This window comes from Lytechinus variegatus, chromosome 12 (genome assembly GCF_018143015.1).
Source record: "Lytechinus variegatus isolate NC3 chromosome 12, Lvar_3.0, whole genome shotgun sequence".
NCBI classification, from domain to species: domain Eukaryota; kingdom Metazoa; phylum Echinodermata; class Echinoidea; order Temnopleuroida; family Toxopneustidae; genus Lytechinus; species Lytechinus variegatus.
In genome coordinates, this window is record NC_054751.1 from 18,865,360 (window position 1) to 19,009,538 (window position 144,179).

At 36.2% G+C, this 144,179-nt stretch overlaps 3 protein-coding genes and 1 long non-coding RNA gene across 12 annotated transcripts in view; 1 reads left to right on the top strand and 3 right to left on the bottom strand.

Moving 5' to 3' along the window:
- Nucleotides 1-59,889: 59,889 nt before the first annotated feature.
- Nucleotides 59,890-77,148, bottom strand: LOC121425646 (ribonuclease P protein subunit p30-like). Of its 2 annotated transcripts, XM_041621786.1 has the most exons (9): nt 76,988-77,148; nt 68,417-68,475; nt 67,618-67,668; nt 67,108-67,182; nt 65,753-65,908; nt 65,291-65,437; nt 64,520-64,557; nt 63,046-63,125; nt 59,890-60,639 (listed from the first exon to the last, which is right to left on the bottom strand). In XM_041621786.1, exons 1-9 carry the CDS (start codon nt 77,106-77,108, stop codon nt 60,425-60,427), a joined length of 942 nt encoding a protein of 313 aa, XP_041477720.1. In that variant the 5' UTR covers nt 77,109-77,148; the 3' UTR covers nt 59,890-60,424. The 2 variants fall into 2 exon arrangements, with proteins under 2 accessions (XP_041477720.1, XP_041477721.1); XM_041621787.1 differs by lacking the exon at nt 67,618-67,668.
- Nucleotides 75,895-76,659, bottom strand: LOC121425647. The gene is made up of 2 exons (XR_005971514.1): nt 76,481-76,659; nt 75,895-76,048 (listed from the first exon to the last, which is right to left on the bottom strand). It is a non-coding gene; the product is annotated as an uncharacterized LOC121425647 (long non-coding RNA).
- An 84-nt stretch (nt 77,149-77,232) lies between the features above and the next one.
- Nucleotides 77,233-120,572, top strand: LOC121425644 (kinesin-like protein KIF20A). 8 transcript variants are annotated; one of them, XM_041621777.1, is made up of 36 exons: nt 77,233-77,341; nt 80,621-80,883; nt 81,437-81,695; nt 82,307-82,515; nt 82,973-83,117; nt 83,806-84,033; nt 84,482-84,593; nt 85,086-85,157; nt 85,749-85,898; nt 86,575-86,740; nt 87,442-87,762; nt 90,528-90,676; nt 91,131-91,299; nt 91,864-91,953; nt 94,088-94,204; nt 94,956-95,069; nt 95,772-95,888; nt 96,681-96,797; nt 98,808-98,924; nt 99,637-99,753; nt 100,313-100,429; nt 100,812-100,928; nt 101,104-101,220; nt 103,040-103,156; nt 104,407-104,511; nt 106,524-106,634; nt 109,063-109,254; nt 109,907-110,017; nt 110,567-110,635; nt 111,286-111,476; nt 112,014-112,128; nt 112,868-112,981; nt 113,360-113,486; nt 115,358-115,369; nt 118,498-118,742; nt 119,390-120,572. In XM_041621777.1, the coding sequence occupies exons 2-36, from the start codon at nt 80,647-80,649 to the stop codon at nt 119,486-119,488; spliced, it is 4,965 nt and encodes a 1,654-aa protein (XP_041477711.1). In that variant the 5' UTR covers nt 77,233-77,341; nt 80,621-80,646; the 3' UTR covers nt 119,489-120,572. The 8 variants fall into 8 exon arrangements, with proteins under 8 accessions (XP_041477711.1, XP_041477713.1, XP_041477712.1 ...); XM_041621779.1 differs by having other exon boundaries at nt 118,549-118,742; XM_041621778.1 differs by lacking the exon at nt 115,358-115,369.
- An 8,391-nt stretch (nt 120,573-128,963) lies between these two features.
- LOC121424826 (AT-rich interactive domain-containing protein 5B-like) overlaps nt 128,964-144,179 on the bottom strand; it is a 30,359-nt gene continuing 15,143 nt past the window's right edge. The window contains exons 3-9 of the mRNA XM_041620623.1: nt 138,838-139,144; nt 137,504-137,740; nt 136,560-136,663; nt 135,435-135,660; nt 134,869-135,019; nt 132,702-132,885; nt 128,964-132,188 (exon numbers count right to left, since the gene is read on the bottom strand). Coding sequence (XP_041476557.1) covers nt 130,230-132,188; nt 132,702-132,885; nt 134,869-135,019; nt 135,435-135,660; nt 136,560-136,663; nt 137,504-137,740; nt 138,838-139,144 — 3,168 coding nt within the window. The 3' untranslated portion in view covers nt 128,964-130,229. The remainder of the gene's footprint in view (nt 132,189-132,701; nt 132,886-134,868; nt 135,020-135,434; nt 135,661-136,559; nt 136,664-137,503; nt 137,741-138,837; nt 139,145-144,179) is intronic.

Here is a 144,179-nt window from a genome sequence, read left to right on the forward strand (position 1 = left end):
ACTTTTGAAACTTGGACATAAGAGTAATAAAGTATCACTGAATATCCTGTGCAAGTTCAGGTCACATGATCAAGGTCAAAGGTCATGTGAGGTCAATGAATTTTGGCCACATTGGGGGTATTTGTTGAATTACCATCCTATCTCTGTAAGTGTATTGGTCTAGTTCATAAAACGTGGAAATAAGAGTAACCAAGTATCACTTAACATCTTGTGCGAGTTATAGTAGTTTTCAAAGTCAGCACTGCTGCTATGTTGAATCGCGTGATGCAGGTGAGACGGTCAGAGGCATTCCACTTGTTTATTATTATTATTTCTTGTATATTCATTCATTTTTTATGAAAAAAAACCACAAAACCTTTAAATACATATAAAACAAAAACTGAGGAATAAGATATCAGCACACAATATGGGGATTACTTCCCGTAAACGATAAGGTTGTTGATCGACGATCTATGAGATTTTATATAAAAGAAAGTCATTCTAGCAAGAGGGGATAACGTTTTAACAAGTTCTTCGGTACTTTAAATTTTCAGTGTACCAAGCACCATTTGTAATATATTCAGCATTTTTTTTTTTATTAGTTACAATTCCAATAATCTCAGTGGCCTAAGATATATTTTCTGGGGTTATATTGACCCGTTAAGTAAAGAGAGAGAGAGGATTTATGTGATCAAGAAGTGATAAGATAGGAAAAAAAACTGATTTGAAATGACTGAAAGAGAGACAGGCAAAGAAAGAAGAGCCCCCTCCCACACCCGTACCAGAGTTACGGAGTTAGGCTGTCCCGTCGGTGGATTCAGGTCCATCAACATCTTGAGGTTTAATCTTTCCAGGGGGCAAACGTGTGTGTGTGTGTGTGTGTTTGAGTTTAGTCAGACGTGTCTCAATCAGATTATTTACGTATGGGACTGACCTTTAACGTCACCATCCGAAAGACGTGACTACACTCTAAAAAATGAAGTGCTAATTCAGCTCTTAAAGAGCGTGTATAGTGACTGCACTTCGGAGTGCTGATTTGTCTAGTTCAAATTTGAACGAGAAAAAACAGCACTCCGAAGTGCAGTCACTATACACGCTCTTTAAGAGCTGAATTAGCACTTCATTTTTTAGAGTGTAGGTCTCGAACCTCTGCATCAATTTGTAACTTCCCCACATAGCTTGGATTACAGGCGCACGCCACAACGCCCAGTCTTTAAATATGGTGTAGTCTTTGCTCTAGACCCATGCAGTTATTTCAAAATAGGAAATTATTAGAAACGATAAAAACAGACAAACAATATTAACAAAGATGCCACGATATCATTGATGTAGAATAACGTTGTTGTTGTTGTTGTTATTTTGGGTTTTTAAGGCGCGTACCATTCAGATCTGAATATTTACGCCTTTTATTAATTTGACATTTTTGTGGTAATCAATTCAATTCAATTCAGTTTTATTTATTTCACTTCCATCAAACAAAAACAAGTTGTATACCAACTTACGGTATGCCTTATCACAGGGTTTTATAGTTTGGGAAATGCTGGTGTCAAAGTTTTTAGATTAATCTTTTGCTTAATTTGTATTTTAAGAGAACTGGATGTGGGGTAAAGACAGCTCTCTAAACCCAAGCATTTTAACTGGGTTTAATTTTAAAGATTGGTCTTAGCTTTGATTTTTTTCAATATTTGTTTATCTTATAAATAGCTGGGTCTAGACAAAGGTCTAAGCATAATAATAATGTTATTCAACAGGAATAAGAATATGACAAAGTCTTATGTTTTTAAGATTGTTTGAATTAATTTCTAAATGACTGGGTCTGGAATAGAGACAACGCTCTAAACATGTGCTTTTGTACTTGGTCTTAATTTGGAGGATTGTTGGTTCTTATATTTGTTGTTGGGGGTTGGGTTTTATTGTTTTTTTTTATTCTTGAAATAATTGTGTCTGGAGGAAAGTCTACAATCGATCTCCATATTATTCCACAGTAGTTAGATTATTGGCCATTTGTTTTAGACAATTTTATTTTAAAGTAATAACCAAGTCTGGAAAATGGACGTTTTCTTTGCAAATGCATAATTACAATGTTTTTGTAGGGGTCTTAGTATTATTATACAAAAGAATCTGGGTGTGGGGTACAAACATATTTTTTTTACTGGGTGTAACTTTTGAAAACTGGTTTTAGATTTGATTTTTTTTAAATTAATTTCTTAACTTACCTGGTCTGGAGGAAAGAGTACGTTTTACAACTCATGTTATTCCAAGAGAATATGATAGGGTCTTATGTTAGAAGATTTTTTTCGTAATTTTTGTAATGACTAGGTCTGGAATAAAGACAACATTCTAAACCTCTTTTTAAAACATGTTCTTAGGTTCAAGGATTGCTTGGTATTAGATTTGGAGTTATTTATATTTTTACTCTTAGCCTTATTTTGAAAAAACAAATGACTGGGTCTGGCTGAAAGACTACGCTATTTGTCCATGCTATCCAGCAATAATAAGATTATGGGGTCTTTATACGTTTTTTGTTGTTGTTGTATTGTTATTTACAATTTTTGAATAACAGGGTTTGGAGAAAAGGCTAAGCTCGATTTTCTTTTTTTCCACTGGAATATCATTATGGTATCGTAGTTTGGACTTATATTATAATTTTTGAAATTACTGCGTCTGGAAAAAGACTTTGAACTTTTGTGCTATATGAAGGCATTACTATAGGGTTTTAGTTTTTAGTTTTAAATAGCCGGTTCTGGAGAAAAGACTATTCTTGATTCTCAATTTACTCATAGCGAGTATATTCACAATACGTTCAGTATAATTTAAAACAACAACAAAGACTTTGATTCCACCAGTTTTAATCAACTTGGTCTGGAGAGAAGACTAGGCTCGATTCTTATTTTTATTCCACTGGAACATCATTATCGTATCTTAGTTCGGACTTATATCATAATATTTGAAACAATCTGGTCTGGAATAAAGACTTTGGACTTATATTATTATTTTTTAAACAACCGGGTCTGGAATAAAGACTTTGGATTTATATTATAATTTTTTAAACAACAGGGTCGGGAAAAAGACTTTGGATTTATATTATAATTTTTGAAACAACCGGGTCTGGTGAAAAGACTTTGGACTTATATTATCATTTTTGAAACAACCGGGTCTGGAAAAAGACTTTGGATTTATATTATAATTTTTGAAACAACTGGGTCTGGAATAAAGACTTTTGGATCATATGATTATTTTCTAAACAAACGGGTCTGGAATAAAGACTTTGGATTTATATTATAATTTTTGAAACAACCGGGTCTGGAATAATGACTTTTGATTTATATTATAATTTTTGAAACAACAGGGTCTGGAAAAAGACTTTGGATTTATATTATAATTTTTGAAACAACCGGGTCTGGAATAAAGACTTTGGGCTCATATTATTATTTTCGAAATAACTGGGTCTGGAATAAAGACTTTGGATTTATATTATAATTTTTTGAACAACCGGGTCTGGAATAAAGACTTTGGACTTATATTATTATTTTCTAAACAATCGGGTCTGGAATAAAGACTTTTGATTTATATTATAATTTTTGAAACAACAGGGTCTGGAAAAAGACTTTGGATTTATATTATAATTTTTTAAACAACCGGGTCTGGAATAAAGACTTTGGGCTCATATTATTATTTTTCAAACAACCGGGCCTGGAATAAAGACTTTGGGCTCATATTATTATTTTTGAAACAACCGGGTCTGGAATAAAGACTTTGGGCTCATATTATTATTTTTGAAACAACCGGGTCTGGAATAAAGACTTTGGGCTCATATTATTATCTTCGAAACAACCGGGTCTGGAATAAAGACTTTGGACTTATATTGTAATTTGTTAATTAACCGGGTCAGGAAATGAGACTTTGCACTTTTGTGCTAAATGAACGCATTACTATACGATTTTGGCTTAGAACGGATTTGCCAAAAATCCCTTCAAATTTATTACATTTGTGGGTAAAGTCATTATTACATTTGTGGGCGATCAAAAATTATTACATTTGTGGGTAAAGTGCATTATTACATTTGTGGGTGAAATTATTACATTTGTGGGTAAAGTGTTATTACATTTGGGGCGTTATTACATTTGTGGGTAAAGTGTTATTACATTTGTGGGCGTTATTACATTTGTGGGTGCAACACCCCCCCCCCCCTTCCCAGTCGATGATAAATCAATCACAGCTAAGTCATTTGGCGTTCAAAATTCATTTTAAAAAAGTCACACCAACTTTGTGTTTGATAGTGTTTTCTGTACGGATGTGTGGGTGGGTGTGTGTGGGTATATTAGCGTGTGTGCATATTACTAGTTTATGTGAACAGCGAATTGGAAGTTCTAAACTACATCATCACTTGCTCAGAGGGGACTTAAAGGCCTGGAGATATGCCCTCGACGATGCCAATCACATGAAAAACTACCCTTGAAATCTGAATGAACAAAGATCAAGGTCATGCATGATGTTCATCTTTTACCTAGTGCAACAGTGCATTCAGGCAAAGTCAAGAGAGTCCACGGGGACCCATAAGACAACCCTCCAAACAGTACTTCCAAGTACATACTTAGCAGACTTCCAGGTATGTCTGTTTGCCAAGCATGATCCACAGACACACTCTTCGGTTCACAGTCGCAGGTACCGCTCAGGACTGAGAAACCTGAGCAGTCTAAAAGCCTCCCTTAGCTGCTGGTAGACTAGTCCAATCATAAGCATATAATAATGGATTACTTTGTATTATATGAGCATGATTCGAGCCATTATTAATCCTGAGTGGATGCTATTAAGAATTCGAAACCACATTGAATACATTTGAAAATGTTGAGACTGGTTCTAATCCAAAGGATAATTTCAAATGTGTCATTGACATGATAAACACGAATAGAGTACTTAACATTCGTATTTCTACCCTCTACCATTCTGTAGCTCTCTCTCTCTCTATCTATCTCTTTCCCCATTCATTTTCTATTTTGGGGGCTTATTTCACTTTCTTTTCTACCTTTCATCCTTTCCACGATCTTTAACAAACCTTCTATCTTTTTACATCCTCAATTACTATAGTCGTAGTCGCCAAAGCGCCCTACTTAATCCTTACCCCTCTAAACTCCCTAAAATGAGAGAAAGAGAGGAAAAATCCGGTCCATATTAGGGATAGATATACACACACACTAGAACCATTGAATTTTGCTAAAAATATATCGAGGTTTCGCCAGTATAGCGATGAGATATCCTGAATTTGAAACGGTTCGCTTATTATTTAATTCCCGAATAAAGTCAAATTTTCCTGAAACTCAAGACATTATTTTGCCATCCATTATCGGTTAGCATTTTCCAATATCAAATATCAGATACCTGAACTATTTACTCTTAGTCTGCCAAAGGATCGGGTTCTTTCTTTCTCCATCCGCTTATACGTCACAAAGGCCTGGCCTAGATTCTGGAATATGAATTTCCTCCCCTTCTATTTGCCATTCCATCTAGATTTCAATATCGGAAGTCAAGTGTCAAAGTGAATATTAACATGCCACTTGAATCGCAGAGTATATATCTCCAAAGTTCGGCGAACTGTGATAGATGCAGACAAGTGGTCATTTATATACATTACCAAAGATGGTCAAAATTAATTGAGACCCCCTGATTTTTGAAGTTCTTGTTTTGACGGGAGCTGCGTTACTAAATGTCACGTCGTTATCACGTGACTTTTTGGAAAATGGAAATTGACAGATTTAACTCATCTTGATGAAGTGGTTTTCTTGACAAAAGGGGGGCCTCCCCTTCTCCTATACAAACTAATGCCCTCACTCAAGACATTCCCATACCCCCCTCTCCCTCTTTCTTCTCATTCATCTACACACACACACACACACACACACACACATGAACACACCCCCACCCACACACCCTCACATAAACACACACACCGGATCGATCCCAGACGCACAAATAGACACTCATACCTTCACTTTTTAAAGCTTGCGCACTCACATTGAATGTAACACGGATTATTGCCTTTTTGTGTATATATGATGGATATTTTTTTCTTCAAAATAAGATAAATACAAAAAAAGGAAAGATCTTAATGAAATAATGTGAGGAAAAAAGGAAATCTGGGACTAATAGGAAGTAAGAGGACGAGAGCGAACAATCAAACAAAATGTAATCATATCCCAAGCTGGTGCTTGCAATCATAGTGCGTATCAATAAAACGGAATATCTTTGGAGAAGCCTTGAAAATCCCTAAATATCTTACTATGACGGAGATTTTAGATACCAATATTTGACTTAAACTTCCCCAATTAAAGGTCAACAAAAACTTCTGTTTCTTCTTAACCCTACACGAACTTGATCAGCGATTGAGTTTTTCCACTGAAAATGCTACAAATATTCCTGAATATATTTGATGAAAACTTAGATTAAATGTAATATTATTATCTTAATTTGATGTTTGCATGCCTGAGAAGTCATTTGTAATATATTTTATAAAAAAAAATCTGACCATAGACTAAAAATACCATAAAAAGCAGGGGCGTCGATCCATTTTTCAGATGGGGGGGGGGGACAAATCATGAATCAATTTTCCAAAGGCGCTCGATCATACAAAACAAACTCACACACCCATATATGTCTATATATGAGATAGAGATAGAGGCACATACATGTATCTCACCAACAGATAAATGCGAGTGCGATGCGCGAGCTGAATTTTTTTAGTATTCTGACCTAAAAACAGGATAAAATTGCCTGCATGAGGATACATACCTCACGACACAGATAATTCGAGTGCCGAGAGCGAGCTAAAATTTCTGTATATTCTGACCTGAAAGCTTGATATTCCAAGCATTTTTGGTACAAATGATTAAGATTGGTATTTTTTAAAAATTGCGAGCATGAAGCGCGAGCTGAGAATTTTGATATTTCAGTCTGAAAAAATTGACAGTTTAATTAATGGACGTATGTTTTTATATAAAGAACAAGGTATATATGCAAAAAAAGATTATTGAAAATCGAATCGGGAGTTCTTTTGAGGTTAAGAATTCAAAACGGGACATTCTATTCACCTATTTAATCATGAAAAGTATGGGTTCTTGCTACATAAATAATGCGAGCGCGAAGCGCGAGCTGAAAATTTTTATATTTCATTCTGAAAAATGGACATTTTGCGCACGATTTTGAATAAAGAACGAGTTGTGTATCTCAATCTCGCTTGCCGCTTTCTGCGTAACATTAAAATCTTATACTTTTACTTATCTTAATCTTAATCTTTTAATTATTATTTTTTGTTCATGCAGAATTATTGGGGGGGGGGGGCAAAACGTTATGTTTGCCCCCCAACATTTTCATTGGTGGGGCGATCGCCCACCCCCCCCGGATCGACGCCTCTGTAAAAAAAAAGTAGTTACACATATCAAATAAATGTCAGTCATTTAGGTCGAGACGAAGAGTTCTAATTTAATCATATTTCCCTTTAATAACTGACATATGACCCATATCTTCTCTATTCATCCCTGCCATATTTCGTAGAATCCTAGGAAATGAATGGATCTTATTAAAAAGAATTAAAACCACATTCTTGTTCAGTATCTGCATTTCTGTTCATGCATACCAAGCAAGGAAATTAGGCATCAATATTTTTCTCTATCAGGTAAAATAGCAATCATGTTAATAAATTAACACATAACTCCTGCATGATCATTAATGAACGCATAGAGCACATTACCGTTCGGGACCACTGCTTTCATTGTGCCAATTTCTTCCATTTAGGCGCTAGCCATTTCTTTTTCACCCAAGACAGAACAGTCTGTTAGCGCTCAAGCATAATCGAAAATGTGTCGCTTTGATGCCATCGGATGTAGATGACTTAAGATCATTATAGAGATATCTATAAAAAAAATCTACTTCATTAGAAAGCATAATCTTGCCATTTTCCAGATAATAAAAACCTACTTAACGCGTACTGCATGCGGGTAACCATTTAATACCATGGGTTGAGAGTGAGAAAATAATGTGGTCGAGTGTGTATATGTTTCAAATGAATAGAGGTACTCTGTGGATTGGATTGGGAGTGGGCCAATGCGTGTTATGTGAGTAGACATAGTAATATTTTTGTGCTTGCATGTTTTGAGGGTGTGTGTGTGTTGTGTATAAGTGAGGGTGCATAAGCATGTGACAGAGGTGTATGTCTGACCCTCATATAATTAGGATGATTATCTGAAGAAGAAAAAAAATCCACATTCGAAACCAAGAAAATCGTCAATATTAATCTTCTGCATGCATGGGCATCAAACTTTAAGCATTCCCTCGAAACAAAGAAGTAGGCCAGAGTCATTAGACCAAACTTAAGAATCTACTAGCCGACCAACTCTATAATTGTCATCAATCAGACCCCCTAATGATCGCCATAATACTGCTGGAAAATGAAATCATAAATCATGTAGAGGCACGGGAGACTTCATGGCGTACTTCAATTTTAATCTATTTTTCAGATCTAAAAAACAACCTGTGACAACAATGTCGTTAAACATGAATTCATGTTGATGGTTATAAGTTGCGAACATTGATTATTGTTGATATTACTTGCCTTACGGGTTACATGTATTTTTGGTGGGGGATGTTTTGAGCGTATTCCCCCCCCCCCAAAAAAAATGAATAATAATAATAATATTAATAATAATGATGAATAAATGAATACAAAATAATTCACAAAAACGAGTTTAAGAAAGAAAATGGGACCATTACAAAAATCATTATCATAGCATCTATAATCTACGTGAATGTACATTGTTCCTCGACATTGAAGTTGTGCAATGAATAATCCTTTTCATCCATTTTGTTTAAAGATAACTTCTTATTTGAACTGGGCACATTTTCCAATGTCATTTATACATGAATGAGATATGAACAATGAAGAAATCATCGAACATGTACTTGAATAATCGCAGTAGAAGTAAGGGGGAAATTACCTGCTAATGAACACTGAAGTGTGGGAAACCCTAAACAATTATGAAATGTCAGCAGTATTTTCTAAGTCTCTGGTTAAAATTAAAGTTTATTTAGGAGAACAGTACCAAAAATGCTGTACCCTATTTAAAACCGTTGCTCTCTCCTACCAGAACGCCACTTTCTAATCCTTATGAGTCACAAACAGTAAGGATGTTTACTGTCATAGGATTTTTATTTCTGAAGTTAACTGGATATGATCGAGGACTTTTGATAATGTCACAATCAATTTAGTTTTTTACCTTATTGTTTTATGTAACGAGTCGGTAAACTCGAGGATCATTGATGGTACGCCCGAGAGAAGGCGGCAAACCAAAACTACCGGTCTGCGATTTGGATTTAATGCTCGACAGCTCTGGATTTCATGATTGTTTTCCCATTAGATTGTTCATCCGCTTTCTTATGCAACTTGATCAAAATGTGTAAGGTCGTCGAGAAAGCATTAAACATCAGATTGCAATCACCATAAACATCACCAAGCGCTCCTTACATGATTGTCTCGCATCCTTAAGCAAGGTCTTAAACAAACCTTCCCCCCCCCCCCCTCCACAGCCCCTTTTTACCGGAACTCAACAAACGAAGGTTATGCTTAGACTTTCTATCTAATTCATTTTCATCAATTTGTTCTCTTTGGTATTAAAAATAATGCGAACCTATGTTTCTATTTTAGTCAGAACCTTTTAAACATGATTTGTTTTACCCCCCCCCCCTTCATTACATGAATTTGCTGTCATTGATGACAATGATTTCATATCTACTAAAGAAAGCATTGTATGAGGTAGGGGTGTTCGGTTCTCGGCTATTATTTAATACAAGGGATTTTAAAACTTTATTTTCGAAAAGGACACCACTATCATCTTTCAAACGACGCAGTCTGAATAATTACATCTACCATTCTATCATTGTAAAGAATCTATTTTTTCTTAAATAAATGATATTTGGATAAGCACAGGCTTCAAGCCCTGATATGAATATAAATACCATGTGTTACCACACTGTTAGAAAATGTCTACTTAATAAAACAAAAATTCCTGCAGCGGAGTCTCAAGAACAACTGTAATCTCAGGGGCCGCGCAACGGTTTTCAAAAGGGGGGGGGGGCGGGGGCTGGCCATGCAAATAATCACAAGCACATAGTCATTTCTATGTTTTTGTACACGGTTTTTGAAAAAAGTGGGGGGAGGGGGGCTTAACCCCCCCCCCCCGCTTCCGCGGCCCCTGAATCTTACATGCATTTGTGTGAAATTAAAGAAAATTGGCATTTGGTGTTTGTTACCTTACAAATTTATTGTAATAAAAAATTTCCCCTTTTCTAAAACACACCTGTTCTGTAAAATTGTAGAAAAATTAATTTTAAAAATATTTCCTGTTATAACAATTGATAGAATTATTTGGTTATTTCTTTCTGTAAAATCTGTTATTTTTTTCTGTAAAATCTTCTGGGTTTTTCCTAACAGTGCACGCTATCTTCCTTTCAACTTTCAATTTGTTTTGCAAACATCATTTTATGAAACAGTGTTCTTTTCGGCACGTTTTGGGACAATATGCAATTTTAGACAATTGTTTAACATATACTTTTTACGACAGCATTTCATCCTGTCCATGTTGGAGTGCAATCTGCAAGGAATAGTTCAAGCTTATGAAAGTGAAGTAACCATTTGAAGATTTTGATTATATATTTGAGAGTATTATCTTTCTTTTAACAACAATATCAAATGTTGTTTTACAATCTCAGTGATTGCATTCTAGAGAAACACAAAGACTACATCCCGACTTGTTCACTCAATCCCACGTTTAAGAAATTATTTTACATGAGAGAGAGAAATGCGTACTCATCTTCGCCATTAGAAATTTAGAAAATTAAACAATGCGTTTGTAATGTACTTCTACAAATGAACCGACACAAGGGTACCAATATCTATAAGGCCCTTAAACACAATCATGTCAACACGGGAAGCATAGAATAAAGTTTGCTCGTCGAAGTATGGATGTTTTTTCTTGTACATTTCAAACTAGCGATGTGAAAACAGTCGCTCTTGCCACTTCTTTTGCTTTTTCATTCACGTTTGCAAAATGTCACTGAATGTAGATTCGTACATGGAAATGATGTTATCACTCAATGTTTGAATAATGTATTTTGTTACCCATAACCTCTTGTATTACATTGCTCTGATTACCGTTATATTACTACCACTGGCTGCGAGACGTCTTATGAATTTTCATTGATCAGATAAAAGCGCTGTCTGCATTCTTTCTCATCCTCTGTTATTGTCTCCCCATTTATGTCTTATTGTCCCTCTCTCCCTTTCTTGCTCCTTTTCTACTTCGCTCTCTACCTTATACTCGTTTCAGAAAACAAACCCTCTTCATTTCCCCCATAACATGCCTACGCCTATACCAGATTATTATGCTCCTCCTCGTTTTTGTGAACTCCCAGTCTAATGCTCTCATTGTCTGGCACTTTCTTCTCCCCCCTTATGTCTCCCCCTCTCTCTTAATCTGCCTCTCTCTCTCAGTATCTTGTCCTTCTTTCTCCTTCTCCCCCAATTTACTCCTTGTTTCATTTCAAAATCTTCCCTTTTCTCGTTAATCTATTCCCGCGACCCTTTGAATCCCCGCTCCTCGAAAAGTAATTTATCCATCCCCCTCCCAGCGATATACTCCCCGTTATCTCGTTGATCTAGTCGAGTTTTCCAACACGCTTCTTGCTTATATTTTATTCATCATGTGCAGAGAAGCCAAGAATTTAAAATCCTTCTGAGGAGGTGGATATTTAAAATAATCCTGTTTTCCCTCTGTCGTTCTCATGAAATGCTAGAATGTTCTTAAAAAAAAACAAGAAGAAACGAACAAATCAAGTTCGCTTCTGGTTTCAATAGCATTTTTCCACAATAGAATGATTTATGTATCTTTCTTGAATAACATAATACAATTGGGGCATTGGATATGTTAGAGAAAATAGCACCGTCCGAGTTTCATTTCACACTGCAAAAACTCTGGTATTGATTTAACGTCAGCCCGGAATCTATATATGTCCACACAAGAGAGGTGTTAAACAACACCAATAGTATTAAAACAGCAACGGTTTGATTCCAAACTGGTGTTGATTCAATACTTCTCTGGTGTGGGCATGATATTCCGGGCGGGTGTTAAATCAACACCGGAGTTTTTGCAGTGTACCCTTACATTTTCAATGCAGTTATAAGCCATTTTCGCGACCCCTGAGAGTGCTAACTTATAGCCAGATGCTCCATTGTCGGTTTTTGAAAAGGTAATCGGGGAAATTGTATCAAGCAAAATACTTCTCCATTCAGCAAAATGGCAAGGCAAATTAGATAATTCGCAACACGACCTGAGCAAGACAAAAAAAAATAATGCGGGAGAGGGGAAAACTCTATTTCGAGTATGGGTCAAGGATATGGCAGACTGTCTAAACAAAATGACCATCATAGAATCGACGTTCGATAGAGAGACCTGACATTTCGTAGAAATTTAGTTAAATCACAACGTGTTTTAATTAGCATGCACGATGTATTCATAATAATATGAAGCAAACATAATATTCTTACCTCATTTTGACTGGGGAGTCTGACAAGGCCCTGGGAAGGGGGCGGGGGTGGGTGCGAAAAATAGCTTATTTCCGGGAGTGATGTTTTATTTATACGATTTGGTTGTTAAAATTTTATTGACAAAAAGTCCCTTACCTTACTTCGTGAGTGAAGATCCATCCCCTTTTATGCTTTTTATTTTTCCCTAACAAACCAGCAGCAACTCTTAAATGGAATGTTATCGGTATGCTATTATCTACCGTATATTATCAGGCTTTAACTCTTTGGAGAGATTTGACCAAAATCATTGCCATTCCGGAGTTATTTTTTTATCACTGTCATTTTTTCTTGACGGAATTAATATTCATCCGGGAGTAAAAACTCCCACGTCCATGATATTAGACCACCGTCTTTTGTTACATTCGCGAACTGTATAGATTTCACAAAATACACCTAGAAGAGGAATCTTCTATACACTCCTTAACGCTGCGCTCTTTCCTCTTTATCCATGCGCAGTATAAGGTCAATTTTCTTACATTAGGATGTTTCTCCCAAAGTCTGACGCTTAGTTTACATAGCTAAAAAACAATGTCTACGATCTAATAGAGAAATAAATCGGGTTTCGAAACTCTTTTTAACTTCATATGTTACATGAAAAGTGCCATTTCCGAGAATCGTGTTAATATCATGTGTGGTTGAATGAACATCGATGATACAATTTGAGTTGACTTTTGAATTCAAATAATCAGCCTAATATTAAATCGAAATACTTTTAGTTCCCCTTATGCGATAAAATTCCATGATTAGAAGTTACCTATCATTAATAGGGTTAAATAGTACTTTCATATCTACCCAAGACAGCACGCAACTTTAGATCCATTTTGCATAATTTGTGATGAAAAGCTTCAGCTGGATTTATATTTCACTGCTCAAATCAACGTAAAGGGATTGAATTTGTGGGTTGACGAGCGACCCGTTCGAGATGCGTTCAGGATGTAAAAAAACCCGCAAAAAAGCCGACAAAAATGTTCTTGAAAATGAAGCAAAATGCATATACACTGTAGTAAAATGAGTAATTCTGAGTTGGTTGCATCACTTGATGGTATTCTTTCCTAAAAAAACTGATTTGGAGATTGATGCACCGACAAAAATGTTTCAAAAACAATTTTAATGAATATTAACTTCCATGTTTTGATTAACAGTAAGCTACATATAGGTTATACTTGGTTGGAGGCTGTATTTCATAGTAAAACATACTTTGGTGCATGGAGTAAAATTCACGCCACCACCCTCCGCCCGGTCACGGAATTAGACTTTATATCAACATTACTTTACCATTTACGTCGTTTAATATCTCGTCCAATGTTGGATGCAAACATTTTTAATTCGAATTGTAATATATTTCACCCCCATTCGTGTTATGAATATTACCGCCTATGCCTTATAAGGGTTAACCATGTTAATGGAGCATCGGGTTACCCGGTTTGTGCCAATGGCTATTAAGACCAATGGATAACTTTATCATAAAATTTTAAAGAGTTTCCTTCATGGTAGAAGCATAATCACTATTAGTCTGTGGTTCGAACCGTGTCTTGAATGGTTGAAATATTTTGGATGGTGACGTCATAGGTAGTTCTCAGGAGGTTAATTACCATAACCTGATAATCACACGTATTCAAAACCACAAATAAATTTATGAGAGCTGGTATGCAATAGGAAAACCATACCAACTGATACTCACCCTATGTCTACCATACTTCCACACACGCATATGAAGAGATTAGTTGTAAAAGGGGTTGGGTCCACTTTGGACCATTCCGAGAGTGGGTTTTTTTTTTTCTCACTTATTACAATATTCTTATAAGAAACTAAATTGTCATGATGTACTACCCTATCATGTGATCATATAATTGAATATATAAGAAATCTACCTGTCTTCAATCTATTTTCTATATATCTTATTGAAAATTATCATCGTGGACCTAACCCCTTTTGCAAGTAAACTGAAATGAATCCAATCTCTTTTGATAAAAAAGTACTTTTTCTTTTCCACTTTCATTCACGTTTTCATTTGAATTTCAAATTGTCTTTGGTATCATCAAAGTGACTAAAAATTGAGAGGTTTAGTGACAGAAAACAATAAAATTTATGAAAAATGGACCTAACCCCATTTGACGAAGTAGTTCTTTAGAAGAGTTTGGTTGCAAAAGGGGTTAGGTCCACTCCAATGAAATCTTTTTTTTTATAATCCCATATTGCAATATTCTTATGCGAAACGGAATTTTCATGATACCCTACAATGAGAACATAAAATTGGGTATAAAATAAATCTACCTGTCTTCATATTTTTAAAGATATTCTTTTCCAAACAAATTCTGTGTGGACCTAAACCCTTTTGCAACTAAACTGAAATGGACCTAACCCCTTTAAAAAAAAGTGATTTTTCTTTGCCATTTTAGTTTACTTTTTAGTGGGAATTTCAACTTTTCTTTGGTATCATCTGATAGAGCTACTAAAAATCTATACAGTGAGACACAAACATCAAATTCGATGAAAAATTGACCTAACCCCTTTTGCAAGTGAGCTCTTCATATACCTAACCAATAAGCCACCCTCCATCACGTAGTAACACCCCCCCCCCACACACACCACATACACCTAAGAATCACCACGAGTAAGAATATGACTTCCCGAAAATGAGGATGGGAAAGTTGGCTTGAAATTGGTCGGAAATTGCCTTCTTTTGTTGCTTCAGTTGACCTGTAATTGAAGGATCTCAACCTAATAGATTTACGTGATTATCTTAACAATACACCGTTTTGGGGGCATTTAAACAGAAAACTCGTATGGGACTATCACTTAGAAGTTTTAAATACATTGTCGACCTTGTTGACTCGTTGACTTTATGATTTACATAATGGTGTTACATAATAGGTACTAGTTTTAATGTGTAATACTTGGTGATTTTGTCCCCCCCCAAAAAAAAAATAATAATAATAAATAAATAAATGGAATAAAATAAATAAATAACAAAAATTGACAAGCAAAAAATATGGCTTTGCTCACCAATATCATGTGATTTTGGTCATTTTTATTACTTTAGCGTAATTTCAAGGGGGGGGGGGTGTACAGCACCCCGCTTCCCAGCTAGGGCGATGAGTGAAAAAAAAGACATATATATCTAATTTCAGGAAAGATGCCATGGAACAATATTGAAGAAAAAAATAGAAGAAAAGTGACAGCATACAAAAACGAAAAAAGGGTTTTATTTGACGTTGATGTATTTACATGATATTACGTTGTATCAATCATTAAGCACCTTAATTGGCACAAAAAGCACGGTAAATTATTCCTTAGTGTAATGAAGGTATATTTAAGGAATCTAATAATGAGGATAATGACTTCCAATATATCTTTTTCTTCTTCAAAATGATTCATAACCTATCATGCTGTTATTGTCGGGGGCCTTTATATGTCATATCCACTCCAGGGATAGGCATAAAGTGGTTCTTATACCAAAATAATTTATACAGACTTGACATTTTCTCTCTCAAACTCTAAATTAAAAAAAAAAGATGCTGTTGACAACGATTTTGAAATTTATTTAATAAACGTTTTCTTTCTCTCTCTCTCTTCGTATTTCCTTTGCCGAATATCGAGCATACACATTCGACAGGACATGAAAAATATTATAAAGCTTATATTGTTGCTTGTTCTTTCTTTTCATGAACATCATCACAGGACACAATCAATAGAATGAGTTTCTGGAAATCATCAATAAAAATTGAAAGAAAAAAAATCTGGAAATCGTTACACGATGTTTAGCGATTAGTCATTCACTAAATTCGAACATTCAATTGCGGAATCCGATAATGAATATTTGCACTCCGATCATCTAGCTCCGTGCTCCAATCATTCAAGGTAAAAATCACCGTGCTTTGTGGTTGTTTTTTAGGTCGAGTAATAAATTCTACGAGAAATGTTGAGAAAATGTAAATACATGTAAACGATTTGTGCTGATAATGTTGTACGGGTTTCATTGACCTATCCACGGAGGAGTATTCTATTGTTACCGGGGGTGCTGAGCATTGTCATAGCAACCCCAGTAACAATAGAATAATCCTCCGTGGATAGGCCCATGATGGGTTTGGAATTACCGTACTTCGATAGACAGTGCGCACATTCAACATTCATTTCCAAAGATAAAAGCATTAATACAATTTCAAAAAATTAACAATAACAATGGAGGTAGCAACTAGGCCTATATGGTCCAACAAGCCAACGGACGCAAAACGTATTCGTAAAGGACGCAAACTTTCCATCCGTTTTCATCCGCTCCAGAAATTTGCGAAAACATAACGGAAAAGGGTAGTGTGTGGCTCGGATATTAAACGGTTGTTCATCGGAAACCTTGCGGATGAAAACGGATAGAAGTGGATGACAGCTCCGAAGGGGTTAACGGGGGCTTTGAATACTTTATTTACGAGATGCACGCGCTTACGTCCTTTCTAGTTCCGAGTTACTTACGATGTATCAACGTTTTATGTACCTTATATTTCCTCTCTCTTTCCGTTGTTCAGCTTCAGCGGATCTGAGTTGCGAGGATGCCCAGAGGATGCAGAGAGGATACAGCGGACGTTTACCGGATGAAAACAGACAAAGAACGTTTGTTGTTCGTATAATGTACATGTCGCGTATCTTACACGGCGGAAAGTTCATCCGTTCTGAAATTTTTTGTGCAGCTCAAAACTTTTTTGCGCGAATGAAATCACAGTGGACAGATGCTTGAAGGATAGAGCGTATGAAACACGTATGCAATGGGTACACAACGGATGCATAGCGTATTCCAACGGAGGGCAAGATTTTTTTCGGTGTTACATCCCCGTTGCATCCACATATGCTGTGGGACCGGGCTTTTAACAGACTGGTGATCGTGACAAGTGCACAAAATCTACATAATCCAGATTTAGATTCAATTACAGTTGTCTTAACTAGTCTTGTACTTGCCACATGTCATGAAAGAAAAGGGAAGCTGTGGTGTGACTAATAAGGGGGGAAGGGGTGTACGACAATTCATTTTTCCCCCTGTTTCGTTATATTCATCATGGTTACTGACACGCATCATTTCAAGAATGGATATATACCGAACGCATTTGCGCGTAATCACCAATAGTATTGTATTGGAGCTTACATCTCCGCTCTATTCTGAGTTCTAGTTTACCAGTGTTTGAAGCTTTTTATTTTTGTTTGTGTTGTCGGTGTATCCACAATAGTGTCCATTCATCATTCAAGTGTAATGAAAGCGCCTTTTCATGAGAGGCAATAAAATGCATTTTAGATGCAATGGGCCGTAAATAATTTTCTGTGACCTAAAAAAGTGACGGGCCGTTCGAGGATGAATGTTTTGCCTGATTCGTTACCCGATGGATTTGGGTCACTTGGAATTAATTCAGCTTAATCGACCTGGTTTAGATACCCTGTGGTTTTCTTGACAGATGAAAAAAGTAGAGCGACGCAGAATCAATGCTGAATGAAATAGAAGACATTCGGATTGTATTTTTTATGTGCCGAACATTCGAACATATTGAATAAATATACCATTTGCTACGGCGACGACTGCTTCCGTGGTAAATCCGCACGTTAAGCCACACCTAAAACCCAAATTCCAAAACTAAATAAACCCTAATTATTACATATACATTATTCTGAACCAAAATCCTTTTTTCTTATCCTGCACCCTTTCAGAAATTAAGACCGGAACAAATATCTCAGGAGCATGCATGACCGCACGCAGATTTTTATTATTTCCTAGGGGTGGGGGTAAGACGCAGAACAAAAAAATCGATGAAACTCGAAAGCGAGGGAGTAAAGCGTTTTAGCTTGTAATGGGGGCGTCTTTAAGTTCATTTTTAGTGATTTTCAAATATATATTTTTAATTAAAAAAAATGAAGATTTTCAAATATATTTCGTGGAAGGGAGTACTGCCCTGCCCCTTCCCTCCCGCTGCGCACGGTAGGGCTTCTGCGACAAAAGCATTAGACGTGTCACCACTTTAAACATAATTAAACAGCTTAATTTGCAGAGTGAGGAACACACTACCCACCTTTTTGTAAGCAAGGGAGAGATAGATAAATGATTAATAATGAGGACTAATTGAAGTACAAAGAAAACGAAATGGCAGATAAGACATGGGTAGTGGTAGAAAAAAAATAAAGAACGAAAGAAAGAAAAAAATGGAAAAAAAAGAAAGAAAACAAGGGGAAGATAAGAAAGAAAGAAAGAATGAAAGAAAGAAAGAAGGAAAGAAAGAATGAATGAATGAAAGAACGAAAAAAAGAAAAGAAAGGAAGGAATAAAGTCATGAAAGAAAGAAAATATTGAATGAATGAATAAGAAAAGAAAGGAAGAAAAAAGAACGGAAAGGAAAAGGAAATTTACAAACATCAAACATACAAATATACGAAGAATAAAAAAGTTTCGATTTTTCAAACTAGTATTTAGTATCTTTGATTGATTACATACTTGTACTTTTTCTGATTAAAAAAAAAGCATACTCAGAATAGTGCAGAAAAGAGTAAAAAGTTGTTCCTGTGGCTAGAAAGAAGAGTCAGTGACAGTAAAATTTAGACTGGGGCTGCATCAGAGAGGGGAAAAAACTAAACCAGTGGTGGTAGAGAGGGACAGTGAGAGAATGCGTGAGTGGCAGTCGGAGGGGGTGAAAAGGGGGAAAAGAAAAACGAAACTTTAAATCGAAAAATATATACAGAAATATGACTGTATATATTCACTGTCGTATTCAGAAAGTCCGCCCAAAGATTCAATAACACTTTGTGACCTCAGACTATCTGGGGTTTTCAAGGATTCTAGATTTGAGACAGATAATCCCCCGGGATTAGGGAAGCATGATGAAGTTATAATTATTTTTGTTTCGGGTCATACATAATAAAAGCTGAAGAAGATGCCCATTTTCGCCTTTTCTTCCTCATGTCTAGATTGCTTTGAAATAATTTCCATGACAGATCACCCGTGTGAGTTCAAACATTCACCGACGTCTATAAATGAAAAAGTTGCCCCAAAAGAAAGATCAGCAAAATTGAATACGGTGGCGGAGAGCGGGCAATAATTCAAAGTAAAAAAAATAATCCTTTTGTTAACCATCATATTTTCCCTCTGTTAAAGGAGGTTAATTACTTAAGGGAACATCCACCCTGATAGCAACATGATTTTATTTTAAATAAAATACACAGACTTGTCAATGAAATTTGATAAGGTTATTTTAATTTGATTAAAAGTATGGTATCCATATTTTTAATATTTCAAGTTCCGCTTAATCAGACGAAAACATCCCAAGAGGTCGTATTTCCCTAAGTAATTCGTTCCTTCATTTTCCTTGGTCTACAACCCCCGTAGCGAATACAAAAAAATATATATATACTCGGTTGGCGATGATCATGCAGTAAAAGAATGTAAACTTTTCTCAACCTAGGTATTTGTGGGCTAGCTTTTGTAAACATATAGGAAGAGATAGTTTATCTTCAATATGTTACAGTGATCACAGGAAATCCCGCTGCACAAATCTTGTGACCGGTCACTCGGCTGGAGGATATTCACAAGGCTTGCCCGTTTAACTTTTTTTATTCAAAGTTTTATTATTAAATATTTTAAAGGCAAAACATATACTACTTAATGGAAAATCAGTTGAACGTCTTGTGTGGTCTCGTTGACTTTTATAGTGAGGATGGTTTCAATTCAAGATACTCCCTTTGTATGTAAAATTGATTACCTTTTAATGATTGCACATCGGATGGAATCAGTATAGTGAGCCAAAAAAATCTGAAGGGGTGGGGGCAGAAACATTACATAAAAGATGCAAGCGAGCGAAGTGTACGAGCAAATATTGACCCTTTTTTAATACAAAAAACCTATTTTTTAATAGATTGTGGCATAATATTCAGGAAATTATATATTTTTACCGTTTTTTACCTTTCCTCTTATTTTTTCCTCCTTTTTTTCTGGTTTGGAATAAAACTGGGGGTTCCATTGCATCCAAGCCCCCCCCCCCACAAAAAAACCCGCCAGTGAAAGAAATTAATAATGATGGTAAAATGTCGACCTTACAATAATCATTCACTCTATATGCAATTGTGCTAACCCCTTTTCCCATGTTTACTTTTTTGTGATTTCAAACTCTTTCTCCTATCTAAATGAGAAAGAAACGCCTAATGATGAAATGCGAGGTGAAGTAACAGTTGCACAAAAGGAAGATTGACGAACCGCCCTTTCGACGATTAAAAAAATCCCAAAATTTGCATGATGATTCCAGTGAAAAATAAGGCTAATGACGAATATTTAGCACGTGTGAAACCAAACTAGAACATAATAAGAATCACGAACGCTAATCACAATCACGAATTCAAATTCTACTCCGGAGTGAATTCCAGTTAACTTTCCCTCAAATTACGGTTAGAATTTTGCGTGTGAAAGGCTTGACCTTCGAAACATCTTTTCGTGGGCGGAGCTTACGTGAGCTTTCAAGCACTTCCGAAGATGTCATGCTCATCGTAGTTAGTATTTGCGATGCAGTGCTTTGATTGACAAGTCACCAAGGACACATACCGCCTTTGCTCGGGTATTCGAACTCAAATCACAGTTTTCGAGTGAGCGTGTGAAAGGTCCGATGATTCTAAAGAAGAATTGCAAATCATTATCACAATGATTCGAATCACTCGCAAAGAATGAGAAACATTTCAAACCGTTTTATGAAACTGGGGAGATGTCAAACCTTCCATCTCATCAGGTCTTCTGTAACAACCCCCATAGGCGCTATTATAGCGTCTACTTGGAGGTTGTCGCAGAAGACAGTGTGAGTGAATCTGGACGGTATATTATATCGTCCTTCAACTTTACTATATAGCCCACCCCAGACAATGGCTAAGCAAGATCAGCCCATCAACACGAATTGGTCGTTGATATAATTGCGATTAGCAAATTGGCATAACAACTTGAAAGCTTTCTGGATGAGGAACTGTCCAACATCATTACAAAATGAAAATTTAAATCTATTTTTCTTCTTGATCAGACTGCTTCTTTGCAGTGTCTTTCAGACAGTGACATTTCAAAAGGTCAACGGTTTGATCTAAAACTTTCTTGACATTCTAAGAACATTGAAGGAAGGAATGTGCATTCACAATTTCACTTTCTTAAAACTATAAAGACAATATTCGTCATGGTATTTGGAAACTTTTTTAGGAGTCAAAATTGATATTCTTCGAGGCGTACACCTATCTGTTTGGCCTTTGATCATTTTCCTCCCTCTTTCCCCCTCCCACCCCATCCTCTCGCAACCCCCCCCCCCCCCACTATACTACCTCTTACCAATCATCAGGGGCCCGTTGCAAAAAGAGTTGCAATCAAACGCAACTCTAAAAATCATACGCAACTGGATTTTCAACCGATCAACAGCGCGCATTTTGGACTTGCGATCGATTTTTTGACTTGCATTTAAATGCAACTCTTTCTGCAACGGACCCCTAGTCATGTATCTACAGTATATACTTTCTTTGATAGAATACAAACAAGAAATGAGTCAATGCGACAATATTAATATGTAGTCTTTTTTTACGTCCAGCATGTTCTGGGACCGTAAACATCACATACACCCCTTGTTAAATTAACACTAATCTTCTCTCATCCCCTTCCTCTGATTCCTTGATCTCAATCATTACATGTTACCAATTTTACCAGATATCCTATATATTTGCCGCAATTTCTTGGCCTTAGACCAATCTTTAATAGTCTTGCTTCGCTAAAGATGTCATGTTTTAATGTGGAAAGGGCAACATTATTCCAGCAGATGGTAGGGGGCTCACCATGCTTACCGGGATGGATGAACAGACTGATTCCTTCCGATACACTCCCTTTATTTTCCCACCAAAAATAGTTTGCTAATCGTTTAAGCATGTTTATGTGGAGAGAATGTAAAATGCCCATGGGCACAGATTGAGACACCAACCCATGACATCCATGACAGAGGTTGTTAACATTCGTTATGAGACAATCTCGTTATAATTTCAAGAGATCACAGATTGCCTGGTGAGGCTATATACCCGGGCGGCTTGGTGTAGCCAGTGATGGGTGGGGAGGAGAAAATTGGCGCCGTGGCTGCATCCATGTCAACAGTTAGCCATTTCGTCATTCAGGGGCCCGTTGCAGAAAGAGTTGCAATCAATCGCAACTATAAAAATCAAGCGCAAGTCCCAAATGCGCGATGTTGATTGGTCGAAAATCAAATTGCGCATGATTTTTAGAGTTGCGATTGATTGCAACTCATTCTGCAACGGGCCCCTGGTCATGAAAGTCATGCATGGAGCTAATGTTACTCCGGTCGGTTTGGAGTCGGTTTTGTTGATGTGCCGGTAGCATTCCTTTTTTTTCAATAGCGAGTTTTCGCAGTTGTAACGGGGACGGATTCTAGAACAAAGGAAATCCATTGAAAATACCCGTCAAATCACTATGAACAGCTGAGATGCATGTATTTGTCGAAAATTGGTGAACCGGACCCGGGGATAGCAAATCGTCCTGAGATCCGAAATCTATGTCGTTCGTCCAGATTCACTGACGAAAAACTGCTGTATTTATTCACCAATGTTCGACAAAGACTGTTTTATCATAAAGGACTTTTGACAATAGACTATGTTCTAGAAAGCGTCTGTGTGGTGGTTGTGAAAAACTCCTTATTTTCTTGACCAACGACGTTACATGTACGCAAGACTGGTTCCATATAAGTCATAAGTGTTCCCAAGATGCGGAGCGACCTTCAGACAGATGTAATTACTACCTTTAATTCAGTGTTAAATCTCCAAGGTTCGCCCACTTCGGTGGACTGGTCACGCTAGATGACTGGATAACTCACGAAGCAGATGGCAATAACATACGGGTCATTGATCGAGGATGGCATTTCATACGTAGCAACTCTATCGCGGTATGGACCACCTCTTACAAAAGACAAAAGCGACGTAATATTTTTTTAGATTGGAAGAAATAAAGGTAAAAAGGTTGAATACATGTAATAGAGGGGGAAATAAAATTGTAAACAAGTGGAATGCCTCTGGCCGTCTCACCTGCATCACGCGATTCAATATAGCAGCAGTGCTGACTTTGAATACTACTATAACTCGCACAAGATGTTCAGTGATACTTGGTTACTTTTATTTCGACGTTTTGTGAACCAGACCAATACACTTACAGAGATATGATGGTAATTCAGCAAATATCCCCAATGTGGCCAATTAAAGTTCATTGACCTAACATGACCTTTGACCTTGATCATGTGACCTGAAACTCGCACAGGATATTCAGTGATACTTGATTACTATTATGTCCAAGTTTCATGAATCAGATCCATAAACTTTCAAAGTTATGATGGTAATTCAACAGATACCGCCAATTCGGCCAAAGTTCATTGACCTTTGACCTTGGTCATGTGACCTGAAACTTGCACAGGATGTCCAGTGATCCTTGATTACTATTATGTCCAAGTTTTATGAATCAGATCTATGAACTTTCAAAGTTATGATGGTAATTCAACAAATACCCCTAATTCGGCCAAAGTTCATTGACCCTAAATGACCTTAGACCTTGGTCATGTGACGTGAAACTCATGCAAAATGTTTAATGATACTTGATTAACTTTATGACCAAGTTTCATGAACTAGGTCCATATATTTTGTAAGTTATGATGACATTTCAAAAACTTAACCTTAGGTTAAGATTTTGATGTTGATTCCCCAACATGGTCTAAGTTCATTGACCCTAAATGACCTTTGACCTGGGTCATGTGACATGAAATTCAAGCAGGTTTTATAGTCATGCTTTATTAATCTTATGGCTAAGTTTCATGAACTAGGTTCATACTTTCTAAGTTATTCTGTCATTTCAAAAACTTAACCTTCGGTTAAGATTTGGTGTTGACGATGCCGCCGCCGCCGTCGGGAAAGCGGCGCCTAAAGTAAAAAATGAAGACAAAAATGAAGTGCTAATATAGTACTTACAGTGCCTGTATGAGTGCTGATTTTTTAGTTAAAATTTAAACTAGAAAATCAGCACTAGTAGTACAGTCACTATTCAAGCACTTTAAGTTCTAAAATAGCACTTCATTTTTTACAGTGAACAAAAACCTTGAGAACAATGTGAAAATAATTTCTAACCTATAATTGCCATGATATTGACCGCAACTAATCAGCTGCCAAACTTTTCCCCAACCCCGCTCGCTTACCTTTTACTTTCAAATCTCACAGAACTTTTAAGACCAAATTTGCGACACGGAGTTACGCGGTTTTAAAGTTAACATTTAATGTAACATTTTGTCAGTTCAGACCCAAATTTGCTCAAAAACGTGATTTCACCTACAAATCCGATGCAAATTATTCATGTACCTAAAAATCATAAATGTATCATTATTTTTTACTAAAAGCGATAGATATCATGTTATTCATGACTGAATAGTGTTGCCGACGATTTCCAACCCAAAAATACAAGGAAAACATTTAATTGAAAAAAACACACAAAGATATACAAAAATTGAACTAAACAAATACAGAGAAAAACGTTGATATTGCCCATTTTTATTATATACATTCGATGATTATGCTAAGAAGAGTGTCCCCACTAAAATCTGGAGGTTTGGGGGCTATATTTAAAGATATGCAGCCAATATACGATTTTATGCATTAATTAGCACATTTTGATAAGAAAATGGACAATTCCATGGAAAATGATCACTTTAGAGAAAAAATGAAGTTTAAGATTTCACTTCAGCAGTCAAATTTTCTTAAAAAGTAAAGTCTCAATTTCCAATAGAAAAATCGCAATATTGATAAAATTTTGTAGTTTTTTCCATCATAAAAAAATAGAATAGTAAATTGCAAACTGTAAAAAATGTGGCTATTTTTAAAAAATTCATCTTTCCTGTCTTTACTAAAAGCAAACAAGGTCCCAGAGGTCTCTTTTAACTTTTGAATAGTTGATTAATGTTTAAATCAACAGAAAATAATCGTTAAATTTTATGCCATTCATCAATTTTAGAGAAATCTGTCTTCAGATTTGTGTGATTTCTTTACCATTATCAGTGTCATGTCCGTTACGTTTTTCACTTAAAGTTTTCACAGCTTACAGGAAATTTGTCTAAAGGTACTGCAGATTCAGATTCTATGTTAGAATTAAACCCCCTACCATGTGTAGCAATCATTTTCCCTTACCACTTCTCATTTTCATAAAAATGGCGTAACGGACATGACAATTCGCGTAACGGACATGACGCCTTATATATGGAAAAGGCAGCATTCACAAAAACAAAATATTAGGCTCATTGTCACAGACTGAGGTCAGCCTCAATTGTTTGAGGATAGCTGAATGTAATATTTCCTAGAATCTGCATGTCTTTCAAGCTATTTTTAGAAGTTGGTGAATGATGAAAGTTCAGCTCTTGTTCTGGTAGATTTTTTCTGAGAATTAACGGTATGCCACATAATATTAGGATAAGATGCAGCTAGATCTGGCAACATACTCAGATCACAATCTGCATCATTTGTGTTTGAACAAACATTTGATTATCTTAGGTTTTTGCACTGACAGTTTGGAGCATTATAAAACTCCAACTTGTGAATTCATGATCATTGATGATATCACTTCAAAGTATCTGACTTTCACCAACCTCGACATACTTCTTCAGTGATGGCATGGGCTCACATTTAAAAGCAAGTTTGTATTCGGATATCTGTGTTACATGATGTAGCTCTATGAATCCATGAATCTACAGTGGCACTTCTTTGCAGTATCACAAAGCAAAGGGGCCGTGGAAAGAATGTGGCGAGATCAATAAATTATGTCATCATAGTAGTATTTTGGTCAGCCATAATCAAGATTTGAATGATGTATCTTCAATTGTACACAAGCAGCGCGGACAATACAACAAAATTAGATACAGCCACATTTGTCAGCAAGCAAGATCGTACGATTAAGAACATCCAAGATTTGATGAAAGGATGATTATACTCAGGATGATAGTTATTTTGAATGAAAAAAAAATCCCAGAAGCTATTTACAAACATTCTGATTACCTTTCAACTCATACATAATCGATAATGAAAAACCGGTTTCCAGGTACTGCTATTAAATTTTTATCAAAATACCTTTTAATACCATTTTTTGTAATCTTAAAACTGACATTAACACTAGTACATGTTCTTTATCATACAATACATTCCATAATATGTTCATCTTGGATTTATACAGGTCTGGTATATTTTGTTTTCTTCTCACAAAAAAATGAGATTTGGTCTGCTCAGTGTGCAGTAGTGGTATGATAAACATTGTATTCAATATAAAATTATCACTTAGGCTATAGCTATTAAATTAATGATACCTGCTAATAATATCTACATATTTTTCTTTAGAGTGTTAGTAAAGGTACTTTGCTGTTACATAATTACTTTCATTATTCATATTTCTTTCATTTTCAAACTAAGAAGTGCTGATGAAGTTCACTTCATAAGGGTGTCATGTCCGTTACGCTAGTATACTATCAATTATTAAGGCATGAATGAAAAATAATCTTTTCTACCAACTTTTTCTCCTTTAATTAGGTGTGGTGGATGGTAGTAACTTGAAAATACTCATTAACTGTTGTTAACCGGTGTAAAATTAATTTTTCTAAATATTTTTTTGTTTTATAAATATTGTACAAAAAGACCCCCTCTCAAATTGCAAAATAATAGGAGATATTACAGATTACCAGTTATCTCTAACCACTAGCCTTAACATGTAAACAATTAGACTTGTACCATATCTTGTAACAAAATAATTATATTCGCTTACAAAAAGTGGACGAAACTGTCATGTCCGTTACGCTTCGTGTGTCATGTCCGTTACGCTACATTTTGAGCTAGGAATACAGAATGCACTGCAAAACTGTTGTTAAACACCATTTTATGGATAGATCATGATCTTAAGATTAAATTAACACCAACGTCAGGTGCATGCAATCTAAGAATTCACAGGAATTTTGATAAGCAATAGGAGGTAAAAATGCTTCGTCCATTTCGTGTCATGTCCGTTACGCTCACGGAGAGTGCAATTTCTCCGCAACTGTTCAACGAAACGATTTGAAATTTAATGTGTATGTAACAGATACTTAAATGTGTCTGATAAGCTTAGTAACAATTATCAAAAGACTGCTGATTCTACTGTATAACTCTTTGAATTACAAAAATTTGTCTGAACGTCATGTCCGTTACGCTGGAATTGACCAAATATATATCGTTAATTTTAGTACAGTATATAATTGCATTGTGGAGATTACGTCATGGGTGACGTGCGTGCAAATTTTCGTTGCGATCAACGTCCGAGATCTCAGGGAGGAGCTGTTTTGCCTCCCCCCCCCCCGTCTATGCAATCTCAAAATAGCCAGGGTGTTTCATAACGCTATTCGTCTTTAAGAACGACTGGTGATCCTTTCTTACGCGCTTTGTCAACGCGCTTTGTCAACGCCAATATACTATACCATTTACCACCAAGAAAGGATCACCAGTCGTTCTTAAAGTCGCTCTTAACTTACGAACAGCCTTATGAGACGGCTCCCTGGCTATACAGTGCGTATAAAAAAAAACCGGGACAGATTTGACAAGTCTATAAAATTTATATTTCAAACTATGATCTCTATATTTTGGTGTCAATAGGTGCTCTGAGGTCTTATCCTTCAAATGCCATCAAAATAATTTAGTTTTGTTCATGCTTGAGCGAACACGAAATGTTTTTGTCTGGGGTTAAAAAGGATATTTGCGCCAAAATGGCATAAAATGATAAATATGATGGTCGGTCGGACTTCTTGCCAATCAGCAGACTTCCTCTTAACCTTTTCATTATCTTTGCCATAATTTTGGAATTATGCGGTCAAAATTCGTTTTCAAAGCTACTTAATTGCTTGAATAGTTATGTTGTTGTTCGTTTTTAATGTTATCTTTCAGCTTTGAGCAAAAACAATTTTTATTTCAAACGAAGTATGGGATATAATTTTCTGAATATTATGTCAAAATCAAAAATTGGATATTTAATAAAAAAAGTGGAAACTTTTTGCTTCCTCGCTTCACAACTTTTTAAAACATTTTAACCGATCTGCCTTATCTTGCTCCTTCAAAATCGACTCAATAGGCTACACCATTGCCATTGAAAGACACGAATCCTTTCCTGTTTGTCCTGCCAAGCACATAATTAAATTTGAAGGATTTAATAACCCCTTGAAAATATGATTCATGTCTTTTATAGGTATCATAACATAATTTGTTTCACATAATAAAAGGATTTGAATAATTACAAATTCTCCCAATTAATAATGCAGATCTTCTTACTTGAGTTGACAAAAAGTCTTCTTTTCTTACTAATGAAGGAAAATTCAAAGGTAAAAGAAGTTTAAATGAAAAACAAAATAATTCAGGTAAATAAATAAATTTGCAAATGAAATTTGACAGCATAATTCGAAAATTATGGCAAAGACAATGAAAAGATTAAGAGGAAGTCTGCTGATTGGCCAAAAGTCTAATCAAGTTTCTCATTTCTGCCATTTTGGCGCAAGCCTCTATTTTTTTGCCCCCGACAAAAACGTCCCATGTTCGCTCAAGCATGAACAAAATATATATTTTTAAATTGCATTTCAAAGATAAGATATCAGACCATCTATTAACATCAAAATATAGATATAATAACTTGAAACAATTTTTGTATAGACTTTTCAAAACTGTCCCTTTTTTTGATACGCACTGTATAGAGCTTAAAGATAAAAATAAAATAATTACGCAACAACGATTATAATATCAACAAAATCCTTTTGAAAAGCCATCAAAATGCATTGCGTGTAGCAACTATAAGACCTCTATACTTTTTACTTGATAGTTAAAATTCAAATGTATTAGATTATTATCTCACAAGAATTTGACAAATGAGTCTCTAAAACACACCCTACAACCATTCCACCATCTCCTAAATGTTAAGTCCATATCCCTGAAATGCTTTAATGGCTTATCGCCAAACTTTCATTGATATGTTTCTTACATCCCTCTTCTAATCCAACTTGATGTCAGAATGAATTTCTCCTTGAAGTATTTTTCAGTTGACATGGTAGATACATCCCTCAAATTGATATTGGATTATTCATCCACGTTCCAAGGAATAAAAGCTCCATATGTCAGAAAGCTGAATATCAAAATAAATGTCTTCGTTTCCTGGACTGTATTCGATGCAGTGTTACCGAGGTAGTTGACTCCATCTTCTGCTCGCTGCCTTAAAGGCGATTTATCCTTAATGTAATACAACTTAGACAAGAATCTTATCTACTATAGCTGCATACATCACGTTGGCATTTAGAAAATATTTTTCATATGAACATGCCCAAAGCACATGTATAAAAATATCGACGATTAGTTTTCCCAAGTGTTTACAATTTATGAAAGGATGTGCAAACGATGAAACCATTAAATTGAATAAGGAATAGACATTTATTGACCCCCCCCCCGAGATTTCTCTCCATATTCCCCCTGCCTCACAGACGAGAGAGAGAAAAAAAATTCAAATTTTCACCAAAAGATAGAGGGCGACATTACAACAAGTGGAACGTCTCTGGCAGTCTCGCCTGCATTCCGCGATTTAATATAGCAGCAGCGCTGACTTTGAAAACAGCTATTGAATAATTATTCAGAAACGAAAACATTCATAATGATAAAAGAGTATGTCCATGGACCCAAAATGACATTTGACCATGATCATGTGACCTAAGACGTGTGCAAAATAGTCATTCATACCTGATTACCCTTATACCTATGTTTCATGAACTATAGATCCATGAACTTTCTAAGTTATGATGCCAAATCAACAAATACCCCAACACGGCCAAATTTGACCTTAAATGACCTTTGAACCTCGCACAGCATGTTCAGGGATACTGATTCCTTTTATGTCCAAGTTTCATCAACTAGATTCATACAATTTCAAAGCTACAATGCCACAAATACCCACAGCAGAGCCAAAGTTCGTTGACCCTAAGTGACGTTTGACCGCGGCACTGTGACCTGAAACTCAGGCAAGATCATCCGTGAAGCGCCATAACCATTATGTCTTAAGTTTCATGATCTAGTTCTATACACATGATATACTTTCTAAGTTATGACGATATTTTAAAAACGTAACCTTGGTTAAGATTTCGATATTGATTCTCCCAACATAGTCTAAGTTCATTGACCCTGCATGACCTTTGACCTTATTCATGTGACCCTAAACTCAGGCAGGATGTCTAGTAATACTTGATTAGCCTTATGTCCAAAGTCTATGAACTAGGTCCAAATACTTCTTAAGTTATGAAGACATTTCGAAAACTTAAAGGTATTGTTTAACTTTGTGAGCAGCCGATTTAAAAAATTCTCAAACCAAGATGAAACATGTGTACCAGTGCATGTATTAGAACTAATAAACCCTGAAAACAACCATTATTGAGAATGAAAAGCTAAAACTACAAGGATAACCCGGATTTTGTAAATAGGCGTCTTATAGACGCCTAAATAGTACACATAAGTGTATGGGATGAAATTAAGATGGTGTTTCCGGTCACTTTATATTTCAATTTTTGAAGCACTAAATAATTATTTTCGAACGCAATTTTTTCTGGGCTTCATTTTTGTAACATATCCTAGACGCAGGTGACAAGTGTGACCTTCTAGCTCAGATTTTTTAAAAGTCAAACCAATGTTAAATAATCACGTTAACCTTGGTTAAAGGTATTGTTTAACTTTGTGAGCAGCTGATTTAAAAAATTCTCAAACCAAGATGAAACATGTGTACAAGTGCATGTATTAGAACTAATAAACCCTGAAAACAACCATTATTGAGAATGAAAAGCTAAAACTACAAGGCAAATCCCGATTTTGTAAATAGGCATCTTATAGACACCTAAATAGTACACATAAGTGTATGGGATGAAATTAAGATGGTGTTTCCGGTCACTTTATATTTCAATTTTTGAAGCACTAATTAAATATTTTTGATCGCAATTTTTTCTGGGCTTCATTTTTGTAACACGTCACAGACACAGGTGACAAGTGTGACCTTCTAGCTCAGATTTTTTAAAAGTCAAACCAATGTTAACCAGTCACTTTAAGATTTCGATGTTAATGACGCCGCCGCGCCGTCTGAAAAGCGGCGCATGTAGTCTCGCTCTGCTTTTCAGGCGATACACAAATTGAACGGAGTTTTTTTTTAAATCACGGACAGGATATCAGTCAAATATCGCCTAGATTGTGCTTTTTCTTCATCTTCTTAACGTTTCCTCACTCTTGTCGGAAATGCCGTAAGAAGCATTCTGTCAGATATCTCTCTGATGGTGCAGAGTTGTTCAACTGCTATCAATAACATACCATTCTTGAAAAACGGAGAAGCAGAAAAAAAAATCAAATTATATTTTTTTTTTTATGTTAGTAGAAATCTACCTGAGACCAAGCCTTAGCTACTTAACTTGATGTCGCCTACCATTATAGTCAATTTTCTTCCGTACAAAATATTTGTTTGCTTCCGGATAAAAGTATATTGCTTTTGACTTTAACCTACCACAACAGTCATAAGGATTTAGATATCATAATGCATGACACGCTCATAAGACCTGTGTCGTTACTGACCTTTTGCTTAGCTATACGAGCAGAAAGATCTATATCAGCTAGCAGTAACTGCATGGAATGTAATTGCGCGGCTTAAAATTCATGTAGTCGGTAAAGAGACAAAAAAAATATCATCAGGTGTTGCAACTGCCATAACTGATTGGAAAATGAATATTTAAAAACAATCGTCTGACTGAAGCCCTAGGGGAGCTTCCACCATCTACAGACTTTAATCATTATTATTTCACGCTACGTTCAATAATGCCAAACTTCAGTAAATGAGCTCAGAAAAGGCATGCGGGGGCAGGTGCCCTTCTGCTTAGAGGGGCATTGAACTGTCTTCAAATATGCTTATGGTATTACACACTCATCTGATTAGATTTGATGATTGAGACAACAAAGGCGAAATGCTGGATGAAAAGCTTTTGAGATTTCTTTTTGAATTCGTAATTCACATTCTTATATAATTCTCGTATAATTCGCCAGACTTTTGACTTGTAAGCTGAAACTTTTGTGTACTGCTCCAAACATGGGAATGACGAAGAAAACGATTTTTTTTAAGGTATAAGCTATGGGTGGGGAGGAGAAAGGTAATTTCCATCGCAAGTATAAAATAAAGACCTCGGTGAGCTTGTTGGGAGTATTGAGTAAGCTTCTAATTTCACACTCATCTATATCTATATCGGTGGCGTACCGTGGGTCACGGCGTTGGGGGGGGGCACAAAAAATTTTGAGTCACTTAGTGAGCGCGCGAAGCGTGCTGTTGCGAGGTATACTGATCTAATAGAAACACGGACAGAGTCATTAATTAATGTATCTCACTGATAAAATAATGTGAGCGCGAAGCGCGAGTTTTTTTTATATATATTCAGACCTAAAAAAAAGGACATTATAAGCAAATTTTGTAATCATGATACGTGTCTCGCTTAACAAACAATGCGAGCGAGAGTTGAAATTTTTATATATATTGACCCCAAACAGGGACATTTTAAGGACTATATTTTAGGAACATATCTCACCATAGTCATTGTAAGTGTGACTAAGGCATGTGCATGTGGGCTAAGTTCAAAGGGCCATTATGTAAGCGGACCACGTAAAGTACATCAACTGGTAACGTATGCTAATTATCCTTTTCCATCGACAAGCCTAAATTTTTCAGCAAGGTTTACATCATCGGCGATGTCAAAGACTTCTTTTGATCGATGAACGTCCTTCCATCCAACTCATGCCCCCCCCTCCACCGCCATCTTTGGATGGGGAAAAAAAGCTTCTTTCGCGGTAAGCAAGGTGCGGAAATCAACTCGTCAAACAGAATGCCGAATTAGACATGTTAGAAGGCTGTCGTTTCATTGACTCTAATGTTACAAACGCATGTAGATTTCTATTATGCACTGGCAGGTAATAGAGGGGAGATGTACTTTCTTTACATATCGACAACACCCCGGCAGCCAGACGTAGGTGGACGAGACGCACTCATCTTCTGATTTGTGAGACTAAAAAGGTGTGAAAACTGTTGAAGTGGACATTGTTGAATAATTTATTTCTAACATCAGCGAAATCTCGTTCTGTCATGCCGGTGTTTACCAGCTGAAGGAAGCATTTCAGTGTATACCATGCATGTAAATTGATCTTTTAAAGTGCTTTGAGTCAAAAGGTTTTTTACTTTTCTTGGATATATCCCATCATGCTCTCTTGCCCTTTCTGATCTTTAAAAGTGAGAGTAAAAATCGAGAACAGTTTGAATTACAAATACAAAACCGATGTCCATGACATGGGTATGGGGATATTAATTGCTGAATTTAACTTGCATGATTATGATAATAATTAAACCAATAATAGAAAAATCATCGCGAAATTAATATAACAGTGATAATGATAATATTTATAATATCAGAAACGGGAATGCATAGGAGAATAAGAATGGATAAATCATTCTTAAATCTCTGATGAGGAAAGGTTGCTAGCATCATCCAACATTTGAAGAATATATTTTTCATCAGGTTCATACTTATAACACATAATTATTTCAGCGCATTCACTCTAAAAAAACACTGATTAAATTTTACCCAATATTGGGTAGAAAGGGAACATGCATGTTTGCCGCTGGGTATTTGTTTACCCCATATTGGGCAAAGTGTATGTTCAACGCAACATTGCGTAAAATATTTGGTATCTTTTCCCCAACCAACCTTGCGAGGTGCTCAATGCGCTCCTATATTACCCCGGCGAAGCTAGTCTACCAATTCCGGTGCTCACAGCTTTTGGGGGAATTGCTTCCTGCCGGTACCCACGTACCTCACCTGGGTTGAGTGGGGTTGAGTGCAACACAACATGTGGATGAATTCCTTGCAGAAGGAAACACACCATGACTTGGAATCGAACCCACGTCCTTCAGATTGAAAGACGAGAGACTTAACCGCCACGACGCCCCCACACCTATATGCACAGATCCTTCCCTCAAAACACCCTTTCATACCCCGCACACACACTTACAACAAAGACTTATACACACCTAATACTCGGCAGAATAATGCAAGTGAAACATGTCTTTCTTTAATTCTTTTTCTTTTCTATTCGTGGCTCTAAAAAATGGCTGGGCTGTTATTTTTCTTCCAATTCTTAAACAAAAATATTTCCCGGAAAAAATCATAAAATGTTCCCATGAAAGCGTCCGCTCGGAAACAAAAATGTCGTCAAAGCGGCTGATCGCATACAGCATTATGATTATAAATATCCCTATTATGATTTGTCATCTATTTCAGTACTAGGCACAAACAACGAGATAAAATATGATTTATTTCGTCCTTATCATAGTTACTTAGGGATGCAGTTTTCACGGATGGTTGCAATAGTGTTCAGAAAATACATTAACCAGACGTAAATTCATCACAAAAAACCATACCAAATGTCATTTTAATAGTGTTGCTTTGATAACTTTCTCTGTAATGACTGTGATGAAACTGACAAATGATGATAATCCTGAGGATCTTAAGTTTTTATTCATCATTGGGTTGTTTTGAAATCGGCTAGTGGGTTGAACATCGCATTAGCATTACGAATTGCTCTTACCTGCAGGTCTAGCTATGTCACCTCATACGGCGATGTCATGATTTATTCCCCATAATGATGCCAAAAAAAAAGACAAATTGTGATCCTTACAGGAGTGTCCTTAAAATTGGGCCAATGGGTTCAGCTCGTACCGGGGAGCTCGTATAACTAACTTAAAACATGATTAATCTGTTGCGCAGTCGGCAAAGTACGTGAAGCGTATGCACATTATGGGTGAAGAAGGCGTTTGTCAACATCATTTCAGTCCGTGACGCAGGTAAGATCACAAAATATTTTCAATTATGCACAAGTAGTATCATGTTGTAAGTCTTGAATTGCAATCAGTTGTTCTGCTGACAAACTGAAGGCAATGTGCGACAAAACATGTTTGTTAAAAAAAATCCGATCCACAATAATAATAATAATAGCCAAGTTTTATAAAGCGCTTTTCCCAGAATGGCCCAAAGCGCGTTGTACAGCATATTATTACCCCGGTCATTGGATTCATTTCTATCAAGCACGAAAAGTGCACAATTTCCACTCCCTGGGGAGCATTCCTTGCATTCGTCGCAGCCACATTATTAGCGATTGATCGTACGCTTGATTTTGACAATTGATTGCACAATGTAGTCAATGGAATCAATCGTAGAAAAAAATGTTGTTCTACGATCATTGCTAAGCTTTACGGGACCCAGAGGTCGCTGGAGTAAACTCATGGCGAAAATCGACTTTTCATATCCTCGCTTGCCCCCTCCCCTCCCTCCTCCCAGGCTCTCGCTCTCATTCTTTCTGTCTCCTCCCACTCCCTCAATTACTCCTTCTCTCCCTCATGCTCATCTTCCTCATCTTCACCTCGTCTTGGTTCATTCGATGTCTTCACTTCCTGGGACTATGTATCGACAGTCTCGTCTACCTAATTTCAGGGGGAAGTGTTGGTTGTTGCTCTGAATAATGCCCAGTTCAACAACATAAAGTGCAGTTCGCCTCCTCACCATCCTCTAGCTCCGTAGCTCTTCAAAACGCCATCCTCCGATTTCCTAAGGTGGTAACGACTTTCTTTTTTCACGGGGGAGCAGACGATAAGCCCTTTGCAATCGCATTTAATCAATATTGACCCAAATAAGGGCGCGAGATTGATGTCGAACCAGCCCATTTCGCGTTATTGATTGACGGGAACCTTATTCCCTGAGTGGATGCAATCCCCTAAATTGTACGCTGCCCTGTTTCGGTGAGAGGAAGCCATGACCAAAGAACTAAATCATATTTTTATTTTATATCTAGCTGTACTATTCAAGATCGAATTTCATGAATGAACATTTCTTAACTGCAGATGTCGATGGCAGGACACCGTGGCAATAAATTGGCATTAGTGTACACGACCAACACTCCTAGGCCCTTTCTAGAAATGTCACTTATGTTACTTGTTACCTTTTAGCAAATAAAGGCAGTATAGTCTCATCATTTATGACCCTGAATGTGATATTAACTTGTAAAGCACATCTGCAAGGTCGGAAGTCGATATAAAATACCATGTTGAACCTGACCCTCATTTAGTAAATGATGTTACAACTAGGTCACGAGTCAAACTGTAGAAAATACACACCTTAGGATATGCTACACGCGGGAAATAAATAGTGGAGTCAAAACAAAGAAGGGGATTTTTTTTAAGTGTGATGCAAACGGATCTCGGTAATCGGTAGCATGGGCCCTGGAAACGATTTTTTTACCAGGAGGTGCTGGTTTCAATTTGACAAGCAAAAGAAAGTTTTATTTCACTAAAAAATGAAGGTTAATTTGTTCAAGAGAAAAAATAAAGGTTTTCATTAAAAATGTAGGTCACTTTTGTTACATTTCTTCTATTCATCAAACCTACCAGATTTCCAGGGGGCACTGCGTCACCTTTGATTCCCAGTCCCATGATCATCGGGTAAATTGCATATTCGTCTATTGCCATTTCGTCTTCTCATCACATGGTCTAACCTTCGTTTAGTTTAATGCCATTTCGACCATCAACATTTCGCCTCACAACCATTTAGTTCAATCACCACTTCGTCTAATCACCGGTTCGTCTAAGACCATCTTAACCAGTTGGTCTAATGCCCACTTTATTTTCATTCATTGCGCCCTATTAACACTTAATCCTATTACACAAAACGGTACGTGGAATAACTGGCTATTGGACCATTTTTTATGAGACGAAATGGCAATGATACCGTGTGGATAACTGATGGTAGACCACACTCTATAAACACTGAGTAAGATTTTACCCAATATTGGGTAAAAAGGGAATATGCATGTTTGCTGGGTATTTTTTTTACCCCATATTGGGCTATTTCAAAGCAATATTGCGTAAAATTTACACAATATTTTTACCCAACCAACACTATGTTCCCAGTTTACCCAATATTTGGTACACCCACGTTAGAGTGCAAATGAAAGGGATGAAGTTAAATATTTTGTGCTTCTTTATTGTGTTGTCTTTTACGAACTGCATATGAGCCATGGTTGGACCGTACTCGTTTATGGGGTTTTTGTCGTTTATGTTCTCCGTTTTTGGTTGCATTTACAAATAGAAGACACGATGAAATAAATTATCATCAGGTAACACAGTGGGGAGGAAAAGGGATTCTTGCATACCGTGCTAATTCCCAAAACAATTATTACAGATAAAGGCTTATAAATATTTCATCTGAACATGGTAAAAGCCGAAACGCAATTACACTCTAAAAATATTTGGTAAAAGTGCTTCATGAGGGTAATGATGTGTCCAACATTGGACAATTCTTTGGGGCATTTTCATTTATCCAGTGTGATGAAAATTTTGCCCATTCTAAAGTAATTGTTGCTTATTTTCCAAACTTACCGGACAATATGCTTTCCGCATTGGGTAAAATACTGCCCAAACTTGGTTGGACACATAATCCCAATATTTTTTACAGTGTACAAAGCAAATTAAAGCAAATTTAAGCTTAGAACATCTCAGTTCTCTATTTTACTTATAGTTTTAGTTGAGGCTCTGTTATTATGGTTATCGGTTTGTGGTGTTTGCAATTCAGACCTACAAGGTCCATGTAGTGTTTGGCCTCTGTGTCTTGTTTTATTTGCGTTTAATGGTATTCATGAGATAAAAATGATATAAGTCCTGATATAAAAAAAGCTTTAATAGAAGTTGTGTTTAATGACCAAAAACTGAAAAGGAGACACTTGTTCATCATATAGATGTCCTATAACCTAAGAACAACTTCGTTACTTATTATTCAGCGGGCTGACATGATTTATTGTTTGCAGTTAAAACAATCTTCCATGGAGAAAATGAATTACGACAGCCGTGAATCTAAAGACAACTTTATTCTTAGAGCATTTTATTGATCCTTGTGTTCTGAAAGCGGTAACCAAATGAAGGAAGCGTGTCCTTTTACATGGGCGCACTTGAATGTTGCCATAATTATTTCGCGCTCCGTGCTGTGTGGGCGACTTTGCGTTGTTTGCTATGTCTTGTGAATTATTTCTCGTGGTCGTGGATAATGAGGGGGGAAAGGGTAACCACAAAAAGCCCGTAAAATGACGACGTGAGCGACAGATCAATTGCAGCTACCCCGACTTTTAACGACTTCACTGATGACGATATTAATCTATTTGTAAAGGGGGAGGCTTGACATTTCCCGTTTTGGATAAAGGCCGATTCCCCTTGCCCTCTCGGATATGTTTTCTGCAAACAAGTTTATTTTAAATACTCTCCTCATGCTCTTGGTGTCATTAAAGCAAGAATGACGTCATTATCACCTCGAAACATTGTTCGGTTGCCAACGGCTGAGTTTACATTATACCTCGAAGTTCGCATTTTTAAGCACTCGTTATTCTTCGTTAACATTTTTATAACTAGAAAATAATGTTGAAAATATCTAAATTGCACTATAACATGGATAGGTAGCGATTTGATGGGAACGCTTGACATTTGCGTTTTTCCTTTAATAGCTTTTTTATCAGGAAGCGACGGTTTTCATGGTTTTGAACATATATAATCAATAAAATAATGATAATATGAAAAATATACACACAAGACCATTGCTCTGCTTACACGTTCTGACCCCCCCCCCCCGACAGTATGGAGTTTATGGCACAGACCTGACACAATCGCAGGGGAAGGGGTCATTCGCCACAAAACTACCCACCCATCGATCGACTTTGGATATGCAACCTATAAATGGCGGAAACACAACAAAGGGGGGGGGCACATTATCAAAAGGAAAAATTTTACAAGCAAAAAAAATGTGCCTCTCGAGGGGGGGGGGGCACGTGCCGACTATGCCCCCTCCCTACATAACTCCCCAAAATGAATACTTGACAATTCATAACTAATTTTATTAACACATACCAAACGTTAAATTCTACGGCTAAATGGTGTTAATCTGTACAATTAAATAAGCACACCTAGGTGGCATAACGAGTGAAAAAAAGGCGTTCGTAAGTAATTGCAGGAAAATTATGAGATTATGCTGAAAAAAAAACCTCTCAAAAAAAGACAACGACGTTTGAGAGCTAGAAGCGGGGGACCCTTTCCGTGTACGTCAAAGTGTGGACAGTGATACCACACCACCTGAATTGCTATAGCACCCTCCTCTTGTCCTGAAACATGTGTTTACCGTGGCAAAAGGCAAAATTTACATATATAATATCATGACGAAAATCTCTCGTTTGAGGGCTGTATACCCCATTTTTCCTTATCAACAAATATCTTCTCCCAGTAATACAAATCCTATTGCCCTCAAGAGATTAAATTTAAGTATAGAAACACCTGTTTCTTGACCTCGGTCCGCGAAGATAATTCACCCCAGCATCTACGGTCACAGCAGGGGGCCACACACGATGGATTGCAATGTGTGTAGTTCCGGCGAGCGCATGGCCATGGATGTATACACGCGTTGATAGAAAGTTTTTTCTTTCTTTCTTTCCTTCTTTCTTTCTTTCTTTCTTTCTTTCTTTCTTTCTTTCTTTCTCTCTCTCTCTCCCTTCCTTCCTTTCTTTTTTTCTTTTTTATTTCTTTCTCTCTCTCTTCCTTTCTTTCTTTCTTTCTTTCTTCCTTCCTTCCTTTCTTTCCTTCTTTCTCTCTGTCTGGCTGTCTAATTCTTTTCTTTCTAGACTTATTTTCTTCCTTCCTTTCTTTCCTTCTTTCTCTCTGTCTGGCTGTCTAATTCTTTTCTTTCTAGACTTATTTTCTTCATCCACCCCCTTTCTACACCTCTAAAGAACGTGCATTTGCCAATCATATCTGTAGTAAGGCCTATAAATGTCCTTTTCTCAAAGCTGAGGTGTAGGCCTAAACATTAAAATACAAAGACCAGCATTATGAATCACAATGTTTGGATAGCATTTCAATGTTCTATTCATATCTATTCAGAACGTTTTCTAATTCACATGCGTTATTAGCAGGTGATCTTCTTTATCTTTATCTCCCATTATTGTTCTTATTTTGTAGGCCTATAGCCCTCTGAAATACCTTTCTTGGTTTCATGTTTTCTTTCAGATTTGTTTCCACCAAGGCGCGCCGGAACACTTTCAGTTTTTTTTTTTTTTTTTTTTTTGGGGGGGGCAAAATCCCGAAGGGGGCACAATATTTTTGAAAGCGTGAGATACGGAAGCGATCGAGCGGGAGAGGGTGTGGTTGAGGGTGTAAAAATTGAGTGTAAAAGTTGCGTTTCTAAGAGCATTCAAAAATAAATTTCTTGAGAATTAAACAGTCTTGGGGTTCTTTTTGATCCTGTTTCCTCCCTTCTGACCCAGACTGGTGTTTCTTCATGATCAGGGTCGCAGTTCCAGCAAATTACGAGCCTTATTGCAAACTCTATTGTTTTGAACCAATGTAATATAGGCCTTTTAAAGACTTTAAGATGACAAACATGACCGTATGCATCCGGGGGCCACCGATCGAGAGGGCAAAATTCACACAAAGTGTGCACGAAATCTTTCAATTTTATTCTAGAAAATGCAAATCTCCCCCATCACCATGGGCGGAAATCCCAGGGGGACGCGTCCCCCTACCATTTTGGAAAGGGGTACATAATATCAAATGTCCCCCTACTATTTGTGCTCTTTTATTATGGAAAAAATACATAATTTCAAATCGAAATTATATCCTCGAATTTCGAAATATATATAAACAGATAGTTTTTGTTAAGAACTTGGTTAGGAAAAGAAAAGTCATACCGGCCCAACTATTCTCCCACTCTCATCTAGCCCTATATACCAGCCAAAGAGTGATGACATTGATGACATCGATGGCCATTGTCAATTTCATAACTAATAAAAATGATGAAAAAAGAAAATCGCCTCTGAATTTAGTGCATAGACGGTTAGACGAGAATGTTCCATACCCAGTAAAATCATACCTTTGTTAATCCAATTCACTTTCCCTTTATTCCAAATTTACTTGGAATATACTGAGAATATTTTCATTGTTTGCGTACTCAGTATAAAGAATAATTTTCATGAGTTATGATTAATCCTTCACAATGAACTTTAACTATGCTTTATCCCCCAAATTTGTTTTTAAACACTCTATTAACGAGACTTATACTCCATTTTTACACAAAATTCCTGCCGTGGGAGGGGTCATCATAGGTAGATCAAGGGGCGAAGCGGTGGAAGGTGAGGCGAAAAATAAGAAGAAAGATAGGACCGGGAAGAAAGTTGAATGATGGAAGGGAGGTGAATAATTGGGAAAAAAGAAAACTTTCAGGACATGTTATAAAAATAATAAAATCGCTTGCGCTTTGCATAAATACACTGCCATCTTTTTATTTCAAAACGTGCTTGATTTTTTTTCAATTTTTTGGATCGAAATATATAAAATCAAATCATTTATCTAAGAAGATATCCATCTTTTTCATAATTTGTAGGTTTAGATATTAAAGAAAATTAGCTTGCCATTCGGTTTTAGTCTGAAATGTATTCATTAAAAGGTTAAACGTTATCACACTGTAATAAGATGGAAAAGAGGCTTTTCAATGGTATGTTTCACAGAGGAACTGTTCGTCAAAAGACGCCAGGCTTACTATGATAATGTAATTGCCCCGTCAGGGGCAAAATTGTTCATTTTTGACAATAGAAATGACAATTTTTGGGCATAAAAGTGCTTTCATCGTATACTTTTGTCCTTTAATTATTTAATAATTTATCATTTTTCTACTTTCAGGGGGGCACATGGGGGGTGGGGCAAAATCTCGTTTTGCCCCCCCCCCAAAAAAAAAAAATTTATTGGGGGGGGGGGGGCAAGTGCCCCCCTGCCCCCCCCCCTCGCTTCCGGCGCCCTTGTTAAAGATATATAGAGAGAAATAGAGATGGGGTGGAAATTCCACCCCATCTCTATTTCTCTCTCTCTCTTTCTCCCGACAAAAATAGGTTACAGCCCGAATGACCGCGGGTCCGATAGACCGCGGGTCCGTTAGACCGCGGGTCCGATAGACCGCGGGCCCGATAGACCGCGGGTCCGATAGTCCGCGGTGTGTGTAAAATTATGATCAGGACAATATAGTGAAATCCATGTCATCAAGAGGTCAAAAGGTCATTGATACGAGTCCATGGGGTTCTATAACGATGACCCACAGGACAATCGCCCCCTGACATCTACTTCAAGGAAAATATTATCTCCATATTTTTATCGTCGGGGACTGTTACCCCCCCCCCCCCCGGAAATAAGCCCTCTAGACGCCATACGGAGCCTCTAAAATGCCATCGACTTGACGACATGGCGAGATACTTTATCTTGCCATGTCGACTAAATAAGCTTATTATGTCCGCATGGCGAGATACGTTATCCTGCCAAGTCAGTCCACTTATAAAAAGTTATATGTCAACATGGCGAGATATTGTATCTTGCCAAGTCGACTTAAATATTATGTTACATGTCAACATGGAGATATATCGGGATTTTTGCCGGGACTTGTACACTTCATATCTCGCCATGTGGACATATCGACTTGACAAGATAGAATATATCGCTATGTCGACTCATAATAAGCTTATTAATTACTTAGGCGGCGGAAGCGGGGGGGGGGGCTTTAATCCCCCCTAAATTTGAGGTGGGAGGACGGTCCCCCCTAAATTTTTAGTTGAGAACTTTTTTTTCGGTCGTCAATTTCTTTTCTACGTCCCCCCCCCCTAAATTGAGGTAGAACAACCATAAATATTTTGCCCCCCCTAATTTTGGTTGATAATCTTTTTTTTCCTTGTCAAAATATTTTGGTGGTCCCTCCTAAAATTTTGATTGATTTGCTTGTCAATTTTTTACCTGTGTCCATCCCAAAATATCAGGTGGATCCCGCTAAATGTTTTGCCTTCGGCCGCCAATGATTAATTAAGACATGGTAAGATAAAGTACCACGCCATGTCGTTACGTTAAGGCATTTTCACAATTATTATTTTCATAATTATCTGGGGTAATGGGGGGGGGGTAACAGTCCCCAGCGGTAAAAAAATATGGGGATAATACTTTCCTTGAAGTAGTTGTCAGGGGGGGTGATTGCCCTAAATGGGTTATTGTTATGGAACCCAGGCGCGGATCCAGGGTTTCAAGGGGAGGGAGGGGGAGCAAATTTGACCTGATGTTTGGCGCCCATGTGTACTTTTCGAAAAATGGTGCCCATTCCCTCCCGGCCAGGCTAACTTAAATTATCTTATAATCACATTTTAAAAAAATGAAGACCACTTTTTAATGTGTTCTTGAAAAAAAATCCATGAATACATAAATACCAAAAGGTAGGTGGACACAGGGGCGGTTCCAGCCTTCGCCAATAGGGGGGGGGGGTGGGGCGGAAATATGTTTCAGCCATATTTTCCCCGATCGGCAGCTCGAAGATAATTTTTTTTGTTTCTTTGAAGGGGTAGTCCTCATTAGTCACTTCTTGGCTTTATTCTTATAAATTAATACATAACATCATAATCCTCATTTATATGATGCGAACGCGAAGCGCGAGCTATATTTTGGGGAAATTTTATGTATTTTTTTCCTAAAATTTGAGCTGATTCTGGGCAATGTTTGTTATCCTGAAAAAGACATGTATGCAACTTAATAATTACTACGAACAAAAAGCGCGAGTGGAAATGAACTGATGAAAAAGATACCTGTTAAAGTAACATTTAACAATCAAATAATGCGAGCGCGAAGCGCGAGCTGAATCTTTTTGAAATTTTCACCTAAAGAAAGGAAATTTTAAGCACTTTTTTTCAAGCAGAATAAGTATATGAGTAAACAATTAAAGCAAGCGCGAAGCACGAGCGGAAAATTTCTAAATTTAGTCCTATAATATTTACTGAACGAGACACTCTATTGATGATTTGTAAATCCTAAAAAATATGAGTATTAATAATGCGAGCGCAAAGTGCGAGCAAAAAAAATAAACGTTTTAAACTGGTACCTGTTAAGGACTGCTTGCACTTAGCCATGAAGGCGTCACATATTTCAACAATCAAAAAATGAGAGCGCGAAGCGCGAGCTGAACATTTTTGAAGTTTTTTAAAGAAAGAATGGAAAATCAATCAGTTTTTGTAATCGTGAACAGGATAGTATGTAATTTAACGATTGATGCGAGCGCGAAGCGCGAGCAGAATATTTTTTTACATTTAGACCTAAAAGTGGGCCACTCTGTTCATGTTTTGTAAATCATCAAAAGGATGAGTAATATGGGGTCTTCCTACATTAATAATGCGAGCAGAAAATTTTGGATATTGTGATCTGAAACTGGATAATGATTTGAAATAGAGAACAAGTTGGGTATCTGAATAAACATGCGCGAGCGTGTTTCATATATAGAATCTAGGCATTCTAAATACAACTTTAATCATGAAAATCATAAAACTTTGATAGTCCGATCTGAAAAAAAGAGTCAATTTTAGCTTTATATTTCTAGCACTTTGTATAAAAATTGGAAGGTGGATATGGATCGCACTTAAAATAGAGCTGATATTTTTATTACTTTTAGTTTTGACATAGGACCGGGACATCCTTACGACATGCCATCATATGAAAATGATGACTATCTTCCTATTCATCTTGCTAAGCGCGAGATGAAACAAAGGGACAATTTAATTATTAAATTGATATCATATTTATTAATGCCTAATGAGGGCGCGAAATCTGATGATATCATGGCATAAAAACTGGACATTTCACTTTTGTGATTATGAATACGATGCATCAGTTTATATATTTTTAACCATTATTGCGAGCGCAAGTCGCTAGCTATAATTTTTGATAAACTGTCATGAAAAGTGAATTTTAAGTAGTTTGTTGTATAAACAATATTGAAACATTTATATAACTCGCCAATCAAAATGCGAGCGTGCAGCGCTCTAGCTGATGCGCCTTAACAATCAGACCAGAAAAGGGATATTTTGAAAACTTTATGGTATACACGAAAATATAGGTACCTGATAAATCAAAATTTGCGAGCGCGTAGCGCAAGCAGCAAATGTTAGCATTCAAACCATAAAATTGACATTTTTACAGAGCACTTTTTAAAAGCCAATTTGTAAATTACACAAATTAATGAAAGTTCGATTTCCGAGGTGAAATATGTGTTGTATATTGACTTCCAAACTTGATATTCGAACTCCATATTGAACAAGATATGTAAATCACCTAATAGGCAATGTGAGCGCGAAGTGCGAGCGAAAGTTTTGTATAGTTGCACGAAAGATTCTTTTTATTTTCCAAGTCTTCCCTTCATCTTATGTTATGCCTTCGTCGTCCTTCTCTTCCTTTTCTCCTCTCTTTTTCCTCCTTTTTCCTTCTTTCTTTCCTTTTTTTCTTTTTTTTGCTCCGCCAAGACGGGGGGGGGGGGGGGGGGGGGCTCGGCCCCCTGGATCCGCCTATGGGGACAAGGGGCGGGAAAATATGACAAGCAAAAAAAAGGTTATCATCGCCAAAGTAAGGTCATCTCGCCCCAAAATGTTTTATTTCGATTTAAAATGTATTATCAAAGACCAAAATAGTAGGTGGACATATCCCCCTACTATTTTGAGTAGGTGGGACACGTCCCCCTGGGATTTCCGCCCATGATGTAATATTAATGGGAGCGCGAAGCACGAGTGATTTTGGGGGGTTTCAATTTGGTTTAACTTCTAACCAGAGTAGGCCCTACTAGAATATTGTGAATGGGAGCTGTAGTTTCTGTACTGTTGTTTTAGTATGCCCTTCAATATTATTAATGATAACCTCTAGGAAATATGCAATCTCGAGTTATCCTCATCAGTGGCGTATTTATTCATGGGTGCAGGGGGGGGGAGGGCACCAAGATAAAAAAGAAATGAAATGGGGGGTAGACGTTAAAGAAAATCTGAGATTTTCTTAAAAAACACACTGAGGTATCTCACAAGGCCTAAATAAATAATGAGAACGCGAAGCGCGATCTGATTTTTTATAAGAATTTTCCTGTATTTTATCCTGAAGCCTAAGTCAGGGGAAGACCCAGCTTCCGCCAATGGGGGGGGGGGCATTTTTTCACCCATATTTTCCCCGATCGGCCGCTGAAAGTTGATTTGTCCAAGTGCCGTAATGAGCCAACAATATCGAGGGGGCTCGATATGGCGTATCGCATAAAATTGATAAGAAGTTGGCAGTTAGCGAAGCGATCAAGCAAATATGTTGACACTTTTATTACAAAAATACAAGGTTGTGATAGATTTTGACATAATATTTGGAAAATAATAGTATATTTCATCCTAATCCCTTTCCTTTTCTCTATTTTTTCTTAGCCTTGATTCTCTCTCTTTTTGTGGGGGGGGGGGCAAACACCCATGTCCTAACAGTCATTTCCTTAATTCACTTTATAAGCAACATAAATGTGTTATAATCTTATAAGCAATATGCAAGCTAAAAATTAAATTGCAATGTTTGTGAACCTGAACAGGACGCGTATGTAACTAGATAATTACCACGATCGCGAAGCGCGAGCAGAAATGTTAAATATTATGGACTGGTCGAAAAGTTAGTCATTCAGACGTTACATATTTCAACGATTAAACTGAATTTTTTTTATATTCCAACCTAAAAAGATGAGATTTCAAATCCCCAATGGGACATTCGACATTCATTTCCATCTCTCTTTTTCTTATCTTTCTCTCTTTTTAATGATATTCTCTTCCTATTTTTTCTTCTTCTATTCCTTTCTTTTCTTTTCTTTCTTTTCCCTCTTCCTCTTTTTTTCTCTTTCCCCCATTAATTATCCCTCTTCCTTTTTCTTCCCTTTCCTTTTTTCTCATTTAATTCTTTTTTCTTCTCTCCCTCCCCCTTCCACTCTCTCTTTTATTCTCTTCTTTTCCCCTCTTCCTCTATCTCTCTTATTTCCTATCTTTCTTCCCATCTTCCTCTCTATTTAAATATTCTTCTCTTCCTTCCTCTTTTTTCTTCTTCTTTTTCCTCCTTTTCCTTTCTCCCAGCTTTCTTTTCTTCTCTTCTTTTTCCCTCCTCTCTTTTTTCTCTTCTTTCCCCCTGTTCTTCTCCCTTTTTCTTTGTCTTTCCTTTCCCCCTCTTACTCTCTTTTCTATTATCTCCTTTTCCCATCTTCCTCTCTCTTTTTATTCTCTCCTTTTCCCCTCTCCCAATCTTTTTTGAGCGGGGGGGGGGGGTGAGGCAGTTCCCCCTTGTCCCCCCCATGGATCCGCACCTGATAGAACCCCGTGGTCTCGTATCATTTGACGTTTGGACCTCTCGATGACATTTCATATATCTGATCATAATTTTACACGCACTGCGGACTATCGGACTTGCGGTCTATCGGACCTGCGGTCTAACGGACCCGCGGTCTATCGGACCCGCGGACTATCGGACCCGCGGTCTATCGGACCCGCGGTCTATCGGGATGTCCCCATCTTAATCACCTCATATTAGCAAAATGACAAATTTTGAACTAGAAAATAAAACAGACATTTATCACAATCAAATATGGGCATGTTCAAATGGGTCGCTTGATCAAAGATAAAAAAGGACACTGCAAAAGAACTTTCACTATGAAAAGGGGGCTAAGGGGGGGGGGGGGGGCAAAAAAACAACTTTTTTAAGTGATTATTCAACAAGATGTACTTGAGGAAGGGGAACATAAATGGGCACTGAAGGGATCGGGGTTCAACGGGCACGCGATTTTGTAAACTAAGACACGTGATCGATCTTTCCAACACTCCATCTTCCCAACTCATCAATTGCCTGAACTCGCTCTCCAACGATGAACATTTTGACTTACACAAAAAAATTAGCACAACATATCTAAGTTAGACATTTAATGGTGGAAACTAAAAGTATAAACGACCCAAAACAAACGGTGGAATGGATGCAGCGCACATGGGCAGTTTACCGGAGAACCACGTATGGTGCAATAATACGTTTGCAATTAAAAAAATAGTTACAGGCATAGTTTGTATTTAAATTATGAATAAGACTTTGGGGTAAAAAAAATAATGATTTCATACTTTTGTGCATATCAGCAGCATGATTATTATACTTTGTATGTTGGTATGCCATTACTACTATTTTCGAACGTTAAGACTGTATCATTGCGCGAGTGAACCCATTTTCTTGCTGGACAAACTATGCATGCATCGCGGTCCTTGCATGCTAAGCATACCGTAATTTTTATTCCCTTACTTTCCTTATTTCAAGGTCGATTTTCTTCGTTTGAAATTGAAATTGGACTAGCATTGGATGTCTGAATGTAATATGCCTTTGAAAACGTGTTTTATATCGAATACAATAATTTCATTCCGAAGATCCTTCTACAGGCAGACAAGTCTTACGTAATAGCACAGCGTTGTTTATCATTTCGTCCTTGGCTCAACGCTCATTTAGCTGGCCCGTGGTGGTGAAATCGAGACAAGGGGATTACCTGGCCAAGATGGGATTATGGGGGTTGGAAAAGTTGTTTGAGATATTCCAAACGCAAATCGGGGTATAAAACCGCAGTTTGCAGTCCGAAGTGAGGTCGAGAATCAAACGGGACATTTTCGTAATGATGAGGTATGAAAATATTAGGAAAGTATTACCCAAAAACCATTTATAGCCGCGTGAACATTATAACTGGTGCAGATACATATAAAAAAAAACCCAACCCATGAGAGCAAAAAGTTGAACAAATATTTAAAAAAGGATGGACATGACCTCCTATCATTTGACCTTATAAACCCTAGATGACCTTTGACTCCATGATCCTCGTGAACACACATGTGACATTACACAATTGATGCAGAAATAAAGAAATGAGATCAAGACAGTGAACAAAAAACTTTTTTTAACAGACAACGGACAAACAGACCAACAGGAACAGTGATTACTAGGTCTCTGCTCAGGTGAGACAAAAAGGCTCTAATGTGAACGTCCCTCTGGCGATTAAGTGCCACTTACATAAAGACTGAATCTGCTCATATAGCCAGGCGGACACTCGAGTCTGATGCCATTTATTTAAGATAACAAGCAATAAATCCTTATATCTAATTCAGTCTCAAATACATTAACTAAAAAGAAGTGGTTTGTTTGTAAGATAATCACTTGATAAGACTGAGTGGTGGAACCAGGGGTTGAACATATTTTTTAAAGGAAATAGAATTGAGTGTGAAATAAATCCTCTTGTTAGGTTTATGAACTCAATTGTCATTTGGCAAACATTAAAATAATAAGCAAAGATGGAGTAGAAAATAGATACCAAGGCAGGAGAATAAATGTCAATTAGAACAAGTGAGTAATAGACCAAGCAAAGTTGTATAAAACCTGATAATTGCTATTTGTGGAAATGGAAACTAAAATGTCTTGTTGCTTGCATATTAACATGTCACATGATACTCGTTGAAATCAAATCAGAGGAAATAACACGAATGAATTATTCATCAACTGAACTGATAATATCAACGGTTCAATAACTCCAGAATCCCCCGACGGATAACAGCACATTTCATTTTTACGTTGCTATGGTTATGGATAAATTGATCCTGGCCATATTTCGGAATTACATGTGCACATTCGTTTAGCGTGAAGACTATGTGCATTTATTTGTCAGCTGTTTATTTATTCGACTGACCTAGAAAGCGCTATCCAACGGGTGGAGCTCATTACACCTTCAATTGATAATTAATATGCTTGGGTCTTTATCCCCAGGCCTATAAGCATGCGTTATAAAGGGGTACCTAAAGGTGACTACTTCTGTCCTTTCTTATTCTTCTTACGATTCCTCTATATGCAATTGGAACATAGTGTAATGTGAGGATTATCAAAATCATCTGCGAAGATGTTTTTTGTGATATCGGAATTGTGATCAGAATCCTCCATTATGCCCAGTTTAATTGCTGATCTCAAATAATCAAAAGCTTGTTTAAAGTAGTGAACCGTAATCCAATCAGTCCAAAACGGAATTATAAATGCACAAATATGCCCTAATGTTTTATTTTTCTATTTTGAAAGACACCACTTTACCGAGGACCAAAGGGTATAGGCCTATTTCTCTTTGTAAATGGGGCAAAATTCTTTATACATTTAATACCATCTCACAGTAACAGTGTAGCGGTGTATTCACGTATCTCTAAAATGTGTTGCCCCCCTCTCTATCTATCTATCCACCCATCTCCATGATCTATCTCTCTCTATATATATCTATCCCCATGATCTATCTATCTCCTTCTATAATAATTCATGATCTTTAATAAACAATCTCAACCGATCAGTGTAAGACAAGAGCTAACCGATATACACATGAGAGACTTAACATAATTACCCTAAATAATTTTTCTACAATCATTTTATTGCGGGCTTCCAAGTACTGTCTGCCTTTGACCGCGGGTAGGTATTAACCCATATAAAATAGGTTTATTCCCCTGGCACATTCACTTATCTAAACCAGGTTTGCTTAAACTATTTTTACTCTACCTACAGCGTTCTCTTTTCTTTTAACCCCCTCCCCCTCTTGAAATAATAAAAAATATGTTATCCCAGCAAGAAATTGTGATTATATTTGACAAAAAGGAGATCATTCATTTAGAAAGGTGTCGAGAGTTTGATAAACATATGGGTCGCCATTGACCTCCGACTAAAATCAAATAATCGGCGGGAACGTACACTAACAAGATAACGTGGTTAATTAAATATATACATATATTTAAAAAATAAATGCTAAAAAAATTACAATAGTGCAACCTCTCATGTTGAGGTGACGTGGCACCCATGCACATAAAGCATATTTAAGAGTTAACGCGCTTTTTACGCTCTATCACATTTTTATTACAAACCTGCATGGGCCCGTAACACAAAACTTAGCAATGATCGTAGAACATTTTTCTACGATTGATTCCATTGACTACAATGTACAATCAAGCGTACGATCAATTGCTAACCTTTGTGTTAAGTTATTTTATTTCAATTTATATTGATATTAGTGAAACAATATTGTTGAATGAAAACGCATTTACAGATCGAAGTGCATTTCCATTTTCGTTCCGTTTTATTTCAGAAGCGTAAAAATACACAAAAGGCAACACAACTTTTTTTGGAATATAATATGCAGGCGACCAGAAAATTTGTAAATCGGACAGTTAATGACACATTGGGCCTATAGGGAGCAAAAAAATGGAATTGATGCATTTCTTTTCCTCACTGGTTTCTGACGATCCGAAATTTTCTTGAAAACGTTTGTTTATGAAGTAAAATGCATGCATCAAGTTAGTAAATACACATATTCATGCGCTTTGGATGTCATGCATGATTTTAATTTTAAAACCCATGATCGCCCGGGTGTACAGCAATATAGTTGGGTGTCCATAACACCCCGGGGACTAAATAGACCTAGGAAAATTGAATTTAAACGGGAAAAAAACTTTCTAGTTTTCTGACATGTCGATTATGGTACATCCATGACAAACAGTTTCCGACAGCGAGGGAGATAGCGGTTAACCCATTCCTGAAAGGAAAAACCCCAAAAGAAAGAAAATGTCATTGCAAGAGAAAACTGATACATTGATCATTCCATGTGGTTTTTGACAGTCGATCCAACCCCTTCCGGATTGGTGCGTCCAGTTGAGTGTTGTGTGTGTGTGTGTAAGGGGGGGGGGGGCGATTGTAGAAATCGATAGCTTAAAAAAAAATTGAAATGAAATACTAAATATAGTCCCTATTCCATATGTAGAAATTGTTCTCTTTGTTTACGAAAATCCCCAGAAAATTAATATCCACACTTTCGATGTTATTATCTTCCGTAACACTCTCCATAATTCATGTAATTATCATTGACCTCCTTGTTCTCATTATTATTTTAAGAAACTGCAAATAAGCGTGAACAATAGCACCACCGGGCATAAAAAGGCTGTACAAACAGCGAAAACACACTCAATGTTTACTTGCATATACAAATATATAAAATAAAATAAAAATCGGTCCAGAGTGTGCCTAAATTATGTCCACGTATACCACGGTGATAAGGGTTTTAAGATGATCTTTTCTGGGTACACTCCATTTCAATTTAATGATTATACGTTAGAATGTGGCATCCCTCATGATCAGGATGTCTCCTTTTTCCTATGCATTATGCTACCACCAAATTTTGGAACTTGATATATATACCGCATCATGAATTCCTAAACATGATTATGTGAAACCCACAAAAACAATCTCCATCATTCCTGGTAAGCATCATGTGATGGCGCTGTCTTCTCCTCAGTGGGGACAGGGGGCGGCTGCAATCCTACGATCTTTCAAGTTTTTTAGAGAAGCGAAAAGGAGGGAAGATTAACATGAAATAGACAGCTAGTTCTGGATCGTACTGTCAATTTATCAAAAATTACCCGACTATTCAATGGAGAAAAACTATGGCGCTACCATTTCATAGATTTTCTTGCCCACTTTTAAAAAGGTCCGGTGCCACCTATACTCATGCAACGCACATTCAGACGGCGCCTCTCGATTACCTTCGTAGAGTCACGATTATATTCATATTTTGGTTTTGATCAAATGGCGTATCAAGGGAGCAATAAAAACAACACAATAAGGAACCAAGCTCAAAACCGAGTTGCCGGCGCAATGAGAAAATAGAGGTAGGAGATGATGGCAATTGGTAATTAAAATACCTTAAAAGCGATATTGCAATAAATTGTTTTTTATATTTATGTATTTATTGGAATAAAATCAATCTCAAATCAATCAAAATATTTACGAGTGATCCATAATTGGAAACAATCATTTACATGTACATAATTATACAAAAAGGGGGGTGGTTGTGGCAGAATAAAAGCAGCATTACAAAATATTGTTCAGGCACGAAGGACTTCAAGACATACAGTAAAAGTTATAATCATGGGTAGGGGATAAACATACAAGTACATGTTACATTCTACTATGATCGAAAGATGGTCCTATACAATTACAAGGGGGTTCAAATCTCAAAACGCCATTTCTTAAAATGAGTACACAGTTTGTGATTCTCCTTTGCTAAAAATATTCTATATCTTTCTGTTTAACAAAGGATTTAAATTTAACAATATTATGGAGACTATTATTGCATTTGCAGATATAAATATGATATTTCAATAACAAAAATAAATATTAACAAACCTGTCAGTACAAATCCCAAATACTTTTTCGAAGTTGGTATATTGCAATAAATCATTGGTCTACTACTAACTTTTCTTTACCTTTATTATAGAACAATGGGACTTTTTTATATTTTTTTTCACCACTAACAATACATGTATATATTCTTTCTCACGCAATCCAAAGAAAGGTTGAAGTCTCTCCATCGGATCGCTTATCTAGACTTAGGTAAGCTAATGAGTAATGTGTTTCGTGGCTTATGAGAGAAACGTTGATTGTGGATATAAGACCCGGTATGAGACAGCAAAAATTACTAGTAGACCCTCCCCCCCCCAAGGAAATGCATCTTTACCCCCCCCCCCCCCCCGAAATTAATACAGGCTACAAATTGAAACATACCAACCAACTTTGGCATCAGTCATTCTGCGAACATACAAAATGCATGAGCAATCTGTCAGACTCGATTCAGGACACAAAATGATCCGATGATAATCAATGCTCACATGTTTGAATAGACACGACAGCCAGCGCGACATATGAGCATACCGAGGAAGGATGCAAGAGAGGGAAGGAGGTGTGGGAGCCGGCTGCAGCAAAGTGGGCTAATACCTGCCAACCTTACTAATGAGCCACAGGTCTTGTGTGATGGAATTTTGTTAAAGAGTAGTTGAGTACTCATTTTCCGCAGTATCATTATTATAATTTCACCCTTTCATATTTTGCTGCAGTTGGATTGGCGACCAGAGGATGCATCGCGCTCCCGTCCCTTTTGCTTCACCCCATAACGAAACTACCTCCTAAAATACTCACTTCCCCTTTCGCTTGCTGTTCTTATTTTCCTCAACTTTCAGTTTTGATGCATTCACTCTGATCAGGTATCTGAAAAGATTGGCCCGTTATCGGGTCGATCTATCATCATGCATATTCAGTTGGCTTACAAATCTCTCTGCTCTTCAATAAAAAAGTAAAGAAGGAAAAAACTAAATTAAACGAAGCGAGGAATTGAAGAATCTCAAGTTTCCTTCCATCTTCCAGTCTAAAATGGGACGATAGGTTAGGTTTTGGTTTTATCTAGATTTCCGGAAGATGGATCTTTCTTGATATTTTGGCATGACTATAAAAGACAATATACATCAGAAAAAGGAGGAAATTAGGGAGTCGATGGTATAAAGGTGAATATTACATCGCTTTCATAAAAATACAAAAATATATATATCTTGTAATTATTTATTTTCTATGTTATTTTGCTTGTCGAATTGCCAGGATAAAAAAGTACCTCCTTCAAATTAATATTCTGGATCCACGGGTGATGAGGACTTTAAAATGCAGGAACTAATGATTTTCAACTTTGGATTAGTTCAAACTAAATTTGCGGTCATCTAAAAAAGTCTGTCTTGCGAACCTAATAGATACCATAAGAAAACGGAATGTGATAAGTCTCCATGCAGACAGAATCTTTCATACACGTTCCATTCTTAAAATCAATTGAAGTGTATATTCCTAGCACAGACAATTATTAAATTAACTCCTCTCTCCTTTCTTCTCACCCTCCCCCTCTCATTTGTCTCCTTTAATGTTGTCTCCTCAACCTATGCCCCCCCCCACCTCGCATGTTGCCTCCTCCTCTCTCTGCTTTCTTACAGTTTCATGAAAGCCTCTGTTGGATATTTATCCCACGAAGTCTTCTTTATTTAGCAGTTACCATTGTACCAGTCAAACACACATGCTTTTCAACCACTTGAGGAAAATTGACAGATATTGATGACACTTTCACATCAATAGAAAGAACTTACGTACTTCAAATTCTTTCTTAGAAAAGTGAAAGAGTAGTATGCAGAAAATACCCAGAAATGATAATTAAATATTGATAATTCCCATTATGTCAATATATTATAGCACATGCATTGTATTACTTTTTAGTTTCAAACGAAAGTAAATTTGAATTTTGGTGCAATATAAATAATGCAGCAGCTTAAAATAATTCAATTTACACCAATGTAACCATCATACTTTTAAAACTGTCTGTAGAAAACATTATAAGGGAAACAAGAATGACAATTTAACTCCAATTACATCAGACTTTGAAAAAATCAAAACCACATGTACACACACCCTCACACACAAAAAAAAACCCCAAGCACATGACCAATAAGCACAGATTGTAAAAGCTGTTTTTTCATTTAATAATAATCTTTTATTTTTCTTTGTATGTTTTATCTGTAGGCCATCTATAGGGGAAGGCGGGGTAAGTTGAGCATAGGGGCAAGTTGAGCCACCAGCCCCAGGCCAATAATGAATGAGTCAGACATTGTGGTGGTGTCATGTCTTGATGACCCATAGCATAACCCCTAACCCCACCACATCGTTTCCAACTTTGAAACAAAAAGTAGTTTTTTAGAGGGGGAAAAAATATGAATTTCAGCCAAAAAAGTAAAAAAGAGTGTGAAATAGATAAGTGCTTTATAAACACACACGTCTTTAAATATAATAAAGACATGATAACAATATTATTAGTCTAGGTATGGATCTTCATTCTTGTCACAGTCTTTTATATGATGGATGCATAATAAATGTGTGGATACAAAATTATCGCACTAAGTTCGGACTGGGGTAAGTTGAGCCAAACAGCATGGGGCAAGTTGAGCCATGGTAATTCCTATGGTAATGTATCTTAAAAAACAAACAAATCATAAAAATTGATTGAAATGCAGGCTGAAAGGAGCAAATTTACATGACTGCTCTTTTCCTTTTACAGGATGTTAGTATTGATAGAGAATTAGCATGTGAAAAGTCTTTAAACAAAAAATTGACATGCTGGTTCTCCCCCATACATTTTGTACATAGTTTTTGTGGCTCAACTTACCCCAGAAGGTGGCTCAAACTTACCCCATATATGGGGCAAGTTGAGCCATTTGACATCGTTTTTTTCAAAGGTCACGATGACATTCAGTGTGGGGAAAGAAAGTTATATATAGGTGGAAAATATTTCAGAAGAATGAAATTTCAAGGCAAGGTACTTATTTCGACAAGATTATTAATCATATCAATTCTAACATGCAAAAAGCAAAAACTGTCACAACTTACCCCGCCTTCCCCTATATAGGAATCTACATTCCAACAAAACAAAAATAAAATAAATTCAATATTCTTCTTTGTTATTGCAAAAAATGACATCTTCTAGTCCCAATAATTCACTACCAGTTTCAAATCTCTTCACTGCTGTTAGGAAATCTTTGTCATCCTATGCCATCAACCCAAAACTTCTGTTTCCAAAAAAATTTCTCTTTGAGTATCCTGTAGCTCAGCACAGTTTCAATTCCCATTTTGCATATCATCTGATTATTCGATACATATATAACAACCTTTAAATGACTTCGATACCTCTGTGACATGTAAAGCGATTGACTTTTGTCACATCACTTTTCTGACAACTATAATCCTCTTAGCTGATAAGTTAATCCAAAGCCACAGGAAGAAGCAAACAAGATTTAAGAATTAAAAAAAAAGATTTATGCATATTTGATCCCCATCTGCACTGCTACAAGCGACAGGTGACACTCGATAGCCAAAGATAGTTTCTACATGAATATTATGCTAGATAAAGAAGACTTTGTGGGATAAAATATCCAATAGATGGTTTCATGAAATTGTGAAAGATTGGGTAAAGCTTTGCAATAAATAAATTCATAAATAAAATAAAGGGGATGGTACAAATTTAGTCTCCTTCTAGCAAGAAGGGAATAACAGAGGATTGATATTTTCTTATTACAAGGCACATTTCAAGGCAGAACTTGGTTAGAACCAGACTGGTTAGAACTAGATCTTTCTTTGTGAAACAGTCCAAATCAAAAGGTTGAGAGTATGAATCCCAGTCACTGTGTTAGTTTCCCTCAGTTAGGGATTTATCCACAATGTGCTGCACTCAACCCAGGTGAGGCCAATAGGGATCTGGCACGATTCATTCCATGGATACGTATGCTGTAAAAAGGATGCAGACTCAAAAGCTCTAGGGTAATAGTTATACTATCAAGTGTTTTGGAAACGCATAGGACATGGTAATGTGATATGTACTTTTATAAAACGGGTTCAAGGATGTAGCCAATGGTGAGTGCGTATTCAAGTCACGTGTTCATGCTTTAATTATGCGCAACCTTCCAGTCGTGCATTTTTCGTGCAGCACTGTGCATTTTTTGTGCAGCATTAGTTCCAATAGCACGTAAAAACTGATACGCCTTCAGTAAAAGAGGCTGGCAAGGATTTTGACGCGCTTACTTAGGCGCGCATAGTAGATACGCCTGTGATGTCATAATTGACAGTCTTGTGATCTCCTTGTCTGTGCGATCGTACACAAGTTGGAGGGAGTGGAACAAGATTTCCATGAAAAAAAAATCATTTTGCCGACGCGTTTTTGTAAAACAATTAATGCACATTTTAAGATTTGTGATGTTGGTGACGATGCGAGCAACTCTCGGGCATTCACAATATTATGCAAAAGCACTCGGCGCAAGCGCCTCTTGCTTTCGCATAATTGTAAATACCCTCGAGTGTGCTGCATCGTCATAACACACTCATAAATGTGCATTAATTGTATAATACTAAGCTGGTTTATTAAAGTTAAAACTAAGAGAGCAAAATTTGCAGCAAACAATTATTTTATGAGAAAGCTTTTAAAAGCAAGGTTAATTATCATAGATCTTTATCCCGTACATTGAAATCAACTCATCTTTGTGAAGTCATCAAATCTTAGTTGAAAACCGATTATTCTGATAACTAATACAAAGGCATATGTGGGACAGTGTATCATTGCTTGCCCAACATTTTATGGAATTTTGTGCAATTTTACTCATTTCTCAACAATTACCCATTTTTTCCGGAGCCAATTTGCACAATTTTTTTATTTATACATACATGTACAAACACTTGGTTGGTCATTTTATTGGATTCTTTTCGAACTCATTTTGAGATCATTACCACAACAGGTATCTATCTTCAGTATCATTATTATTGACAAGTGGAGCGCCTATGGTAGTCTCGCCTGCATTACATGATTCAATATACATGTATATAGATTTTTTAATATTCATTAATGCATATAGCATTTCCATTTATTTTAAAGCGGGATAAAAGCGAGTTGTAGATTAAATGCCATGCTCAAGGGCATAGGTGCCGCGGCCGGGATCGAACCCCGGACTTTCCATGTATAGCCAGACGCCTTAGGGCCACCGCACAGCTTACGACCCGACTGGTCTGCGACTGGCTTGCGACTGAGGGGAGATGAATCGCAAGGCAGTCATAAGCCTCGACACCACACACCTTGCGATCCGATCTGCGACTCAGGCCTGTCAATGAAAGTCTGGAATCCAATATTAATCCAACATTTTTAAGGAGATATTTTAATGAACATCAATGTATAGCAGATGTAAGTTTTGTGGTTGTTGCAGGTCTTCTTTAATCAGAATTGCTCGGATATGAGTATGAGCAATCAAGGGGCACTGCACAGACTAAGGGCACCTTACCACACATTTTTGTTTTCCATCATGCAGTTTTAAACTGTCAAAACTTCTCTGCACTGGGAGTATATCAAATATTGATCTAACATTGATGAATACAGTGTCAATTGATCTACCTCGAATACAAAGATATGCCAGTAAAGTCTCATCTGACAAATATCATTACTTTAGATGAAAGTGTACTTCTGAAAAGTATGAAATATAGTTTATCATGCGATTTAAATCTGAAATCCAGATTATTGCATAAAGCTTTCTGGCCGATTCTAGTGCATTGAAATTAGTCTCGGCAAGAGCAGATCGATTGCATATTGGATTAATGAAGGTTAGAATTACATTTTTTATGTAAGTTTTGGATCCTCTTATTTCATAAAATTGACCACATAAATGGATGAAGTTTACTTACTTTCCGAATACATTTTACCTTACAGTTTATTAGTAATCAATTTATGAGTAGCAATGTAAGACTTGTCTTATCTTGTCTACATCACGAATAATTAAAATATGTATGCACATGTACTCAGTATTGAGGGCTTATGAAAAATCTAAAGCCACGTTGCCCCCCCCCCCCCCCAATCACTATATATTTGTATTTTCTGATTGAAAATCAGTCTGCCTCTCGCATGACAATGATACAGCACTTTGTGGTTTGGCTCAATTTCTTTAGAGTGAGACCTCTACATCCATCAAACACATTCAGATTCCAATATAACTTTCTACTCTCGGGTTCCAGGGAGTGTTTCACAAAAGAATTATGTCTGACTAAATGAAGTGATGCATTACATACAACATGCAACACGCAAAGGGAACTTAAGTGTGATCTTTTATAATGAGGCTTGAACCTTTGTGAAACATACCCCTGGAATTATATCTGGCCATGAACATGTCCCGACTCGTCTGATGCAAGGTGAACGTTACCGTCTCTGACATTGGATTAGGCTAGGTGTAGATTTACTCAGATTGGGTTATGAATCTGCAACCAGATCATACTGCACTCTGCTTTCGCTATTTCAATAAGCTTTCACAAGTAAAAGCTAGAAATTCAAGTCTATGAAGTGCATCTATAAAGGAATGTCACCTCTGCTTCTGTCTCTTCTCTTTAGGCTCCTCCCCAGGAGTTCTTTCCTGGCTCACAGGCTTTTTGGCAGCCTTTGCCTCCATCTCTCTGAGCTGCTCCACCGATAAACCACTGGCTTCCAGGCTAGCCTTCACCTTCCAAAGTTCACTGGGAGCTAATTCTGTTACTTTCTGCACAGACATCGCAGACCTCACTGTGCAATTCCTGGTAACTGAAATAATGATTAGAATACATTAAACGTATGAAATGAATAAATGAATAATTAATTTGAAAAGTAATCATAAAAATAATTCATCTTCTCATTTCCTATTTCATAATATTTTTCGAAAAGAATAACCATGATACAGTTCCATGATGAACTTTAATTATAACAGAGGGTATCAAAAGAAAACAATTCCCAGGACTTATAACAAGATTTTAGGCAGATCATTCATGTATTCCATCGTAAATGTGGAGTAAAACAAATATCAATCATAAATATTGTATTTCTAAAAGAAATCAATCAAGTTTATAAATTCTATATTGGCAAGAAAGGAAGACTGCCCCCCCCCCAGCCCCCGTGATGCAAAATTTGAAATTTCAAACATTATATCACTATCTGTTTAAGCAAAGTGCCAATCGAATATATGTTTTTAAAAACCAAACTTGCTATTTAAAGAGAAATGCCAGTAGTTGCAGTAAACACTAATTTCATGAGAAAGTCTGTAAAACCGGGCTTAATTGCCAGAATATCATCGAGAATCTAGATCTGGTACAGTTACATAAACTGAACTTTGGGAAATCATAAGATCTAAGCTGAACAAGTGGAATGCCTCTGGCTGTCTCACCTGCATCACGCAGTTCAATATATAGCATCAGTGCTGACTTTGAAAACTACTCTAACTCGCACAAGATGTTCAGTGATACATGGTTACTATTATTTCCACTTTTTATGAACTAGACCAATAAACTTACAGAGATATAATGGTTATTCAACAAAAAACCCCAACATGGCCAAAGTTCATTGACCTTACATGACCTTTGACCTTGATCATGTGACCTGAAACTCGCAAAGGATGTTCAGTGATACTTGATTACTCTTATGTCCAAGTTTCATGAATTAGATCCATAAACTTTCAAAGTTATGATGGTAATTCAACAGATACACCCAATTCGGCCAATGTTCATTGACCTTTGACCTTGGTCATGTGACCTGAAATGCGCACAGAATGTTCAGTGATACTTGATTACTCTAATGTCCAAGTTTCATGAATCAGATCCATAAACTTTCAAAGTTATGATGGTAATTCAACAGATACCCCCAATCCGACCAAAGTTCATTGACCCTAAATGACCTTTGACCTTAATCATGAGACCTGAAACTTGCACAAAATGTTCAGTGATGCTTGATTACTATTATGTCCAAGTTTCATGAATCAGATCCATAAACTTTCAAAGTTATGATGGGAATTCAACAGATATCCCCAATTCGACCAAAGTTCATTGACCCTAAATGACCTTTGACCTTGGTCATGTGACATAAAACTCATGCAAAATGTTCAGTGATACTTGATTAACCTTATGTCCAAGTTTCATGAACTAGGTCCATATACTTTCTAAGTTATGACATCATTTCAAAAACTTAACCTCAGGTTAAGATTTTGATGTTGATTCCTCCAACATGGTCTAAGTTCATTGACCCTAAATGACCTTTGACCTTGGTCATGTGACATGAAACTCTAATAGGATGTTCAGTAATACTTGATTAACCTTATTGCCAAGTTTCATGAACTAGGTCCATTTACTTTCTAAGTTATGATGTCATTTCAAAAACTAAACCTCAGGTTAAGATTTGATGTTGACGCCGCCGCCGTCGGAAAAGCGGCACCTATAGTCTCACTCTGCTATGCAGGTGAGACAAAAACGATCACACTGTAGATCGCCAACACAGATAGGCACAAGTGGGACAGTTTATTATTATTGCTGGAATAAAGACCCGAAGGAAGAGACTGAATCCACGCTTAATATTTTGCTTATTTCTCAGCAATTACACAATTACACAATTTCTATTCATACAAACAGACACTTTGGTTGTCATTATATTAGATTCTGTAAAAAGTCATTTTGAGATCGTTACCAAAACTGGAATTTATCTCAATCCAAACAGGTTTCCTCTAAACATTCATTTGTCAAGGGAAATAAAATCATTACATCCAAAACTTAGCCCTAAAAAGACTACAGGAGGAATACACTCCATGACATTTTGCCAGGGGCTCTTCTTACAAAGAGTTGTGATTGATCCGATCAATCGCAACTATGGAAAGCGAGCAAAGCCAACATATAAAATGCATGTTTGCTAAAAAAATTCTCTACATATGAATGTATATCCATACCTTCCAAGATTTCTTGACAAATTGGTGTGATCTCCTTCCTTTATAAATAAAGGACATTTCTCAAATTTCCTGCAGAAAAAACTAGGTTGGAAAATGCTTATTCCAATCTTGAAATGAACCATAACTTGTTCGTGAATATTGTATTATGGTGGTGGTTCAAATGATTATGCCTACTGACACTCTTTCACTTAAACTGGTAAAACATGACAACCATAGATGGCCAGGGTATGAAATGTCATACATACATGCATGGACGAGTGCTGAATGACAGTTGATAGAGATGGCAGCTTTTGCTTTGTCCTCACTCAATCCAAACAGGTTTCCTCTAAACATTCATTTGTCAAGGGAAATAAAATCATTACATCCAAAACTTAGCCCTAAAAAGACTACAGGAGGAATACACTCCATGACATTTTGCCAGGGGCTCGTCTTACAAAGAGTTGTGATTGATCCGATCAATCGCAACTATGGAAAGCGAGCAAAGCCAACATATAAAATGCATGTTTGCTAAAAAAATTCTCTACATATGAATGTATATCCATACCTTCCAAGATTTCTTGACAATTTGGTGTGATCTCCTTCCTTTATAAATAAAGGACATTTCTCAAATTTCCTGCAGAAAAAAATTCTGACACTGATGGATTTCCATAGTTACGATTGATTGGATCAATCGTTACTCTTTGTAAGATGGGGCCCAGATGTCCACATCCGTGAACATAATGTTTCATTACATTTGGAATTTCCTGCATATTTTGAGACCACATACAATATTGATTGTCAACTTTGAGTTGTACATACATGTAGAGAAAAAAAAGGCTTTATGAACCACCCCCTCAAAGGTCATAAGAAACCATGAAAAAAAACTGACAACAAATTACAGCTACAGAATTTCTGTTTGCTGATCTAAAACATCTCAAACTTCTACAAAGGCTTTACTATTTCCAGGAAGTATCAGACATAATGATGAGCTCCCCCCCCCTCACTCAAAAAATGGGATTTTCTTTTTTCAAAGGCATATTGATTGCTTTAATCCAAAAGTGACATATACAGTTTTGCTTCTTTTCATGACAATTTTGCACCTGATACCTTAACTAGAAATAATGAATAAAAAAGTGCTGAAAGGATATAAAGAAATAAATATTCCTCCAACCTCAGGTGCTTTTTATAATAGTCCATACAATTTAACAGGAACACAACCTTTATGCAGTAATAAAAATAAAAAAGCAATATAATCTCATGTATCTCTTTTCAAAAGCATTGGCTGAAGGAATATTATTGATGTGTCCTAAGGCAAGTTTCTTCTTAATGGGTTCAAAACTCAGAAGTGTTATATTTCATCAGTTTTATTGTTGCTCATATACCCCACAGCATTCATTTTAAAAGCTTTTCAGTTCTTGCGCCTAAGAAATCAGGTTCAAGATAGGATTCAGGTTATATGAAGATTCAGGATGTTCACTGATTTTAACCTTTTGAATAAAAAATACATCTAACAGTGTCATTGTAGATTTTATTTTTCACAGAAAAATACATAAAGAACACTTGTTAGTGGTTGTATTTTTCTTTACCAATTCATTTCAATATCTAATTAAAAATGCAACATGATCTGACAATGAGTTTCTAATCACAGATTATATTCTGGATACTCAGAATAGATGTCATGTGTGTTCTTTTTGACACATCAATCAATATATTCAAGAGATCATTAAATTTAAAGGATACAAATTGGCAACATCATGAGGTCCTCGTATCTCCATCGCCTATTATCAAACAGATAAGGAAGTTATGACAATTCATATTTCACAAAAGAAATAGATTCACAACATTGGCAGTATTAAAATAAGGGTAGGGACAGTGATTTTCTGTTTTACCAGTAAATAAAATGGAAATTTTGTTTGGTTCTTATACTTTCATGTAAAATATCATGGAATTCATTTTTGCAAAACGGAATTCAGGTTTTTGCTGTGTACATTTTCAGTGACAAAATAGAATTTCCATTTTTAAATCAAGTTGAAACAGAATTACAAATTTCCATAAACGGAAAAGACAAATTTTTCAAACAAAGAAGACAAATTTTTTAAACGGAAAATCACTGTCTCTTTAAGGGGAACTGATGTCACTTACTCAATGAATCCATTGTATCTAAATGATATACATGTATAGACCACGGGGTCACTGCACCTTGAAAAGTTGGATTTGCTCTTATTGTATAATCTAATCAAGGGCTTCATATTACTCAATAAAAATATAATATTCCATAATATTAAAAGTACAAAAGAAATGGTGTGTGACATCACTGATTCTCTCATTTGCATATCAACCATGTTCATTTTTTATAAATCACACAAAACTTCAGAATGCCACATCTTTCTTATTTTTGATTGGATGAAATTTTCAGTGGTATGCATGTGTGACTTTCTCTTATTCAAATCAACTTGTAGTAGGGTTGGACTTGAAATGGATATAAGGAAAAAGAAAACATCAAGAACTCACATTTTCAACTGCACCGCTCAAGATAATATTCTTGCCTTTGGTAACACTAACAAGGTCCAAAGCGTTATGGAACAGATATCTTCGCAAACTAGTGTCTCGAATAGCTGGTGAGTAACATATCTCAAACTTAACTCCTCTCTCAAGAGCCTTTATAGTGGAAAGAAAATAAAAAGGTTCATTAAGCAGAGTATGTGCAAAAATGTGGTCTCAATATTTATACATTCCTATTATTTATTCAGTGTTTCTTTGATTTTCTGTCTTTATGCAATTGAACTGGTTTCAGGGAGATGGGTTTTATGAGATTAAGTACTCATATGCATTATGCATTATGGAATGCATTTATTATCTACTATATTCAAATACATTTTTAATGATTTTAAATGCATTTATATGATCTTACATATGTCTTGTAAATATGTAAATTTTTCAATGATTTGGAAATAAACATTGGCATTGACTTACTGGTTTTATGGAGTGATATTTGAAGTAGAAAGGCAGCTTTGTAGTCATATCACATGAGATAATATCAATCTCAAGCTCTGTGCATGCCTTGTGAAACATCTTCTCAGTGGTGGGCTCTACTGCCAGAATATCGTAGGTTGATGTGCTGTCAGACCGCTAAAGTGAAGAATTATTGAAAAGATTTGTGTACATTTAAAAACATCACATCCAATCAACTGGTAGGCCCACAGTTTACCCTGGAAGGGGGGGGGGGAGGTTGATTATCTAACTGATAGCACTATCACTTGGCACTTTCTGGGCTCAATTACATGTAATTGGTTTATCAAACTGCTGCAGAGCTTGGATCAAGTTTACCATAACACATGGATATTCTTGACCTGACTAATTAATAGACTTAACTTCTTATTTCTTTTTAACGATTGGTCTTATTTATCAAAGATCACATATTTCAGCCATCTAATAGTCATCACAAAGTTTCCAGAAGTAAAACAATATCAAGTGGAAATTCACAATTTATACATACACATTTTCAGAACCGTATAACAAAATGGGCTCAGCATCGTTCTGTGTATACATGCATCACTTTACATCATAGGTGAATATTATTTGGTTGTCTTATTTGCTTTTTGGTAGACTATGGCTACGACAAAGATACTCATACTCCAGGCTATTTTAAAAAATGCAATGCAGGTTAAAGGTCAAGTCCACCCCAGAAAATGTTTGATTTGAATAAATAACGAAAAATCAAACTAGCATAGTGCTGAAAATTTCATCAAAATCAGATGTAAAATAAGGCAGTTATGACATTTTAATGTTTCTCTTATTTTTCACAAAACAGTGATATGCAAAATCCAGTGACATGCAAATGAGACAGTCGATGATCCCCTTCACTCACTGTTCTCTTGTTTTTGTTTGTTAATAGACATTATTTCATTTTTTATAGACTTGACAATAAAGGTCCAACTTGACTGAGACATATTTATAATATTAAATAATGCTAATTCCACATGTTCAGGAAGGAATTTTTTGTTGTTTCGCTTGACAATGAGAAAATTAGAATATTTCATATAATAAAATACAAAAGAAATAGTAAGTGGATGATGTCATCAGACTCCTCATTTGCATGCCAACCAGGATGTGCATATAAATTTTTTGTGAAATTAAAGCAAATTTTACGACCGATTTTGATGAAATTTCCAGTGTCATTCTTGTTGGATTTTTATTCAAATCAAATTTTCGTTGGGGTAGATTTGTCCTTTAATTGAGTGTATCGTGGTAAACTGATAGCTCTATTTGTCATATTTTTAAATTAATTTTATTTGCATTGTATCTCTGATGAGGTTTGGTCAGCTTACCAGGACGATGGTTTGTGCAGAGTCATCTAAGGTCACAGTTAATCTTGAGAGGACCTTCAGTTCCTTCCCTTGAGCCTGTTTAAAAATTGGGGGCAAGAAAAAGAGAAAAAATCTTTGAAATGTGACCCATGGTATATGTCTGTACATGACATATATCAAGTAGGCGATTCCCATTAATTAAAAGAGAGCAATCCTGAATTGAAGACCGAAAAATAACTAAGGAAGTGAGTAAGTAAATATATAAATAATGAATAAATATATTTGAATAATCAGTTCATAAAAAAAACATATATTTTTTGGGCTACTTGAAGATCCAAAATGTCCAAGAGCTTAGTCAAATGCATGAGCACTGTGGTCAAATGAAAATTAAAAAATGTCTTTTCAAAGTCCTATATTGTGAAAGAGAAACAAAACAAAAAATAAAACCCAAATGAAACTAGAAACTAATTGATTCATATTGTTTGTTTAATATGATACGTCATTGGAATTAATATTCTCATATCATCCTACCTTTAGCTGGTCACTCTCAAAATGCTTTGACCTCTCAGGGGCACTTGGGATCTATGGAGAGATGTTTAGAATTTAAAAAGAACCATTGTTAAAAATAAATGAATACCACTGGGGTCGAAGGCCAACCAACTGCTTCTATTATTCAGTGTAACCCCACCAAAAAGGAAATTGAGTTTCTCCTTCCTTTTTCTAGAGAGTTAAGATAATTTTGTTATTTTATGATACATAAATTACCTACTTTTTTATACAATTACACCTTGATGAGCAAGATAGTTTGCATTTTGATGTCAAAATAAAGTTGAGCTGAAAAACTAGTCAGGAGACGACATCTTCGGCAGGAAAGGGATAGCACTACTTCGTTCATGTTTTGCTGGGGATGCGGATTCAAGCATGAATTTCTGTACAAATCGTTTTTGCCAGGCATCAGTCTTAATCAAATTTTTTTTAATCCCATGTGTGACAGATCCACTAAGAATGTGGACTCAAACTATTAACACAGGAGTATTCACTGATTCTACCAGGATTTGATTTGAAATACATGTAGAATGTGCTTGATGGTTGGGATACCTACCCCTGAAAATGTGTCATTTTGCTGGGAAACACTGTATAGGTTAAAATATATACAGTGTCTTTACTGCAATGAATGCAACCATACAGTTCCTCATATCACCAATGGAATTACATACCAGAGGATTAAAAAGAAGTCATGTGATATGCGCTATACAAGAGCTGTTTATTGTTTTATTAAATTGTAGAGTTTAAGTCTGATATATTATTGGATTTCAAGAACAGAACTCACCTTTGATTTGCGATCCAGCTTCTTCTGCCTATGATCAATTGCAACCACTTCATATCCCACTGCAAGGGGGGGGGGGGGGCAGGGGAGGTGATCAAAATGAAAAACAATTAAAAGAATGTAAAACAAATTGCTCTTATCCATAACCACATCAGGAAACTGTATCACCAGATATTTGTAAGATTACCGTGAAACATTATTGTACCGGCAACTTATTTGCAACCCATTCTCTCAGACTGTTCCCCATGCATGTCCCCTGTAGCAGAAAATGCATAGTGTGGACACTTGCTCGGACTCTCCACCCAAACATGTTGGGTCTTTTTTCATTGGGGAGGTGACCCTAGAGGAACTTAAACTTGTTTATATCATAAGAGCTCACTTGCAAAATGCAGAAACAAAGAACTTCCTTTTAAAAAGTGGGTATTATTTTTATGAAACATGCTATCAATTGGTTAATTCTTTTTCGTCTCATGCCAATTCGTCCAATAGCCAAGTTGTCTACTATCATTTGGTCTACCATTAGTTCATCCACTCCCCACGTGGTCTACTTTCATTTAGTCTAATGCCATTCCGTCTAGTAACCAGCTGGTCAAGTAGCTATATATACCATTGGTCTAATTGGATTAAAGTATTAATTGTGCAAAAGGAATGGAAATGAAATGGATATTATACCAACTGGTTATGAGACGAAATGGTTATAGACAAAAAGGTGATGAGACCAAGTGATAATTGGACAAAATGGTTATTAGACGAAATGTTGGATGGAATGGCATAAGACTATTAAAATGAAAGTAGACCATCTGGTGAGTGAATTTACCTATCAATTAGGGTGAGCATATAAGTTAAGAGATCCAACAAATGAATGGATGAATTTCATTCATCACTGAACCAAGTACAACAGGCAGATAAATTTACACAAAGAAAAATTGTTTTTTGGCCCGGTACATAAAGCACAGAGAGCTGGATGTTCATGATGTTGGGGTTTTTAAACAGAATGAGGATGCTCGATCTTCAATTCAAGATCTCCTCCCAGGGCTTCCCCCAAGAAACAGGACAAGGTTTGAATGCCATAGCAATTTCACAAAACTTGGACAAGCACTTCTATAACTTGTTGCTACATGATTCTAATGTACTTTAACAATAACATTAAAATGTAATCATCATGTTAAAGGATTTTTTTTTAATATGTGCCAAATATACGATTTTGAGGAAATGTTTAATAATGGAAAGCCATTGAACTCTTAGACAAAAATGAGGTAAACTTCTGGACTCTGGACTAACATTTGCACAAAGGGGGAGGGTGGGGAACCTTTGCTGACTTGATTGTGTAATCACGGCAAAAAAAATAACTGGCATGCACGTCACTCATGACGTAAACTCCCATTGTTAAAATTCATACCCCAAATTATTCAAAGTAATTTTTAATTAATTATGCAGACAGACCCTGGTCCGAGGTTTATAAGTAATATTAGTTTACCTTTATCTCATCTGTCATGTCTCTACTCAGGCAATAGTTCGTGTAGGCTCCACTACACCTGACTACCACTACCCTCTGCTACACCTACCCGAACTGTCGGCCGATAAATTACTAGTACTCGCTCTCAAAAACCAGTGGTAAGCTGTGTCACTTTTTCATTAATAAAGGCAACACGTCATGTAAAAAAAGACATTAACCCTATCTAGACTTGGCTATTTCAGGCAACATATATGGGGGGAAATTGTCAATTTGACCCCCCCCCCCCCAGATTTCGGCCGTGAATTATCTCCGTGAAAATTTGCTTGTGGGTGGTGCCAGATGTAAACTTCAAGACTGTATAGTAAAATTTTCCAAAAATTAATTGCTTATATTATTGTATTAATTAATTATGCAAATAAGCATATAAAATTTGCCCTACTTTTGTTTTTTGTGTGTTTTTGCCTTTAACTCAATTTATATAGTAGACTGCTTATTTTTGTTAAACATATAGATTTTACTATTTCTGACAAAAATCAACAAACTGTTGAAAAATAATCAATTTCCTTTGTATCTTATATTTTTTCAAATTTTTATGTATTGCTTTCTTTTTTTCAAACCTTTGTTTTTTGATGAACTTTGTCAGGGACACTTTTGTGATCATAAAGAACATAAAATAAATCAATCTAAACCAACAACAACAAAATAATCATGAGTTTTGGTTAAAAAAAAACCCATTTGCATTGACTTTGTACATGTAATCACGTTTTTGAGCAATTTTGGGACTGACATAGCGCATAATTTCGGAACCTCGTACCTGGGCATCGCAAATTTGGTCTCAAAAGATGCACAGCACTTAAAAAAGTAAAATGTGAATGAGCAGCACGGTCAAAAAAATTTGCCCGGTGGCGTAGCACAGAAATTTGTTGAGGAGGGGTCAAAATCACCCCCCCCCCCCCTCAGTTTAATAAGGGTTCAGCGTACTCTACATTGACTAAACTTACTATCGGGCACAGACTCACTCCTTGCCCTTTCTTGTAAACGTGATTTGAAGCCGGTTTGCAGTACCCCACAAGTATTCACGATTAATTCACCACCGAATCCAAAATGGCAAATGCGAATTGCATATGACCCATGTGCTTAAGAGGATGATCTCATCTGCCTATGAAGGGAGCTGCTGTAATGTTGATTGGGAATGGAACATCCACAATTTCATAATAGATTTTGAAGAGCATTGTTGATTGTGCAAAAAGACGGCAAGTGGATTAAATCAAGATTGAGGGTGGAGGCTATTTGTGATGAAGATGTGCTCTTCCAGTAATGATGAAGCATGCAGTGCTCAGCCTTCTGTACCCTTTCCAGATTTCAACACTGGTTGTTGTGTGAAGGTTCCAGACCTCAGCTCCATTCTAGCTAAGGTCTCACAAGTGCTTGGTATGGTAGGCTCTGGGGACGGTATTCTGAAAACGTTCTTATCTTGCTTTCCATCCTATGCTCAGTGCGTTAATTTTTATTCCTCACACAAAAGCTTGGTAAAAAGATGAGAACAAAATAAAGTTGCATTCTGAAAATGTTCTTATCTTTTATATTTCTGATAATATTCACGATAGCAAGAGGGTTATCACATCTCACAAAGTTTGCCTTTTTTCTTGCTCAAAATACATGTAGATGGCCACTGCAGTAATAGTAACAAGTATTCTTTCCACCCTTTCTTACATTCACCCTTTATTTCATTATTCTCTTTTTTTCTATCCTGACTTTTTTCTTTGTATATTGCAGTGATATGAATTACAAGAGCAAGTTTAATTCTTGCCTTGCATAGAGCCTGAATGAATAAAAGAAAGTTATGTAAAATACTAACAGGTGCAAGCTAAACTCTTGGGCATAGAGCCTGAAGTGAATGATAGAAAGTTACAGGTCAGCCTGTATTGTATGCCTGCACCAGGCAAGGTGCTTATTTGGTTTGGTTCTTAGGGCATGTCCTGGGGCCTGTTGCATGACGAGATGAGCGATACGTAGGAACGTCCTAGGACCATTCTTCCAAGATAGGAAGATTGGCGACAAATCAGCGCTTTCCGTTTCACGAAGGCAATTTTGTCTTCCAAGTCCGCAACATCGTTTTATATCGATATATCGGAGAAATATTTAGTCTTCATCGTCACCTGTACCTTTTATTTCGGAATGACGAGTTTTCTTAAAATCATTTATTTCAATAAAAAGAGATCAAATGATGTTTTATTTATAACTGATTGTAGAATTGATGTATGGAGCTTACTTTATGAGGTAAAAAGAGAAAAGACTTTAAAGATTCACAAACATAACTGAATAAAATCTAAATTTTCATTATTTCCCTTATTTAGAACACGGTGTCCTTTTAAAGACACCTTTCATTGATATTTCAACGAAAGAGACCCTTGCCCGATATAAAAATTGATGTAACTTAGTAATTTAGACATTTTAGTAGTTCAATATTCTATATTTTATAGAATACTTATATATGATGACAATTTTGCAAATTATGCGTTAATATGTTATTTGTTGAGGTAAAAATAGGGTTTGAATGGTGTAAACAAAATCAACAGTGTCTGATTGTTTGAGACTAAAAAGGAAAATATGAGAGGCTGCGTGTGAAATATGTAATTTATTTATTTATTCTATTTGTTAGATATAACGCAAGAAATACAAATGCGAGTGTTTAGAGCATAAACATACCTCAGTTGCATGATGAGTATCCAAAGACAAGGAAAATATGAACATTGCTGCAAACATGGCCAAGTGAATAAAGTAGTGCTATGCAATAATAATTAAAACATAAGATAGAAAAAGCTGTGTAATCCGCAATGGAAAAAATACCGTTAACCGGAAATAATGCTAAAAATCACAACGATCATAAACGTTGGTCATATTTAAAGTTGATCACTGAATTAATTTAAATTTATATAAGAATATAAGGTTTAAGAATATACAAAATATATATGACAAACATGATTCTTTTGGAGCCTACCCTGCGATTTGAAATGCGCCTCTTCGTATGGACTTTTCATCTTTTCTTTGTGAACTTATCTTCATTTATATGATTGTGATGGATTCGTAAGATATGGGCCTAATCTGTATCTTAAATTCAATTAGCTATTTCTGCAGATCTTTGTTTTGTTACATCTCAAGTTATCCCAAATCCATTCAAGAATTAATTTTCATTGATTATAATCAAGCTCATCAAAAAAAATAATTATTCTAATGAAAATGAAAAATAAATGATTTAGCATGTATAACATCTTAGTTTTGTGTCTTTTTTTGCTGAATGTTATAAACACGTTTTTTACTTACATAATTACTTTTTAAGAAATTTGTTTTCATGTTGTTTAATTATCTATATTGAGAAAGCATAAGGAGTCAGAGAGGGAGTGCAGCCCATTTCATAGTTCAAGTTTATTTATTTCTTAATAGAAAAGGGGTGGGGATAGGACGTATAGGGAGAATAAAAGAAAACATATTTTGAAAATATTTGGGCTTACATTACCCTCAGAGAAGTTGAAATGACTTCCGTTTTGGTCGTCTTGTCGACCTGAAAAGTGATGACAACTAACCCCCATGTAAAAAAATAACTTGGTGCCATCCCAGATAAAACGCACCCGGGAAAACGCATCAACCCCCTAAAAAATATGTTTAAAGGTGATATGTCAGTGTGGCTTGCCGTAACCGCATTTTCTCTCATTGCCGACGGTGGCGGGCGGTGTGCAAAGAAGATCATGCCTACATAGGACATGTCTGGAGCTGGAGGTGTCTTTCCAAGGACCATTCTTCGTATCGCCCAAATCGGCTTTGTGAAACAGTTGAGCGATATCTCGTTCTTACGTAGAACGGTTCTAAGAAAGACCATTTCATGCAACAGGCCCCTGAACAGGACCATTGATACATGTATTATTGAGAGCGTAGACAGGATGTACCATGCTATAAAGCAACCTGGCAGTTGACTCTTAAGTTCATGCTCTTCAACCTTGTACTTGTAGTTGTCTGTGAACTCAGTATTTGTGAAGTCTGAAGACTATTGAGTTAAAAGCTGAATAAAGTGAATATCGAAATGATTTTCTGATCTCTATACCCACGTCTTTATTTTGTACCCCATATGTTTCATATTTTCTTTTTCTTACCTTCTGTCTTTTGACCTATCATTCATTTATATATCTGTAGTTTTATTCTTTTGATTTTCTTATCCTTATTTTGCTTTGTTTATTCTTCATCTTTTTCCTTGTTTATTTTCCCTTTATTTTTTTCCTAAGTCTTTAATTGCCCCCCTCCCCCTTTCCTCTGTTTCGTCCTTTTTTTCTCTCTTCCTTCACTTTTTACATTTTCATTCCTTCCATTTCTCTTTTTCTTACTTTCTTTCACTTGTTTTTTCTGTTTTCGGTTCTTTATTCCTTCCATTTTATCCTTTTCAATCTTATTTTGTCCTTTGTTTTTTTTTCCTTCAAGATTCTTTCTAATAAAAAAAAAACTTTAAATTTTTCCTCAATTTTTCATTGCTCACTTCAATGATAATCATATTTCTCCTCCTTTTTATTTCTTTTATTCATTCTTTTAATTTTTATTTTCTAAGTTCTTTTTGCTTGCTTTCTTTCGTTTTGGTCCTTTCATTTTTTTATTTCTGCTTCATTCTGACCATTTTCTGGCTTCTTACTTTCTTTCTTCCTGCTATATTCTTTATCTGTACCTGCTTTAATTTACTTTAATATTTCTTTACTTTCTTTCTTTGTGCATGTCTAAAAATAAGTCATTGCATGCCTATTTCGCGCAATGCGTCAGAAACGGTGTCACGCAGCACCCATATTCTCTTGACAGAAACGCTTCTATTGGTTAAACTATCATGAATTTAAGCGCATTTTGATTGGTGATAATATTTTAAAAATGGGCGAGTTATTTAGTCATGGTTAACTTCAAGGAGGAGGCAGTCCTTTGCTAGCGATCGCAACGGGTTCGCGTTTAACACATTTCCTATTCTGCCAACACACAAAATGGGCAAAATTCATTGAGCCAGTGTATCAACATTTCAAATCCTTTTTTCATAAAATGTTACGATCTGTTTCTAAATATATCTAAACTTCTTATTCATAGTCAATTTACTCACATTTGCATCGCCAAAATGTTGTTTTTAAGGCCGTTTTCGAGAGCACCACCTGTCCGTCGTCACACGATGGAAGTCGCCATTTTGGAAAATATGACTCCAGAACCGGGTTAATCTTGCAAGTTATTTTTACTTGTTGATGCCCTCTAGGGGCATCAAATAACCAGGTATCAGGTAGGTATCATTAAAATCGGCAGACTTTCTTCTACAAGTTAGTGACGATTTCAGTTCAATGTCGGCAATGTTTTTCGTTACAAAAAGGAGTTTTTTGGACACTTAAGGTAAATCATGTTTCTATTTTCTTACTTCAAAGCCGTATAAACAGAAAATTTCCCAGGGAACAGTCAAATATCAGATATAAATTAATTCTTTGAAGTGTATTTGTATCAGAAAATCTAATTTTGATATATAAGAATGTGTCGCATAGCTGCGCAAGAGGCGAATGCAAGCCCATGTTGTGCCGCCTAGATCGTGATTTTGGTGCCATGGCTGACCGAAAGGAGTGAGTGGGCGTGGTGGCCGTGGTACTTGATGCATGTATGTTATTGTTAAACCCATTGAAACTAGTTGTAGGTGATAAGCTGTGCATTTGATTTCTGCATGAATTATGTGTATTGATGATAAATTAATGATAATTTCAACTTAATATTTCAAGAAAAAAAAACAGGCGGGAATTAAAGCACGTTTAATTCCAGTCTCATTTTTTTTCATGGTGTACAGGCGCAGACCATGCATTGACTGCTGCCTGGTACTGGTATTAAAATGAATAGATACATGACTATATATTCTGTTGTTTTGTGTCATCATATCAATAAGCTGTCTCATCAATTCACATGATGTACACAATAATGGGTCCCTGTTTTATTATGTTTACTAGGAGGGAGATTATTTTGTAAATGTGATTTTAAATGTAGTAGAAATTCAGATAATGTCAGAGACTTGCTTTTTAACTTTATATATTCCAATATTTTTAATGTTAATATATTCTATAATTCTAAGCAGTGGAGTACATTTCTAGCTACTGTTGCAGCTCCAGCTGTCTGATCTCGCATTCTCAGATCTGCAAACAAAAAGAGACATGGTAATTATACAGAATACAGAGTGAACATGGACAAACAGAAAGAAAAAAAAATTACTTGCAAAACTTAATTTTCTACTTTTGAATGATATAAATCTTACAGATACCGGGAAGTATAGTGGGACATTCATTTTTATTTTCTGATTAAAGTCTGTTGAGGAATGAGACCCCCAAGAGTTGATTAATTTTTTTTAACAATGCAAAGCGTCCCATGCACTTCTCTTGTCTTATTCTAATTTGTTATCTTTCTTCTTGTATACTATATTTTCACAAATAGAAGCTGTTTGAATAAGAAAAATATGAAGGTAACACAGCCATGCTCTACAAGATCACCTCTTGTGTTGCATTTTAGTCAAATTAACTTAGTAACCTACATGAAAAAAAAGTATGGAAGTTTCTTGGATCTACAAGTACCTGTAGATCTGCCACCCAATGGGTACTTGTCTTGGGTGGCAGAAAAGTTCCGCGTATAGCGTCCCTTTAAGAGGCCATATCTTCAGTTATGGTGCTCCAATTGTAATTTGGTCTTCACCATTGAATTTGTCTTGAAAAAACCTTTCAAGTGATGTATAATTTGTCTGTATTTAAAAAAAAAAAAAATCATGTAATATAGCTACCTTTGCCAGCCAACAGCAGTTGCAGTTACAGAGATTGACATGATAAAGAATGCATTGAGAACATTTTCAGATTTTGTGTCAAACGCGAACCTGCCGCAATCCCTAATTTGATTTTGACTCAAAATGTAATTTGTTAATGTTTCTGTCATCACATCAGGCCAGCGCGGCCCGCGGCCCGGCTTCACGAGCGAGCCGAGCGCGATCCGCCGCTTTCGGCGGGGAAGTTCCCCGTGCCGAGTCAGTGGATGGATGGAAGGATAACCTGCACGCGCCTCAGGAGAAAATTTTTCATAATAATACTTACATCTTGCTGCTCTAGCGATTGCTCTTTGTTTTCTCTTCTCGTCAAACCGATTATCTATCAAATTTAGGTCAAAAAATTGCGTCATGTTTTCGATTGAATTCGACTTCCATAGACCATACATGTACACGTCATGCACGTGGGTGAATAGTGTTTATGTTACAATATTCTTACATTAACCATTGCATGCGTCGAAGGCCAAGGCGATCGACCAATCACTTTGCCCGTTACTCATCGCCGCAATTAATGACAACCCGGTGTTTTGATTGGATAAGGTACTCCGCGAGCGCTCGAACCCGTCAAATTCGAAGAATCGCCAAGTCCAAGACAAGTCATTAGTTTATATCATCTTATATGGTAAGCCTGTTCATCTTAACACTAAAGTAAGGCATTGTAATTTAGTCAAATAGTGTGCGGTGAGTGAAGTGTAGTTTCTGGTTATACCGTTTTTATGTTTGTGGCAGATTTATTTTCGCCTGGGATGCTGTGTGAAACTATTTGCGAGTGTACACCTTAGTCCTTACACTTGTACAGAATGCGATGGTGATTTCGTTCGTGTGCTATATGAATATGTGTATCAAGGAACCATGATATTAACGATTTAGTTGTGTGTATAATAATTTACTTCAGCTTGTATTTCAATTGGCCACTCTTTGTGCAATGCTTTTGTGCGAGGTTTTTAGTGTGATGAATTTGTGTGTATGTCTGATTCCATTTCAAAAGTGTAACTATTTTGATAGCTAGCTCATAGAAAATACAAGAGAAATAATAGTGGAAATATAGCGGGGTGGAAAATAGAGATTTGTTTATAATTTGGTAAACATGGCCATGGATGGTACTAAAAAAGAGTTTGTTCATGTTGTTTGCCTTCTTTCTTAATCTTGGAGACTTGCACTGTAAAAAAAATGTGTAAATTTCAGTAGTCAACTTTCTGGGTCAAGTTGGCACATTTAAATGTAGAAGTGAAAGGTAACAGAATGCAAACTGGCTTGGTTAATTGTTAGGCTGTCTGGCCTGGATTTAGAATTAGTATTTTTCGGGGCTCAATGAATTTGGAAGAGTTGAATTGAGTACTGAATTAACACAGCTGCCAAGTAGTCACTAGTACTGATTTACCATATTTAGTACTGAAAATAGAGAAGAATACTGATGGTTTCATACTTTCATGCAAAATACTGTTTTCGTAAGTTTCAGTTAATATGTGTTGTCCAGTCCTACATGTATGTTCCTGTGAAAATACTAATCTCACCAAAAATACTGAAATGTTCTTGCTCAGGTTGGCAGCTCTGAATTAAAATTTATGGACAGTCCAGCTGAACTTAAATATTTTTCTATTAATAATAATGCTTCTCATTTCCTGGGGTGGTATTCTGAGATCCATTTTATCTCAGATAATAATAAAATATTTTATCTCCATTAAAAATCAGTGAGATAAAATACCCTTAAAATCTCTCCGAATTGGTATTCTGAGAACAATTTATCTTCATTATATCTCTGTAAGACACACCTATTTTCAATCAATATCCAATTAGAAACACGCTTTTATAGCTCTCTCATATCACTCAACCAATGGAAATCCATTCTAGTCTACTAGAAGGTTTGACGAAGGAATGAGATAGCGTCAATTTATTGACTTCAATACGCTTGCACATCTTTACAGAGATTTCTTTTTAACAAAAATGGCAATACTCTCATCTTTTTTTCAAAGCCTATGTCACATCTTTTCAAGCATCATTTCAGAGACAATATTAGTCTAGAAAAGTCTTATGAAATGCTTCCTGATTGTACTAGAATAACTTTAAGATGTTGTTCTCAATGAATATATAGCTTTTCTTAATTTTCATGCCAACATTTGGAGTTAATTCACCTAGAAATATTGACAAAATCAATGTCACGGAGATAAAATAGCCCCTACCCTCTTTTAAGTTTATTTCATTTTTTCTTCAAGAAACGAAGGCGCAAGCACATCATCCGGGTTGCAAAGGCCAGATACGCAGCCACTGCTCTGTTGCGTATCATCATAGATACACAAGATAAAATTTTAAATTTTATCTGAGAGAAAATGTCATCTCAGAATACCAATTTCATTTTAACCCTATCTAGGCCGGGGTATTTTGGGAGTTCCTATTGCCGGGGGGGGGGGCCTGGGAGGCCCCCCCCTAAGATCTCGGCCGTCGACCGCGCGATCGCGCCGAAAATTGGCACGCGGGTTGCCTGGGACATAATCTACAAGATTGTATAGTAATTTATTTCACGTGAATCGCTATTCAGTGATTATGCTAATTTATGCGTAATTAGTATGCGAAATCATACTTTTCCCTTTAACTCCCTAAATAAAGCTCCAAATGTACTAATTTTTGGTATAGAAACTCTTTGTGGTGTCCTTAGCAAGTGTACATGAAAAAAATTGTGATATCAAATCATTTTCTTATGTATTATATTGTTTTTTGCAATTTCTTATGTATTTCTTTGTTTTTTGACCTTTTGTTTTTCATTGTTTTTTCAATGAAATTTGTTGGGGACTCTTCTGTGATCATAAAAAGCATAAAATGAATACATTTAGACCAGAAAAACTAAAAATAATCATACATTTATGAATTTTGGTTGAAAACACAATTTGCATTGACTTTGTACACGAAATCACGTTTTTGAGCAATTTTCGGTCTGATATGCACTTACATAATGTTGCGTAATTTCGGAACCACGTACCCGGGTGACGCAAAATTGGTCTCAAAAGTTGCGCAAGACTTGAAAGTAAAAAGTCAGCGAGCGGCGCGGTCAAAAAATTTCGCACAACGAAAATATCGCGCGATTCGTTGAGGGGGGCCTCCGAGGCCCCCCCCCCCCCCCCCCGGCCTAGATAGGGTTAAGAGATAAAATATTCTAAAAAAGACCTCAGAATACCGCCCCTGTTCTACGGCTTGCTTGCATTCTTCAGCGGCTAGAGAGAGAGAATGAACAGATGGGAGAGATAACTGAGTTGTAATGTAGCCTGCACATAGTATTTTATAACAGGTTTTTTTTATCGAGACACTGTGACTGTACATAAACTACAGACACCTGCACATGAGTAGAAAACACCAGACCAGGGGGGCGTTTCATGAAAGGACTTGTTGGATGTTTTATCCGACAAGTCCCATGTTATCCGACGGTTACCATAGTAACAATGCCTGTCAGCCAATCAAAATCATGGAAAGATGTCAGATCTGACAACTTGTCGGATGAAAATATTGATGAAACGCTCCCCAGGGGTCTGTTGCAGAAAGAGTTGGGTTTAAACGCTAGTCTAAAAATCAATCGCAAGTCCAAAATGTGCGCTGTTGATTGGTTGAAAATCAAGTTGTGCATGATTTTTAGTGTTGCGTTTGATTGCAACTCTCTCTCTGCAACAAGCCCCTGTACTTACAGCGAAGAAGAAGAGTGATGTGCATGTAAAATGATGTTGAAAATGTTGTATTTTGATTTTATGCATTGTTTTTGTCACAATTTATTCTTTCAGAATAGCTCTAAGGCTTCAAGGCCTAATTTATATCACTGCTTGAATTCAGTTTCAACAAACATACATGTAAATGCCACCTCCATGCAATTTAACATGCAGGTGTATCCTTCTTTTTTAACTTTCAATTTAAAAAAAAGAAGCAGGGACGGACATTAGCGGCAACATGAGTGATTTCCCAGCCTCCAGTAACTTCTCAGACACTGAGGAGGATGTTGTTGAAGAGGAGGAAGATCTGCTAGCCTTCCAGGAGAGCATCAAAAAGGACCTCTTCACAGAATTCACTTCGGCCACGCCCATGAAGATTGCCAGGGTTAGCGTCGCTCACAATAGGGAACCGATGAAGGTTTATTTGAGAGTGAGGCCTTTCACTAATGCTGAGGTTGAAGGAGGCGAGTCCCAGGTACAGTACACTTTCAGGCCTCCACCAGCTGTACAGGTGGTTGCTGGCAACATGTTTTTTGGTAGTGCATGCATACTGTTTTCCTTCTTGCTATAACTAAGAGAACTTACTCTAATTGGAATATCACATGCAAATTAAAAAATATTCAATTAGATAAAACCAATCTAGATTTTTCATTTATTTATTCATTCTTTTGGTGTGTTTTTATTTCTATTCTGACAAATTAAATATGGTCCTGAGAAAAACATTCAAGAATTTGTGTGTTCGTTTGCACCGACTCCGCTTTACACATGCAGATCCAATAGATGAACCAGAATTAGACTTGGTACATGAATGTATTTGTGAATCTGATTGGGCTCTCAATATATTTTTTTAACACTTAAGAAGGTTGTTCTGCCATATACCTCAGACCTGTAATGTAGGGAACATAAAGTTTTACCACTTTCCCTGCAATCTCCAAGAGACCACCACCCTCTGTATAAATTGCCTTTAGTTTAAGAATAAGGTTCTAATTTCCCAATTGACTTGTGTATACATCGTTTTTTTTTTTCAGGAATGCATGGACCAGGAAAACAACACCACTCTTCTGATGAGGGCTCCCAAGAACAGTTTTGCCTTTAAGAGCAGCCAGCGCGGCTTTGGAGAGATGAACCACAAGTTCACCTTCTCCAAGATCTTCAATGAAGATACCAGTCAGAAGACGTTCTTTGATGAGACCATGCTTGCAACCGTCAAAGACTTCATCGATGGCCACAACTGCCTGCTCTTCACCTATGGTGTAACCAATGCTGGAAAGACATATACCATCCAAGGTTGGGTTGCTTTTGAGTTGACCAATCTGGTCATGCACAATTTATATTATTGTTATTCTCATTTGGAGAGTCTCTATGTCATTAATTATTGCATTGCTGAAATTAGTGTATGATTTGCTTTATGGGTTGTGCATAGTGTCTGTGAACTCTTGCAAGTTAACTCACATCAAAGTGAATTGTCAACAGAAATTATGAAACAGGTGAATGAAGAGAACAGAGATTGGTTTATTTCTGAGAAGCTCATTCAACAATATGATGGTCTCCATTGGGGCCCTGTGACAATGTACATATCATAACATAGCAATTATAACAGTTCATTTACATAAAAACATTGGCATGAATAAATTAGCAAGTTCATGTAAAGGAATCTTTAAGCTAAAGTGGTAAGTAAGAACATACAATTTACAATAAAAGTACAATGATTTAAAAAAAAAAGTTGTGAATTGTTACAATTAGCCAAAATTTGTAAAAAGTAAGCAAGTAAGATTTGTACATTGAATTCATGATTAAGGGAGAATTTAAGAAATAGGGAAATGAGCAAAGGGACACAGTTTCAAACAGGGAAAGAGATGGATTATCTTTCATTTTCATTTTGTTTTCATTGTAACCAGGTGTTCCACAAGATGGTGGGATTTTACCCCGCTCCTTGGACGTCATCTTCAACAGCATTGAAGATCGCCAGTACCTATCAAACAGAGTGAAGCCTCGCTACTTCTGCGATGTAGTAAAACTCTCTGAAAGGCAGCAGAAGAAGGAAGAAGATGTCAAATCAAAAGTGCTTGCTTTGGGCAGTATCCCTTCCACTGGAGCAGGAGATCAGGTAACGGGTCGTTTTCATCAAGCAAAATGTCAGAGATTTTGCAGACAACTGTTAAAAGCTGCAGAAATTCATGCAGGTTATTGGCTGAGGGACATTTCTCAGTTTGTTTGTTAAAGGTTAATTTGACCACCCCGTCCCACCTCCCTGTCCCTAGTTTACTATGTAATCTAGTTAATAGCTTGCAGTTATTTTCATGAAATTAGTAAACATGAAAATGCATTGAACAATTTGGAGTTACATAGGTTATCGTTTTTTTTTTGCCAGACTCCTAATCTGTATTAAAAGCAGGTCTGCTCTAGGTCAAAATTTGATTGTTTACTTTTAAAGATGTGAGAATTTGGTAATAAATAATCTCATTTCAAATGTTTCCATGCCTTTTCCATCCACCCTGTTTTTTTTATTGTACAACAAGTCTATCACAATTGTTATTACTTATGAACAACTCTTTTCTATCTAGACAACAATGTTAGAAGGTGAGAGCATGACAGATGATAGCCTAAATACGGACATATCACATGCATCCTATTCAGCCACCAATGATGATTCCCAGGACTCCTCAAAGCTCTCAGAGAGTAAGATGTCCACTACCAGAGACATTGAGGGTAAGACTGAAGTACAGTTCTAGTCATGAATAAGGACATAAAGGTTGGGCGATGCCTACCTGAGACATTTATTTAGATGACTGGCTCAGCAAACAAGAAAATAATTCTTTATGGGGCGTTGTGGCCCAGTGGATTAGTCCTCTGACTTTGAAACATACTCGTGGGTTCGAATCCCAGACATGGCGTAATTTCCTTCAGCAAGAAATTTATCCTCATTGTGCTGCACTCAACCCAGGCAAGGTGAATGGGTACTTGGCAGGATTAATTCCTTGAATGCACGAGCGCTGAAAGGCAGCTCGAGCTAAAGCCGGGGTAATAATAATAGTAGCCACAGGCATTGGAATAGAATATTTCTAGACAGATGGTGCTATATATTAGAAAGTGAGAAGTTTTAATAAGTAATACATCTAAAAATTATATTGCCATTTTATACCCATTTTATTTTTGTATATTTGTAAACCCCGACTAGTGAGGAGAGCTTCATAACAGAAACTAGTTTTTCTTTTAGTCATCCTCAGGCACTAGTCGGTGGTAATTTATTCCTCTTGTATATATTCATGTTGTCTTTTGCCTGGAAATAAAATAAATAAATAAAAATAAATATATAAATAGTCAAATTAGAATTTAAGAATTGCCTTGTGATCTGCGTTCATTGTGGTTGTCCTTTACATTAACCTTTTCTCTACAGCTATGGGCAACCAGACCTTCTTAGACGAGGTCAACGCACGCATTCCGGATGATACCATGGTCAACGTGGAAGCTCAGGGCCCAATTAAGTTCAGCGTCTGGGTGTCCTTTGCCGAGATCTACAATGAGTACATGTACGATCTCCTTGAACCCCTACCGAAGGAGAAGAAGATCAGGCGACAGGCGCTCAAGCTTGCCGAGGACAAAAATGGGAGCATCTATATCAAAGGTATGATTTTCATCCTTCATAGTTATTTGTATGTTATATTGTAACTGTGCTCAAGTACAACCAATTTCCTCTTCATAGTTTCAGCTTTTGTCCCATAAACAAATAAGTATGAAAAACAATGTATGTAAATAATTTCTGCACTGATAACCCCCCCCCCCCCTCCCTCACCCCTGTTTGATTGTTATTACCTGTGTCAATATCATCATGGTTATGAGAGTAAATACATACATGCATGTAGGTGAATGAAATAGACAAACTGACCTCACTTCACAAACTCTCCATAAAATGAATAATGATACACCAAATTAGATCAACAAAATCAGCAATAGGAATTCTCCATAGATTTTTCTTTTATATGGAATTGGGTTATTGGCTGACCAAAGACCTTGTTATTTTAGATCTGTAGAGATTAAAATTGTTCAATTCATTTATCATATCTTGTGTGAAGGACTGAAGCAGATTCAAGTCAACTCTGCAGATGAGGCTTACAGGATTCTGAAGATAGGTCAGAGAAACCTCAGCATAGCAGCAACCAAACTCAATCATTGCTCCAGCAGAAGGTATTAGTGTCATGCTATTTGTTCTCAAAAGATTTTGGGGACCTTTACATTGCCTTTCAAGATAGGCTTTTATATTGTCCTCATTCTAAAAGCCTCTTAAAATCATTCACTTCTAAAAAGACTGGGTTATTTCGATATCGAAAATGACTCAGAGTCTGATACAGTAGCACAATCTATGCTTAGAAATTCTATCTACATTTAAGAGTTACACATTCAGTGTACGTATTATTCTAGCTTGTGGAAAATATTAACATTAAAGTTCTAACCTTATGTGAATGAAATTAAACTATGGAAGTGGCATTTGCAAGTTTTTATTTTTCATTTTGTTATCTTGGTCTAACTGTCTTTTCTACCTACCTGTTTTGTCAGTTGGCATATTGTTATAAATCTAATTATTTGTATCTGTCACTGTAGTTATATGATTCTGATTCTGTTTTGTTTGGTTGTTTTTGTTTTTTACTCTCAACTGCTATATATGTTTTGATTTTACAGTCACTGCATCTTCAGTATAAAGGTCCTGAGAGTAGTGGATGTTGATGATCCCCATGTTGCCAGAGTTAGCCAGTAAGTATCTTGGTCACTCTTCTATGCTATCTATTTAACAGAAATTAATATTCTCAATTTAGTTCATATATCTTGATGAATCATCCAACATTCATAATCAATTTCGAATCCTAGCCATGGCGTGTTTTCCTTCAGCAAGAAATTCATCCACACTGTGCTGCACTCGACCTAGGTGAGGTAAATGTGTAGCAGCAGGAAGTAATTCCTCAAAAAGCTGTGCACACCAGAATCACTAGACTAGCTTAGCCGGGGTAATATAGGAGCGCCTTGAGCACCTAGCAAGGTGGATATGTGTGCTATACAAATCCTATATTATTATTTATTTCATAGTTTGGCTATGTATCCTTCAATTGAGGCTTTATTGTATACGTGATGTAAATATAAATGGTTGTCATTTGTAAGCTTGAAGGAATAGGAGTACAGGTCATAGTTTTGAATCTAGTTTGTCCCAATGAACATTGGTGTCCAAATTGACCTCGCACTTGCATTGATAGCTCCTGAATCCAATATCTACTTTGTCTTTCTGATAATATGTGATAATTTTCTGTGACACTTTGAACAAACGCTCTTCTCATCTTGTCTGTATTCCAGCCTATCATTCTGCGATCTTGCCGGATCGGAACGTTACACCCGTACACAGAATACAGGAGAACGTCTCAAAGAGGCGGGAAACATCAACACTTCTCTCTTGACTCTAGGAAAGTGCATCCATGCACTTCGCTACAACCAAAACCATCCAAAGTAAGTAAATATTATAGGTGGTGCTAGGATAGCTACCCTTGAGAACAGTTGGCCAGGGGGAGTTGTCTCCAAGGGAAGCTTTTCTTTGGGAGGAGTAAACTTGAAGCTTTTCTTATTGGGAGATGCTTAAGTTTTTTATTCCTAGTCTAATTTGTTTAAAATGTTTACAATTTGTTTCTCACTTTCTCTTGTTTTCCTCTTTCCACAGTTATTTTATTACCAAGGTTGTGAGTCCGTTTTAATTTCACTTAAAGAAAATTGTTGCACAATACATTAATTGCATCAGTGTTCTTTTGTAGCGCAACTAATGTACTACAATGCCTTGCACTGATTTGGTGTTGGGTAAAATCCTAAAATTATTTACCGTGCCTCCTCATCCCTGTTTAAAAAAAATTACTGAATATATCACAGTCCACTAATGAATAAGAAATTAGTGAATGAATAGTCTAGAATATCAAAGCACTTTTAGGCTTTCCAACACCTTGTTTGGTTGATGTGCTGTTATAACGATCAAATAGCATTATTCAGTGGTGTGAGATTTTAGCTATTTAGCTGATTTCAGCTATTTTAGTTCTCCTTTGTACGAAATTATGGGAGCTCTGTCAATTCAATTATTCCTGTTCTATTTTTATTTAATCACTACCCTGATTTTTGTAAATATTTTTATTGCTTTCAGGGCGCATCCTAAGATCATCCCATTCCGTGAGAGCAAATTAACAAGACTATTTCAGAGTTTCTTCCTTGGGAAGGGCAAGGCCTCCATGGTAGTCAATGTTAATCAATGTGCATCAGGCTTTGATGAAACCATGCATGTTCTTAAATTCTCGGCTATCGCCAAACAGGTGAGATGCAAAGATTCATACCTAATGCAGTGAAATTTATGTTTTTAAGGACTAGTGCTGGATGATATTTGATTTCAGTGTTAGTTGATTATCACCAGCAAGATATCGCAGTCTTATAGAACGTTCAATATGAGTTGCAATTCTGTTAAGAGCAAGGATGGGGAAATGAAAGTAAAGATCTTGGTGCTTTTCCACAAAAAACCGGCATTTGAGTATCAAATTACTGACTTCTGAGTTGGTTGAAAGCAATACAGAGCATCATTTTTGGTCAATGAATAGTGATTTCCATGTACTTTTCATAATTGCCAATATTTTGGGCATATCGTCTTACCATAAAATATTAACATAATCATGAAACCATTATTGCATGATATTGCCAAGCACTAGTAAAGACTACTGGATGTGAAATACAGTGAGACCTACATTAATATGGTTGTCTTTTTTTCTGCTGTTAATCTAGTCACTTTTATCTGAAGGTAAACTTTAATTGCCATGGTTGCAATGCTCAGTATTTGAAATAAATGTGAAACATCAGTTAATTATATTGATAACCCTCATTGTCATAATGATAATTTTGCATTTCCATGTGCTAACCAGGAGATATTTCTTCTCGATACAAAAGGACAATAAAATATATTCATTTGATTAGACGGAATTCATTCAAGTGAAAAGTAATGATTACCATTCAAACTGTACTCCAGGTTACTACTGTCACCTCCAAGTTGGACAACAGATGGAAGGAGCCTCCTCCAAAGAAATCCAAGCGATCTGTACGGAACGTCTCTCTTGCTCTCAACCAGGCCCTCGACTGCAATGTTAAAGGTCAAAGGCCATCGATACCTTGGGCGACCCCTGGCACCATCGCCCAGGTCATGAAGGAGACGGGTCATGTCACCTCTGTTGAGGATACAGTCTTTGAAGTGGATGAGGAGGAGGAGGAGGAAGAAGAAGAAGAAGAGGAAACTATGGAATCAGAGGTGGAGGATACTCCTGTCGCTAAGAAGGATCAGAATGCTATCAAGGTGAGACCTGTAGGGACAGTGATTTTCCGCGATCGCGGAAAACGGACGGAATTCACGGAAAAGGCCTTTTGAAACGGAAAGTGGCATTTCAAACGGAAAATTTTCCCTCAAAATACACAGAATAGCAACAGAAATTACTCCAAAATAACAACAAAATGAGAATATGAAATGGCCACTAAACCCCAGAAAACACGATCTCATTTCGCTACAATCATGACAATTCACACATCGTGACTGCTGTCGACATCAGCAGACTCGATAGTACCCCGCGCCCGTACCCAGCCGGCCGGGTTGAGCTTCACATCGCTTCATATCGCTCAACTGCACTGTCGTGTGTTGGTGCCATCTATGTTTTAATATGTAACAGCACGATATCGTGGTCTTAAAATCCAAGATGGTGGATTGGCGAAAGTCGTTGACTGATGATAACAATTTAAAAAAAAACCCAAAATTATCGATGAAATTTTATTTCACCGTAAAATCATGCTAATAATGAGAAAGGTGAGGATGTATGTATGCTAAATTTGTTTGAAAAATTATTAAATGCACCCGCATAGATCCGATTAGAACGGATTCTATTGTGTTGTTGGTACAGTAGCAGATACAAATTTTGGCCAGTGCGAGTGTACGCGCTGTGATTTTGCTATTCAGTGTGTAAACGGAATTGTCACTTTTCCGTGTGTACAAAGTCTATGGGGAAACAGAATTTCTGTTTTCTGACATGCTGAAACGGAATTTGACATTTTCTGAAACGGAAAAGGCCATTTTTTGAAACGGAAAATCACTGTCCCTAGACCTGGATCCCGTAACACAAAGGTTAGCGATTAATCACTTCAAAGGACAATTCTGATTAGTTAATAGTCATGTAAGTCTACTTAGCAAAATGCGCATGGAACAATGGTCTTGATTGGTCATTTCAGTTAGCAATTAATCGCTAACCTTTGTGTTACGGTGCCCAGGGGCCGGTAACACAAGGCTTAGCAATCATCGTAGAACATTTTACCATTGATTGCTTTGGCCACAATGCACATTGAATCGTGAAAATCAAGCGTTGGATCAATTGCTAACCTTTGTGTTTCAGGGCCCATGTTGAGTGTTTCATGAAGTATTGTGTTCTGTGAAATCACAGACTAATTTGTTCTGAGTCGATCAGATGCAAGGACTCATTGTTTCAAATACCCCCCCCCCCCTTCCCATGAGGATGTGAATAGATGGTGATGGTTGCTGTGTTATATAAATGGAGGGAATTAATGTTTTGTTTTCATTGGGTTTTCCATCTTTCTTTAATCTGTTCATCGGAAATTACATTTTGAATTTATCCTGACCATGCTTTATATAGCCTTGCAACTGACCAAGCAAGATTGTTTAACTTGTAACATATTCAAAGCAGATATGTATAAAGAAAAGTTTATGACATTTGCATGTCAGAAAGGCAACACGATTCAGTTGGATTGTGTTATGCAGGCAAGACCTTTCAGGCATTCTTGTTAAAGCTTCAGGTCTGAAGTAGACTATCAATTCATGGGGTCAGAGTCCAGGTGCATGTATTCAGAGATGTCATGAAAATAGCTTGTTCTTGCAGTATCTTATTTATTGTCTACGCATGGTTTAACCCTATATAGCCCGGGCTATTTTGAAATTGCATAGCCCGGGGGGGGGGGGGCTATTAGGTCCCCCTCAGATCTCAGCCATTCATCGACCGATTGCGACCAAATTTGGTGTGTGGGTGTCTCATTATGTATTTTACAAGAATGCGTTGTCAAATTTGTGATATTTATTATCATTTTTTATTTATCTAATTAATTATGCAAATATTCAAATTTTTTCAAGGAATTTTCATTTTTTTTTAGTTTTCCCCTCATTTTTTGAGAAAATGCAATGGAATCAAGCATGTTAGTAGCCAGTCATGTAATCTAAAAGACAGCTCACTCAACTGTATTGAAATTGTATAATTATTAGATTATAATAGTAATTAATTATGCGCATATGCTAATTTTTCCCGATAATATTCTCGTTTCCTTCTGTGTTTCCAAATTCTTATGTATTTCTTTGTTTTTAATTTATTATGTATTTCTTTGTTTTGAAATCTCTATTTTTTATTGTTTTTTAAATCTAGAATAGTTCGTGATAGCCCAAAAGAAAGTTATGTGAGGAAAAACAGAAAAAACATTCATCTGACAACACTTCTTGTAAAACCCATACATTGTACACACAAAAGTCAATGGAAATTGCCATTTTCGGTGACATTGGTCACGAATATGTGCTATATCTCCGCAAGTGTACCCCCGATTTTCGCAAACAGGGTCTCAAAATGTGCGGGAGATGTGAAAGAAAAAAGTCTTGAAATTTCAGCGTATAATTTTTTTGCATTTAGAAATTATCGCGAAAAATGTCGAGGGGGGGGCCTTTTAGGCCCCCCCCCCCCCCCGGCTATATAGGGTTAAAGCTAAATGAGAGTAGTTGCAGTAAAACACTTATTTCGTGAGAAAGTCTGTAAAACCGAGCTGAAATAAGATCACACTGAAGATTGCCAACACAGATAGGCACACGTGGGACAGTGTTTTATTTTTGCTGGAATAAAGACCCGACGGAAGTGACCGAATCTGCGCTTATTTTGCTTATTTCTCAGTAATTACACAATTTCTTCCAGAATCCTTTGGAACAAATTTTTATTCATACAAACAGACACTTGGGTGGTCATTATAATAGATTCTGTAAAAAGTCATTTTGAGATCGTTACCAGAACTGGAATATATCTTTAACAGATCCAGAAAGAGCTTCTTGCTGTGATTGAGGTACTGAAGCAGAAGCTGGTTGATGAGAAAGCAGAGAAGTTCTACTTGGAAACCAAGATCAGGGAGGAAGTTTGCCAGGAAATGGCTGAACAACTGGTAGAGATCGAACAAGACTACAAGTTAGTTCAGTTGAAAATATTTTTACTTTTAAGATTGCCATGGTCGTAGAGGATCAGTCATTCAAGTTTGTCCTAAGTCTTTCACTTCTGCACCTCAGAGTAATGCAGTAGATCAGTGGTTTTTTTTTTTCATAAATACTTACATAATTTTCAGTTATCTTGCCTGTAATACAATATGTCTTATAAACATAGGTTGTATTTTAAGAAATGTACAGTATGCTATTTATTTCTCAGTTTTTTTATTTCTTATATTTTATTTTTCACACATTGGTCTCTTCATGTGTCTTCATATGATTCAATTACTTGCATGTATTGCAGGATACCAAAGGATGACGTTTTTTTTTTCATAATTATTGTATTAAGTATTGTGTTGAAATATTTTCATTAAATGAAACAGAAAATGGATTCCAAATGCTACAATTATAAATATTTCATTTTATTTTGTATAACTTAGTGAACGTCTCGAGGAAGATAAGCAACGAGCCGAGGAGGTGTATGAGAAACGTCTAGAGCTCTACGCCAGGTCCGTCAAGAAACCACATAAGAGGGGGCAGAACGACAATGATGGGGCTGATATCCAGGTTTCCAGCTCCCTTCTTGCCGCTGAGCAAAACAGAGTCAAGGTAAATGAAAATAATGCTTTGTGTTCTACCACTATTAATTATTTTATCAATTTTGGTATGGCTGAGTCAAAGCAGTTGGACTGCTAATATAAAGAAATGGATGAGAAATTCAACATCACCAAGGACAGAGAATATCAACCACTTTATTTCCTTATCTAGACCTGTACATCAAAACTTTCACACGATGCTGTATTTCTTTAATCAACCAACTGGACCTATGGAAACAATAGTACCTAGCAGGATTTCACAGTTTTCCTATTTGAATTAATTGGCGCGACGGCCTGTATAGTTATAAAAATCTCAGTGCTTGGATGCTGCCATTCTGTTCTGTTTGTGAGATGTCAAACCTATATTACATAGATACCAATTTTGATACTCCCTCAATTATGTACGCGGTAATTTGATCACTTCTTCCTCTGTAATTTTCAAAGTTAGTCTGTAATAGTTCACATCAATGGGTTTCCTATCATATTGATATTATTCAAAGTCATGTAGTTAAAGCATTCTCTTGGAGCTCCATTCATGTTTGAATAACGATATATTTTTGGTCTTTTATATTTTCAGGATCGTGATGCACAGATAGAGTCATTGAGGGCAGAACTAGAATCAACTGAACAATCTCTCAAAGAATTCGAAGATCGGATGCACAATGAAGTATGCTAACAATGTTAAAGGACAAGTCCACCCCAACAAAAACTTGATTTGAATAAAAAGAGAAAAATTCAACAAGCATAATACTGAAAATTTAATCGAAATCGGATGTAAAATAAGAAAGTTATGGCATTTTAAAGTTTCGCTTATTTTCAACAAAATAGTAATATGAACGAGCCAGTTACATCCAAATGAGAGAGTTGATGACATCACTCACTCACTATTTCTTTTGTATTTTATTATATGAAATATGAAATATTTTCATTTTCTCGTCATTGTCATGTGAAATGAAGTTTTATTCCTCCCTGAACACAAGGAATTCCATTATTTTAACATTTTGTGCTTCAGGCAAGGAGGTCCTAATTGTCAAATTCGTAAAAATTGAAATATCGCATAATTCAAACAATAAAAAAAAAAGAAATAGTGAGTGAGTGACATCATCGAAACTCTCAGTTGGATGTAACTGGCTCGTTCATATAACTATTTTGTTGAAAATAAGCGAAACTTTGAAATGTCTTAACTTTTATATTTTACATCCGATTTTGATGAAATTTTCAGCATTGTGCTTGTCTGATTTTTTTCTATTGATTCAAATCAACATTTTTTTGAGGTGGACTTGACCTTTAAGAATTTTTTTATGATTTAATGAAATTATTTTGGGATTCTGGTCTTTCTTGTCTTCATGCATGTATAGTCTTGTCAATTTTAGAGATGCCTTCCCTACCTTCACTGAAAAACACTTGATTTTTTCCCCCTTTCTATTTAGTTCATTGATACCATGCTTAATTATTGTTTTGATTTTAAATATATTTGGTTTGTAAATCTGTAGTATTAATTTTCCACTAAGGATTAGCCCCATCCATATCCTTATTTTTCAGAAATTTAGATGATGAATGATCAAGTTCTTTGTGATTCTGAAGACTCGAGTCTGTAATGAATTAATGTGGCTGCAAAAACAAACTGAATTCCATATCCAGTGAAATAAAAACGATAAAGAAATATTAAGAGTTTTCACAGTAGTCTGGAAAAATAAACTTCGTTTTCTGAATTCATTGTCTCACCTGCATAGCAGAGTGAGACTATAGGCGCCGCTTTTCCGACGGCGGTGTCAACATCAAATCTTAACCTGAGGTTAAGTTTTTGAAATGACATCATAACTTAGAAAGTATATGGACCTAGTTCATGAAACTTGGCCATAAGGTCAATCAAGTATTACTGAACATCCTTTTAGAGTTTCATGTCACATGACCAAGGTTAAAGGTCATTTAGGGTCAATGAACTTAGACCATGTTGGAGGAATCAGCATCGAAATCTTAACCCGAGGTTAAGTTTTTGAAATGTCATCATAACTTAGAAAATATATGGACCTAGTTCATGAAACTTGGTCATAAGGTTAATCAAGTATCACTGAACATCCTGCATGAGTTTTATGTCACATGACCAAGGTCAAAGGTCAATGAACTTTGGCCGAATTGGGTGTATCTGTTGAATTACCATTATAACTTTAAAAGTTTATGGATCTGATCCATGAATCTTGGACATAAGAGTAATCAAGTATCACTGAACATCCTGTGCGAGTAGTTACAAGTCACATGATCAAGGTCAAAGGTCATGTAAGGTCAATGAACTTTGGCCATGTTGGGTTTTTTTGTTGAAAATAACCATCATACCTCTGTAAGTTTATTTGTCTAGTTCATAAAACGTGGACATAAGAGTAACCATGTATCACTGAACATCTTGTGCGAGTTAGAGTAGTTTTCAAAGTCAGCACTGCTGCTATATGGAACTGCGTGATGCAGGTGAGACAGCCAGAGGCATTCCACCTCTTTTAAAATTTGCTCTGCAGCTATATGTTCCATTTCTTTTCATGTTGTTTGCCCTTTATGTGTATGTTTACTTTATATCCATCATGATATTTATTAAATTATCGTGATTCATATTCAACATGTCTTGACTGCGAATGAAGGCTTTTATCTCGTGTTTTACATTACAACATATTTTAATTACCATATTCTTCTTTCCCTCATTCCAAAGTTTCATCACCCTTAGCTTCCATTCTCAGTGATATGTGGGGATGTTCCCTTTCATCATTTTTTTTTCTTCTAAGAATGTAAGAGCATTAAATATTTCATTACAGGTTACTGAACTGAAGAAAACGATTGCAGATCAAAAGACATGCATAGAAGAAAATGAGGCCAAGTCTGCTGAGCAAGAGAAGACATTCATGGAAACTAAAGAAGCTCTTCAGATTAAGGTACAATAGGGGCAAAACTAATCAGTTTATTTGACAGTAACAGGACTGTATCTTTTGGTGAATAATCGACTGCCATTTAAAAAGCCACTTTTGATTTTGTGACTTTGAGAATAAAAAAGACAGAAATGTGCCAAATTTAGTTTAAGAATATTCCTTAAGATCCATTTTCACCTGTAAATGTGAAGTTCTTAACATGAAATAAGGACAGGATCTTTCTTAGGAAAGCATTACCAAATTAATGATATTTAAGCTGATATTGAATCACAAGATTTTGATAGGATTATTTTAATGAAAAAAAATCGAACAATATGGTAATATTGACTTTTAAGTATTCCTACTTTTGTATTTTCAATAATAACTTGCTAAATCTTTGTTTCATATAGGGTGCTTCTGTATATTAGATGCACCCCCCCACAAAAAAAGAGATACAGTATCTTTCGTTTCAGAGTAGTGATCAAAATGTAATATATCAGCTATATCATGTATTAAAGCAAATGTAGTAGTGGTCTTTGTTTAAAGTCTTTGTGACGTCATCTACATGCATGTTGCTAATTTGAAATTTCCAGTGGTCTAGTGATTATAAATTCTTAAAGATACTAGAAATTCATAATTTTTACTATTGTTTGCCTGATTCTTATACAATCTTTCCCCTATCTGTTCTCTGATTTTTATTTTTGTTTTAAGAAAAATGTATTTTTTGGTTTGATTCCATTTATTTCAAATTATTGGTTTTTCCCTATTTTGTTTTTAGATCGATGAATTAACGAGAACCGTCGCAGAGCAGAAGCATAGATTGGTAGAACAAGAAAGAGAGATTAGCTCCCATGAAGAAATGAAGGGGGGTAAAGATGCCCTTCAACAACAGGTTTGGGTTTTTTAACTTGCTTTTTTAATGCAAAACTGGCGGGTGCCACAAATTCTGCAAAAGTTGTGCAATTAACGTTGCAACCAACATAATGAAATGCCAAACCCTCCCAACCCCCATTAATTGCGTATTCCTATGTAAATTTCACCTAAATCAAACATATTTCTGTGGTCCATGGTGGTTTCACATCACATATCACCCATTCACCTGTACTTAAAATGAAAATAAACATTATTAAAATACTTCCATTTATGTTGTGAATTTTTTTTTTTTAAGTATACATATTTGAAGGAAAAAAAACAGATATTGGTGATTGAGGAAGCAATTCTATACTTGCTTTTGAAGAGGATTTGGACAAATCTTTTTCTCCTAAAGCAAAAGTTGTGCAATTAACGTTGCAACCAACATAATGAAATGCCAAACCCTCCCAACCCCCATTAATTGCGTATTCCTATGTAAATTTCACCTAAATCAAACATATTTCTGTGGTCCATGGTGGTTTCACATCACATATCACCCATTCACCTGTACTTAAAATGAAAATAAACATTATTAAAATACTTCCATTTATGTTGTGAATTTTTTTTTTTTAAGTATACATATTTGAAGGAAAAAAAACAGATATTGGTGATTGAGGAAGCAATTCTATACTTGCTTTTGAAGAGGATTTGGACAAATCTTTTTCTCCTATGAATTTTCCAGATTGCAGAGCTGAACGAGACTGTTGCCAATCAAAGGAGAGATCTTGAAGAAAAAGAAGATTTGTTGAGTCGTCAAGAGAGCCGTCATTCAGAAACAATGGCAAAAATGGACAACAGAGTATGTGATGTGATTGTATTAAAAAATTTAAATTTGAGTGGTAGCCCTGACTAGACCCAAAAGTGAAATTGACAAATCATTTATCAATGAAAAAAAAATTTACTTCATAACACTGCTTTCCAACTAAGTACTACTTTAAAATAGCTCCAGTTACCTGGCTTCGAAAATAGGCTTTGTTGTGCTTTAACCCTAATAAGACGGGGGGGGGGGGGGGGGGGCTGAATAGGATAAACCTGCCTTGCAATTTTTTTTTACCGCGTCGATCGCTGACTTATTATTTTTAAGTCTCGTGTAGCTTTTGAGACTAAGATTGCGACCCCCAGGTACACGGTTCCGAAATTTTGCAACATTTTCGTAAGTGCATGCAGACCCGAAATTGCTCAAAACCATAAATTTTTGTACAAATCCAATGCAATAGTGTCTTTATCCAAAATTCACATATATATATATATATACATATATGATAATTTTTCCCTTTGCTGATTAAAATCAATTAATTTTATTTGTTTATGCTCAAAATAAAGTCTCTGATAGTTTATATTTAAAAAACAATAGAAGACAAACAAAGAAGATATCCAAAGTGCTTTTGAGTTCCTGTCTTGAAACAATTCTGTGAAAAAATGTTATGTATATAGGGTATTTAGAATATGCATTGTTGGTGAATACAATCAAAAGTCATGTACCTTTTGACATTCTATGCACTGATGTGATGCAGAAATGGGATTATGTCATATGCAGGATGAGTACGGAAACTGTAGCTTTGTACATACTTTCATTTGCTTTCATGTGTAGATTGAAGAACTGGACCACATTGTTCAAGAGCAGAAGACGACATATTCACAGGCGATAAAACGGATAGACACGCACAAAGAGGAAGAAGCTGAAGTCAAAAAGACTTTACAAAACCAGGTATGTATCATTAAGCTCTTTGGAGAAATCATTGACACCTAAAAATAACAATAGTTAAAAGTAAATTAATAAATTAACCAATAGATAATTTTTTTTAAATTGAATAAATAAAAAAAAATGTCTTGGACATTGAACATGCACTTTCTATGGAAAGGAATTCAATATTAAACATCTATTCTGCCTGATATATATCAATGTCTTTTTTTTTTCATGCATCTGATTTATATCCCGTTCGCAAAAAGGAATAGACACTGTTGATCTATACCTCTGTTTGGCAATAAAAGGGGAATCAAGCCTTGGTAATAAAATGGTTCATATGAGAAGAAAAAATAAAAACAGAATAGTGAACTTTTGGAAGGAATAAGAGAAGTAATATAACAGTTAATTGTTTGAAAAATTAAACGGGAAATTCAGAGCGAAGATTGTTAGTAGAGGTTGAACTGCTCTCATAGTTATTGTCTCACCTGCATAGCAGAGTGAGACTATGGGCGCCCCTTTTCCGACGGAGGTGGCATCAAATCTTAACCAACTTAACCAAAGCTTAAGTTTTTGAAATGACAGCATAACATAGAATGTATATTGGCCTAGTTCATGAAACTTGGACATAAGGTTAATAAAGTATTACTGGACGTTCTGCCTGAGTTTCAGGTCACATGACCAAGGTCAAAGGTCATTTAGGGTCAATGAACTTAGAACATGTTGGGGGAATCATCATAAAAATTTTAACCTAAGTTTAGGTTTTTGAAATTTCATCATAACTTCGATAGTATTTGGATCTAGTTCATGAAACTTGGCAGTAAGGGTAATCAAATATTACTGAAACATGCTGCTTAAGTTTCAAGTCTCATGACCAAGGTCAAAGGTCATTTAGGGTCAATGAACTTTGGCCATGTTGGAGGTATTTATTGAATTACCATAACTCTGAAAGTAATGTTCTAGTTAAAAAACTTGGACATAAGACTTGTCAAGTATCACTGAACATCTCGTGCGAGTTTCATGTCACATGACCAAAGTTAAAGGTCAACTTTTAAGACCAATTTTGCGTCACCCGGGTACGCGGTTCTGAGGTTACGCAACGTTCTGTAAGTGTATGTCAGACCAAAAATTGCTCAAAAACGTGATTTCGTGTACAAAGTCAATGTAAATTGTGTTTTCAACCAAAAATCATAAATGTATGATTATTTTTAGTTTTGCTGGCCTAAATGTATGTATTTTATGCTGTTTATGATCTTAGAAGAGTCCCCAATTAATTTCATTGAAAAAACAATGAAAAACAAAAGGTCCATAAAACAAAGAAATACATAAGAAATTGCAAAAAAACAATATAATACATGAGAAATTGATCTGATATCACAATTTTTTCATGTACACTTGCTAAGAACATCACAAAGAGTTTCTATGCCAAAAATTAGAACAATTAGAGCTTTATTTATGGAGTTAGAGAAAAAATTATGATTTTGGACACTAATTACGCATAAATTAGCATTATTATGAAATAATGATTCACATGAACTAAATTACTATACACTTTTGTAGATAATATTCCAGACAACCTGCGTGCCAATTTTTGGCACGGTCGACGGCCGAGATCTCAAGGGGTTCCTGGGAGGCCCCCCCCCCCCACGGCCATATGAACTCCCAAAATACCCCGGCCTAGATAGGGTTAGTATGAAATGTAGACTGACTAGTCTTAGGTCACATGATCAAGGTCAAATACCATTTTGGGTCAAAACGTGGTATCGTATCATTATGTGAATGGTGTTTTGTTTGTGAATAATTATTTTATATTAGTTTTCAAAGTCAGCACTGCTGCTATATTGAATTGCGTAATGCAGGTGAGGCTGCCAGAGGTGCTCCACTAGTCTAATTCTACATCAAATTTTTATGATATTTTCAGTGCTATGCATATGTATTTGTTCAAATCAACTTCTAGTCCAGGTGTATTTTGCCTCTAGCCCATATGGTTATGCAAAAGGTGAACTATTTCTCATACTCTCTTTATTTATATAGATTTCTGAGCTTGAGGGAATAGTTGACGAGCAGAAGAAATGTCTTGCAGAGAACGAAGAAAAATTCAGTGCACAGGAGAAAGATCATACCCTCCGCAAAGAAACCATGCAACAACAGGTATTTTATGGCATTTGCTGACTTTTATTTTAATTGATGCTCATTGTATCATGTAATGTTTGTTGAAAATAGATATACTACAAGATTGTGATGAATTCGATAAATACTGCGCAGAATGCCCGCTTTAGAAAGCGTGTGGTTTGAAAATCATGAAAAACATAAAAGGGTGCGTTTGTAATATTTTCATAAATTTTTACCCTAATCACGTAGCCTTCCTAGATTCCCTTTTTTCCATTATTTTAGCGTTTTTCACACCCTTCTAACGTTACGTATGTAACGTGCCCTATCTTGAAAAGACATCCTTTTTACATTATTTTTTTGGTCGCGCATGGTATCCACTCGTCAATGTAAGTGCCCCCCCCCCCCCCCCGGGCCGTAGAATAGCCTAACCTCCTATCATCTTCAATTTTTCTAACGACCATAAATTGCTATACAGTACAATGTCATGCGTAATATTCTTCTTATAATAAGACTAATCCTTATTTTGCTCTGGCTAGTCTCTAGTTTTTAGGGTTAAATGTGGAGCAAAATCTTACAATTGAAATAAAATGGGTGCACAGGCTCAGCAAGATTCATAAGATATGAAGGTTGTCATTTCCAGCTTTTTATCAAAAGGGTGACACTCCAGACCCATTGCACACCGTACAGATTGTAGCCAAACAGAGGTTGGATGCTCATTTATGTTGTAAACATGTGTGTTATATCTATGTAGATTGCTGACCTAAACCAAGTGATTCAAGATCAGAAAAATGAGCTTGCCGAAAGGGAGACACAAATAAGTGCACATGAGAAGGATGAAATGGATGACAAAAATGAACTTCAAAGAGAGGTTTGTTAAGACGATGATGATGATGGTATGGTGGTGGTGATGACTATGATGATTATGATGATGAGGATGGTGGTGATGATGATGATAATGAGGATTATGATGATGACGATAATGATGACAATGAGGATAATGATGATGATGATGATGATGAGGATGAGGATAATGTGGATGATGATGATGATAATGATGATGACAATATGGATGATGATGATGATAATGATGATGACAATGTGGATGATGATGAGGATGATGATGATGACAATGAGGATGATGATGATGACAATGAGGATGATTATGATGATGATGATGATGGTGATGATGATGATGATGATGACAATGAGGATGAGGATGATGATTATGATGATGATGGTGATGATGATGATGATGATGGTGATGATGATGATGGTGATGATGATGATGATGGACGACAACTATGATAATAGTGATGATGATGATGATGATATGATAATGGTGGTGGTGGTGATGATGTTGGTGATGATAAATGTGTATCAATGACAATGGCGACTGTGACAATGATGATTCTGATTGTTCATTACAGATTTCCGAGCTTAAGAAAGCAGTTGCTGATCAACTGAAATGCATAGATGAGGAAAAAGCTAAATCTGGCACTCTTGAGAAAGAGATGGTTGAGAGTAATAAGGCACTGCAAACACAGGTATGTAGTGATGAATGAGTTAAAACAGACAGATTTATTCATAGAAAGCACTGATATATATTTATTTAGTCTGATTTGTAAGGTATTTCATTTATAATCCTGTTATGTTATTGTTAACAGTTATAAATTATCAGGTCTGATTCAAACATACAGATGTATGTTCCATTGCATTTCATCATTTAATTAAGAGATAGTGGAGATTTATAAAAATGCCTTCTCCCCCCCCCCCCCCCGAAAAAACAAAGAATAAAACGCAGTCAAATAATTATTTATTTTTTTATTTTTTTTATCTGAAAATATACACCTGATGGAAGGGAAATATTGTTCTGATAGATTCATTTACCTAAATGCATCTCTTTTTTTTTCTTCTTGAAAAAAAAAGATAACTGAGCTTGAGGGAATAGTTGAAGAGCAGAAGAAATGTGTTGCAGAAAACGAAACGAGATTCAGTGCACAGGAGAAAGAACATACTCTCTGCAAAGAAACCTTGCAAACACAGGTACATTTCTTTATTTTCTACTTGACCCTATCTAGGCTGGGGTATTTGGGGAGATCATACGGCGCAAGGGGGATTGTTTTTTTTGGTGCATAGACTGATACTGATGTACCATTGTAATATTTGATCAAGCCTCTGCCTGTTTATTAATTTGTTTGCCCTCTGTGTAATGTTTTAGATTGATGGCTTGAACAAGAAGCTGGAAGAACAGAAACTAATGCTGTCACAGAAAGAGACAGAGGTAAGCGCACACGAGAAGGAACAAGCAGAGGACAGGGAGGCTCTACAAGAAAAGGTATGTTTACTATTCATGATGCTTGCTCTTTCGTTGTTAAAGCTAAACTTGATTATCACCCGTATCAGACATGTGAGCTGGTCATTTACAAAAGCGTATTGCCCTACATTTTCTGAATATCGGGAAGGGTAGGTATATTGTTTGTATTTTCCTCGGTCTCAATGCGCGTATTTACTTTGCATGCAGAGACGGTGCAAAATATACCTTTGTATTTTCCCTGGTCTCACATCCGGGCATTTGAGGATGCGTATAAAGAGATACGCTTCATAAGGATCCGTGCACCAACAATATACGTCATAATAAAGACATCACTGGATCCGAGCGCTTGCAAGTACGTCATAATGGTAAAGTTCAGAGCCTAGACCCTTATATTAACAAGACACAATAGAACTCTATTTTCAAAATAAATATCACCATTATCATGATTTTTGCTCTAGATATCTGATTTGGATGATAATAAAAATATTGACTGGCTCTTCTTTCAGGGAACATCAAATATATTGCCCTTAAAGACCCATATTGCCCTCGTCTAAAGACTCGGGCCAATATGATTCTTTTGCTGGCAATATTTTTGATGTTCCCCTCAAGGCCAGTCAATATTATATAAATATTCACAGCAAACTATGGTCTTTGACCCAAAGAAGACTGGGGGTAAGGGGGGTTACTGATTCAGTCCCCCCCCCCCGACATTTTTTGCGATAAATCCGCCGCTCTAAATTTTTTGTCCGCGTCGCTCGCTGAATTTTTACTTTTAAGTCTCGAACAACTTTTGAGGCAAAAATTGTGACCCCCAGGTATGCGGTTCTGAAATTACACAACATTTCATAAGAGCATGCAGACCCCAAATTACTCCAAAACGTGAATTTGTGTGCAAATTCTATCTAGAGTATGTGAAACAAAAATCAGCATTTTAGGGGCATTATTTTAGTGATTAGAGCAAACTTCTAATTTTACACATAAATAAGCATAATTAATGAGCAATGAGATATTTTTGCAGAATTTGGTATTATAGTTTTGTAGATAATGCCATGGGTAAAGCGCATGCCAATTTTTGTCACGATCGTGCAATCGACGGGCAAGATCATAAGGGGAGCTGAATCAGCCCCCCCCCCAGTCTTCTAAGGCGTCAAAATAGCCCAGTCTATTTAGGGTTAAAACCAAGGTCAATTGTGAGCATATCATAGAGCTATTGTGGATCAAATAAAATCATGTAGTGAAATCATGAAGTCACAACTAAAAAGCTTAAAAGTGAGAACAATGAATGATGTTTACACATGTGGGACCTTGTATTATTGTTTTTAGATCATTACCAATGCTGGCATTTAAGTTTTAAGTGGATATAAAAATATAGAAATAGGATTGATTTCTGTATATGTTCTTTGGTCGTGAATAGTTATCGATTTAGCTTTGAAATTATATAGTTTGGAAATGGTTGTAGGCCAAGTGAATATAAGTCTTGAGTAACAATGCTTTCAATATTACCCAATCTATGGGTTACAAAAATGAATTGAAAAAATTGTTTTAAAATGCATTTCACTTCTTGTAGCCTGCATCTAGCTTGTGTGTATTGTGAATTCAATGTGGAAAACTTTTCAACATGCGCTGATATGATTTGACTTTATTTTACATATTTCGCAAGACAAACGACAATATGAAAACAATATCAGAAAACTCATGAGAATACAAATCAGACAAGGCTTAACAATTAATTCAAATTAAAGACAATTTAAAAGAGTGAAATATGAGGGAACCTGCGTAATGAGAAGGAGAGGACAGATTGATTAATTCTCAACTGATATGAATCACAATCTTTGTTTAGATTGATGAGCTTAAGACTGTTGTTGATGTTCAGAAGGATCAACTGTGTAAGAAAACTGACATGATAGACACATTGGAGAAAGAGCTGGAAGCCAGGAAGATTGTCCTCGCTGAAAAGGTAACAACATCCAGCTCATTTCAGGGGTTGGTGGCTCTGTTGAAGAAAGCACAGGAGAAGTATAAGTAATAACTTTTAATAGTTAAAGCAGGGTTAGGAATTCCTGAGAATTTTCGCAATGGAAAATTTTCTACAGGAATTTTGTGGGAATTTTCAAGAAATGGTAGGAACAACTTTTATGATAACTATAGGCCAACACTGAATAAGAAGGAGTGCCCAGTCAGATATTGCTCTGTAAGCTAGGTTCAAACCAAATGCTCAAACTGTCAGACAAAGCAGAATTGTAACAAAATCCATGGAAATGTTTTCAGTGGCTGAATAGTTCGCATGATGGCAGTACACTGCACATGCATTGCACTCGAGATACTGCTCCTAGAATATTAAAGGGGAAGTCCACCCTGATAATAAGTTGATTTTAATAAAAGCAATAATGTTAAAGAAGCATATTGGTGAAGTTTTGATTATGAGAGAGTTATGATTTATGAAAGTTTTTAAATGAGAATGAAACCTTTGGAACAAGGTAGCGTGTGTGAAAACAGAATAATCAAAGAAACAGATCAACGAAAGTTTGAGAAAAATCGGACAAATAATGAGAAGGTTATGAGCATTTGAATTTTGTGATCATTAATGCTATGTAGTTCCTCAAATTAGCAATGCGACAAAGATGTGTGATGTCACTTGTGAACAACTCTCCCCATTACTTTAGTATATATTTCACTTAAATTGCCTCTTTTATCACATCTATCAGTAGATCATGTGTTCTTTCTATAGGAGGGCATGTAATACAGATTTTTTTTTTAATATATCATGGATAAACAGTTTGTATCACCATAAGAAAAAGCAAAAAAAAGATACATTTTGAGGGTAATTTATAGTCCATCAAAGGGAAAGTTGTTCAATATGTGACATCACACATCCTTGTCACATTGCCAATGGAAGGATCTCCATAGCATTAGTGATTGCAATATTCAAATGCTCCTAACTATCGAAGGGGGTATGAAATGAGTTGTTTGGTGATACATGTATAATCTCTGCACAATTCAAATTACTTTTTTTTCAAATTGCATTTAAAAGATGGGGGGGGGGCTCAGAGGCCAAACAAATCTGCCTAAAGTATGGCACCTTTCAACATGATTTCTGATGAAGTAATGAATTACTGAAACAGCAGATAATCTCTTTGGCCTCAAGTCGTTTTGTAGAATTGATCAAATATTACATTTTTATTCAATATTTATACTCTCTTATTCTAGGTTGGAGAATTGACAAGTATCATAGAAAAACAGCAGTCTGAAATAAAGAAGCAAGCAGAATGCCTTGATGTGAAGAAGAAAGAAATGGAGGAGCTCACTCTACAGGTATAACAAACAAACTTTGTTTTTTGTGAGATTTTTTTTATATCAGAAGACTGTGAAATTTTGATTGACTTGACTTGACTGGAAGTGAACTAAAGAAAGTAAGATCAGATTATTTGAAAATATGTCACAGTTGATGAATTTTGATGAAGGTTTTTAATAGAGTGTCCGAACTTCCGCCAATATGTGTTGATGCACTGCTGCGCACATAACATGGTCAGCACAGATTAAACATGCCTCCAGTAATTTTACATTACATTTTTACAGAGACTCACAATTGAGGAAATAATTGAAACACAAGCACAGCAGTCATTTTCCTGACCTTACTAACACATTGACCCCCATTAGTAGCATGAGTTCCATTTCATTTAATGAATTTCACTCTGAAAATGCGGTTTGGATCGGTCGCGACGGCGCAGACATTCTTCTTCACACATTTTCAAAGGCATCTCGCATCTCAAGAAAATAGTAAAGATTTTCAGTGTAAAATCACACTTTTAGGTGATTTTACACCATGAACGAAATAAATTCAGGATAAAAAAATATATTCACCGAAAAAAGTAAAATTTTCATTAGTAAAAAAACCTGGCGCCAGATATGAAATTGGTCGTGCTGGGTGTGTGTGATACGTTCTCTGGTAAGAGAGACACTTGCTTGGTGAATGATGTGCTTGGCTTTGGGAGAGTCGATGGGAGACTTTAGTTGAAGTCCGGCAGGGATGATGTGGGAATGACGTTCCATTGATTGATCTGCATCCGCTGATGAACAATAAATTACAAGATACAATCTAATGTAAGTGATTGAGGTTTCTCTGTAGAAGGTAGTGAATACACACTCGATGATTGCACATCACATGCAAATCACAGACACATGCCAGACTCTCTCAGCTCAGACATAACATAACAATGGAAATTTCTATGACTTGTCATGAGCCACATGTTGCATGTTATTCAGACACACTGTAGATTGACTCTATGAAAATGCACACAAAATCCAGACACATTTCATCTCATCTGTCTCATCTTCTCTCAAATCCCATTGGTTCTGCACGTTATGATTGCATCTTTCACTCTCCTATCTCGAACGTGACATGCCTTGACCTAAATGCACCAGTACGATGCGTAACACAACTTTTGAAGATAGTTGGGGTCAAAGTGATGTATATTCATTAGCCATTGCTTGTGATAAAAAATGGCTCGCTGACGTCATTAGCAACATTCACAGAGACCCCTCCTGGAGACGCTTTCAATTCATAAGACGTAAACACGTATTGTGGATGACTATATTTTGAAAGGCTTTTGAGCTGTAATTGGCGGGAAAATGTCAATTTTCGTTTGTTCAAAATTTTGCTGTAAAATGGATTTACATCATGAATTTGGTAGTTGGTATGAGTGAAATTTTCTCTTTCAAATGAATACAGTCATAGCACATAAGTCTAACTCGATCCAAAGATAAAAATTAGGTCCAGACACCCTATTTTTAATCCAGAATAGAGCTTCCAGTGACTGATGCACAACAAGGAGGGATATCGTTTTTAAAAATGATATTTGGGGCTGGATATTTATCTCAGCTTAATTTCACTTCTAATTCACTAAATTTCTAATAGTCTGGACGAAATTTAAACGTGGCGCATATTAATAGGACAATCAATTCCAATGAACATAATAATTGAAAACCAGCAATATGAAAATAAAACAGCAAAAATGCTTTGATGTGAATATCAATGGCATTGTAATTAACCCATCACAGGTTTTGATCAATATTTAAGTTTGTATTTTTATTGACTTTTTCAGTTATCTTAATTTCAGATCTTATGTCAAAATTTCACTGAAATAACAAAGAATTGTTTAATTTTTAGAATCTTACATTACAGGACAAAGTGGGTATTGCTCTTGTAGGTGTCCATTCACTGTAAAATTCAAGCTTTGATCCTTTGTTTAAACTTGGTATTTTTCCCAAAATCTTAAATACACTCTGTCTCTCTCTCTTTCTCTTTGTTCATTATCAATCTACAGCAACACAAGGATCTTGAGGAGCATGAGACTCTAGTGCATGATCTAGAGGAGCGAATGGAACTCCTCGGAGGAGCAGAGAAACAGCTCGCAGATTCCAAGAAGGAGATAGCTGTAAGTCAAATTTCAATTTTTGAACTTACAAATTAAACATTTGATATTTGTATTGGCCCACTCTTTTCAACTGGCCTTTTCAGATGTTGAATAAACTGAAGGAGGGGGGGGGGCATTATGCCCCTATTCTAATCCTGGGACCCGTTTCATAAAACTTGTTTTGATAACAAATTACAGTTTCAAGCTACTGAAATCAGTTGATCTGGAATGCGATTGCTGTGGATGTGAGGTGAATCTGGTCACCCCCGTTCATGGGGGACAAATCTGGATTGAAAACTTTGGATTGATGATGATGATTGATCAGCTGATACTAAAGTTATAGAAATTTCGCACTTGTTATTATTTGTAACAAGTCTTTTCATAACTCGTAGTACTATAACAAATTATTAGTTACATCAATAATTAGATGTATCTACATTTTCTGGTTAATATTCACCTAATATTCTGGCAGTTGGTCTTCCTCTCAGATAGTCTGATACCACCTGGGCTACATTTTTTTTTATCATGTAATCAAATACAAAATGCATGTAATACATTGGGTTCATAGACATTCTAACCGTACGGACTTTTGGTTTTAGATCTAGCTTTTTTTAGTCTAACTAGTTTTTAGCCCAACTAGACGTTGGACCAAATTGGACTAGGTTGCAATTTGACCAAATAGTTAGTTCACTAACTGGTTGTAGACAAACTTTAATTCAACTCAAGTTAGTAGGCAAGGCTCGACATTAGCGGTGGCCCGGTGGCCCGGGGCCACCAAAAATTCATCTCGGGCAACCATTATTGAAGAAATGTTAAGTTTTGGTGGCCCGAATCGGGCAACCAATAATTTTCAAAGTAGGGCAATTTTTCTCCCGATTTTGCATGCATTTATCAACCTTCTACAGTTAAAATTGCAAGCCAATTCGTCATGCGCCTTTTTTGTTAATCTACACACAAATACACACACATAAAGATTGCATAGTCATGACAGTATGTAGGCCTACCGCTAGCATACAGTAACTATTATTCAGCCGGCCGTGCCCGCTGTCTGGCTGAGCTTTGCATGCATGAAACCAATGCAGCTAGCTGTTTACGAGCAGACTATTCAGACCCAGGGAGCTGCGATACGAAATGTTACTGCTAAGAAATCTTCCCCAGAACTTTGGAAATCTACGTCAAAGTCACATTTTACACCAATGAAATGCCCTTCTACAGTCCATATTACTGAAACCTGATTAATTGCAAGCATTAAAAGGAGGAATTATGACCTCTCTTTTGACTCAAAAAGACCGATTTCCAAATGCATTAATACACATAGGTGAGTACATCACAGTCCCATATGTGCATTTGTATGTATGTTGATATTTGGTTTATTTCGAAGCTGTGTCTCTTTGAGCCAAAAATAAATAGGCCGCTCTTTCTTTCTTGTTTACAAATGACTTCTTAAACCACTCTTAAGGAAGTAAATACTTTGGGAAGGCATTTCATTGATATGACATGTGATTTTTTTCCATCATTTTGTCAAATATAGGGAAGGAATTTTCTCACTGTTTTTTCCAGATAACTTTTGCCATTTTATTTTTTTCTTTCATTTTTTTCAGTGATTAAACCATTCATACCCCTTCCCATTGAAAATGCCTGATTAAAAAACATGTTTCTACTGAATAATAATTTTCCCCATTTTTTGATAATTTTGTTTTATTTATTTTTCTTAAATTTTCTTTTGTTTTTTCTCAAATTATTTTTTTATGACCTGTTCTTTGTTTTTTTCTTTCTTCATTTTTTCTTTTGTTTTATTTCACTTACCGTATTCAGTTTTACAATTTATGTTTTCTTTTTTTAATATACTATTCTAAAATTTATTTTTGTTTATTTCCCCCTTTTACACATTGTTCTAATTCTGCAGCATGTGATTTTCTCCTGCTATAATATGCTGGAAAAGAGAAAATAAACTGGATTTGGGGCCTGCATAATCTAGGTTTTACAATCAAAAAGGAAGAAAGGAAAAATCATTGTTTTGTAAATCTATCTGAGTTTGATATATGCACTATTTATTTAATTTACCATTATGAGTATGTGTCTACGGAGATTAAAAATCTACACAACCTGGGAACAATACAATTCTTTTATTCTCTTTCAATCATTTCATATTTACAATGATAGAACAATATTACCACAAAATAAGCAAAGTAAAATAACAGCAAGCACGATTTACATACAAGATGTACAAAGAATAGTGGTACGTGTTAGTGATTGCAGAATATTTCAGTTTGTTTTTTTTAATTAATGTTTTTCTTTATATTTTTCGGGCCACCAAACCTTGTTAGTGGGCCACAAAAAAAATTATTTGAAGGTTTTGGTGGCCCGAACGGGCCACCACCAAAAAAAGTTAATGTGGAGCCTTGTAGTAGGTATTGACCAATCAATTTACCATTTTGATGTGTGCTAGGAGCAAGAAAGTCAGATAGCTGATCTCTACAAGCAGCTGGAGGAGAGAGAAGCTAAGGTGAAGGAGACGGGAGAGACCATGACAGCTCAGCTTTGTGCAGAAATCAAGATGCATGAGGAAGCCCAGAAGGAAATGCGTAACACCATCCTCAAGAACACACAAAATGAAACAGAATCCAAGAAAGTTATTGAGGTATGTCAACACTTGAGCACAAGTGGATTTGGTGCTTTATTTATGTATATAACATTATTATTATTATTTATTATTATTATCATTATTGTTGTTGGTGTTGTTTTTGTTGTTGTTATGAGGGAAGCATCAAGGGTCTATTAGAAAATGTTGTGCCTTTGTTTTATAAGAAAGTAATATTCGTTCTTGTTTTTTGATATTCAGAAGCTCAGAAAGTGATTGCGGTATGTTCATGCTATATTTTCTTTTTTATGGTGATGATGACAATAGAGTCGGGGATCAGTTGCATTCCTGAAGGTGAAAAGTGATGTCCACACTGTCCTTATTGAAATCATATACACAAACAGAGCTGCCAACTAGTACTGACATTAGTACTGAGAACTTAAGAGAATACTGATAGCTTCATGCAAATTGATCATTTCTGAAATTTCATTTTTATGTGTTGTCCTATAATGGCAATTCTTTGAAATTGCCTATTTTTCAGCTTTTAAAATACTGAAATGTTCTTGTTCAGGTCGGCAGCTCTGCACAGAAGTTTTCTAGGCATCATACGGTGAATAATCTGTTTCACAGATCAGTGTTCAATTTGATAGTGATATTGGGTATTGCCTTTGATACTTTCACTGTTGTATGTTTGCCACGTTGCACTTCACAGGACCAAGAGGCATCTATTGAAGAACTGAAGGGTGTCATTGAGACCAAGGAGAAGCAAATTGAAAAACTCAAAGAATCCCTCAGTTCTAAAGATGAAGAAATCAAAGAAATGGTAAGAGCATTTTTGGGAAAGAGATTTCCTGTAAATCTAACAAATTGTGTTCATGAATATTTGGATGAAAAAAAATGTAAGGTCCCAATCACAAAAAAACACCTGAAAAGAAAAGTTCATTCTTTTTCACCTCAGTTTTAATAATAATAAGAATAATAAATAATATAGGATTTGTATAGCTCACGTATCCACCTTTCTAGGTGCTCAAGGCGTTCCTATATTACCCCGGCTAAGCTAGTCTACCGATTCTAGTGCGCACAGCTATTTGAGGAATTACTTCCTGCCAGTACCCATTTACCTCACCTGGGTCGAGTGCAGCACAGTGTGGATAAATTTCTTGCTGATGGAAATCATGTCATGACTAGGATTCTAACCCATTACGTTCTGTTCAAAAGGCGAGAGTCAGAACCATTAGACCACGATGCGCCCAGTGTTGATGTACAGAAACAAACAAAAAACAGAGTTTTAATAGGTGTCAATGAAAGAGCATATGACACTGACTTACGACTTACATTTTTATCTTGAAATGTTTCTTTTCTTTCCATTCAGGGTATGAAACTTGAAGAATCTTCCCAAAAATCATCCTCTGTTGAGGAGTCGCAGACACAGACAGATCAGGTAATTCTTTTCCCACCGGGAAATTGACAAAAGTGATCGTATATTTATAGTTTGATTCTGACAGAGGAGAGTCTCAACCTTGAATTGGATGACCCTTGCAAGATTTACAAAGAAAAGAATGTTCACTACCATATGTTGATGATGCTCTTGGAGAAAATCTGAAGATTAAATTTCACCAGCCTGTTGATGATACTGATAGTAGTAGATAGTCATAAATATCATGGAGAGTTATCAGAACTTTTCCATCATTTCAAACCTTCCTTTTCATCATATCTTTCCTTTTGGAGAGCACAATAAGCAGCACGTTCTCAACAGGCATGAAAGTGGGCAAGTGCAACCAACACAAATCTACAAAGGCCAGGTATCCAAGGGTCCGCTCAGGCCCCTGGAATGATGATAACCAGCCATAGTGAAGAAAATCTGACTACTTTAGACAGGTCATGAGAGCATTAGAATATCAAATTTTTTGTATTATCAGATGGAAACTTATTTCTATAGCTTTACTTTATTTTTCCTTCTGTAATGAAAATGTTACCAAGCACTTAAGCAGCATTCATGGAGGAACATGTACATCCATGCATCAGTCTTATAGAAACATTACTGTAGATAGTAAAATGATGTGCACAATCAAATTTTCTCCTCCTTTTCAGACGGAATCTTCTTACTTCACCTCGTCCTCCGAGAAAAGCGAAGATGAGCAATCTCGCAAGAAGCTTACCGGGATGCCGTCTACTACCTCCCTGGCCTCCACCATCTCAACCACCAGCACTGAAGACGATGATAGTATCATCATCATCGAGCCTGAGGATCAAGCGGGATACAAGGCTGGTCGCCTGTCTAGGTACGCATACCTACAATCTCTGTCCATTCTAAATGCGAAAGAAAAAATTATGTATAGTGGAAATGGATTGATCATATGACCAGGGGTCCGTAACATGAAACATTGCAATCATCGTAGAAGAATATCTTTGTGATTGATTGCATTGATTACAATGTACAATCAGTTGTGGAAATCAAGAGTACGATCGATCGCTAAACTTTTTGTTACAGTACCCAGTGATGATGGAGCTTTCTCAACATATGTTACCTAAGAGAAATCATTAGACTCCTAAAATAATCAGTTGTTGCTACTTGTTTTCCCTTCATTACATTACTTGTTACTTATGTGCTCTTTTGCTTTTGTTTAGGTATGTTTTAAAATCTTATTCATTACCTCGCATGTGCATTTATCATGATGAATAACTGCACATTACAAGTGTACGTTTGTATATAAAGAGTTATCATTTCAGCATGTGATTTATTCCTTAGAACATGAACTAAATAAATTATCTGGTAAGTTACAAACTTTTTAATCGTATCGTTTTCCATTCCTTATCAGAGTTGAGATAGATGCTACCCCCCTTCAGAAGAAGCCGTCTCGTAAGGGACGTGCTGCTAAGGTCACCAAGACATCCCTAAGGTCATCAAGAAAGAGAGGAGGAGGTGGAGACGATGTGAGTTTTCCTTTACTGTTTCCTGCTTTTGATCTCCATACTGTTGTTTTGTTTTTATACGCCCGTCCTAGACGGGACGTATTATTGTATTACGGTCGGTGTCCGTCCGTCCATTAACTTTTCCTTGTAAACGCGATAACTTCAGTTTTAATGCTCATATAATTTGTTGTGTATGATACTGGCATGGATCCCAGGAAGCCTATTGATTTTGAGGTCAAAAGGTCTCACTGACATGATTTCATCTTACCCTTCTGAAGTCCTTGTAAATGTGATAACTTCAGTTTAATTGAACTTTATAACCAAGGCTCATGTAACTTGGTGTATGATACTAGCATAAATCCCAGCTCTCTATTGACTATGAGGTCAGAATGTCAAAGGTGAAATCGCCACCTTCCACTTTTCTTACTTGACCAATAACTCAATTTTCCATGTTACAGGCGGGCATAGTTTGTGCTCGCCTTAGCGACACTCTTGTTAGTGATGCAAAGAATTTTACTTTTCTTTTAGTTAATCGTTTTTTTTAATTGCGTAAATATGTTAATTCAGAATCACAATTTGATATGATCTCCACACTTGCAACATAAGAATCTAACTACAAAACAGTGGTACGATAATTTATGCCTTTTAGGTTTAACAAATTCAATGGAACGACTACCTTTACATTTTTATGCGTTTTGTTTGCTCTTCTAAGAATATTCATTTTATTAAACCATTATTATTTGACTTACTTTGAACTCAGGACCAGGACGTTGAGTGCTCCAAAAAGCTCAAAGGAGATGATGGTGTTGGTGTCAAACCAAAAGGTCGGCTGCGTCGTGCCACAAGGGCATCAAGCAAGACTAGTCTCCATGAGGTAATGTAACTTATGACAGGGTTCATATGGATCAGAGAAGAGACATTTGAACTTCACAGATATTATCGAAGCAAAAATTTGGGAGTTTCTAAATTTCTTCTCAGAAAACAAAAAGAAAATCATTTCTTATCTGTAATACTTCTGACAAAATTCAAATTTTTATCTTTTTCTTTGTGCATATTTACCTAGCTCCCCCCTTATTGTTTTGGTGGGAAGGAGAGGGAGTATTAATTGTGCTAGTCAAAGTCTTGCTTTAATTTTTATGCTTTTAAGAATATCTGTAAATTGACTGTTCATCCTGAAAAACCTATAATTCACCTGTTAATCATATAATTTCCTCCATGTCGTGACTCTTGTCTTTTTTCTGCTATTTCACAGGAGATTGAGAACCAACCAGAGGATGGTAAGTCCCCTTCGACATCATCCCACTCGGATAGCAGTCAAAGGAGAGGCCCATTGGCTAGGATCAATGAATACTTACAGAACTCTCCTATTGGAAAGTCTGGTGAGTGGGAAGTAATGGGAGGTACCGAAGGCCCTATGAGATATGCCCGCAAAAGTGTTATGATAGATGACTATTTCAACGAAAATCATGTAACCCTCTCATTTTCAATCATGATTCCTATCCATGGTTCAGTCCCAACAGCAATACAGTGAAATCAGGGTTCCCAGCCCATCAGGAAAATCAGGGAAAATTATTTTACTTTTCTCCAGTCGGAAAAATAAGGGGGAAATGCCTCAAATGAGGCCCAAAAGTCGAAAGTACAGTAGTCAGTCAGACTCTGTTACTAGCATATTTCGTTGCATATCAAAATTGCATCCATTGAATGACTGGTTATGGTGGTCTTTTAGTGTCGCCTCTTTGACTGCTGTACACTTTTTATACTAAAAATACATGTAACTCGCTCCAACAACTTAGAAAACTTGCAAAACTGGGAATGGGTTTGAATAACTATTAGGGAATATTTAACCCTAAAAAGACTGGGGGGGGCTGATTCAGCCCCCCCCTCGACATTTTTCGTGATTAATCCGCTGCGCGAAATTTTTTGACTGCGTCGCTCGCTGACTTTTTAATTTCAAGTCTTGCGCAACTTTTGAGACCAAAATTGTGACCCCCGGGTACGCGGTTTTTCAAAATTACGCAACATTTCGTAAGTGCATGCAGACCCAAAATTACTCAAAAACGTGAATTTGTGTACAAATCCAATGCAAATAGTGTTCTTAGCCAATATTCACAAATGCATCATTATTTTTCCTTTTACTCCTTAAAATCAATTAATTCTATCTTTTTTATGGTCAAAATAAAGTCCCCGACAATTTCATCGAAAAAAAATAAAAAACAAAAAGTCAAAAAAACAAAGAAATACATAAAGAAATTTAGAAAACAGTAGAATACATAAGAAAATAAATGTGATTTCGAAATTTTTTTAAAATCAATTTGATCAGATGCCTATCTAGAGTATGTGAAACAAAAATTAGCATTTCAGGGGCATTATTTTATTAATTAGAGCAAACTTATGATTTTACATATAAATTAGCATAATTAATGAGACATGAGATTTTTTGCAGAATTTGATGTTATAGTTTTGTAGAAAATGCCATGGGTAACGCGTCTGCCAATTTTCGTCGCGATCGCGCGATTGACGGCGGAGATCATAAGGGGGGGGCTGAATCAGCCCCCCCCCCCAGTCTTCTTAGGCGTTGAAATAGCCCAGTCTATTTAGGGTTAAACTTCATCAGGGAAAAATAAGGGAATTTTTCTTTCTTGAAATTCTGGGAACCCTGGAAATGTGCATACTAAGACCACCAAAGGGAGACATGAAACATGGTCTTTATTGACAGATTCCTGTGATACATGTGTCACATCTTGGAAAACTATTTGAGGGGCAAAAAAATGTCTTTATGGACAGAAACATGTAGGCCTTCTTTACATGTCATTGATAAAACAGGTTTAACTGTATTTGATTGCTTCAAAAGTCATCCATAGTCCAAACGATTTTTTTTTCAGGAATACTTCGTACGATTAGTTTTGAATTAAAAGCCTTTTACCATCTGCATGAAACTCAGATTCATTTTTCATTCATTATTCATGTAACTCTCAAAGTAAATGTAAAGGTTTTTCTCTCTATTCATATCTTCATAACGTATTCCACTATTAAATAGTCATAAATTTCATAATGGTGTTGATGGAATTCATAACATTAACTTCAGTACACAACATATCTCTATTCTGGAAAATCAATAGGTAATTCATGTAGCTTGCCTCTCTGTAAAGAAATGAATGCAAATTGCAAAATATGAAGTAATTATGCTCAAATATCATATTTTTGTCTTTCCCCTTGCTTCTTCTCTTATAACGCTCTCCCTTATTTATAGTTTATGATACTGGTGAGTAAATGTGTATGATTTAATGTTTTTTAGAAATCCATACCGCCTGAATTTGATGTGCTGTGTTGTAGCACTTCCTCTTGCTTTTCCTTTCTCCATCTCCCCTCCCTCCTACCTGCTCTTCCTGGTTTTCACCCCCCCCCCCCCATCTCTCTCAGCCTGTATTTCACTCTGACCACCTTACTATCTGATCTCTCTACAGCTGTCTATTCAATATATCTATCCATTTATTTACCCTGTATTTATCTCTTTTGATCTTGATCAAATTCTTGTCGCTGTTTCACACAGAGAGTTGGGTGTGACTTAGAGTCAGATTTGATTCCTAATTATGAGCCGTACCCGACAATACTACATTGACCAGATTTTTTTAGAGTATGCATACCTCTCCTCTCCAATGGTCATCAATGAATCCACACATTAGTATCATGTGTGCAGAAATCTAACATTTATTCATTTTCAAAGTTGGAATTCATTTGCAGATGAATGAAAGATTAAAAAAAAATCGTATGTGAAGGATGTGATCTAAAACAATTTGAAAACATTTGAAATGCCTAATTCAAAACACTGGGTTTCCAATTTTTTTCTTCTTTGCATGAAGCCACTTCTCTTGCATGGAATGCTTTTTGATGTAAACAAAGCAATAACTAAATAAGATTTGTGTGTAAGTTTTTGAAGGCATCTATTTTATTAAGAGAAATGATAAAATCACCAAGTCCGGTGTGGCTGTTGCTCTATAAGGAAGCTGTTCTTCCCAAAGCCAACATAGAGTGATACAAGCACAAGTCCGTGATATATATGAAGGGAAAAATATCCTGCTATTGCTCCACTTTTTTAAAAATACTGCTATACAAAAAGTAGCTTATTTTTACATAGGAATGTACAGAACTTTTATTAGATGAGGTCTTTTCCCTTCTGACCAAACAAACTATTAAATGAAATTGGATAAGGAAAGTTATTCCCTGCAATGTGAGTATCATAAAAAAAGGTATCTCAAATTTAATAGGGGCCAAGCAAGTCAAAACATCAGAGTGGGAGCTAAAAATCATATACAATGCTCAAATTCATATTTTCACAAAAAAGTCAATCATTGTCTACATTGATTTTTTTACAACTTTTGGATAAAGTCACACTTTCCTATTGCTCTTTGTGAATCAGCCGCCTAGACTTTGAATAATGTAAAACACAAGTGCTTAGCTCTACATGTAAAATCTTGTTTATAGAGAGGTCTATATAATCACACATAGCTAATTAATTTCAGCTTCATACATGTTGCTTTCTAGAAATTAGAAAAGTTGCTGTTCTCTGTTCTTTACTATTCTTTGTTTTTCTTTTTTCTACTCCTGTATCCACCAATTATTATTAGAATACTTATGTATTCACAGAGTGGGGGATATCATATTCTAGTATATATGAAATAAAGTAGAATTTTTCTACACTAATGAAATCTTCCTTCTTGTTTATGTGTTCTGTTCATATAACAAAGCTATATGATTTAGTAACTACTGTCTATTGATTTGTTTATGACCTGGCTGAGTTGCTAAATGTGTGTTCAATTTTTCTCCTCTTCTTCCCTTGCATGATGTCTCATATTTTGTTTGTTTGCATTATTTATTTTCTTTGCGCCCATTGATCTTATTTTTCAAATGCATTGACAATAACTTGTCCGCTTACACACCTATAATGGGAATGTTTACTAACTCTTACAATGGAAGAAATATTTATTTAATCACATCTTATTTCTATTGCATTTTGATGAACTTTCTGTTCTGTTGCATTTTTAATTGTTTTGCTTTATCATATGTTCAATTTGATCTTTTGATTTCATGTTTGACCTCCCTTTGTTTTTTAAAACACTTTTCTAAATATTCTTAATCCCTCATACTTGCATTTCACCTCTTTTAATCTCTTTCTTATTTCTCTACCGTATACTCCATCCCCGCTCCTGCTCTGGGCAAACCTTTCCTATTTCATCACTGCGTACTCCACCCCTCCTGCTCTGGGCAAACCTTTCCTATTTCATCACTGTAAACTCCATCCCTACTCCTGCTCTGGGCAAACCTTTCCTATTTCATCAATGTATACTCCATCCCCGCTCCTGCTCTGGGCAAACCTTTCCTATTTCATCACTGCGTACTCCACCCCTCCTGCTCTGGGCAAACCTTTCCTATTTCATCACTGTAAACTCCACCCCTACTCCTGCTCTGGGCAAACCTTTCCTATTTCATCAATGTATACTCCACCCCCACTCTTGCTCTGGGCAAACCTTTCCTATTTCATCACTGTAAACTCCACCCCTACTCCTGCTCTGGGCAAACCTTTCCTATTTCATCACTGTATACTCCACCCCTGCTCCTGCTCTGGGCAAACCTTTCCTATTTCATCACTGTATACTCCACCCCTGCTCCTGCTCTGGGCAAACCTTTCCTATTTCATCACTGTATACTCCACCCCTGCTCCTACTCTGGGCAAACCTTTCCTATTTCATCACTGTATACTCCACCCCTGTTCCTACTCTGGGCAAACCTTTCCTATTTCATCACTGTATAATCCACTCCTGCTCTGGCCAAACCTTTCCTATTTCATCACTGTATAATCCACCCCTGCTCCTGCTCTGGCCAAACCTTTCCTATTTCATCACTGTATACTCCACCCCTGCTCCTGCTCTGGGCAAACCTTTCCTATTTCATCACTGTATACTCCACCCCTGCTCCTGCTCTGGGCAAACCTTTTCTATTTCATCACTGTATACTCCACCCCTGCTCCTGCTCTGGGCAAACCTTTCCTATTTCATCACTGTATACTCCATCTCTGTTCCTGCTCTGGGCAAACCTTTCCTATTTCATCACTGCGTACACCACCCCTGCTCCTGCTCTGGGCAAACCTTTCCTATTTCATCACTGTATACTCCACCCCTGCTCCTGCTCTGGGCAAACCTTTCCTATTTCATCACTGTATACTCCACCCCTGCTCCTGCTCTGGGCAAACCTTTCCTATTTCATCACTGTGTACACCACCCCTGCTCTGTTTTCCATTATTTGCCTACCCCCAACCCTCATTGGTATTCTCCAATAACTAATATCCTTCGCCTACACCAAACCCAAACATTCATTGCCATGGCAACACCATAGTCGAATCATCAGCATGCTTTGTAAATTTAACTCCATCTGTTGTCCGTCCAGCCAAACGACTGGTTGACACTGCTACAGGTGCTGCATCACCGTCCACAGAGGTGGAGAAGCCCCCTTCCCCGTCCCCTCCCAAAGCCGTTGAGATGGATACCTTTGTCCCGTCCCTGGCTCCAGAGAGGCAGAAGAGAAAGAGGAAGCTCTACAAAACTGATATTTCTGCTCCATTTGAAGCCTCCCCTCATGAGGTAAGATTTTCTTTATTTGAGAAAATCATTCCCCCCACCTACCTCTGATCTACAACTCCCTCCTTCACCAAATGGCTTAATCCAATTCTTACAAAGAAAGAAGTTGATAAACTTGTGTAGGAACTAGGAAACTTTAAGAAAGGTTATTTTTGTTAACTAGGAAACTTTAAGAAAAGTTACTTTGCCAAAAAAATAATAATTGAAAAAAGATCAAAATTTTGATTTAGGTGAAACTTTTTGGTGCTTAATTCACAAAATCTTTGAACCATGAATAAAACAATGTAAGATCTATACAGTGAATTTAGATGTACCGGTATATGCAGGTGAATCTAGGTAAAATCTTTTTGAACCATAGTAATCTGTTTGACGTTGGTGAAATTTGATTAAGATGTTAAAGTGACATGTGTTTCATATTCTGGTCTGAACTAATGATTCGAGTGAAGCGATTATCTAACGGAAGGTCAACATATGCGTAGTCTACTGTAGGTGTGGCCTGTTCAGTTATGCACCCTTTCTCTTATGATTGTTGAATTATTTGTCTTTCGAGTCTCTCTTTTCTGTACATGCATGTTAAGATTGTTTTTATTGTCTCATTTATAATGCATGTTATCTGTCTCTTCTTATTTCCCCCATTCCCTACCTTACAGATGATCAGCCGACAATATGTAGGCGAGGCCAAACCATCAGAGGGCTCTACAGTTACCGTTATCACACGAAAACTTCGCTCTCGAACCAAGAAATACTAAACCATTTAGTACTATTCTTGTATCATGTGCCTTAATAATAAGGAAGCAGAAATCTTATCAGAGTGTGGATTCCAACGGTATTAACATTGTCTGTACATTAAGACTACCGTGTACAAGGTTATAATGTCTGATATGAATGCATTAAGTGTGAAGCTCATCGATTGAACACCGATTTCTGTTGTGTTTCTTTTCATGTCCATTTATATGTCCAACCTTTTGGAATATCTGCCGTATTTCAAAGTACTTTTGCCTGTACACAGTAGTGACTAGTGAGGTCAACTGGAATTTGGGAAGTGGCTTCATCTGAGATGGATTTACACCAGCAGGTCCATAGCATGATAGGAACAAGGCATACAGAGCTGTATATTACATGATGAATGTGTCATTTTGTAATTTGAATATTCATGTTTAAATTCAACATCCATTTTTAGGGCGTATGTTTCAATGTCAGGTTCTTATCTCTGGTGTCTTTTTTTCCCCATCTTTTCTATGTTAATTCACTTTTTTGTTGGCATTGAATAGTATATATTGACAGATTTGTGAGACTATAAATTGCAATGGATTGTCCCAGAATACTCGTATTGTTCGGTCAGTGGAAATCTAAGCAAAGTCTGAAAAGAAGAATTTTCAGAAAATGCAGTCAATAAGTGTGTTTTTTTTTTTACTATGGAATAAATAAAGAAAGAAGGTTAGCTCACAGATAGTTAGTGTAAATATGTATGATATATATGAGTAGTTTGTATTTAACCGAGTTAAAAAAACAGATATAATAATGAGATATTTGGAAAATACATTGTTTTACATGTGCCCCCTTCATTCCTTCCAAACTTCTGATATTTTTCAAATTCCTAATAACTTATCAAAATTATATAGATAAGACTTTTCAGGTCTTCAGAACATAGACAATTTGTTTGTCAACTTTGTAAATAGTGTAAAAGTATTGCAGCATTTTTACAGTTGTTTTTGTAAAGATCTGAATTTTCTTATGCCTTTCTACACCTTGAAGATATTCTTAAAGGGCAAGTCCACCCCAACAAAAAGTTGATTCAAATAAAATGAGAAAAATCCAACAAGCATAACACTGAAAATTTCATAAAAATCGGATGTAAAATAAGAAAGTTATGACATTTTAAAGTTTCGCTTATTTTCATAAAACAGTTATATTCACATCCTTGTTAGTATGCAAATGAGGAGATTGATGACATCACTCACTATTTTTTTTTGTATTTTATCATATGAAATATTCCATTTTTCTCCCTGTTGTAGTGTGAAATAACGATTAATTCCTCCCTGAACATGTGTGATTAGCATTGTTTAATTCTATATGGTTAAATCATGTTGGTCCTTATTGTCAAATCTGTAAAAAAATGAAATATTGTATAATTCAAAAGTTCAATAAAAAACAAAAGAAATAGTTAGTGACAGACATCATCGACTGTCTCATTTGCATGTCACTGAGTTGTGCATATCACTGTTTTGTGAAAAATAAGCGAAATTTTCAAATGTCATAACTTTCTTATTTTACATCCGATTTTGATGAAATTTTCAGCATAATGATTATTTGATTTTTCTCTTTTCATTCAAATCAACATTTTTCTGGGGTGGACTTAGCCTTTGATGGTTAGGAAAGAGTCAACTGCAATACTTTAAATTTATTTGTTGTAAGATGCCCTTCTGTATTTGATAACAGGTTGGTTTCACTCAGGAAATAAATCAATAACTGAAGGACTGTATAAAGAATAATGTCCAAACTATGAGCTTGACAATTAGTTGTTGCTTCCATGGAACAGGCCTTTATCACAGATTGTCAAGCTCAAACCAAACTCTGGCCAAGATCCTTCTTAGATTTAAAAAGAAAATTATTGAAGCGACGGCTATATAGTAACTTTTCCCCTATTATGGATGAACACACTGCAGACTCTACATCCAATTTGAGTTGGCCAAAACATAAAACATACTATTAATAGACTGTGAAGTGTAGCTGTTACCAACTATGTACAGTTTGTAAATAGAAAGCAGAACTTATAATTCTTGTTATGATAAATGTTTACATGATGAGAAAAATCATGGTATATCCTGCTTTGATTTCATTGTAATTGATGAAAAAGAGGCATATATGTGTATGTAAAACATGACAGGGAATGTTTACATGTGATGTACATCAGAGATGCCAAGTTAAAAAAAATGTTTTGCGTGAGATTTTCATGACTCGACGTGTATGTGCGCGCGCGGCCAGTACTTACACTCGTACGTGAAAAGGCGTGTGCACAACGCGCGCGCGCATGAGAAATGGGCTTCAAAACCATGCGATGCACGCACGCGATTCATCGTATCACGTACTAGCTGTGCGCTGACCGCACTCTCGATTCGTCTCGCGTGCCGGGCTAGACGCAAAGGCGGTCGGCCAGTCGTATAATCTGGCGAATAATGCTACTTTTTTCTTTTTTTCTGTCGGTCCCTAATGCGTGAAAAAAATGGGTGCCATGCGTGAGATCGTGAGACGGACCCTGAATGCGTGAGTCTCACGCACAATGCGTGACACTTGGTAGCTCTGTGTACATGTACTAGTAATAGTGATAATTGTGGTTTTGGTGAGAAAGGAATAGACCATTTTGTCAAAAATTTTGTACTAAACTATAATACTATTTTTATTATGAAAACAGCCTTTAAAATGAAAACATTGTTGAGGCAAGTGCACTAGCAATATGCAGATAGTGTCTAGTTCATTTGCATGGTACATATTATTACATCTACCAAAATGTAATTAAATTGGATACTAAAACCCTCTTATGTATGTAAGGTATAGACCTACAAAGTACTTTGTATTCATATTGCATTTCTATGCCAATTTATGTTAGACAGATAAAATGGTATGAAAAACTGAAAGTATGCATGAAGCCATGGAATTCATCATCTGTTTTAATAGAAGAATGAAATCTGATATCAAGTTTGAAATTAATGGAATAATGTGCGAAGTTGACACCACAATTGGACCCTCTTGCATCGGGTTCCTTACAAAAGATTTGTATTTGACTGAGATTTATTAATTTCAGAATGGCTTCAATTCCAGTGCCTGAATCTCTATGTTGGCCCCATTGAGGGCTTTATTATGATAGCCTTCAGGATCATGAAACTTGCTGTTTACTACACAGGGGCCTTTTCATAAAAGTGTTAAATGACTACAGTGTAACATGTTCTTTGAGCTAATCAGATTCCTCATCACTTCCATTCCTGTCAGCTAAGGTTGAAAATATTTGAAACTGTATTTAAGATTTCATTTATTAGACACTATATTCCCACTTTATTCAAATAGGGTATCTCATTTTGCTCACACAAAACAAAGTGTTCCAGTCATTTGAAAGGTCATATGAACAGCTTCAGGAAACATCTCCAGGGGGGTGTTTCACAAAGAATTAAGTATGACTTAGATCGCACTTAAATTCTGACACGTATCTGAAATACAACACACAATCTAATTGATCAATACGTAGTAGTGTCTGTCCTCTTTGCATGATCTGACCAGTGCGGTTATGCCTTTTATACCGCATGCAACTAGGCATTTAAGTGTGACTCTAAGTCATACTTGAATGTTTGTGAAACACCCCCCAGAATTTCAAGTGGTATAGCAAATACATGTCGAGGTAGCTTGGCCTATGTCAGATCTTTTAGGACAACTGAAATCTGTTAGAATTACAAGAAGTGTATAACACATGCTTAATCTTGGTCCCATTTTGCAAAGGGATGTGAATGGTCCGATCTGCATGTACCTCAACTGTATGGAAATCCATCAATCTCATAACTTTTCCTACAGGATTTTTGCATGTCTTTTGTAAACAAAGAAGAACATACCACATTGTCAAGAAAATAATGAATGTATGAGTATACAATATTCCTATACATCATATCTAGAAAACATTTTGAACAAACATGCATTTTAGATGTTGGAGTTGCTGACTTTCCAGAGTTGTGGTTGATCCGATCTCGCACAACTTTTTGTTGAGACAGGACTCTGGTACTCTGGCTTAAGCATGTTAGATGAATAGTCAACTTATAGGAAGGTCGACTTTCTCCTGTTGACATGATAGGCTGGAAATTAGAATTGGTTGCTTTGTTTTATCAGAAATATTTTTTTATAGGAATATCGAACATCACCGAATATATCTTGAAAATAGAATTCAACAGAGCAAAAGAAAAAATGGTTGCCTTGTAAATTCGGGAATCGATTTTTAATCTCTTGTACATTTGGATTCTGCTGCGGCAAAATGCAAGAATCGTATGTTATTTGGAAAGATAAAATCAGTTGTTGCACATTAGCATAAGATGTGTTGTATAATCTATATATATATATTATAACATTGTTCCTAATGTACGCTCTTCAGACTTCTATCTATAGGACTGCAGGATGCAAGTGTACTTTGTAAGCAATATGATATTGTTATATGAAGAAGCTTCCATTATTAAAAGCAACATAAGTTTGCTTATCTTGCAAATTTTCTGTCCAATTGTTTTTTTGTCATTTTTTTTTTGCTTGATATATTTTATTCAGTGGCTTGTACATTTTTCATCACAATTTGAAATGTCTCTTTTTAGTATACCCCCCGGGACTTACACCATTCTCTGAAAGGGAATAATTATGATAAAAGCAAAAAAAAACTATAAATTCAAACAAAAATGTGGTAATGATCATATGACATGACTTATCAAACCAAATCCAACAATGTTAATAATGCTGCAGGCCTGCAGTCACATTTCCCCCACGGCGGCCGTTCAGTGAGTCAAAAACAGTTCATTTTTCTTTAAATCACCTATATGTAGCTATTACAAAAAAGTTACTGCGCCATAATTCAGATATCTTTGATTTTTCTGCTTTTATCATGCTAAACATTTAATTCAGTGAGGGAATTCTCATGAAATCATTGCTTAAATCTTTGATGTAATTAATTCAAATTTTCTTGTCTTGCCCACATTGTTTGTCCAAACTTACCAGCAAACAAAATAAAACACACACTGGTTCTGTTGACTTTGTATGCAAATACTGCATAGTTTTATTTACTTTCATAATCAAACATGATATATAAATAGTACATCAGTACAAGTAGGGGTATCAAAACTACTCCCCACCATAATTTCAATTTCTGATATTTCTTCCACACACAATAAGTAACAGATGCTTTATGGGAAATAGAGTTTTTCATACAAAATGAACACAAATGCCAGTTCAGGAGCATGTATATTTCAAAGCCAAAAGCAAAATATTTTTCAAGTGAAAAACAGAAAAATTGTACAGCTAATAAATCTATTTGAATTCAAATCAACACTTCATCACCTATATCTGGAGCTGTTTCCTAAAGCCATTTGTAAAATACAAATGAATAACTTTACAAGGAGTGCCACTTTTCAGACTAAGTCTGAATTCTGACTTTTTCAAGAAATTTGGGGCAATAGAAAACGCTTTTTCTTGTAGGGTCATTCTAGATGATTTTCAAACTTTTTAATCAACTCTACAAGGCATTTCTTCTTTACACACGAATGTACCCAATGATGTATTCCCATGAAGCTGACTTGCATATGAAAAACGCTCTTGTTGTTCATACAGTCATAAGTAATTTACAAACAGCTTTATGAAACACCAAATTACCTGACCAATATGCACCATGCTACTCGCAGAAGACGTCGACAGTTTTAAAAAGCTACTGTTTTGCAAAGTGTTCACAGGTTAACAGAGTATTGACCCTAATTTGCAGTCATTTTGAGAGTAAATCGAGATTTAAAAAAAAATCCCTAAGTAGATCTTTAAAAAAGATAAAACAAAGTTGCCCTGGTTACCTAAAATGACGTCCTCTTCAAATTATCTTTGAAATGTATTTGTAATTTTCTAAGGACATATCATTATGTTCAATAATTATTATCCACCTTGAAAGTTGCAAACATAGCTTGCCTCTATCTGGTAATTGTTATTGAACCCCCCCCCCCCCCAGGCTATTGACAACATTCAAAATATGCATAAGACGCAAGTACAATGGTCTGTATTTTAAAACCAATCTTTTTTTTTTCTTTGAGACAGTCGGAAAATTGTAGTTGGAGTTTCATATAAATACATATTTTGACTTTGAAAACACTTGATAGAATCAAATAGACACTTGATAGAATAAAAGAGATTGGTTATTGGCTCTGATAATTTATCTGTTCCCAAACTGGCACTTATGTTGCATACATTTTCACACATAACATGTATTTCTCACTGTACAGTCAAAATACTTCTTTACCTTTACAGTATTCACAAAGATTGGATTGAAAAGCATACAAAAGACACAAATAATAAAAGTAACATAATAATGATGTCAAAGACATCCTCCTTCCCAAGTCTTTTAACCAAAAAAAAAAACACATCGCTTAACTAAACATATTTATTTCATGGTGAACTGGTGCTTCATGTGGAAGACAAAAAGTACAGTAAAAAAAAAACGTATAATGTAGGAAAACGAATTGCACATCTGCTCACTTAATAAATTCAAATGTTGACTGAACCAGATAGGAAAAACAGAAATGTATTCAGATGATGAATTGGCGACAAAGGCATGCAAATAAACTTTTAACTGGATTAATCACTTACAAATACTTTGATTTTTTTTTTCATATTAAAGTCATTCTTGTCAGGGATCATAGTTCAATGGTAAATGGATTAGTTTGCCATTCTTTTTATTTTGTCATTCTTATTTTTTACAAGTGAAAACAAATATTGAATTATCAACTATTTACTGTTAATCATCAACTGCCCAGTGATTCATTACAATATACATGGTTTAAAAATCATTTTGTCAAATTCTTATCGTTCATTTAGTTGACGTCATAGTATGAATTACAATTCAAGATATTGCAGCTTTTTTTATAGCAAGAGTCAAATTTTCAAATGAATCACCACTTTAAAGCCACACTTTTACACAACACTAAGATATTTTTCATCACAAATCATTAAGTACGGATAAACCGATTACATGCTAGCACTACGGTAAATCAGTTTGCTTTGACTAAATTTTATTGGAGGATAAACATTACCTTATTTTTAAGTGCCTGGCACATTCTTACACCATTAATCTTTGACATTCCAAAGTATTTTGCATTACTTTCAAGAACAGACAATTTTATAGCAGAAATGTGAATCAGCTCCATGTCTAACGACCTAGCGATGACAACACTTGTATGAAACTGTTGTTTCATACAGTGCACAGTGTTATCTATGATTTATTCATGGATGTGTGGGAACTAAACTAATGATGAAATCACAATCATTTTCATGCAAAGAGAGCCATAACCACATGTCAAGTTTGTGGGCATACATGTAATAACAACATGGCAAGACAGTGAGAGTGAAAATAATATTCGATCATTCCCATCTCACTGATACCTGAACTATAATAGTGTAGAACAAGAGCCATACTGCGATGCCATAATGACCAAACTGTAAAGACTCAATCATGCTGCTTTCGAACAATTTTGTGGTCAAATTTGGAGTTGTTTCATATGAATAGATATCCAATACCGGCCGATTGCTTATTCAAATTTGCGAGGAATTCTTTCCAAAATGTGACTACCATATTGCATCTCGGCTATGCCACTAGCATATCTGTGGATTGACCCAATGCCATTTTATCGTTATGGTTAAGAATGCCATGAGGGTAACTAGCAAAATTATAAGGGCTCAGGAGTAGATAAAAAAATCAAGATTTGTTTTTAATCAGGTTTAAATTCTTGCAAGGCCATGGCTTTGCATGCTCTATTGACCAGTGTCTCTTAGACATTTGCTCTTTTTACATTTTTTTTTATTTCTGCCGTTACCTAGAAATCCCTAAAAACATACAAATTTAAGGCCTGCATAATTGTAAGTCTTGATGAATCCTAGCCATGGTGTGTTTTTCTTAAGCAAGAAATTCATCCACACTGCTGCACTCGACCTAGGTGAGGTAAATGGGTACCAGCAGGAAGTAATTCCTCAAAATATGTGCCCTATACAAACCCTTTATTATTATTATTATTATTAACACTATCCTAGAAAATAGATTGGACCTCAATCGTACTGTTCCAGTTCAAAGCACCCGTTGTTATCTGATAGCACAAAAGTGAAGCATTTTCCTAAACCTTAAAAAAGGAAATATTTAGAAATGCTTTAAGCCCACTGCACACTTCAAGATCCGATACAACGTAATTTTTAAAATTAAGTATAAAAGTTTGAAGTTTGGCATATATCGATGAATACTAAAATCATAATTCCGTTTTTCTGCAAGCCTTGTGGCTGGAGTAAAGTCTAAATTGGCTTCAAGTCGCAGGTGATGGTGATGATGACGTCATTGCAATTTGAAATTGAATTTGCCTTTATTCCTACAGAGAGGTTCGAAATACACTGGATTTAGATTTCAGTATTTATACAACTATTCAGAACCTTAAAGGTCAAGTCCACCTCAGAAAAATGATGATTTGAATCAATAGAGAAAAATCAGACAAGCACAATGCTGAAGATTTCATCAAAATCGGATGTAAAATAAGAAAGTTATGACATTTCAAAGTTTCGCTTATTTTTAACAAAACAGATATATGAACGAGCCAGTTACATCCAAATGAGAGAGTCGATGATGTCACTCACTATTTCTTTTGTTTTTTATTGTTTGAATTATACAATATTTCAATTTTTACGAATTTGATGATTAGGACCTTCTTGCCTGAAGCACAAAATGTTAGAATAATGGAATTCCATGTGTTCAGGGAGGAATGAAACTTCATTTCACATGACAATGACGAGAAAATCATAATATTTCATATTTCAAACAATAAAAAACAAAAGAAATAGTGAGTGAGCGACATCATCGACTCTCTCATTTGGATGTAACTGGCTCGTTCATATAACTGTTTTGTTAAAAATAAGCGAAACTTTAAAATGTCATAACTTTCTTATTTTATATCCGATTTTGATGAAATTTTTAGTGTTGTGCTTGTTGAATTTTTCTCTTTTATTCAAATCAAGTTTTTGTTGGGGTGGACTTGTCCTTTAATTGTTAAGATTTTAGAGGTTGGAATGCTCAAATCAAGTGCAATTACAAGTTCTTTAAAAATAGGATTGTAACAGATAATATAGTGTGCTCTGGGGTTTACACATGTAGAAATCATTTCATGATTAATTCTTGAAACCTTGATATTACATTCCAAGCAGCAATAGACTTGATGTAGGAGTAAAATAATTTGAAAAGTGATAAATAGTATAAACAAATGGCTAGGTAATTTATCAATTACCATTTTGTTTTATTCATTTGCCTACATCTATCTAGAAAAAATTGTCTGCTGATTTTAACTTTTTATTTCAGAGGTAGTAACTGAAAAATATTTCCAAATTGGTCTTCCTACTTTTTACTTTAACAGAGGTAGCGTGTATTAACCTGAATTAATCTTGAAGTAATCGTTCGAATCTTGATCATTTTTTCCTCACATTCATAATACTCTTCCAAAAGTCAAATACATGTACACCAATAACACATTTGACTACTTTACAGTCTATTATGTTCATTTGATGGTATAACCAAAATCAAAGTAGATCTACTTTAAATACTGACCTCGCTTTTATATACTCTCTTATGGTGAACTATTTATCAACATGATTATCTATGAATTTTTATTTAAATGCCACCTTATACTGGAAATTAAGAGAGTAAAATGGTAATTTTTGCCATCCAATGTAAACACAGAACGTGCCTGCCCAAGTATGTTAATTACTGGTACTCGTAGATGTACTACATGTAGCTGTTTTGATTCCTCTCTCAATATATATTCCACTTAAATTGCAATGATTTAACTAATGACAGGAGATAAGAGCAAATTTTGCGTAAAAAACTGTCAATTACTTTTAACGATAAGACATACACCTTTATAATACCCAATACTCATATCGCAGCAACATGACAAATATGACGATGGATCAACAAAACATCAGAGGATGACACATACATACTTTACAATGGCTATGACATGAAATGTCACCTTCGAACACACACATACAACACAGATGGACCAACCACGATACCCAAAAATAAACTTTCAACGAATCAAATGTGAAACAAAATATGAAAAATATTACTATCAAGTGAATGAAGAAGGCTTTGTGATAATGTATAAAATACTCAATTTTTTGTGCAAAAATATAAATTTTTTACAAGGCACATGATGGAAGACTTACAAAAATAAACAAAAACTGACCAATGAATAAACCAACTGGAGAACGGACATGACAATATTGATGCGCAATTGACCAAAAGATGTTGATGAACTTATGGCAGTGTTTCGCTGTACTGTACATTCGGCCCATGGCCAAATACAATGAGGACAACAGTAATTAGCAAAGACATTAACGTACAGATGGGATCAACCCGTTGACTACTTAGTGCTCCCATGGAGCATAAGGATCGCAAAGTTCACTTTAGACAGATTATCAACTTGACCTACAATGCCAGTCAATGCCTGGTACCCATTCTGAATTTCCCATGTCATGCACAGGTATCATCAGTTCACTGGTCACAAATGAAAATACAAGATAACGATAACTTATCAGTAAACTTCTGCCCACAATAGTTCAGAAGAATATGTACCATATGAATCTGCAAGAATGTGCAGTCAAATCCTGTTTTCTCCTCAATGATTTCCCTGGAGCACAGTTGTGATCCCCACAGCTTGATTCAAGATGTACATAGGGCTACTATTACTAGCTTCTGTACAAGGATGCCTGGGTGGAGTCTCGAGGAAGCTGTGCAGTACTATAAGGCACCGATGGCGCAAAAGGGAATGGAGGGCGAAAGAGTAGCCCCTGCTGAAGCATACTCTCTGCCTGACTGGTCGGTATACCTGGGACAAGCCCAGGAAGCAACGGTGACCCAGCTGGGAGGAATGGAGGGCGTGGAAGCATGGGGTAGTAAGGGAGCATTGGGAATCTAGCAAAAGGATTGAGATCGGTCAGGGGTGGGAGGGGCTTACCCGTGCTGTCTACGGCCATTGGAAGACTCAGAGCTGCAGGGAAGTCCAGAGGCAAACGTGGGGGGGCAAGATCATGGGCTGAGGATTTTGGAGTGGGGGCATTGGATGGGTCGATGGCAGGTTTGTGTAAAAGGGAAGGATGGGGCTGATTGGTGGCTGGGTCAATGATACCCTGAGTGATGGAGCCACGAGGATTAGGTGTCATCTTGACTTTGGGTGTCATACCGAGTATTGAGGATGAAGCCGTTAGGGAAGACGGGTGAGACAAGTGTGGTGATGCGGAAGAATGCAGTGGATGCTGCTCGCGTGACTGAGACAGGGGAGATGCAGATTGCTTGCGGAATTTCTTATCAGAAGTTCTTAATCTGTGTACCGGAGAGTCTCTCATCACATTGGTGGTGGAATGCAAGTTCGCATTACTAATTACACTTGGTCTACGCTTCTCGTGAATCTCATCATCATGAGTATCTTCAGGATGCCTCCTCCGCTTTTTCGGCATGCTGAGGTCACAAGGTTCCTCCTGCTCTGGAAAGGATTCATACTTGACAGAGCGAGAAGAAGATGATGAGGAAGAGGATGAAGATGAAGAAGAACGTACCGGCGGCAACAAAGAAACTGGTGGTTTGACAGGAGTTGAGTCCGGTAAATGAAATTTGTTTTTAGAATCATCCAATTCATGCTGGCTTAGTTTATTTGTCACCTGAGTTGGAGCTATACTCAAGATAGTTTGGCTATTGAGGTCTACTGGAGGGCGGAAGAGGAGAGGAGATTGTGGAAGGAAAGTCATGTAGGGCGATAGCAATCGTGGCCCAGCCCCTAGCAGGCCTGGCATTTCTGCAACCACTTTCTTGTAGTGGTCGTGCTCAGCTGCAAATTTGTCTTTTGTCATATTACGTAGGATGAGGTCATTGGGTTGCACAGCACTTGGAAGAGAGTTGATTAACCCAGATGGAACATCTCTTTCAAGCTTCACCTTTTTGTGATGTGTGTGCTGTATCACTGATGGCCTCGAAAGGAGGCTTTCCTGACTGCCTATCCTCGGTTCACCCAAGGTGACATTGTTCAGATTGTTCACAGGGTTTGCAAGAATACGCTTACTATCAATTCCTCTAAGATGTCCTGACTGGTCAAGAGCACCAGGTTCTTCCTTGACCACCAAGTTATTCATAGCTAAATGTGTTCCCTCACTTTTAATAGCCACTGCTTCCTCTTGCTTCACTGCTGGTTCTTTCTTCTTCACCAGTGATGTCCCACTATTCAATTTATCTAAAACTGTTGATGGTTGCGAATGAGGAGCATTCTGTTGCTGCAAAGGTTGTTTCTGATCCTCTGTAGCCTGGTGGCCTACCACTGGACTCTCCCTCTCCTTCTTAGGTACCGTTGTGGCTGCTATGACAGGTACCTGAGGTATGGCTAGGATGACTTGACCCATGTTCTTCAGACCTAGTTGATGAGGGAACAGGTGGCCTCCTGGAAGCTGAACTACTGATGTCTGAGGCATGATGGGTGGCATGGTCATGATGGGTGTGCCGTTGACAGTCATTGGAGGCTTCACCTCTCTGCCGACAATCACAGATGGAGTTGCAGAGGTTGTGCTTACAGGCACTGTGGTAGTTACTGTTGACACAGACGCACTTGATTCTCTCATAACGACACTGTTCAGTCCCGCTTGTTCTAGCTGCCGATTCATCTACAGGGAAACGAAAACAATAATGTCACCAAGTGTAAGGGCAAAATACATCTATGGATAAAATGAGAGACATACATGTATCATGGATAAAAAAAAACCTGATCAGAAAATGACAAGTGAAGAATCTCACAAGGGTATCATACTGGATTACAATATACATTTGGGGAAAGATCTATAATAGTTATCAAATTTTTTTTGGGGGGGGATACTTAACAGGAAACCAAGAGCAGTAAATGACTATTTTTTCTAGCATGCATTGACAAACAAAATGTAGATGAATATGCGGCTGTCACACTAGCATCGCCAACTCAAGAACCAGCAAATACATTATTCCAGATGAAAGAGTATTGGGTTGGGTGCTGTAAGTATCCTTGCATTGACTGCCGCATCACTAAAGATTTACCACAAATCAAAATATATATAATATTTTCGCTTAACAAATCTACCAAATTATAATGAATTTCCACTACCATTCATCAGTTAGCTATAATACTCTTGTTATACTCGACTTACCTCCTCTTGCGCTTTCCTCTCTGCTGCTCGCCATGCCTCTAGTTCTTGAAGTTGTTCCCGAACATGTTTTACTCTTGACTTCTTCTTCTCCTTCTTATCTTTCTTCTTTTTCTTGTCCTTAAAAGCATACTGTTCTGCAGGTTTGTCTGGCGTACGAAGGTGTTGCTCAAATGGAAAGAGCAATCTGAAAAAAAAAGAAAATGAGAGAAAATGGTGGAATATGCTCCTGCATTTGTGGTAAAGACAGACTGAGTATTTATTATTCAGTATTTAATCCACACTACTACTAGTCTCGATTATTCAGCAATTTCTAATGATTAAACAAATTGCTTTTGAGTCCCAAAATACCATGTAATTGTGTGGATTATTAAAAACATAGAATGTATCTGCACACTAATGCCATCTTATGGTGTGTTTCTACAGAGAATTGTTAAAATCAATTTATCTTTTCCGGAATCAAAAAGCCATACTGCCCTTAAACCAACCTGTTTCTACAGAGCGAATAAACAGATTAACTCACATTCCACATCGCAACTTAACAGATTAACACAGGAATAACCACCTCCCAGAGGTGGTTATGAGAAACCGTATTTTGCAGGATGCGGTTTATCAATAAACCGCACCATGTCTGTTTCTACAGGGAAGTTTTCCGGAATTCTGGATACTTACGCTGCGGGGAAATACTGTTTAATGGTTCTCTGTAGAAACACACAGTTTATTAGTATCTAAAACTTTAAAACAACAAGTGGAATGCCTCTGGCCGTCTCACCTGCATCACGCGGTTCAATATAGCAGCAGTGCTGACTTTGAATACTACTCTAACTCGCACAAGATGTTCAGTGATACATGGTTACTCTTATGTCCACTTTTTATGAACTAGACCAATAAACTTACAGAGATATGATGGTTATTCACCCAAAAACCCCAACATGGCCAAAGTTCATTGACCTTACATGACCTTTGACCATGATCATGTGACGTGAAACTCAAACAGGATATTCAGTGATACTTGATTACTCTTATGTACAAGTTTCATGAATCAGATCCATAAACTTTCAAAGTTATGATGGTAATTCAACAGATACACCCAATTCGGCCAAAGTTCATTGACCTTTGACCTTGGTCATGTGACCTGAAATGTGCACAGGATGTTCAGTGATACTTGATTACTCTAATGTCCAAGTTTAATGAACTAGCCCAATAAACTTCCAAAGTTATGATGGTAATTCAACAGATACCCCCGATTCGGCCAAAGTTCATTGACCCTAATGACCTTTGACCTTAATCATGAGACCTGAAACTTGCACAAAATTTTCAGTGATGCTTGATTACTATTATGTCCAAGTTTCATGAATCAGATCCATAAATTTTCAAAGTTATGATGGGAATTCAACAGATATCTCCAATTCGGCCAAAGTTCATTGACCCTAAATGACCTTTGACCTTGGTCATGTGACGTGAAACTCATGCAGGATGTTCAGTGATACTTGATTAACCTTATGTCCAAGTTTCATGAACTAGGTCCATATATTTTCTAAGTTATGATGACATTTCAAAAACTTAACCATAGGTTAAGATTTCGATGTTGATTCCTCCAACATGGTCTAAGTTCATTGACCCTAAATGACCTTTGACCTTGGTCATGTGACATGAAACTCTAATAGGATGTTCAGTAATACTTGATTAACCTTATGGCCAAGTTTCATGAACTAGGTCCATATACTTTCTAAGTTATGATGTCATTTCAAAAACTTAACCTCAGGTTAAGATTTGATGTTGACGCCGCCGCCGTCGCCGCCGTCGGAAAAGCGGCGCCTATAGTCTCACTTTGCTTCGCAGGTGAGACAAAAATGACAATTTGAATAACCCTCTTTGATACTCAGCTCAGATTTGAAAAAAAAATTAATAAACTTTGACTTCTCTCTTGAAATATTGTCACTGTTGAGTATACAAAGTGTATATTTCATGGAGTATACTGCAAAGTGCCTTGAAATGGTAAGAAAAATGCACCATTATAAATGCTCCCATTGGATTTGATTGATAGGATTAAAATACATATATAGTCATGAAAAAAAATAGATTTTCCCCACAATTGAGAAATGAGGCCAAGTCACTCAAGCAATAAAAATAAATTCTTTAAAGCTTTAAAATGATTATCATCGCCAACCTTTCATAGTGTTTCCTGGTACAAGTTGCAGCACTGGTACTGTTAGGATTACCACCGAGGCGATCATAGATGACTTTCCATTGTTTCTGTGATGTGATACTCCTGTATCCACCGAGTTTAACTGCTAGCTCAAAGAAGGCAAACAGATCAACTGCAGGGGGGAAAAAAGGCAGGAAAGATAACAAATATATTGGAAAGTCAAGCCCAAATCATAATACAAGTACTGATACTCCAATAAAATGAAGGATACTTTTCTTTGAGGTTTCACATTTAGCTTCAATACATCATTTAAAATTTACACTATAATTTCTAACATATTACTCTCTTTTACTTTTGCATAAAAAATCCTTCGTACCATTCAGTTTACATGGGTTATTTACAATTACACATAAAAAGTGCATATTTCTGGCAATTATATACCACTTCTTTGTATCAATGGGACAACTCAGAGTTCAATCCAAAACACAACCACTACTTTTGTACATGAATATTACATTAAACATCTTTCCTTCCACTCCTTTCAAAGTGCAAATTTGAAATTATTGAATTCCTAAACTTCATCTTACGCTGTTTGAATCCGAGATGTGGCACTCTGTCGATAGGAGTGTTCCTATCCTTCATATACTTGTACAGGTGCGTCAAGAAGAGCTCCTCACTCGTCACTTTACCCGTCCTAAACTCCGCCTTCAACTGAGCAAGGGTGTCCACACCACTCAGTCCAGGATCTAGCCGCTCTCTTGACCTCCGTGACCCGACCCGATGTGACCTCTTGCTAGCTAGCAGGAGGTTGTTCTATTTCAGTCAAGAAAAATGATGAGGATATTACATGTATAATTATATTAAAAACAGAATGCAGTATATTTGATTACATACACATAATTATCAGTAAACTATAACAAACTATTATAGATCTTTACAAAGAACAACAATGCAATGCAAAAGAAAAAGAAATTAAGTCACTGCTTTGAAAATTGTCAAACATATTACAACTGTGATTCAACACCACAAACTCACAAAATGTGGAACTGTTTGATTTTAGTTGAAGCTCATAAAACTGTATTTGGGCCAGAAAATTTAAAGTTTTAAACACATTTGATCAATATTTTAGTTTGCTTTACAGTAATATACATCATATTTCAGCTTTAATATGGTGTGTTTTCTTTAAGACAAAATTAACCGTCAAGATTGGATGAAATTATGATGAACCATACATGTATTTTTTTACTGTTTTCAGCAAATTAATTTTTAGAGTCTTTGTTATTATTGTGCAAAAGTTGCTCTTTATAAAGATATAAAATAGCTTTTCTCACCTGAGTTATACTAAAATAATGTTTTTCTGACTTTAAAATCACACAGGGTAAGCCATTGTGTTATAACAATGAACAGGATATGAAATTTGAATGCCCAGATTGAAGGTAGTGCAACTTCTTCCATGATTATTCTATTAAATTTTAATCTCCTTATTATCACCAATGCACACTGGAGTGCTAAGATGTTTCAATAGACTGGCAGACTTTAGCATTATATCAGTGATTTTTTTAAAATATATATTATCATATATTGGCCTTGAGATCTTCTTTAAGTTTTCCATGATTTCAACACAAGAAATCTCCTCTTTCGCAATCAATTCCAAGTTCAAACCTTATCTGGCAAACTTGTGTGGGTGTGTGGTCTGGTCTGGTAGAGATTACCTGTATATTATTAGAGCTGGTGTGGTTTCTAGGAGGTTGGTAACGATCATCATCTGATTTTAATTTGACCTTCTTTTTCCTTGGTCTTCCTTTAAGCTTGGGAGCTGCAAAATACAATAAAAATTGTGAAACATCAATACTAGAATATCATACAATTCCGTGGATTCGCAACACGGTGCGCGATCTATCAGTTGCATCGAACAGGCCGAAATTCGCAATGCATCATGGGAATAAAAAGACGACATCTGTTCCATGTGAAAGCACTAAAGTGAATACATGCATGCGATCATTTAGCGCTGGCCGATGCGGCTCGACCGGCTATGCTGTTTACCAGGGTCCAAGAGGTAGGAGAGTAATTTATACGCGTATGCGAAATCTAGACCGTTTTTGGTGAATTCTTGCCATATGGTTCTAATTTTTGAAGGACCAGCACTGTACCTGTTCACTGCTATCAATAGATGGTGCACCATATTGTCAATCCACTGAATAGAGTTTGGTATGGAATTACAGTAAACTGCATCAGTCAAATCTCTTGGCACAACAGAACGCTGTAAGACTTTTTCAACATGAAATTCAACATAGTACGTAGATGAAAATAATATTTCCAAAATTCTGGTCTAAAATTGTGTTCACTTTATGGATGATTATTGCCTTATAGACAGTTGACCTATGCAGGCTCTACTGTATGATATCTTTCAAATATTGTCTTTTTATGAATAGGCTTCCCATTATCATCAGGGTTTGAAAAGTCAACAGAGGAGGTTGACAATAATTGTATCAAGATACAGATATTTCCAGATTTTCTGTTAAAAAAACCCCACCCCCATATTTCAGAGGGGCCCTTTGGCAACTTTCTGGTCTATTTTGACATTTAATGGGGGGGGGGGAAGGGCAACACTTGATGCCTGTTCCAATATACTTCTCAATTTCAATAGACTTCTTACCTGTATATTCACACAACCTCTCGTCCTCCTCCATAATAGGATGATCAAACTCATCTCGGCAGAATAGCAGCTTGGTGTTAGGGTGGGGCAAGGACAGGAGCCCTAGGGCCTTCAGGAGGGGGTTACTATGCCACTTGTCTCCTTGCTTCTCAATCCTCTTCATGTTGGCATGGTAACGACAGTAGCTGGGATAGCTGACGACCATCAAATTCTGTTTCTCCGCCTCCTTGCAGGGTTCTAGAATGTTTGGATAGATTTGAAAAATATACTAGTCATGATTCATAATTTTTCATACTGTATTTGTTTTTCATTATTCATAGATTTTAAAAGAGAAATGCTCAATAATTTTCTGTGGTAAAGCATCGCCAATGTTTTGTCTCTGTGTCTATTTGATCACAATGGAGTTTCGAACAAGTATCATGGTAATCACACGTTTTTACTCATGGGAAAATGTTAATCTAAGTGAAATCTACAATCAGTATAGTCAATAAAGGGATGAACATCCCATCCCATCCCAGTCCTGTTAATTCATTATAATTGCAATTGTATATTACAATACTGCATGGATACTGTACACCACTGAGTTATTTTCATATATGCATGTAACTTTCACACTGTACATTTTAGTATAACACATGTTAATGTATAGCTATATGTACACACATAAATTGACCTATCAAAACTCATTTTATATACATACATGTACATGTACTGAATGTACATCCTGCAAAAATGGTACAATGATTTTCACTTTTCACTTTCATTTCTCTTACTATATATGTAGTACACAGAGTGCATTGAAAATGATAAGCAAAATAATCTGTAACTGTGTGTACATGAACATTTATGTACCGGTATGTAGAGCTGCATACTTTTACAGGTGGGTGTTTCATGAAGCTGTTCATATAAAGATATGAATGATTTTACGCATGACTGGTGATCCTTTCTTGCACTAAGTGGTACAATGTATCCATATGTAATTGGGTTTGCAGACATAGAGGTGTAATCACCTCAATTTTGTCAAAATCAATATCAATCATAATTTCAAAAATATAAATTCAATGGTTCTTACATGATGTAAGTCCATTAATCATGATATAGCCAGCAAAAATTATTAAGAAATGCGAAATCTGGTCAGCTGTAATACTACATATCTGCAGAGTAATCTCACCAACCATTGAGACTGATCAAAATCTTAAGTTCTCATATAAATATCAAATTTACAGAATTTTGCTTTTTAATTGAGACTACATGTACATGTACAGTAGGTGTACATGTAATGTACATTCACATACAATCAATTTCATTCTTACAAACAATGCATGACCACTGACCATTTGACTTTGAGCTGGAGTCGACTCTAGTCCGCAACCTGCTCGATGGTCCGTCTTCTGATGCATCTCCATCCTTAGCAACCACACCCTGGTCCTCACATGCCCCGCCCTGGTCCTTCGATGCCTCGCCCAGTTCCTCTGTAGTGGCTGTTGAGGGTGCACCCTGTCCCTCATCGGTCCTTGAGGGAGGTTCCGAGGGGCAGATCGTCGGGAAACCATCGATCCACCTGACATCTTCCATGATCACCCAGTCAAGAAGGTCTTCAATGCTCATGATGGCTTTGCCGTTCACCGCTATTACCTCATCCTGAAAAAGTTAGATTGTACATCAAAAATAAAAATTAAAGGATGCAAACGTATTTAATTGCAAAATTGTCAACACTACACGTATGATATTATGAAGGCAACACAGTTTCTGACACCAAAATATTTATTCTTGCATAATTTGGAAAACACTTTACCAATGTTCATTGTGTGACGAGAGAAAAGAGAATTATCTGTTTTGTATCATATCTTCCCTGCCCCCCCCCCCCCTGGGGGGGTGCCAGGTTGATTTTCCCTCTTTTGTCACCATTTTCTATTATGAATACTTGCTGTGATTTTGAGAATTACAGCAACTTAAGCAAGTATTTAAATATCAAGGAGGTTCAAATGAGATGGAGTAACAGCAAACAAAATCCCTTTGAACAAGCTTCGAAGCTGCCAGCAAAAAGTATGTCAGGCATGCACTTTGGTCAACACCTCTTGCAATTGTGTAGACAAAAGATTCCCGCGTCACTCCATAGCTATAGGTCATATATACAGGGAAATATGCTATTGTGATGATAATTACTTTTTCGCCGCATCTGGTCTGGTTATATGTGTAGTACATAATTTGGAGTCATGCGAAAATAAACTATGCAACATGTCCTGAAATATGACTCAAATTTCCTCAACTGGGCATGTGCGGGCACTCATCTGGCATATACAATAATGAATAGCAATATTCCATCGACCACATTTGAAATTTTCCTTTGCCGCAAACGATCGGAAGTGTTAAAATCGGGTTTCAGTAAAAGTCAAAGTCTTACTTTTTCCCTAATTAAAGGTAAATTGATATAATCTGGGCAAATATCTCAGCGTAATAGTGCTTGGTTGTTGATGTATTGTCATGCGTACAAATTTCTGTTTGTTTATTAATAAAAAGATGGGAAATTGATCCAAATGGATATTCGTAAAATTTCGTTTCGGATTTCTTCACTGAAACTGGCGGCTTCGAAGGCGGACATCAAAAAGGTCTTAACTGCCGTTCTTTCTTTGTGCTTCTTTAGAAATAAACAGCTGCTTGAATAAATCTGTTGCCTGTTGGAACTCCAGTCATAGAAACTTCTTGGAAATATTAGGGGGTTTTTTTGTGTGTGTATGTGATCCATTATTCTGCAAGCATCAATACACGGAGTGCATGAATCCTGTTCCTATCTTAGATAGCGCCATCTACAGTTGTAATGGCCACATGCCAGATATCAATTTTGGTTAATGTTGCACATGTACATCATAGCTCCAAATGTGTATATCAAACCCCAACAAAAAATTGATTTGAACAAAAAGAAAAATCCAACGAGCACAACACTGAAAATTTCATCAAAATTGGATGTAAAATAAGAAAGTTATGACTTTTAAAGTTTTGCTTAATTTCACAAAACAGTCATATACACATCATGGTGGGTATGCAAATGAGGAGACTGATGACGTCATCTACTCACTATTTCTTTTGTATTTCATTATATAAAATAGGAAATATCCTATTTTTCTCCTCATTGTCAAGCCAAACAACGATTAATTCCTTCCTGAACATGTGGAATGTGCATTGTTTAATACTACATGTATATGATTCAGTCAAGTTGGTCCTTATTGTCAAATCTCTAAAAAATGAAATATTGTTTAATAATTCAAACAATAAAAAACAAAAGAAATTGTGAGTGAGGGACATCATCGACTCATTTTAGTTGTGCATATCACCGTTTTGTGAGAAATAAGAAAAGCTTTAACTTATTTTACATCCGATTTTGATGAACTTTTCAGCATTTTGCTAGTTTGATTTTTCTTTATTTATTCAAATCAACATTTTTGTTGGGTGGATTTGACCTTTAAGCACTGCACATTATATACATTTACACTGTAGTATGAATCTCATGACCCATATAAACAGCCTTAGAATTGTATATTGAACTTTTATCTCACAGATTTAACCTTTTATCTCAAATATTTAACCTTTTAGTGGCTTTGGCCTATATCTAGTGAGTACTATCAACATGATATAGATCTACAATAATAAATGTTTCCACATTATTATTGCACACCTATTAAAGCCAATGACATCAAAACTGTTAAATGAATAATAAATTGAGATACATGATTCAAGCAAAAGTCCTACCAGCATAAATTGCTCTTTATTAACATGTATCCAGTCGTGCATGTATCGGACTATGAATGACATATCAGCTACATTATGTGAATAGAACTATTTTATTTAAACGTGAACTGCTTTCATAAATATGGATTTATTATGTTCAAATCTGGAATAAAATTTGAAAGAAAAAAAATCAGAAAAAAATGCATGTGATCACATCCTACTGCTTCAGAATGTGCATTAATGTGTACTACATGTATTTTTTTTCTATTCAAGAGCATTTTTTTCAGCCATTATTAATCTCCAGATGTGCAAAATATGAAAACATTGAGTTTTCAAGTTCTTTTCATGTTGTTTAGAAAGGCCTTTATGGGAAAAGGATCCACTCAAAAAAAGTTATTGTTAGCCTAGTGTCCCAGTCAAATGTGTAAAGAACTTCATGTGACTATCCACAGCAAAATAGTGTCAGATTCGATGTAATTTTTGTTTGTATAATTAATATTTCCCTTACTTGTACTTGATTCAATCTAATGACCAGAACTTTAAAGGGATGGTCCGGGCTGAAAATATTTATATCTTCATACATAGAGTAGAGTTTACTGAGCAAAATGCAAAAAATTTTTATCAAAATCAGATAACAAATAATAAAGTTATTGAAGTTTAAAGTTTAGCAATATTTTGTGAAAACAGTTGTCATGAATATTCAATAGGTTGTCTGATGATGTCACATCTCCGCTTTCCACTTTTTATGTTATTACATGTTAAAGTCATATTTTTTTCATTATTTCATACTTGTGTGAATTATATGTCTCCCTAATAATGAAATAAGTTGCAGCAATAAATATCTAATGCACTAAAGCAGTCGTTTTTCTAGTCCTCGGAGGAAAAAAAATTGAATAAACCTAATTTCATATAATAAAATACAAAAGAACAAGTGGAGATGTGGCATCATCAGCCCACCCAATGAATATTATTGACGACTGTTTTCATAAAATATTACTAAACTTTAAAATTCAATAACTTTATTTGTTATCCCAATTTGATGACATTTTCGGCATTTTGCTCAGTGAATTCTACTCTATACATGTATATTAAGCTATAAATACTTTCAGCCAGGACCATCCTTTTAACATTTTACATCACATCATGAATTTATGTTCAAAAAATATTATTGAAAACATATTTAGGCACAGCTTTAATGAAGTAAAAATCACTTCCAATTCAAGTACTGAGTACTTTTACAATGTAAGTGTATGATGTACAAGTACATATTTGTGATAATTCCTTATTTGGACAAAACAAAAACATGTATGGGAACAAAAGCAGTGTGGATGACATTTGTCATCAATAGAAAAAAGCCTTGTCTGTTATTTTAAAAGATAGCTTTGAGATACATGTAGTTCATATATATTTGGCAGGTGTTTTTCTTTTATTTTGCAATATCATTTATGGCTATTACAATAGAATATCATACATTGTCAATGTCCTAATGTTCTCTTGTATGTACATGTACAGTGTAGTCTGACAAGTTCATCCCCCCCCCACCACCATGAAAAAAAAATACAATAGATTTTCTTGAACTGCATACTGTTTAGGTATACATCTACGCAATAGTGTGACTTCACCAACTCAATGAAGATAGAGCCAATATTCAACATACTACAATTGTTGTATTGCATGCCAAAACAGAGGAAAAGAAATCAGAAAAGACAGAACCTCAGGGGCCAGGGTGCATTTTTATAATTTCCAACATTAGTTTGAAAATGATTAAAAGTTTAATCTTGAGTAGATGAATTATTGCCAGTGATTAGAAACATGTTACTGTTGAAATTTAATAAATTCGAATTTTCATCATCCACATTTCCAGTATATCTGCTTTTTTTGTAGTATGATAATCTAGCGGCAATATCATACAGCAATGATATCATCATATCCTCAAAATGGGTCTTGGGTTTCGTCAAGTAGGGTGAGTCACCAAGACCTCCAGTGGCAGAATTTTAATTGGACTCGAACCAGGGAGGAAAAGAGCAGGTTTAGTCACAAACAAAATAAAACTTCACTCCCTCTTTCATGAACTCAAAGTCATGGAGTAGATAGAGCACCAAAACTGCATTGACTGACTCACAGTGGTCATATAATGCACATATCCGTTGTCATGCAGGAAAACTAAACATTCATCCCCAAGTTTTACTGCATTTTTTTTTTGTTCTTGACCCCAGGTCCCCTATAAACTGCATGTGGTGTTCAAGCTGGGTCGATGTCAATGTCTTCTTCAGTGTCAGGGCAAACAAACAATAAAACAGAGTCATGTGTAATCCGTGCACGTTTGCAAAGTTAGAAGTAAATGTTTACAAATTTGCATGGTACACTACATGTATGTCTGTGCCCCCCCCCCCTCCATCAGGGTCAAATGAGGTCCCCGAGGTAACTAGAAAAATAATATCTTAAATTTTGGTAAACATCACTTTAAATTACATGTACATGTAAATGAATCTATCAAATTATGTCCTTCCAAATCACAACTGTATATATTTTAAAATTAATAAAATTATGATTACTATATGATTTTATGTACTGACATAGCAAAGAAAAAGGAAATTGGGGATATCATCAGCCTTATGAATATTCATGATGATGGCAAACATGTAGAAAATTTGATGTAATTTTCAGCATTTTGCTCGGTGAATTTTACTTTATTTTTCTTAGTCAGATAAAATCATTCTGAGCCCTGAGTTTCCCTGTATATGTCATGTAAATGAGGGGAGATACTTGAGCATACATGAAGATGATGTAGATGTGTAAATTGTTAATGCACAATTTTGTTTGCCCTCTCCTTTATGAGATATACATGTATTGCCCTTGCATCAGCAATTTAGATTAGGTATAATGTGAAAAAAAGTGAAAATTGAACCCAGATGAAATAATGAAAAATAATGAAAACCAATTTCAATTA

Bases quoted from the DNA above. Each gene is read 5' to 3' on its own strand.
- LOC121425646 (XM_041621786.1), bottom strand. From the start codon at position 77,108: ATGTATGGTCTATGGAAGTCGAATTCAATCGAAAACATGACGCAATTT. The intron at 65,909-67,107 runs GTAAGCTGACCA...TCTTCACTTTAG, and splicing joins CTGCACAAACCATCGTCCTG to CGGTCTGACAGCACATCAAC. The intron at 64,558-65,290 runs GTGAGTTCTTGA...GTTTGATAATAG, and splicing joins TGAGCGGTGCAGTTGAAAAT to GCGATGGAGATACGAGGACC.
- LOC121425644 (XM_041621777.1), top strand. From the start codon at position 80,647: ATGAGTGATTTCCCAGCCTCCAGTAACTTCTCAGACACTGAGGAGGAT. The intron at 82,516-82,972 runs GTAACGGGTCGT...TTTTCTATCTAG, and splicing joins CCACTGGAGCAGGAGATCAG to ACAACAATGTTAGAAGGTGA. The intron at 91,300-91,863 runs GTAAATGAAAAT...TTATATTTTCAG, and splicing joins CTGAGCAAAACAGAGTCAAG to GATCGTGATGCACAGATAGA.